Source organism: Urocitellus parryii, chromosome 2 (assembly GCF_045843805.1).
Source record: "Urocitellus parryii isolate mUroPar1 chromosome 2, mUroPar1.hap1, whole genome shotgun sequence".
Classification (NCBI taxonomy): Eukaryota; Metazoa; Chordata; class Mammalia; order Rodentia; family Sciuridae; genus Urocitellus; species Urocitellus parryii.
The window spans coordinates 34,382,737-34,526,915 of NC_135532.1; the positions used below are offsets into that span (position 1 = coordinate 34,382,737).

At 36.4% G+C, this 144,179-nt stretch overlaps 1 protein-coding gene across 1 annotated transcript; it reads left to right on the forward strand.

Annotated features, from left to right (window-relative positions):
• Positions 1-231: 231 nt before the first annotated feature.
• Cog6 (component of oligomeric golgi complex 6) lies at positions 232-72,911 on the forward strand. Its single transcript, XM_026408750.2, has 19 exons — positions 232-459; positions 3,278-3,421; positions 5,319-5,390; positions 8,449-8,507; positions 15,831-15,942; positions 17,664-17,746; positions 18,106-18,176; positions 20,653-20,746; positions 26,847-26,975; positions 27,054-27,145; positions 28,744-28,808; positions 33,636-33,727; positions 38,355-38,472; positions 51,020-51,151; positions 51,453-51,620; positions 54,739-54,846; positions 55,789-55,842; positions 58,643-58,722; positions 71,814-72,911. Exons 1-19 carry the CDS (start codon positions 307-309, stop codon positions 71,959-71,961), a joined length of 1,974 nt encoding a protein of 657 aa, XP_026264535.1. The 5' UTR covers positions 232-306; the 3' UTR covers positions 71,962-72,911.
• Positions 72,912-144,179: the final 71,268 nt, after the last annotated feature.

The following is a 144,179-nucleotide window of genomic DNA, read 5'->3' on the forward strand; positions in this document are numbered from 1 at the left end:
GCGCAGGATTCAGTGCATTTTGCGTTTAACTGGCTCAGAATTTCTTAGATTCAGGAATCACGAATCCCCTTTTAATACCTCGAATTTCTTCCTCTCACTGGAGCTACCTAGCCCGCCACCTCTCCCCTGGCTCTTTTCCCAGGAGCTGGAGCCAGTCAGCCTGGAAGAGCCGGCCTCATCAGGGCGCATGCGCAGACCGATATGCACATGCGCAGTTCTCGCTCTGCCCGCCTGTGAACTCAGTTAGGGCTGAGCTGGCAGCACCGCCCCTGGGGGCGGGTCGTGGGTCGTGGGTCGCGAGTCGCTATGGCAGAGGGCGGCGGGGAAGTGGTCGTTGTGCCGGCCTCCGGGGCCGCCAATGGCTTCAGCAATGGGGCAGGCGGGACGTCGGCGCAGACCAGCAACCCTCTGTCGCGCAAGCTGCATAAGATCCTGGAGACGCGGCTGGACAACGACAAGGTAACCCGGGCGAGCAGGGCCGCAGGTCCTAGAACCCCTCTTCTCCCTGGGTTGGAGCCGGACAGGGGGCGTTGTCGGTCCGCTCACTCTGGCCTCTACGCTGTGCCGGCTGCGCGGGGAGCCGCGAGTGACCCGAGACCCCCCGGCGTGCGGCTCTGCCAGCTGGAGGCAGGTGAGAAGGCAAGCCCGAGAAGACCCTGGGAGGGAAAGGGGCTTCCTGTTGTGGCCTCTCGGAAGGCGCCTCCCCTCACCCCCAGGTGTGAAGGTGTCTGAGATGGATGAGAAACCCGTGCCCGAGACAAAATTCTTGGACTGCTTGGTAGGGCGTCGCGATTGGGCGTTAGGAGGGCCGAACATTGTGAGCGGGGAGCATTTCCACTACCAGGTGAGAACAGCAACAGTTTGCAGCGCCAAAGATCTGCTTTCTACCCACGGCGTGCAGGACTCATCTACTAGTTTTTGTTGTTGTAAGCTAAGTGCTGCCTATGACTTGTGGACGTATCCACTATTTATTTTATTTTTTTTAAAGATAAACAACCGACCAAGTTGCTTCTGAAACTAGGGTTGGACTTTCCAGCTCCTGTCGTAGCTAAATATAATTTCTATATCGCGCAGTCGCCTGAAGAATGCCAAAGGGGGGGGGTGGGGGAGGCGGGGGAGCTAGAAAAAGTGAGAGCTTTATAGGTAAATATGTATAGGTAATTGTAAGAATTTGTAACATAACAGTGTCATGAGTTGGAAAAGAAGGGTTCTAAGGCCATTAGTAATTGTTAGCGCTGACCACCACATTTGTGCATGGTGATTTGAGCAAGTTCCTTAACTTCTCTAAGCTTCTGTTTGGGAACTGGGAATACTGCTAGTAACTTTCTCAGGGTTGTTGTGAGGACTCTAAAGAATATCAGGTGAAGTTCTAAGCACAGTGCCCAGCACTTGCTGTTTCTTAACAAATGTTTATTTTATCATAAATTGGCATTGCTTAATGTGTCTAACATTGATATTTACTATTTCATGCAGTACAACTACTCTAATGTTGATAACATTCTCTCCTTTTTACCCAGGAGAAAAAATAAGGCATGGAGGGAGTGCAACTAGGTTAAGTCATGTAACTAATAACTTTAGGATTCTGTCCATTCAGCCAGGCCCTAGAATATTTTAAGGCAGTCTTTGTGTGTGTGTGTTCGCGCACATGTGTTTACAATAAGCACTTGTAGTTGTAAACATTTTTACTAATATTAAATTGCACTTAAATACTTTATTTTTGTCAATCCAGCCAATATTTTAAATTAATGTTAGGTGCAGGGCAGGCTGAACGAATGTTAGCTGCAGGATAATGTTAGCCCCTAGTGTGGTGGTCACTTTCCTTTCAAATAACATAACTGAAAGCTGGAAGGGTAAGCCTCTTAGAATATACAGTAGTTCAGGTGTAGGCATTTTTATCTGTAGAATGCCAGGTTCTATGAGAATATCCTGAACAGAATTCTGCTCTTTCCTCCAACCATATTCTCTCTGTAGGTAATCAATCTCCTTTAATTTTATAAATAGCATTACGTATGATGACTCTCTAATCTGTAACCCTGTTACTGACACCTGTACCCAGTTTCAGATTTTTGTAGAAATAGTTGTCAATTATTATACCTTCAGTTGAACACCTGATTGACATTCTAAAAACTTAACAAGGACAAAATTCTTGATTTTTTCCCCCAGACCAATTCTGCTCTCACTGCTAAAAAGAACATCACCATTCATCCATTCAGGCAAGAAGCATATAAATAATTTTTGGTTTTAGTTCTTTTTTTCACCTGTTCCATGCAACCCATAAATGAAACTCTCTTATAGACTGTACATTTAAAATTTTTGGGGGGCGGTGAATATTTCTTTTTCATCTGCACTGCTACTGTCTTGGTGAAGACATCATCAAGTCTTGCTTAGATTATTTTAGTTTTATTTGTTTGCTTTCTTGCCTTCCTGTACCATCCATTCTTAAAAAGTTGGAATAAACTTTTTTAATATATATATTTTTTAGTTGTAGTTGGACACAATACCTTTATTTTATTTGTTTAATTGTATATGGTGCTGAGGATTGAACGCTAGGCGAGCTTTCTATTGCTGAGCCAGAACCCCAGCCCCTGGAATAAACTTTAGCTGCATATAACATATTGTGTTACTCTCCTGCTTAAAACCTGTAATAGTTTTCGGGAGCTTTAGTTACACTGGCTTCTTCATTCCGCTTTAGGGTCTTTGCACTTGCTGCCTGTTGAATAGTCACCTCAGAGAGGTCTTCTTCTCAATCCTGCCTCTGGTGACTCAGTTCCTAGCCTGGAGGTGACCAGTGGCACTGATTTCTTGTGTAGATGCTTCTAGAGATTATATACGTATGCAAGTAAATTTGTGTGTATATATGCATTTTTATTTTATAACAGTTGGTATTGCAACTTTCTATACCTTGCAATTTCACTTACTATATCTCAGAGCTCATACCAAGTACATAAAGGATTTCTTCATTTTGAAAAATTAATATGTCATAACTTATTTAGCCAATTTTTTAGGTGGACATTTCAGTTATTTCCAATTTTTGTAATTCCACACAATTTTGCAGTGAATAACCTTGTATTTAGTCCATTGTGTGTAAGCTAAGTATATACCTATTATATTTCAGAAATAAATTTACTCTTCAGTAGTTTGAAGGTCATCCAGTAGTTTTTGGATTGTTGAATGGAAACAAATTCATCAAAAGTGATTTCAGTACATTTTATCTTGAGATTAGAAAACCACCTAAAAATTAATCTCAATAATTTTATTGTATTATCAATTGAAACAGGAGATGTTGGAAGCTCTCAAGGCACTTTCAACATTTTTTGTTGAAAATAGTTTGCGGACTCGAAGAAATTTACGTGGAGATATTGAACGCAGAAGTTTAGCCATCAATGAAGAATTTGTAAGCATTTTCAAAGAAGTGAAGGAGGTATGTGAATTCTTTTTGTTTAGCACTCCTTGAAAACTCACTGAGTATTGTTTGGATGAGTATTATTTTGAATTAAGTTGGTACATTTGCTGTTAATGTACCACGTTCAAATAGAAAATGACTTGCTATACTCCAGCTGTATCATTAGTTTTTATTTGAAATAGGATGATTTCTGAATCTAAACTGTGCTAATGCTTGTTCTTAGAAAGTGTAATATTTGTTCTAGGAAATTCTCTTAGGAATTTTAGTGTTTTAACAAAAAATAATATTTCTCTAAATAGTTTTCCAATAGAAAAATCTCCTCATTGAATAATTTTCCTGTGGATAACTACTTTTTCTTGGGAGAGTAATTAGTATTGAATCACCTTTACTTCGTCCTAAATTATGCAAGTTTCAGGGATCAATTACTTCAATGTATAAATAAGGTTTCATCAAACTTGAGTGCTGTTTATTCCCCATGAAAATAAGTTTTATTTATTTTTTTAAATTCTGTAGTATTTTATTATGTTAATATGTAATATTGTTAATATGATATTGACATTTCTTTGTGAATGACATGGAAGTGTTATACATGGTTGCAATAAATATTTTATCAGTTTCATAGGATTTTATTGACTGCAATAAATATTTTAGCAGTTTCATAGGATTTTATTGACTGAAGGTAAGCTTAACAATGAAAAGATGACCGTCTGTTGGATCCTAGAAGGGCAAAAGAAAAGTTTGGTAGAATTCATAAAAAAAAGGAAGAGATAGTAGTGATAAACACATCCAAATTATGGTCTCTCAACTTTATTTTATCATTGCCAGAAAGTAAGGAAACTGTCTAGGAAGACTACTGGGTAAGTGACAAATAGACTCTGGAGGTAAACTTCTTAAAGAGGCTTCTACTGACCAAAGATAAGTCAGTTTGAGCATCAGTAATTATTATAACTGCATTGAACTGAAACACATCAAACATGAAATCTATGAGTTCATAATGATATTAAAAATCAAACTGAATCTTCATTGGTTATCTTCAGTAGATATAAGGAAACTAGTATACTTTGAAAATTGCTAACTAAAAGGAAAGGGTCAAGCATTTATTTTGTCTTTTTTAACAATTGCATCATGCAGTTGTTAAGGGGAGCCTTGTTTCTATAGAAGTACTTTAGCTCATAAATAAAGAAGGAATGATGAACAATTAGAAGGCAATTGTGCAACCACTTTAAAATTTTTTTTTAGTAGTAGATAGACACAATATTTTATGCGGTGCTAAGGATCAAACCCAGTGCCTCACACATGCTAGGCAAGTGCTCCACCCAGTCTTGCAACCACTATTGAATTTATAAATCTACAACCCCTGCCCTGCAACCACTATTGAATTTATAAATCTAGATATTTAACGTTGGCACTGTTTACATATGGGGCCAGATATATGTTAGGGACTGTCTCTGAACTAAAAGATTTGTGGTAGCATCTTTGGCTTCTCCCCCTTGATTTGTTCCCCAGGGGTCACTGGTAATGTCTGGAGATTTCTTTGTTGGAACATCTAGGGGTAAGATGGTCCTCCTGGTATCAAGGTATCAGTGGTAGAACATTCTTGGGTTCAATTCCTAGTACTACAAACTAAAACAAAACAAAACAAAAGTCCATGAACAAACAAAAATTATGCATATTTTTTAAACATTTATGTTTTCTCTGTACTCTCTGAAAGAATAGATTAACTTCTTTATATCATTTTAGCACTAGGTATTTGTCTTTTTAAGCATTTCTAGTTTAAATGTGGAATCTCTTATTATGCCTTGACAAAATGTGTGTGTGAGTGTGTATGTGTATGAATGACTAAGGATTTGGCCAAGAGAGGAGACATTTATTAAATAGTATATATAACATTTGATGCAATTTTTCTCCTTTTCAGGAACTTGAAAGCATAAATGAGGACATTCAAGCAATGAGCAGCTGTTGTCAAGATATGACAAGCCGCCTACAGGTGCTGTAGAATGGCTAGATTTTAGCATAGTTCCTAGTGCAAAGTAAGCTTTCAAAATTATTAGATAGGTCTGCAGAATGTATGGATATATGCTTTTTAAAAATACTTATAAATGTTTGTGTTTCTCTGGGTGCTGGTTTATTAATATTATCCAGTTAATTCTAGAAACCTTTATATTTGGTCTTGTCAGTACAGAGCTAACTGTATCCACTTGAAGTGTTTAAATTGCTTTCTACTTCTAGGAAACAACCCCTATAATCAAGATATAAAGCATTTTCATCACTTGCAGAAGATTTTCTCATAGATTTTTAATTTTATTTTTTTAGATAGTTGATCACCTGCTACTGTTCACGTTCAATTTTGGTGCATGAGTCATTTCTTAGCTTAGCAGGCCATTAGAGCCATGATTTTGAGTTTTATTCATTCTCCCCAGTTTTTCATAAAGTTAATTTATTTGGTTGTAATGTTATTGAAATCTTAATAGCTCCCATTTGTCAACTATAATGTTTTTAATTTATCCATTTATAAATAGAAGTATTTCTTAGAGTGTTCTATCTCTTCTTTTTTTTCATAGTGGTTATTATAAGGGTTAATTTAATTACTTACTACTTGTTAAAATACTTTAAACATGGAGCATTTAAAAAATGACTGTTATTATAAGATAACATTTAAGAATTTAATTAGTATGCTGGGCAGAGTGGTACATGCCTGTAATCCTAGTGGGTTGGGTGGCTGAGGCAGGAGGATCACAAGTTTAAGGCCAGCCTCAGCAATTCAAGAGACCCCAAGCAACTTGATAAGACCCTGTCTAGGGATGTGGTTCAGTGGTTGAGTGCCTGGGTTCAATCCCTATTATTAAAAAAAAAAAAAAAATCAGTAATTTTTTGTGTGCTATGTTTTACTCCTTTGGGTGTGTTTTTTTCCATAAATTACATTTATATCATGTTTATTACTTAATAATAACCATCCTTAACATTTAAGATAAATTAACTGGAAATTATTTTAGGATGATAATCTTCACTAGTACTATTAATTATTATTTTGGAATTATGACCACAATTTATAAATGGAGAGTAAGGAAATATGAAAAAAATGGAAAATATTGTTCTGATACACTATACTACTATACTAAAATATCCTATTTCATTGATTAATTAGACTTTCTTTTTCTTTTTTTTGGTACTGGGGATTGAACTCAGGCACTCAACCACTGAGCCACATCCCAGCACTATTTTGTGTTTTATTTAGAGACAGGGTCTCACTGAGTTGCTTAGCACCTCGCCATTGCTGAAGCTGGCTTTGAACTCTCCATCCTCCCATCTCAGACTCCTGAGCCACTGGGATTACAGGTGTGCGGTGCTGTACCTGTCCAATTAGACATTGTTGATTGTAATGAATGCCACCAATTTAATGACTAATAATAAAAAGAAGCTAATAAGCAATTTTGATATTGCTTTTGTGAAGCATTCTTTTTTTCCAGAAATATTAAAATGTAAACATTTCTGAGAATTAAGTAAGTAGTATATTTGAAAAAAATTGTACAGGACAAGTTATGTATAATGGTGAAAGGTAAACTTTAAAGTGAAATGATAAAAATGTAAGCCTTTGAAGAAGTTATTGCATTTAAAGATTCACAATTCAAAAGAGTGTCTAGGGAGCCATCATGTTCGCCTGTATTCTTTAAAAATCAGTGTTATTCTGAATTATCGAAGTTTACGTTTTTTCTTATGTAGCCACTGTTTGATAGTAATATGATTTGGTTGTAAGGAACACACATTCAAAATTTCTTCACTAAAGGGTGAGATGTGGGCTCTCTTATTGTCAGGATGCATGGGAAATAATAAGGTAGAGTTTGCAGAAGGAGGATGAGGCCTTAGCAATCCAGAGCTGGAGTGTCTAGATTTGAGGCAGCTGTAGGAATCTCAGCAACTGGAATACAACATTATAGTATTCTTGCATGAAAATGATCCAATATCTTCAGGTATTTTCTCTGGTATCCACCCTTTTAGCAGATTGACTCACTCTCTGTAGTTTCCACTCTGCATAATTCTGGCTTCAAGGCATGAACCCTCTGTTTCTCATGTCCTCTTGCCTCTTTTCTTGCTTTTTGTCTCTCCCTTTTATTTTGGTATGGGGATTGAACTCAGGGGCACTGGACCACTGAGCCACAGCCACATCCCCATCCCTTTTTTTTGTATTTTATTTTGAGACAGACTCTCGCTAAGTTGCTTAGTGCCTTGCTTTTGCGCAGGCTGGCTTTGGACTCATGATCCTCCTGGCCTCAGCCTCCTGAGCCGCTGGGATTACAGGTATGCGCCACCATGTCTGACTGCTTTCTGCCTTATTTTTGTAGCATTCTCCAGTTTGAGACTTTGAGAGAGAATCTTTTTGACTATATGTGTGTTTTGTTTGAATCCATTTCATAAATGTTTGACTGATCTTTGGATAGAATTCCTTTTCATCAATTTTTTCTGATCTTTTCAGTCTGGCTTGAGGGAGGGAACATTGCTTGGTATGAATTTTGGTCAGGAATTGCCCTTTGTCTTTTAGATGGGGTATCTCTGATCCTTACCAACACTCTATTTGGTAGGTATCTTACATATTCCAACTCGCAAATTTTTATCTCCGTCTCATGCATTTCTGTTGAGCTCCATACCTACATTTTAGTGACTTAATTTATGGCCCTGTTTAGAGGTCTCTTGGTTTCCCAACCTGGCATATTCATAATTAAAGTTATGTTCTCACCCTTAACTTGCTCTTCAAGTGCTTCTGTTTCACTAAAGAGTTATGAACTAACTGTAAGTTCTTTAGACAGCAACAGATACCTTTTTCTTTTTTGTAAATTTTAGCATTATGTGTATATTGAGACTTATGAGGGAACTCCTCTTATTAAAAGTAGTGTCTGAGCCTTGAATCATCTATTTGGGTCACTTGGATATTTTAAACTTTCAAATTCTGGAGAGTCTGAACTCCATAGGTGTTGGTATTCGTTTTCTAAAATATAATGCAATTGGAATGTATGTATGTTTATGTATGTTTTGTATGTTTATAATTTTAGGCAGCAAAGGAACAGACTCAAGATTTAATAGTAAAAACCACTAAGCTTCAAGCTGAAAGGTAAGTTTTTATTTGTATACTCACCTCTTAATTAATTTGGAGGTTAAGTGGAAAGAAAATTGTCCCTAACTGCAAATCAAAATTAAAATAATATAAGTATAGTTAAAATTGATACAGCACCAAAACCCAAGTTATTTTAGTAGTAATTTAAGCATAAGAACAGTAGCTTAAGGCATTAAACATGTTACTAAGTTTGAGAGATTCTTTTTTTGGAACAGAGATGATGATGTGTTATTAACTATGAAGTTCAGAAACAATTGTGTTTTAAAATGTAATAATTTTCTTACACTGTTTTTTCAGAATTATTGCCTCTTAGGTTTTACTATGATTAATCCTTTCTGGTATAATTAAGTATAAATACTCCTTGTAGTTTACGAAAGTAAGTAGACTGTTGATTGACAAGTGAATGAAATTAAGTGCAATATGGATTATTATAATATGTTGGTTGAATGCTGCTAAAATTTGTTAATAATTAAGGTAAAACAAAGCCATGTGTGACTTAGTTTAACAGCAGGGTTAGTAGTATGATAAGGATCTCATCAAGTTGCATAGAGCTGAAAAACCAGAATTATGTATTAGAAGTATAGATGTAAGAAGGACATGGTGTTTCTCTTCAAATATTTGATAATCTGTCTAGTTTTTAAAAAGCTAGATTTATTCTGTGATTTTGCTGAGGTTGGAATGAAGTCTCAATGGAGAAATTTGCAGGTGATACATTTTGGCTCACTATAAGCAAGAATTTTCCATCCATTAAATTTGAACAATTACTTCTTTGGGAATAACTTAGTCTGATGTTACATGTCATTGGAACCTTTATAATTGTACCCCAATTTTCCGTTCTCTTTTTTTTTCCTCACAATGCTGCCATTCATGTTCCTTATACTTTATCATAGCAAATGTAGAACCATCTGGAAGCTTAATAGGATGGCACATTTTGGCCCTTTCCTCAAAACTTCTCATTGTATAAAAGTAAACAACTATTTTCTGATTAATGATTCAGTCATTCTTGGGTTGAGCTCAGTATCCTGCCCTCTTAACACTATTCCTGATATTTTAATGCAGGTGGCCCAGAGATGACAATTTGAAAAGCTTTGCCTTAGCCCAAATGGTATTCAGATCTTTCATATTTCTTGGGATGTGCCCTCTCCCATAATTCTCCCATCTAGTAACTGTTGAGCTTGAAAATATATTTTAGTATTTTTAATTAAACTTTTAATTTGAGATAATTGTAGATTCATAGGCAGTTGTAAGAATTCAAAAATCCCTTGTAGCCTGTACCCGGATATCTTTCATGGTTATCTTGGAAGCCACGTAATACCACTACTAAGAAAACGACTTTGATAAAATACACTAGTCATACTCAGATTTCCCAGTTTTGCTTATGCTCATTTATGTGTACATATGTAGTTAATACATAATTTTTACCAACTGCATAGGTTCATGTGTGCACCACCACAGTCAAGAGATCAAGTAGTTCCATCACCACAAAAGTGTGTCTTGTTAGTGGGTTGGATGGTGGTGAGGAGAGTTATACCTACACCATTGTGAAAGGATGGTTGATGCTACAAGGTGCCAGCTCTATAGGAGAGGCAGTTACTGAGTTTCTGTAGACAGAGTGAGCCTATGCCTTTAGCACAAAATTATGTTTTTCATATTACAACCACTCTTCTGAAAGAAGTTTACTAGAAAAATAACTTCCCAGTTATAGATGGAGAGCATAAATTTTTCTCTTTAATGTTGGCCAATAAACCAGCATTGATTTAGTTTAAAAAATGTGATTAAAACCAAGAAGATAACAGGTCAGCCATCTTCCATATAAGGCTGATTTAAACTTTTCCTGTTCCAAGTTCAATCTTTCTGTTACCATCTTTATTGTAGTGTCTATTACCGCTTGCTATTAATTGTTGTTTTTTTTCTTTCTAAAGTATAAGCTCCTTAGGAACAATGACAGTTTCTTATTCTTTTTGTAACTCCAGTGCTGATGCATTAGATTTAATAAATATTTTTTGAGTGAATGAACTACTCCAGCGTCAGAAAAGGAACATAAAATGAAAACAATAAGCATTGTATTAGCTTGTAACATATGAAAATGAGACTGATTAATGTCTATGGGAGACGATATTAGAACACCATGCTTGTTCACATTTTCTCAAAACTAAGCAAGGTTGTTTACTTTCATTATTTTAGTAAGCCTCTGAAAGAGTTTGATCTGATATTCTTTGGGGAACTGAAAATTTGGTGACATTGTAGCATCCTCAGAGCTATAGATTTAATGTGCCAAGTAAACATTACTGTGTGTTTTTTAGAAAAATTACATAGCAGAAATTATGAAACAGGTTCCTAGGGGTTGGCAAAGAGTTGTTTTCCTTTTTAAAATATTACCTTTTCTTTTAACAGGAATTTTTTTTTTTTAAATGAGCAGTTTGCTTTGGAAATAGAAATGCTTTGGGCTTATTTGGATAACATGATATCTAATTGTCTTATTCAGGCAATTTATTTTGCACAAATATACATGTAAAAATGTATCGCAGAAGGTTGTATGAGGTATTTTCTCATTGCTTAGTGAAAGGTTAGGGTAATCCAGAGAGCATCACTTCTTCCTTCTTCAGACTCTCTGATTTGGACCTAGAAGCAATTTGGACCTTCTGCCTATCCTACAGAAGATACTGTTGGTGATATGGAGGGGTCCCTCTAGCTTAGACAGTTTATAAAGTCTCTATTTTCACTGGAAATGAAATCTGGGGGGATAAGGCACAAAATGGTTTATTACAGTGACCATGCTGTAAAGGAAAAGGATAAGAAAAATGTGTAAATAACCTTGAATTCAAACATTCTTTAAAATTGGATTTGGAGATTTAATTAATTTTTTAAAAATATAATTTTTGATCTCACACATTTTATCCTCCACAATACATAGGAGCTTGCTTTTTTGTGGGCATACATATTTAAAGTGTGTAATGTTGTATATTTCCTGATTTGACTGCGTTTATTCACCATACAGACTTTTTCTATGTTCTTCTTCATTCTATCTGGAATTCTGTTTCCCAGAATGTATTTGTTGAAAACACATTGTCCTTTAAGGTCCTAGCATATGTATGTTATATACGCCTATCATACATTTAAAAATATTTTACACAATTAAAAATTCTAGGCAACCATGTGTATGTGTGTATGCATGCATATACATGTTCCTTGAGAATTATGCATATCTATGTATGCATATATATATTTCATGTTTCCTTATTACTTTGAGAATTAGTTTATTTCATAGGAAGTTTAGTCCACCTTTGTAGTTCACAGTTCTCTTATCTAGCTGTTTTCCATGTATATCCAGCCACCTTTACTCATCACAAGAACAGGAGTGAGTGATTTCTTCTTTTATTCCCACAGGTTGTTGGTCTCATAGTGCTTATCTTCTGCTCTCTAATTCCTGAACTCTTGCTGGGTATAGTGGCCTTTGACTGTATTCTAACTGGATATTAAGAGCAGAGTCGTACTGCTCTTTGTACCAGCTGCTTTTTACATGACAAGGTTTTTGTATTGACTGTGTTACTTTTAAATTTTAAGTACTTATTGCTGATATTGCCTATGATATTCTTGTCTTGAGACTTTGTGGGAATAATACTGATTGTGCTCAACTTAAATAAAAGTTAATAAGAATAAAAAGTATCAAAATAGAAGAAAATATCAGATGCTTTTTAAGGCTATATTTTATACAGTGATGCTAAGTGGCATTTTATGTATTTTGGTATATTTAAAAAACAACTTTGTTGATATAATTCACAACCATAAAATTCACTCAAAAGTGTATAATTCAGTGTTTTTTTGGTATACTTACAGAGTTTGCAGCCATCAAATTTAGAACATTTTCATTACCCCAAAAGAAACCTTGTGACCTTTAACAAATAGTCATCAGCCTTAGTCAACTATTAATCTACATTTTCCTATATAGCTTTGCCTATTTTCTAAACCTTTCATGTAAATGGAATCATACATGTCTAGCTTCTTTAGCTTAGCATGTTTTCAAGGGTCATCTATGTTAACATTATTGCTTTTTTTTGCAGAATAATATTCTGTTGTACAAATACATAAGATTTTTGGGATTGCTCAGAAGTTGATAGATAATTGGATTATTTCTATTATTTGGCTATTATGAATAATGATGCAATGACTATTTATGTACAGGTTTTTGTGTAGACTTGTTTTTATCTCTTGGGCATATACCTAAGACTTGCTGGATCAAAAATGATAATTCTATATTTAACTCTTTAAGGAACTGCAGACTGTTTTCCAAAGAAGCTATACAGTTTATAGTTCTGATATAGTCCAATTCATGCGTTTTTGTTAATTATACATTCTATATTAAAAAAAAAGTTTTTGTGCCAAAATTATTTTATCTGCTAGTTTCTAAAATGACAAGATAAAAGATTCACAAATTTATTTTATTTGCTGGATTTTTTTTAAACCATAGCATGAGTTGGAAAGGGTGCTGTATTTTCTCTTGTGAAAGAATCCACATATTTTACCATTCTTAAATTACTGAATATTCATATTATTCCCATTACTTAAAATAATGGTTCAGAAAATGTTTTTTAAATCATTATGTACATTTCAGATTACTTGCTCAGGGTTAATTCTTAGCACTGTAATGAATCAATGATATAAACTATTTTAAAGCATCCTTTTTTAAAAAAACTTTATTCAATTTATTTATATTTGGTTTTGAGGATCGAACCTAGTGCTTCACATGTGCTAGGCAAGCACTCCACCGCTGAGCCACAACTCCAGCCCCAATGATATAAACTTTTTAAAAGTATCCTGATGTGTATTGCCTAAATTTCTGTCCAAAATGCTATACCAATTTATACTTCCATATACATGAGAATATCTTTTATTATACCATCATCAGCAGTAGGTATTGTCATCAAAAACTTTGCCAGTTTTATCGAGGAAAAGTATTACCACACTGTTTTAATTTTGCATGTCATTAAATAGTGGAAAAATGACATGTTTTTCATTCAGTTTTACCATTTATATTCCTTCATTTTTCATTTTGTCTCATACACTGCCTGTGTGTGTGTTTTCTTATTATTTTGAAATTACTTCATTGAGGTGAACTTAGAGTATATCTTCAGGAAAAGAAAAAAAGTATCAGAAGATTTATATGTTTTGTTCTGGAATTATTTGAAGGAATCATGAAGACTGAGTAGTCTTAATTTAAATACTTGGGCAATATGTAAGTGCATGTATTGGAAATTCATATGTGTGTGTAGTTTCTTTTTAAGGAAAAATGGAAGTTCCTGTGTATATATTTCTGCAACTTGTCTTAGATCACTTTGTACTAACATCTATATCTACCTCATATTTTTAAATGCTGTATATTATTCAGAACTATATATTTTCCATATGTATATTATATTACATGTGGTAATTGTGTGAACATATCTCAAGTACTATAGAAATTGTAGTTTATATTTTTGTATCAGCATTTATTTTATATAAATTTTAGATATCAAAACCCCTCCAGAAGTTGTATATGTCAGTGTTAATGTGAGGTGAGGGCAAGGTTTGCATCTCATGTGCCTTTTGTCACAGCAGTCTCTGCTACAGCCTACAAGTTGTAAGTCCCCACTAATGTCATTTCAGTGCACTAATGCTGCCAGACCAAACCATTGAGCCATCTAGAGGTAGCTTTCTGTCAGAATGGTTGTGGGAAAGATTTACTTGGAAAAAGTAAATGTTATAAAACTAAAGAGTTATATGATTTTAAAATATATTAGAATTTATTTTTGTCACTACTTTAAAAGTTGCCATCTTTTGATACTTAACTCTTGTTTTAGCAGTATAGCCATTCTTGAAAATGTTTTTGGGCCATCTTTTTTGTAGATATAAAGTCTGTGGTTCAGTCTTTATTTCATAGATTGATTTTTAGATCCAGTTGACCATATTATTTGGGATTAATTTTAGTGATTAAAGGGTATGATCAAGATGAGTAGCACTAGTTTTAGTTAAAACAAGTGAAAACATAAAGTGACTGATTTTCCTTGGCCCCTAAATAAATTGCTTCTAAATATTGATCCAAAAAGCTCCAAAAGGGATTTTACTTGAGTCAATTTGTATTATCTCAAGGAATTTTGTGAAGTTTTATAGTTACTTTAAATCCTGTGTGATAATGATTACAGTTTTAAGAGTATAAAACAAACCCTGTGAAGGTGACTTTTAGATAGTAGTAATAGGACAGTTATGGGCCTGTGCTCTTCAACTCTTCAAACCCAGTTAAATGATTTACTTTATTGTTTGAAGTGAACACCTGGACAACTGACTTTTCCTTTGTAGATTTCTATGTTTGTAGAACTATAAACTGTATAGCTTCTATGTTATTCAACTGGAATATTTAGTTTTGTAAACTCAAACCCTCCAGATCCTAAGGTGCAAATAAAATAATGAGGGCTGACTTGTGGTGTTATCTGTACATGTTTATCTTTGTTGATTATACTTTTACAATCATATTTATGTACTTCCAGATCTAAGATACAGAAACCAGGAATGTGGAACAGGTTCTGTTCAGGGAGTTCCTGTTCCTAGGTGACCTTTAGGTGGTTGACAATCCACCTAATCCTTTATGTCCATATAGGTTGCTTTTCAGACTAGAGTATGCCTTTTTCTAATTGTCAGCTAGGCTATATAAGATTGTATTTAGATAATACAATTTAAAACATTGTTTTAATTATCAAATAGAAAATATGGGGAACCCCAAGTAGAGAAGTGACTTTGGAGATTGGGGAGAATTAGTAGGATTCTTCACTTCTCTTTTAATCTAAAATTTAAAAAATGAATGGACCTGATTTTTGGTGTTTGTGTACTTCATATGAAAACTTCAAAGGTTAGGATATTTTAGTGACTGGGAAGAAACTGGTTGAAAACAGGAGTATAATTCTGTCTTCAAAAATAACTTTGTCAAGTTATATATTTAAATTATCCCAGTACTCATAAGTGGCTGAAAGTTTATAATGCAGAGACCATTTATGAACTTATTTCTGCTTGTACATAATGATTGAGTCCTTTAAATATCAAATGTTGAATAATATCAGCTAGTTTTTATCACATACTTGCCTGATGAGTTTCCAGTTACTTTATCACCTGATGCATTTCCAATAAAATGAGTTTCCAACATTTAAGGTAGAAACAAGGTTTTCAAAGATACTTAGAATCTTTAACAACTTTGTTTTACAAAATTATTGTCAGAGGGTACAATTTGTTTTATAGATATGCAAATGCATTGCATGCTTGATTTCTATTCCTTGTTTTTTTTTCCTATTATAGTCAAAGATTAGAAATTCGAGCACAAGTTGCAGATGCCTTCTTGTCTAAGTTCCAACTGACTTCTGATGAAATGAGTCTTCTCCGAGGTACAAGAGAAGGGCCAGTTACTGAGGTATCCTTGCTTCTATTAGAATAACTTGAATTTAAGAGTGTAGCAGTTACACATGTTATGGAGAATGTGTTTCCTTTAAAGCTTATTCTAAATTGAGAAATTAAGATGCACATTTTAGCTTTTAATTTTTATTTCTCAGAGTTACATTTGTATTTTTATAAAGTCAGAGTACGACACAACTTATAAAGAAACCTGGGGCTGGGGCTGTAGCTCAGCGGCAAAGTGCTCACCTAGCACGTGCGAGGCCCTGGGTTCGATCCTTAGCACCACATATAAATAAACAAACAAACAAATAAATAAATAGATAAAGATATTGTGTACAGCTACAACTAGAATATATATATATATTAAAAACAAAAGAAACCTGCCTCACTGTTCCATTCCTGTCTCTTCAGTCTCATCAGCCAGTATCACCCTTGTTCACTGCTGCTTTTGCAAATTCTGTTCTAGATCTTGAATTTAGAATATATTTTTGTTATTTATTGACTGTTTTATGTTGATTAACTATCATGAAATATGATTTAGCCTCTTAACTTTCTCTTCTCCTCCTTAAGCACAACAGTACACACCTGTGTTCTCTTTAGCCCCTCCACAGCCCTCAGTAGTCTCATCACATTTCCTATTTGTGAGTCACAGTGAGGTCACATTGAGTAGGTGTTTCTTTCTTTCTTCTTTTTTTTTTTTGATTTTTTTTTTTAGTTGTAGATGGACATAATACCTTTACTTTATTTACTTATTTTTGTTTGGTGCTGAGGATTGAACCCAGTGCCTCATATATGCAAGGCAAGCACTCTGCTGCTTAGCCACAATTCCAGCCCGGAGTAGATGTTTCTTATTTTATAACTTCTATCTTTCCTGAAGTTGGAAATTGCTTATCTTTTCATGGAATTGACTTTTTAAGCTTATGCCATTCTTTGCAAACTGACCAACGGAATTATGAAACCTCTCAAAATGTTAAATAAAAAAGAGAAGTTTCAGGGTTTGTTTGTTTGTTTCCCCCTTGAAGACAATGGTTTGCGCCAGAAAGGAATATTTTGGTCTCCTGATTGGGAGGAGGTATATAAACTTAAGCCTGATGTTATCAGGGATCAAAGGGCAAGAAGGGTTCTTGAGATGGTGATGGAATTTCACTGAGTGTCTCGGTGTACATTTTCTGGAAAGTAAGGCTCTAATATGTTTTCCTTAAGGAAAAAAAATCAGTAATCAGTTCAGCATCAGTCAATTCTTGGTATGTAATGAGCGTCTTTTATGTATCCCAGCTTTGCATTCTGTTCATGGGTAAGGGGGAAGGAGAGAAGAGAATGGCTGCATAGCTGACATATAAAACAGCATCTTCAGCAATTAGAGTGATGTGCCTAAGTCATAGATATGTAATAGTGGGCGTGTTTTTGCTTTTGTGTTAGTCTTCAGGTTTGCATTTGTCTCTCACTAGATTATACACTTTTTGAGGACAGGGACTTTTGTCTTTAGAAATTTTATATTCCTGGCAACTTAGCATGCTATTTGGTACATGGAAGGCATCAAATTAATGTGTCTTAAAATGTGAAGCGATACCTGTTATACTTTGTATAAAAATTGGAAGAAAGTTAGGATTGGTATAGAGAGACTTCATTAGAATATATGAAAGTCTGTCTTCTCTTTATAATGATCTTTTAATTTAGAATAATATAATTTTACCTGACAGCATGGACATATTTAAAGTCATCTTCTTAATTTTAAAGGATTTCTTCAAGGCATTGGGCAGAGTAAAACAGATTCATAATGATGTCAAAGTTCTCTTGCGAACAAACCAGCAAACAGCAGGGTGAGTAACTGTTCCCTGCACTAGTAGTGTTGCTACTTATGTTTACAAAGTCTCAGACACTTCAGATTGTATTTAAAACTGTTTGACATTTTATGAAATAAGGGCTTAGTCCATTATTATTTATCTTTGGGAAAGACAGAAGTTATACTCTGACATTAGTTATACCCTAGTAGTAGTTGATAAGTAAGTGATACTATTAAAATTTGACATTTATTTAATTAGAAAAATTATTCTCCAAAATGAAGTTAACATAGTATAGCTAAGTCATTATGTAATTAAACAAAAATAATTAGGTACTTAGATATAGCTACTGACTGAAAGTTCAAATTTGTAATCTTCAAATTTTTTTTTTTTTTTAGTTTAGAAATTATGGAACAGATGGCCTTACTTCAAGAAACGGCGTATGAAAGACTTTATCGGTGGGCTCAAAGTGAGTGATTTCCTTCTTGTTGTGTAGCTTCATGAATATCAGTATTTGATAATTTTATTTGGCCTTTATTTGCTGTAATTAGATTTTAGTAATCAAAAGTAGTTTTGAAAAGAAAAGTGAACTTTACATTTGAACATATTGTCTTCGTGTTTATATCATGGGCATCTGCTCTCAGCCAAGAGCATATTTGATGAAGGATGATGATTAAAAAAATGAAGGCAGTGTTTCTGTTTTAGGTTATCATTAAAGCTGATTGGGCATATCTTGTTATTTACATAAAGTTACAAATGATGAATTCATTTTCTTTTTCCACTGTAACAAATTACCACAAACATAATGGCTTAAAACAATACAGATTTATTGTTTGACACTTCGAAATCAGGCATGGTCTCACCATGCTAAAACCCAAGTGTTGGCAGGGCTGCTTCAAGGGAGTCTGTTGTTTCCTAACTCATTCAGTGTATTGGCAGAATTCAGTTCTTGCATTTGCGGGGTAGAAGTCTAAATTTCCTTGATGGCTGTCATTGAGGGGTTTTCCTATTTTCTTGAGGCCTCCTGCGTTTGTAGGCTTATGACCCTTCTCTGTCTTCAAAATCAGCAGTGATGAGTCAAATCACTGTCTCACTTTGAATTTCTTCTGCCTCTTTTCCCACCTCATATCTCTGACGAACTCTTCTTCCATTTTAAGACTGTGTAATTGCCTTAGACCCAGTTGGGTAATCAGAGAAAACAATCCTTCTTTAAGGTATATCATCTCAATTACTTTGCCAAATCCTGTTTGCTGTGTAAGGTATCATATTCACAGGTTCCAGGGATTTGGTTGTGTGTAACTTTGGAGGGCTACTATTTTGCCTACCACAATGCTCTATTTACATTTGTTTTAGGATGTTTCAGTAAATTGTTTGCAAAATAGCCTGTTAAAACGAGAGAAGATAGTTGAAATGAGCAAGAGTGGAACAGGTACATATAATATTTTACTGTATGTTACTACCAGCTCACTGTTGGAAGGACCTGGAATTAAATCTAGTTAGCCAGTTACACCTGTACTACTGTACTGGGAAAATCCAGTGCTCTGGTTTGGATGAATTTATCTTTTTTTAAAACATTTTTTTAGTTGTAGATGGACACAATTTCTTTCTTTCTTTCTTTCTTTCTTTCGATGCTTTTCTTGTGATGTAGATTGTAGATTTCCTTCCTTCCTTCCTTCCTTCCTTCCTTCCTTCCTTCCTTCCTTCCTTCCTTCCTTCCTTCCGGATCGAACCCACTGCCTTGCCCCTGAGCCATAGCCGCAGCCCCTGGATGATTTTATCTTTGAGCCTGCTTGTTTTTCTGCCTCTCTTCTTCTTTACATTGTCTGCTCCCATCAGGAGTTGTCTGACTTTCTCTCTTGGAACTCAAATCCTGTCTCAACTTTCAAGTTAGTGCTAGGGTTCTCTGTCTTCTAGAATTATCCATAACTGTAGTAAAGCATAGTGACTTCCTCTCTCTGAACACTAACCTCTGGAAATATTTATTTAGCATCCAGAATTATGCTACACTGTTATAACTTTTCACACATACATCTTATCTCTCTAGTTGGATTTCTACTTTCTCAACAGCAAGGACATTGCCTCACATTTCTTTCTGCGATCTCTACAGATGACATAGTGGTTCTCAACATTTACCATTGGACCTTGACTACTACATTCTGTGGAGCCATGTAGAGATGCTTGGGTTTTTCTCAGTTAGTGCATGCTAGAAAATAAACTATTGGTGCAAGGTCCTCATATACCAGAAGATTGGGAATTTCTGAACAAGTCATAAGTTCTTTGAACATAGTAGTTACTTGTTAGCACTTTATGGATAAAATTGAATAGTAAAATAAGGAAAATGTTGACGTAGAGATTTTTTAGTTTAAAATGTAAATTTTGGGGGTCTGGGGTGTAGCTCAGTGGTGTGGTAAAGTGCTTGCTTCACATGGGCAAGGCCCTAGGATTGATCCCCAGCACCACACACACAAAGTTTCATAAAATCCAAACTATTTTGAAATTATAATTTTATTACCATATATCAGTTATGCACACTAACATTTTAGCACACTATTTAAATATTGCTCCTGAGGAAATGCACTGGTAATATATTTTTAGTGTTCCTTTCCCCTCCCTTATACTACCATGTATATGACAGTTATTCAGTAAATGTTTATTTATTGATTTTTTTTAATTTTTTTTTATTTTTTTTATTTATTGATTTTTTTTTCCAGAACTGTAGTTTTTCTGTAATAAAAAAATACAGCATTTGACAGCATTTGTGGTTATGTAAGGTTATAAAAGTATTTAAACTTTTCTAGTTTGGTTGACCATATAAAACAGGTTTTATTGACATATTCTCTACATTTTTAAAGCATTTTTGCTATAGAGTTTAGATTGCTGATATACAGTGGACATAATAAATATCCAATTTTAATTTTAACAAAGGTTATAATGTTGTTTTACAGGTGAATGCAGAGCATTGACACAAGAGTCGTGTGACATATCTCCAGTTTTAACTCAGGCAATGGAAGCCCTACAGGATAGACCTGTGTTATACAAGTAAGAAGGCCCTACATTATAGACATGTATTATATAAGTAATTTTCTTTGATAATTTTTATTGATTTTTTAATACTAACAAATTCATGTATAATAGCTTAAGTAATTATGCTTTTCAGTGATATTTTCACCCTGTTGTATATTATTTGAATGTTACTTGCTACAGAACACAATATGGATGGGAAGACCAAGGTGTCCTGTATCTAGTTGTTCTCCTAGATATGTGGAGGTTGAGTGGCTTAATTAGCCTGTTATCTCATTAACTGCCTTATAAGTCACTATAACTCCTATATCAACTCTTCCTTTGAGAAGGCAGTCATATAGGGTCTGTGAGATATAGTCACCCAGAGATGAAATAAGAGTATTTCCATCAGTAGGATTCAAGTAGAGAGAGGATCCTGGTCTTTGACCTTATAAATTATTACCAATCAAGAACTCCATGGTAATGTTTTAGATGAGAATCTTACGCATTATCTTGTTTATTTATAAAATTTCCTGCATTTTATTATTTCTCATAAAATAAAAAGTAAATATTTTTTAAAAAATGCCTGGAGTAGTATGAAAATAAGCTTTCAGAAACCCAAGTAAACAGCCAAGGAACTTGTACAGAGTCATTGATCGGATCCTGCTCTGAAACATCTCTTTCAGAGGATTTCTTCTTTACTTTCTGATTGGAACATTACTTATCCTATCATAGACTTAGAGAACACAGGGCTCAGGATGTCGCTCAGAGTGCCAGGCCAGCACATACAAGGCACTGACTTCAGTTCCCAGTGTGTATGTAGTGGGGGGCGTGAGGGGAGTTACAGAATACAAAGGTTGGGACTTTTGTGTAAAATAGCAACACTCTAGTGTGTTAAGCACTGTTCTGAGTGCTGGAGACACAACATCAATAAAACACTCCCATCAAACTGCTTTATTTTATAGAAACAGACATAAGAAAATGCATTTTAATAAAATATACTAATTGCTGGCTTAGAGGGAGTATCTCAGGTGTTGGGTTGTTCACATATTCTGGGATAGGGGAAGGAAATGATCGATCGTCAGGGAATATTTCGTAAGGGAAAGAGTTATAAAGTGATTTCTGTGGTTGAATAAGTATTTTTCTTGGATGAAGCTACTGAGTAGAACATCCCAGCTTGAGGAAATAACAGGTGCAAAGATGTGGACTGAGAGCGAACATGCGCTTTTGGGAGATTGATTGCAAAAGTTTGCCTTTGATTTAGCAGTAAGAGCCAGATCATAGTACCTTGAATGTTGTGCATGGTCACTGTTGATCAGCAGCTTAGCAGCTTGTTTCTACTTTGAAATTTCTTTCCAGTATTTTTACTTCAAGATACTAGCATTGATTATAAGTCTCTTGGTATGTAAAACATTTGGTGTTTAATTTTAATCAAATGTTAGTTAACATTGTCTGCAGATTAATATTTGTTCATAAGGTTTTGTTCTAAAAGATGCTTTTGTGCCTTTTTGTGTTTCAGACACATAAAAAGGACAGTTGACTTCTCTAGTCAGCATTTTTAGAGAATTGTAACTTTTCCATTTCCCAACACATACTGTATATATTAATGGGATTCTCTGTGCTCTTTCCCTACATGCATACAGCATGCAGGGATTGTATCCATCCATCCTTCTTCCAGTCTCCACCCTGCGGCCTCCTTCCCAATCTCTAGTAATCACTGTTAAACAACATACAATACTTGTTTGTTGATGTCTGGCTAATTTCACTGATGTCCTCCAGTTCCATCCATTTGGTGCAGATGACAGGATTTTATTCTCTATGGCTGAACAATGCTCCATGTTTGTATACTATATTTTCTTTATCTGTTCATCTGTTGATTGAGTCCATATATTAGCTGTTGTGAATAGTGAAGCAGTAAACACAGACATGTGTTTATCTCGTTTGCATTCTTAGCTCATTTCTTTTGAACATCCAGGAGTGGGATAGCTGCATCACGTGGTAGTTTTTGAGGAACCTCCCTACTGTTTTCCATAATGGCTCTTATAACTTATATTCCCACCAGAAGTGTATAAGAGTTCCTTTTCCTCTACATTCTCATAAGCACTTGTTACTTTTCTTTTGCTAATATCCATTCTAACTGGGGTGAGGTGGTACTCACTGTAAGTTATCATTCTTGATCAACACTTGGAAAGAAGCAATTCAATATGAATTCATAAGGTGAATTTTTGAGTAAGATTTCTTTTTTGGGTGGGGTGTGGGGAGTACCTGAATGGAGCCCAGGGACACTTTCCACTGAGCATTAACTCCAGCCCTTTTTATTTTTTATTTTAAGATAGGGTCTTATTGAGTTGCTTAGGGCCTTGCTAAGTTGCTGAGGCTGGCCTCAAACTTGTGATCCTCCTGCCACAGCCTCCTGAGCCAGATTTCTTTTTTAATTTGTAGTTGTGAAAATGCTTTCTCTTTTTTTATTATTGATATTTTTATATATGAATAATGCAATACAATTCATATTACACATATAGAGCTTATGTTTTCATATCTCTGGTTGTATACAAAGTATATTTACACCATTTTGGGTCTTCCATACATGTACTTTGGGTAATGATGTTCATCACATTCCACCATCATTTCTAACCCCCTGCCCCCTCCCTTCCCCTCTCACCCCTCTGCCCTATCTAGAGTTCTTCTATTCCTCCCATGCTCCCACTCCCTACCCACCCTATGAATCAGTCTCCTCATATCAGAGAAAACATTTGACACTTGTTTTTTGGGGATTGGCTAACTTCACTTAGCCTTATCTTCTCCAACTCCATCCATTTACCTGCAAATGCCATGATTTTATTCCTTTTGTTGCTGAGTAATATTCCATTGTGTATAATGCCACATTTTTTTAGTCCATTCATCTACTGAAGGGCATCTAGGTTGGTTAGATATTGTGAGTTGTGTTGCTGAGCCAGATTTCTTAAACAAGCCCTTGAAAGCTTCATTTTCCTTAGCTTTAAAATGAAGATACTAATGGTACATACTTTGCAGGGCTGTTGTGAAGATTAAATTGGTTTATTCACATGAGGTGCTTTAGAATATTGCTTGGCATAGCATTAAGTTTTAGATATTATTTATTTGGAAAGGAGATGACTAAGAAACTGATAGTTAAGTAGGGATGTATTTAAGGTCTATATGACAAGCAGGGGAAAAGCTTGAAAGATGGAATGGAGAGGCAAATAGAGTGGTAAAGGTTTATCTGGGAAAGACATGTGCCAGGAAATGGGCAATGATGGCAAATTTAAAAGACTTTAAGAGACATTAGGGAGTGGAATGGGGAAGTAGTTTTTTTTAAGAACATTTACTGGGATATGATGAATGCTTAAAAAGAGAAAATTTGCCTTTTCTTAAGTAATCATCTGTCTTCCAAGGGGTAGTTTCATTAAATTTAGGAAAAACTTAATATTTCATGTTAACCACCAGATGGCAGTATTTGAACTTCTTTTAAGTTATGTGTAAAAGCTTCTATGTACATTGTGTCTCAAATGTGTTATCATGTGCAAGAAAAGTATCAATTATTGAAAATAACCTAACTCAATGTTTCTTAGGTAGTATATAACTGTAATACTAATGTATTATTTTAATAAATCAAGTACAGAAATTTCTTTACAAAGAAATTTATTATAAATGGCAATGAAAAAATAGATACCTTTTCTTTCTAAACCCTCAGAACATAACTTATTTGAGAATGTAGTAGTTTTTACAAAACTTATTTTTCTTCATTTTTATGTATTTTTGTTGCATTCCAAAGAAAAACAACTATACTATTCTTTTATCACTTGAATTTAATCAAAAATTTTCTTTTAATTTGCCTTTTAACCAAATTTTCTTTTATTTAATATAGATGAACAAAATTTTAAAAATTACACTAGGGACATTTTAGAATGTTTAGACAATTTGAGTGTTTATAACCTTTATAAAGCAACATTTTGAAATTTTGAACTTTATTGGAAGAGAGTCTGATTTTTATCAAAATGTTTCTGTCTTTGAGAGAGTTGTTTCATGGCCATGGATATTTTGAAGATTCTTTGTGGCTCAGTCTGTTTTGCTTAAATTATATTTGTTTTGCAGAAGGATTATAATGTTTATTAATATCCCATATTATATCTGTTAAATTGCAATGTTTACCTGGGTTGCTTATCCCCTCCCATTTAAAATAACCAGTGAATTTATGTGTTTCTGGTATAACTGTCCCCCCAATGAACAATCTTGGAACAGAAATCATGTTGTTTTTCTTTACTATGGTAGCATTTTAGGAAAGGAGATTAGTTTTATGTATTTAAAAAGTGAAAAGTTGGGCTGAGGTTGAGCTTAGTGGTAGAGCACTTGCCTCACATGTGTGGGGCACTGGGTTCGATCCTCAATACCACATAAAAATAAATAAATAAAATAAAGATGTTGTGTTTCTCTAGAGCTTAAAAAAATAGTTAAAAAGTGAAAGGTTTATGAATTTTTTACTGTAGTGGGTTGTCTGATCATAAGAGCCTTATTTCACAGGATCAGATACCTTATTCACATAGATCATATGTGTAACTGAAGAGTAAGAGATCCAAATAGAAGTGTGCATTTTGATCCTCATATGTTTAAAAAAATGGAGGGCGGTCATGTAGTTTAACAGGCCTTGCTTGTAGTGCATTTTCCCTTTCCTTGGCTGGCGTGTCACTGCAGAGAATTTCAAAACTATTTCCTTTTAATTGAAAGCAAAAACACACACAAAGGGGGCTGGAGATGTGGCTCAGCGGTAGCGCGCTCGCCTGGCATGCGTGCGGCCCGGGTTCGATCCTCAGCACCACATACCAACAAAGATGTTGTGTCAGCCGAGAACTAAAAAATAAATATTAAAAAAAAAAATTTCTCTCTCTCTGTCTCTCCTCTCTCACTCTCTCTTTAAAAAAAAACAAAAAAAACAAAAAAAAAAAAACACACACAAAGAACCACAGTCTAGTTAATAGTGAACAGTCCTCAAAAAGGTTTGGATTCCTAAAAATTCTAGTTATTTGCCACTTCACTACACTTTTCCTTTTAGTTGAAAATAATACATCTCCCAACTTTCTCATATTTAACAAAATGTGGAGTTTTCATTAAGTTAGCAACATGCCAAAGAATGCAGAAGGACCTAAGGAATGAGTTCTGCTGGAAATCTTTGGGAAATGTTGGTAATTTTTGTTAAGGTATTATTGGTTAATAAAAAATAATTCTTAATATTTAGACTGGGAGAAAATGTTAGGAATTTAAAAGCCGGGGTGTGAAATCTGCTGACTTTAGGTTGATACAAATATTTTTCCTGCGTACATTAAAATAAAACTTTTAACTGGGGAATGGGTATTAAGAATGATAATGATAAGAGCAGAGTCCAGTCAATGAAATGGGTACTCCTGGCAGCTCCAGGCCATCCTCATAAATTGCTCCCCAAATTTTCCTGTCTTCCCCCCTTCCCTGTAGAAAAACTTTCCCCCATTTTCAGTTACAATAGGTGACTTCTAAATGTCTGTTAAAATAAGAGATATTTGTTATGTATGCATGATTGGTTAATAAACTTAAGGAACATCTAATCTCTATTTTTTGGAGTTAAAATAAGCTTTTAAAAATGGATAATAATCTGGGGGGCAAATTTTGGTGGTAAGTTGTAATAGTATCATAAGGAGAATTTTTTAATGTAGAAGAAAAAGTTTTAATTTTTGGATTACACAGTTCTAATTATAACCAGCTTCTGAGAATTAGGTATATGATTTCACATAAAACTATAGAACGTCATATTTTGGACTGCAAAGAAACCAAAACCTGAAGAGTTCAGGATTCCCACCTTGGCTCGATTTTCTTACTTTTGCTAATCCAGGGCGCTATTCCTTGTTGCCATTGAGGAATAAGGAACTGTTATAATCCCAGTCCCAGCATTCTTTCTTGGGAGAAGCATTCTTTCTTGTACTTTTAGACTGAATTTTCAACATGCTAAACTTACCTCACAATATTTATTTTTTAATTTAAAACCAATATAACTTAAAAGAATACCCAAAGATGCTTATCTTAAAAATTATGTGATTAGCTTGATGTAATTTAGGAAAAACCCCCAACTCTCTCATATAACCTTGTCTTCTAGGTATACCTTAGATGAATTTGGAACAGCCAGGCGAAGTACAGTTGTTCGTGGGTTTATTGATGCTCTTACAAGAGGGGGCCCTGGTGGTACCCCCAGGCCCATTGAAATGCACTCCCACGACCCTTTGAGGTACAGTAATCGACATCAGTAGAGACATCAGTTGATCTTTTTCCCAGGACATTTTTACTAACATGTAGTTGTCATTAGGTATGTGGGAGATATGTTGGCGTGGCTTCATCAAGCTACTGCTTCTGAGAAGGAACACCTGGAAGCCCTCCTGAAGCATGTAACAGCACAAGGTGAGTGCACAATGGGTACTGTATTGCTAACACCAGGCAGAAAGCAACACTAGGCTCTTGAGGCTCTCTATTTCTGTTCTTGTTGCCCCTCTTCTTCACTGAGATAAACACTTCACTTCTAGATGGTCTGGTAAACATCCTTATTCCTCATCCTTGCTATGACTCCGCCCACCCCATGCTGCTAATAGACTTCCTCCTCATTGCTGTCATCCTGTCATGCACAGTTCAGTTTTGTAGCAGACCCTCTTACCTTCCGCTTCAAGCCTACGCTCCTCTGTTTTGCTCCTAAAACATTTTTGGAGTGTCTGGTGTATTATTTCAGATCCTCACCCCGACACTTTAAAGGTAAAAATTGGTATTAACTTCATTGCATCTGTGAGTAAACAGACTGAGTAACTTGCTTACTGTCATTGAGTTGCTAATTCTTTTATTTCTATCACCAGGCATCTTTTTTCATTCTCATGAAACCGTTATAAAGAGGTTTTGTTACAAAGTGTACTAAATGTACTTAAAATTTTTGTCTTGGTTTTAAGGGAGAACAATGACTACATTTAATAGCTGCTAATATCTATAGAATTTCAAATCATCTTAGTTGTGACTGCCTTCGAAGGCCTGGTTAGAGTCTGAGGGGTTGGTGTGTAATTGAGAGATGCTCCCTTTGATAGGAAGTGAAGGGAAATATTTCATCTGGTAATACTTGATTGTTCTGTGTGGCTCAGCCGTACATCACTGTGGTTTATCACATGATCGATAAGAAGCCATGTACAAATTGGTGATAATACTTACTTCATAAATTTCAGCTCTTTAATATTAGATGCTACATATATCTTAGATTGGCATATTCTCTATTTTTAAATTTTAAAAAATCTGTTATTATCCTTATTATCCAGTTTATAAAAATGAATTTCTTTAAAAGTGTTTTAGAAAAGTATACATGAGGGGCATTATTAAGAGGTAGAGAAAATAGTAATATATAGTCTACTTATAGTATATATAGTATGTAGTAGCATGTATAAATTAGATGAAAAAGGTTATTCTACAGCAGTGACTTCAATCTTCTGAGCCTTTTCTTTATATGTAAAAATGAAGGCAGTTATAAGTAGTAAATGTCATTACCTAGTACAGTGCCTGATAAGTAGTTGGTATTTTAAAAATGTCAGTGTCTTCTATGAGATTGCAGTGTTTGTTTTTCATCTTTGTCCTTGTCAGTTTTTGTGCCCTGTGCTGCACCTTGAATAAGGTTTTTGTAGAACAAGTGCTAGTACCTCTTCACATCTTCCTTCAGTTGATAGGTTTCATGGTCTTTTTTACCATTTCATACAATTACTCTTTTTTTACGATGAATGTTCATTTTATTTATTTAACAGTCAAAGGAATTAAGAAGACTTTTTGAGACACACATTAGTCATTGACACAATTAGTAATATGTTATTAAGACAACTGGTAATGTCCCCAAAGATATCAAACTTAATACAATATTGTTATGGTTATTTTAAATGTCACTAATGCCATTGATCCTGGTATTATTGTTAGCTTTTAGAACTTATGTGAAAAAGTTACATGGAAAAAATTTTTAATTTTGTAGTACTTAATTTTAGGTGTTGAAGAAAATATTCAAGAAGTGGTTGGGCATATCACTGAAGGTGTGTGCAGACCTCTAAAGGTAAAATATTTTGTTTTTATATGTTACAAAGTGTCTGGTTAAACAATGCTTTATTCTCATGAGTTTAAAGAAACTGATAATAGCTTGAGCTAAAGCTGTTATTTTGTTAATACATTTATCAAGCTCAAATAAAGTACATTTGAATATAATCATTGTCAGTTTTTTCTCTAAGAAAGAAAATTAAAAATATTCTTAGTTTGCATATATTGACTTATTTTTTTACAGATTACTTCCCACAGTTATTTACATTAATCAGTTGAGAAAAGTGTTTTAAATTAAAATTATTAATGTTTTAATTCTTAAAGATTTCCTATGAAAATGTTAATTTGTTTTATTACTTCATACACAGTAATCTTTTGTTTATTATAGCAATAAATAATTATTAATCAAAGGTTAAAATATTATATACTATTATTATCATCAATATTATTTACATTAGAGGAACAAAATTTGGAATCAAACTTGGGCAGAATTTTCCATTTTGCCATTTAATCATATGTTGCTTAACTCTTCTGCACCATTATTTTCTAACACTTAACCTGAATGTGGGAATAACTGCTGTCAAGGGTCACTGTGAGAACTAAATGAGATAACTGTATACTTCCTAGTGCTAAACTCCGGAGCAGATTTTCTTTTCTTTTATTAGTATTTATGGAATACTTGGTAATTGTTGTCTTTTCTTTGTTGACTGACCTCAGTTTAGCATATAGAAGTTGAAATTTGTGAGTTTTGTGGCTTATTTATATCAAGAATTAAGGTTAAAACTAATTTATTTCTGAGATTTTTCTTTATATTTTATCTCAGACAAGAAAATCTCAAGACAACACACCCAAATTTAATTATTACTGTAACTTGATCATCTTTGGGTCCAGTTATATAACAACTGTAAACAAATAGCAAAGTATTTTATACACATTTCCCAAATGAACTATTTTTTGCCATAGTTTGATTTTCAGACATTTATAGCTCATATAAATGTTGCTTGCTTTGTATACTAGTTATTAGAAAAGTAAAAAAAAAGGAAAGATAAAAATAAGATTTTTTCCCCTATACTTTTTAGACCTTTTTATAGTCACTTATGGTTAAGTGAAACTCCTAGTCACTTTGATAAGTAAATTGTACTTTATCTGCCTTGCCTATTTCCCCCTTCCTTACTTATAGTATTATTTCTATTGCAGCTTTTCTTTTTTAAAAAGTAATTACGTAAAAGATTATAATTCTTTGACGTTTCAATGGATCTTATAGTTTCCTGTCTTAGTCTGATTAAGAAATGTTCTGTGTTAAAATTGTTTAACCCTCGGGGCTGGGGTTGTAGCTTAGTGGCAGAGCACTTGCCTCGCATGTGTGAGGCACTGGGTTCTATCCTCAGTACCACATAAAAATAAATAAACAAAAAATAAAGAAAAAAAATTGTTTAACACTCATTACCTACATAAAAAATTTTATACTCAAGTCTGCCTTTGTTTTAAAATGTACTTAGAAATTCTTATTTCATTTTCCTTAAATGTATATACACAGAAAGGTGTTGATAACAATTATAGGACATTACTGTGACCATCCCTGGCAAATTATAATGTAAGATACCAAAGGTAAAAAAGAAATACAGTTAACAAATACCTTTTTTTATTTGTAAAATGTAAAAAGAGTCCTTTTGGTTTCTGAAGTGGCAGAAATCTTAAATCTTTCCATATGCTAGTAATGTTTATTGCATACTGCAGAGAATGCTTTAGAGGTGTTCACAGATATTATAGTCAAATGAGCTTGGTAGTGATGTATGTCATGATCCAACAACTCTTGCACCTTCCCTTCCTTTATACCCTCACAGAAAATGTTACACTATTGAAGAATTTTCCTCTTATGTGACTTCATTTGGCTATCTGATATCATCTTCAATGATGTAGTTGTTAGCTGAGGAAAAAGAAATCTTACTTTAATATTTTCTTTTGCAAGTATAATTCTGAATTTTTTCTTAGAAATTATCTGCTTTTGCATTCCATTAATACAACATTTCTTTCTTCTAGACGAACAACTAACCTTTTCTTAATGACATATGATATTAGATGTTTTGACTGCCTTTCTGTCAATTCAGTCTTTTTTCTTTGTAGGAATGATTTTTTTTTAAAGGACAGGGGACATTTTGATTTTGAGACATTGTTTTGCTTTGTTTTCTTTTGTTCATTCTGAAACCCAACAGGACCTCATGCATACTAGGCAAGCATTTTACCAATGAGCTACATCCGCAGCCCATGGAATTTTGATTTTTTGAAGCATAAAGAAATGGTCTCAGTGGTCATAGATACATTTGAGAATCTTCATTTTTTATTTGCTCTATCCTATTCAGCCTTTTCTTTGTCCTAATAAAGTAAAATTTCATAGGTTGTAGACTAAATAGTTGCAAGCATATGCATTAAGACATGATCTTTATACTTATTTCCTGTTTAAAAAAAAATCTGTGCCCTAAACTTAAAATTAAATATATTGTGTTAGGATTCTATGGCTCATCAACATCCAACCCATTACTTTTGAAGGTGTATTCACTGCTAAGTTATAGCTAGAAACATCAGAATCCATACACACACACAACCTTTTGTTCTTTAAGCCCATGGGTAAGATGGTCCTTTAATGTCAATGTTCTAGATTACTGAAAGATGCAGCCATCGTTTGGATTCTGTTTCTTTTAATAAAAATTTAATGTATGTAAATTACAGTGGGTTCTATGAAAATGGGTGTTTATGAAGGTAAATGGTGTGGGAAGTAGAGCTGAATACTGTACTGCAGGATACACTCATGGTGCTCCCAGGGACTGCTGGAGACCTGGGGACGTTTGCCTTACCTGTGAGACTGAAGCAAGGGAGGCTTGTCAGTATCCCTTCCTGGCTCCCTTCTCCCCGGGTCCCCAGGAGCACCACTTCTCATGCCTCCTCACTCCTGCTGGCCCTGGAGAAGAGAGCCACTGTTCCTATGTCTTGCCAGCTTTTCTGCTGTTGGACTACCTGTTTTGCTACTTTAAATGTCTGCCTGTCCCGTCCTTGCCCTTCTCATAGTACAGTTATGATTTACTGAGTGGTTATTATGTGCTAGAACTGTTACACAAACTTTAGATCTACTTTAAAGTTCTGATAATAATGTTTGTCCTTCACAGTCATTGCCATTTTAATTTCCAATCAGTCCTTGCTGCTACCACTTCTTGAGTCTCTTTTTATGTTTTTTATTTTTGTTTCTCTGGTCTCTGGTTGTTTTTCCTGATACTTCTGGCTTTTGCTTAATGGTTGGTCTCTTACTAGCTCTCGTAAGACATGTTGCTCCTTTCTGTGTGGCAGACAAATCAGTCTTGGTGTGTCATTTGTGAATCTCCTGATGCTACCGCCCGCCTCTGTTGTAGTGTCTGCCTCCACTGACAGAGGCCGCTTTCCCTCAAAGCCTTAGTGGCATGACCCTTCAGGTGGGCATTGCTTTTCTTTCCTCTTTCTTCCTTTCCCCCTCTATTCCCTCTGCATTTTCTTTCCTCCTTTCCCACCCATCACTCCTTTCTCTCTGTCTGAAGAGAACTGGAATAAAGAATATTTTCCTGATGCCTCTAAATTCTAGAAGGCAGGTGGCCAGATAATCTCAGATGGTGTTATAAATCTGCTAAGGAAAAACTCTGTCTATAATTAACAACCTTTATATTTTGCTCTAATAATTATATTTGATATTTAGAAAAAATATCATTTTATTGATGGAAGATATAATTTAAGTTTCCATGAGGCCTGGATCTAAAGAGAAATCATCAAGTGGAATTACGATTTTTAAATTCAAATGCCATTCATGATTTGCAGTATAGTGTAATTTGCTCTTCTGTTACCTTATTCCAAAGGATCAATTTTATAAACACATCAGTGTAAAGATAAATTAATTTCTGTAATTCGAGAGGTTTTGTATGGTGTTTCGCATACATTTATAAATCTCATTTTATCAGGTTTCATTTGTTGGCATTGTGACATATTCTGAAATCCAATTACAGAGAAACTTCAACTTTCAAAAGGATTTATTAAACATCTGTTGTGTATGTGCTGTTCTACCAGATGCTGCAAAGATGTAAAGGAAGCAGAAAACACAGTGCAGTGTCTGTGTTCATATGTAGAATTAGGAAAGCAAGAAGCTACAATATAAGTAGTAGCTTAAGGGCAGATGCAACATATAAGTAGACACATATCAGTGTGGTTGAGAGTGTGTTCATTAGCAATGAAATACAAGGGAAGAGAAAGATCAGTGAGAGATGGAATTTTAATTAGAGGAGAGTCCTCGTAGCTAATGTTGAGCCAGATCTAATTATTGCCCCAGTAGTTTTATAGTTAGGTAAATATGCTGATACTAATTTACAGTTTATCTCCTTTCCTATACTCTGATTAATAGGAACAAACTTGGCACAATAGCTTAAGAAATTCTTTAATTTTGGGAGGAATATTTTGTGACAGAGCATTTATTTTCACCAATGATATGTATTTTAAGAATATAGCAACTGCTTTTGTGATTTATTGTTGAACTAAATTTATTTTCAAACTGGTATTAAACTTCAGAATGACCCCATTTTATGTGATATTCTGATGATAATTGCCCTAAGCCAAATTCTGCAGATCACAGATCATTTTTGTAGAGTATACCTATGTTTAAGATGTTTATCATCTCTTATGACTTACTTCTAAGAAAACTACTATTAAGAAGGTATTTTATGATCTCTGCATGAATGAAATTGTTCTTTCAATTTTGATGCTATTCATACCACATCATTAATAAAGAAAAGACATTTTTAAAGAAATGTTTAATTTTTGTCACATATTTTAATAGGTTCGAATTGAACAAGTGATACTTGCTGAACCTGGAGCAGTTTTATTATATAAAATTTCTAATCTCCTCAAATTTTATCATCATACAATCAGGTAAGTGGAATAATGAAATGTGCTTGTTAAATCCCTTGGGATATTTCTTATCAGTTAGAGGACAGTATAAGATATTTTGTTTTCATTGGGTACTTAAGTGTAACTGGTAGAACCTCCACATGGTCTGATTCCTTATGTGCCTGTTATACCTGCATATTTATCTCCATGTCATTTCGCTTTCTTTCTTTCTTCTTTAAGCAAACCACACATACACAAACACACACAACTTGTATGACAATATAGATCTTCAAAGTATTTATTGAGTTTTCCTATATTAGTAAATAAGGTCCATGACAACTGAAGCAACTTTATAGGACATAATTAGTGACATATCCTATTTTGGATGTAAATAACCTAAATTGTTCTTTAGCATTTGGTTTCCTATCAGTGATAAAATAGAGTGATAGTTTTATCTTCTCTATATGAAAGCAACTTTGTCTGATTCTAAAATTTGCACTCATTTTTGCTTTGCATGTATTTTGGTAGTACACACTTGAGCAGTATTATAAATGTCACTGGAAATCTGCAATGTTTGTGGAATTGTTAAAACAGTGTCCTTCTAAGCTATATTTTTAATAATCTCCATATATTTCCATTAAAAATTATTTAAAATCCAGTATGCCTGTATCAGGATCAGAATTCCAACTGTTAAAATCCAAGAGGGTTATAACTGTTTGATCCAGAGAGGTTCAGGGATCACTAATTCACAGAACACCACAAAAACTACAGTGATGACTATCTACCTCTTAGAGACTGAGAGTAGCCACTCAAATGTCAATCTAAAAAAAGGGCTTCACATCCCATTGGTAGATTTTTCAAATAAAACTAAGCCACAGGCTATAGCACTGATCAGAGATAGGATTGGGGTTAATATAACATTTTAGATACAAACTTATTATTAATATTCCTCATACTTGTAACAATAAATTAGCTCCAGTTGTAATGAGTTAGACTTCTTAAAATGAGTATGATAAATACTTAGAAAACATAGGAGCAACTAAAAGCAAATAGACATAGTAAGTGGTATGTTATAAAAAAGTTATAAAGTAATTTTAAAAAATTGTTTGGTAATACCCATGATGGTGCTGCATAAAAACCTATTTGAAGGTAATGACAACTTATTTTATAATGTAGAAAACACTATAAATAAAATCAGTTGGATTTTAAAGATAATAATAGGTTTTTTAGGCTCTGAGAATTATAATTGTTCTATATTTGATCATGGTATGGAGGATGACAATCAAAATCTTTTGATATAGGGTTTTTGCATGTTCCTTTTCTACTTGGTGACACATTCCCTCATTTAGTCAGTTAAAAAGTTGACTGTAAACTTGTTGATTTTCTAGTTGCTAAGGAAATAGCAATGAACAAAACAATTCCTAATCTTACATTCTAACAAGGGAAACATATGATTTTAGATAGTGATAAGAGCCCTGAAAAAAAATATAGCAGGAGAAAGGAAATAGAAATTATAGGAAGTGACCGTGTATGGTAGGTGCATATTTGTGACAATTTCTGAAGCTCTTTCAGTGGAGGTGACAGTTGATAGTCCTGAATAATGTGGAGAAGTTGGGCATGGAAAGATCTTGGAGAGGGATCTCCTAGGCAGAAGTACACTGTATCTGAAGCTAGGAAAAGGTTGCACTATGGAGACTCAGAACGGAGACCAGTGGTTGGACTCTATAATGAATTGGAAGGAGTAGGGGAGTCAGAAAGGTAGAGAGAGGCAGGTCATATGGGACTTGTAGACCAGGCTGAAGATCTAGATTTGACTTTGAGTCGTTGAGAAAGATTTGAGAGGATTTTGTGTGACCAGAGCTGAATAATGAGTAGAGTTACTCTGGAAACTGTGTGGATAATATAATGTAGTGGCATTAAGGGGAAGCAAGGCAGGTATTTAGGAAGCATAGACAATGTGTTAGGCAAGAGTGATAGTCTTCAAGGTGGTGATTCTGGAGTCATTTTATGTTATAGCCAGTAGGACATAAATTGTCCAGGTAATGTGAGATGGGAGTAGTCAAGGATGAGTTCTTGGCATTTGGTTTGAATAACAAGGTGGATGATATTGTTGCTTGTTGTGATGGGAACTGTTGGAGAGGAATAGGCTGATGGGGTGGTGGTGGTAAAGAGTCCAGTTCCGTTGGGGCCAAGTCAGATATAATATACCTGTGAACGTAGAGTAGAAGATCTTGAGTGAGTGACATAACAGAAATGAGGGCCCAAACTATAAATTTGGTAGTCTTCAGCGTATAGGTAATATCTGAAACAATAGGACTAGGTAAGATTACTTAAGGAGTGAAAGAGTGAGGAATAAGGCCTAGAACTGAGGCATCAGGCATGCCAGTGTGTAGACGTGAGGAAGAGGAGAAACTCATGAAGAAAAGTGTAGAGGAATTGCCAGTGAACTTAGGGGAAAAGCAAGAAACATGCACAGTCTAACCAGTGTACTTCCTAGATGTGGAATCCAGGAAACAAGGAATCTAGCACACTCTTTCCTAGAACATTTCGCCCTAAGTCTGTAATTGCTCTGTTTTTGTATTTGTTTACGTTCCTTTGCCCTTATCACTGTTTTAGATCCAGTCTATTAAATGGGCTGTACACTTCCGAGAGATATAGCCTAACACATTAAGCAATGCCCTTCCCCTCGTTCCTCCTGACCTCCCTCTTGGAGCACTCTTGTCTTCCAGTCCAGGTGGTTACTCTCCAGGCCTACTGTATGGCTGTCAGGTGAGGTTCATCTTCTTCATCAGTCTGCTTCTTCACCATGTTGGCTGGCCCCAATTCCTTGTTCAGCTCTGAATAGTATTAATGTGCTTATAAAGGTGTAAGCATTAAATATTTATCAGAACCCTATAATCATAAGTGTATTAGGAAAGTTGGGGAAGGTCATGTTTGGATATGTGGTAGGAAAGAACTGTGTGAAAGAGTTTAACTCTCATCTTCTATATCAGTATATAATACCTAGAACTAAAACAACAATAGGCAAATAAGCATGTTGGGTAGAAATATGAAGTGAGATATCAGAAGAAATGTGTGTAAGTATCTGGACCAGTTACTGAACACTAGTGAGTACTCAGTAACCAGTAAATTCCAGTCCTGAGTAACTGTAAATTAGAACCAGTAACTCCAAAATACTGTAAATATATCTTGATATTTCTTCATTTTTTTCATCAAAGTGTCAGTTTCTTTTTGCAATCATTTAATTTACATCTACTATGCTTAATATATACATTTATTTTGAGGAATAGTCATTTTGATTGTTTGCATAGGCATATGTGGGAATTCTTTATAATCTATTTTAGTGTTTCACTTATAATATTTTTACTGAAATATTTATTTCTTTTAAAAATACAGGTATTGTGACAGATACCTCTTTAGTAATTGGATTGTATTTTACTGTTTGCTTTAAACATTTTTTAACTGCTAATTTGCTTTCTTTGTATGAACTGTGTAAGAATTTATCTAATTTATTTCAGTTGTAGAATGTATTGAGATATATAGTATAAATATTTGCTTTTGTAGTAACTCACATATAATATATAATTTATCAATACATTTGCTGTATTTTTAACTTACTATTTATCATTATTTATAGATGTCATAATATTTATCTTGAGCAATCTGGTTTAGGCATTATATGATTTTATTGTGCCTTTACAAATTATAACTTGCTACCAAATTATAGTATATTTTCACATCAACAAAAATTTCCCTAAAAACAATTTAAAATTGCTTTTGATATATAAATTAGGAAAATAAAATTGGTATTTGTTTTATATGGCTATTTTTCTTAGATTCTGGCAAAAATGGAAAACCATTTGGATTGATGTAAGAAATATTTTATAGTAGTAAATTAAGAATTATGGAATGTACTAATGTAATTGAATATTCCAAAATATCAGATTTTTCATAATTAGTCTAAGGGTCCTACTTTTTAAGCAGCCATATTAAAATTGAGAAGCTATAATTTTAGTTATTGATATAGCAGTTGTAATCAAAAGAACTCAGTATTTATGCAATTTAATTATTTTATTAGTAGAGCTGTTGATGGAATGCCTTTTTTAGAATTAAAAATAGGTCTTGGATAATCAAGACTCATTTACTCTAATAGAGGAAAAATAGAGGTACAGTTTACACATTGCAGAGGTAGGTTCTAACCTACAGTTGTGCTAAAAGAGATTGTGAAATACTAAAAATAGCATAGGTTGAAGATCCCTTATCCAGAATGTTTAAGACCAGAAGAATTTTAAACTTAAAAAGTTTTCAGATTTTGAAATATTTACATAGACTTTATCAGTTGAGCATCCCTAATCTGAATATCCTAAATCCAGAGTGCTCTGAATCAACTTTTGAATATAACATGACACTCAAAAGTTATAGATTTTGGAGCATTTTGGATTTTCAAAATAAATATGCTGAACATATAGTTTGTTTTCAGTTTTCCTTTTTCATCATTACCTAAAAAAACCCATAATTTTATATGAAGCTGGAATAATTTTTTTGATTCATAAATTGTATTCTAAATAAAAACTTTCATTTTAATATAGGTCTTTTTAAAGCATTATACTAAAAAAACCTGAATTGTTTTAGCTTCTGTTTTGCAATCTGAAATATTGTTTGCTTTTAGTGGCATTGTTGGAAATAGTGCAACTACTTTATTGACTACCATTGAAGAAATGCATTTGCTAAGCAAAAAAATATTCTTCAATAGTTTGAGTCTTCATGCAAGTAAATTAATGGACAAGGTATGTTTGAAAAATGCAGTTCTTAAACTATGTGACAGTGAATTTTTCGCATTTAGAGATGTTTTAATGTCTTTACATTGGTTAATGATTCCCCTCCCCCCATCTTATTCAATATTCTTTTGAGTTCTTACTTTGAGAGCAAAATTCATGTTGAGTGGCTTACTGGATCCAAGTTTATAATCTGTCTTCCTGGAATAGTATAACATTGAGTCATAAGTGGAGATAGAATGTCAAGCCCTAGTTTCACTACCATTTTTTCCATAACCAAAAATGTGTAACTAAAGCAAACTTACTATATTTAGGTAGGAGCCAACACGCCACACAGATTAGAAAACTGGAACTCTTAAAAAACTTTTTTTCAAACAGCTTACATTTTTACCCTCTGATGTTATAACATTGTTCTTATGAACTTTGTGCTCCTTTGGTTTTTATACTATAATTATTTATAAAAACAAATAAATTAGAAAAAATACCCCACAAAGGATAAATCAATGACAAAAACCTGGAAGAGTCCTATAAGATACAATATTTTAATTTGAGCAGGGTATTGTGGCAGGGCCTGTGGAATGGGTTCATAATGGTTAAATTTTTCTTTATTTTTGTTTTATTATTAGTTTTTTTCAGAGATGTGTCCCAATCACCATGCTGATTTTTTTTTAATTTGTTGAGGACCTTTATTTTTATTTATTTATATTTGGTGCTGATAATCAAACCCAGTACCTCACACATGCTAGGCAAGCACTCTACCACCGAGCCACAACCCAAGCCCAATGCTGACTTTTTGATTGTATGACTCTATCCAATAGTCCGATCATATTATTTTTGATTGTACAACTTCATCCAATGGTCTGGTTCATATTAGGCATAAGTTTTATCCTGAAGAATAGTTTTATATAGTGTCAAATAGTTAGTAGCAGAGAACGTGGTCCATCTTTGTTTTTTTAAGCTCAGAGAAGCCTTAATAGGAGTCTATTTCATGGTAACTGTGCATGACACAAGTTCTTTTGGAAAGCAGCAATAATATATGGAACTGAAGTATCTATCTTATATTTTTTTGCTTTGTGTATGTGTTTGCACCAGAAATGTATTAACAGTCAATTCTGTTTATGTTTGTTTATATGAGTTCTTATGTAAATAAATTTTTCTGAAATAATTCATACATGATACAAACATTGAACATGAAGAGATAAACACTAGCTAATAAGAGTGCAGTGGCCTCTGTTGGCCTTAGGTCGTGTCTCCTTTATGGGAGAATGATCAGTGGAATCAGTGATTGCTGTACTCATCACATTTTATTTAGCACAAAAGAAGGAGTGTGTGGCAATCCATGCATGCTTCTTTTCCGGGAGAGAGGTGCTAAAGGGAACTTTGAAGGACATATAGGATTTTGATGTTAAAGAAGGAGGTAAATAGAGGGTCTTCTAAGTAGAAGAAATAAATAGAATATGCCAGAACACAAGCTACAAGTCACCAATAAACACATTTTTTTAAAATTTGTTAAGAAAATCACTTGGAAATTGGTGTGTTGTGTGAGTAGGAGGGAGGCCAGATGGGAGACAGGCATTGAAGGGAGTACTGAAGCCATTTGTGGAAATACATGACCTAAGAGGGATTTGGAAATACCCATGATGGACAGATACTTGAGGGGTGAAGGTAAAATCTTCAAAACTTGATGACTGATTGAATATGGACAAGAGAGAGGAATGGGTCTGGAATAATTTCTCTGTTGATCGTAAATCTTTGGAATACAGAAAAGGGGTAAAATTTGGGAGATAAAGATGCTGATGTTGTCTTAGTAGAAAAGTTGAATTTGAGGGACCTACCTGTGGAATATCTCTCTGGAACTGGAACTCTGCATTTGGATTTAGAGTTTTGCATGAAAGATGTATTTGAACCCTTAGGTTTAAATGAAGTTACTAGGGATAATTTTTTGTAAGAATAAAGCTACCAGGAATCACATTTGGGGGAACACTGACATTTAAGAGAGGAAAAAAGTTACCAGTATGATGCTGAGAGAGAATAACCAGAGGAAGGAGGAGGATGAGAGCGTCTTATCAGAAGGCCAAGATCGTGGAGCTTCCAGGAGGTAGGCTGGTGGACGACAGGTGCTGCATGAGGAGTTCTAGTCAAGACAAGGCAGCAGGCTTGCTCTCTGGCACTGTATAGACGACCAGTGGCCTTGCTGAACAAGATTAGTCTTGTGGTAGGGACAGCAGCCAAATTTCAGTAAGTGGAAAAGCACAGGGATAGTATATTACTTAAAGCTGCATGAGGGACTCAATGACTGAAAATAAAAATGTATTTGTCTTTCATATTTAGATATTCAAAAGACAATAATAACACTGTGATAATTAGGAAGGATGAAATTAAATTTCTCTGACAAATTGGAAAAGAGAAAAGCAGAACTATTTAAAAGACCAACAAAATTGATGACCTAGCAAATCTCATTAAGGAAAAACAAATAAAATTTAGACTGTAACTTTAGAAATCAGAAAATTCTCAGAAGTGGATTAAAACTTTGTAGAGAATATCATGTGCAATTTTATGATGAAATAATCTGGAAAACTGTGTAAGAAGAAAAATTTTAAGATGATATAAATTGATTTTAAAATAGTTAAAGATAAGAGGAAACAGGGAGACTGGCTTCTCATCTTGTGCTGCAGCCAGGACCTTTCTCCAAATGATGAACTGGGTAGATGTAAGCCTGCCTTACTGTTACCTCCTCACAGGATCACTGTCCTTCAATTCCTGCTGTCCAGTGTCCAAGTAGTTTTTAAAAGTGTATTACTTACTTGTTTGGTATATGAGGGCCGTTGCACATGTAAAGGAATTAAAGTTCTGTCTCCATCAGAAAAAAAAATGAAATAAAAGAGGATGGCAAATGTAAATACACCTTGGGAGGGAGGAAAGGCAACTAAAGAATATTCTGCATGGCTGATCTCAGATTGCCAAGATGTTTCATTCCTATCTGTGAGGAGTGGACAGTTTTATACAACACAGAGAAATAGGAGGAGCATTCCAGTTCTTTGATAGTATAACACTGACATTAAAACCTGTTGACGGTAGTGCAGTAGTGAGGACCACAAGTCAATCACTTTTTCACTTTCCAAAAAATGTGTCATTAGGTCAGACCCATCATTATATTAAGACCAGGTGTGATTTATTCCACAAATATATAAAACCAGATGTGATTTATTCCACAAATATAAGAATATATCAGAGTTAGAAAATAAATGTTTTAGGTGATCAAGGATACTATTATATACATGTTTATGTGTGTGTATATATGTATACATATATGTTAAGTGTTTACACATTAAAATATGGTGATTAAAAATAGACTTATTAAATATGTAAAATATGTTAAATTTTATATTGTCATGATGTTTAATCAAATTGGGAAGAAAAACCTTAGTACATAAGTAATGGAAGAATACTTCTTTAATAATGTGAAGATAAATAGAACTAATAGCCTACATAAGTAACATAGAAGTTCTAGAGGCATATTCCTATCTAAATGAAGATCAAGAATGCTTGCCAATACTTTTGGATAATAGCCAAGGTAGACAGACCAGATAAAGGGCTGGGGGTGTGGCTCAATGGTAGAGTGCTTACCTAGCACTTAGCCTGGGCCAGACCCAGAGTTCAATTCCCAGTACTTCAGAAAGGCAGGGGTGGGGAAAGAGATCTAAATATTTCAAATGAGACATTAGATTATTGATGAATATTATGATTGTCTACTGTAAAAACATAGGAGAATCAGCTGGAAAGCTATAGACCCAGAAAACAAATTTTCCTAATCCTAGCTCACAAGGAACTCAGTACTACTTACCTGAATGACTGGGTTCCCTTCATTTTTTGGTAGCCCATGTTCTGTCATTATCTTACTTTCTCTTTTACCTTTGTCACTTTACCGTGTTCACTTTGCAAAACCATCATGGATTAATTTTTGTATGTATTGTCACCACTAAGCATTGCTTTAAGAAATTATGAAATTATATAGACTGAAGATTGGAAAATTCACTAAGATGAGCAAAGTCCTCAGTGATGTCCAGCAAATGCTGTGTGATTGTAGGCAGCCACTCCTCTTTACCTCACTTTCGACCATCTGGACAAGTCTACATATAGCCTCCTGTCAAATGCACCAAGCCTTGCCAAGACTGGACAGTGGGTATTTTAAAAGATCTTTGCCAATATGGTGAGCAAAGAGTGACATCTCATAGTTTTTCTCACTTGAATTTCTGTGATTCTATAAAGAAAAAACATTTTATCTTTTTTGCCTGTGTGTGAGTTGTTGAGTCCTTTGCCATTTTCCTACTGGATTATGTCTTACTCTTAATTTCTGATATTCTTTATACCTTAAGAATATTAACATTTATGTTATAAACATTTTCTATAAATTATCGTTTTCCTTTTAAATTTGCCTGTAATCTTTTCTGATCAACTTTTAATTTTTCCATGGCAAAATCTTTAAGTTTTTTTTTCTCCTTATAGTTTTTCCCTTGAAAACATGCCATGTTTGAAAAGTTCTCCACAGGAAATACATTTAGAATTTAGTATGTGATGAAGTTAGCTTTCATTGGTGAGAAAATTATAGGTTGTTTAACTAATTTGTTTAGATGTATGTTCTAAGGTTTCACTCAATATTTTTGATGTTCCTGAAGTTTGCTTTTGTCTATACTAGGAATTTTGTTTACCTTTCCAAAGTGGGTGCCAGTTTGTTTATGTCCCTTTCAAATGTTAAATTTCTCTATATTTTACTACTCATAAAAGTTAAAATGAAAGTTGCAAGAAAATAGGAAGATACAGTGGATAACAAAAGGCAACTTTTAAGGATGGCCTCTTGCAATGAAAACCTTGAACAGTGTAAAAATGTGAAGAAAGCAATTGTAATTTGAATCTACTAATTACCAGTCACCAATTGCAGCAAATGTGAATTTACAACAATGAATAGGTTCTAATGATTATTGTTGTTTTTGTTGTCATTGCTGTTAATAATTGTAGCCTGAAACGTTTTTCTCAGATATGAATTGGGCTGAATTAAAGGATATTTTCACATTAAATTAGATTGGATTATGGTACTCTTTACAACATCTGTGTTGCCCATAGGTATACACACACGGACACACATAAAACTGTTTCAAATTTCTTTCAAGAATTTGATACTTTATATTAATTATATCTTTTCTCATTCTGCTTCTTGTCAACCATTTCACTTCCTCTAAAATGATTCTAATGATTCTAACCTTATAAAGAGAACAACACATATTGCAGAATGTTTTTCATTAGGAGAGCTCCCACATGGAAATTTTGGTTAATAGAAATTTAAGTGGATAGTAAAATTGTTAGGAAGAATATATTAAAAAATAATAAAGGTATAAGCAGAGAGAAACTTTTTATATGAAAAAAAGAAAATTCAAGGACTTCATTTATTAAAACATGTACCTCTTTTCCTCACAAAACATTTGGAGCACTTGAACATTCATGTGGGTGCTCTCTCCCCTACCAGGCTTTCCTGGAACATTTCATGACTACAAGTCTAGGAGAGCAAAAGATAGTGCTGTATCAATTCAAGCCACACAGATATTTTCTGAAATTCTTCTTACTGTAATAATAATATAATTCTAATTTATAAAGGATATAGTCTGTTATAAATGAAACCCACACTAAATTAATAGAACTGATTTTTGCCCATTCCTCTGAAAACAGCCCTTCATGATTTTTTAAAATAAGTTGTGATTAAATTCCAGGCTGTGGTTATTTAGAGTCCCTTTTTACTACTCAAAGCAAAGGATCACCTGGGAACTTATTGTACATGCAAATATCTCAGGCCCCACTCCAACCCTAGTGAATCGAATATGTATCTTAACAAGATTTCCAGTATATTCATGTGCTCATTCTAAATGAATAGTTTTAGATTGTTCCTTACAGATTGGTCTGCCAAGAAAAAATAAATAAAAAAGATATTTTTCAATCGAAATGCTTTTAACATTATTTCAAACAGACATTTGTTTGTATTTTTTATCTTGGATAATTTTATTGACTTAAAAACTTTTTAATTCCAGCTGGGTGTGGTGGTACATGCCTATGATCTCAGCAACTTGAGAGGCTGAAGCAGGAGGATTGCAATTAAAAGCCAGCCTCAGCAACTTAGCAAGGCCCTAAGTAACATACACCCTTTCTCAAAATAAAAAATGAAAATTGCTGGGGATGTGGCACACTCTGGGTTCAATCCCAGTACCAAAAACAAACAAATAAAAAATTTTAATTTTGGTGGGCTGGGGTTGTGGCTCAGTGGTAGAGTGCTTGCCTTGCACATGTAAGGCACTGAGTTCGATCCTCTGCACCACATTAAAAAAATTAATAAGTAAAACAAAGGTATTCAAAAAACTTTAATTTTACTTATTGCCCAAATATGAATGTCACTTATCATGAGCAAAAACAGTCTGTATATAGAATAAGGAAATTAATTTAAAATATAAAGGTGTTTTTTGGTTTATATGTTTTCATTTTTTAAAGCAAATGCCTGAGAAGATTTTGAAATTACAGAACAGAAAATTGGAAGATCTTAAATAGAAGATATTTGAAAGAATAAAATAAAGTTGCAGAGAAATTAAGTCTAGAAAGAGCTTTTGCAGTTTATATGGTGCAAACTTTTCATTTTTCTCTAGGAAAGTCAAAGCACTTATACTCTAAAAGGGATAAAAAGTGCCTAGTCACAAGAAGAATGAGAGCTGTTTTTCATGTTATATCTCTACACAAAGAAAGTAATATACTGAATATTAAGTTTTAAGTAGACTGAAGAATGTTTTTAAATGTGAAATTTTTTCTTTATACTTCAACTTAATTATTAGGGAAAATGTACATAAAATTATGAGTATGTGTTTCACAAAACTCTTGGGCATTAATTAAGAATTATTAATGATCACTTTGTTTAATAATTTTTGATATTACATGGAGATATAATGTCCAATACAGAAGTCATAGTGTATACTTCACTGAATCTTTATTTTTAATTTAATTTTATTTTTTAAGTAAAGGAACTATTTGTAGAGGAACAAATCATTCCTTTTTATTTTTATTTTTTTTTTTAAAGAGAGAGAGAATTTTTTCAATATTTATTTATTTTTTTTAGTTCTCGGCAGACACAACATCCTTTGTTTGCATGTGGTGCTGAGGATCGAATCCAGGCCACACGCATGCCAGGCGAGCGCACCACCGATTGAGCCACATCCCCAGCCCAACACTGAATCTTTATATGTGTGTACTCATTAACCATCATCCCTATCAAGATATTATACCTAACTAGCACCTGAGAAGGCTTTCTCTTGCCCTGACCAGTCAGTGCCTTCCCCAGCGTGTACTACCATCTGACTCTCTCTCCCCCCTTTTCCCTGCTTTTTAACTTCATGTAAATAAATTTATACAGTGTATACATTTTTGGCTCTTACGGTTTATTTAATCTTATGTCTCTAAGATCCATTTGCATGTTTAGTAGTTCAGTTTTTAATCATTGTGAAGTTCCTTTGTATAGATAGATTATATAAATACAGTGCAATTTGTTTGCCTATTCTATTGTTGATGGGTGTTTGGGTTATTTCTAATTCTTGGATATTGTAAGTAAAGCTGCTGTGAATATTTCTGTACATCTTTTGCTGGGCATAAGTTTTCATTTCTGTTGTTTGTATCCCCAGATATGGAATATATCTGGGTGATAGAACTGATAAGTTCTAGTAGGTATTTCTCCTGAAAATATTTTCCTATTACTCTTCCAGGAATGTGTGAAAGTATTAGTTGCTCCACATCCTCTCTAGTCCTTGATGTTGTTGGTCTTTTTAATTTTAGCCATTGTGGAAAATATGGGACAGTATTTCACGTGTGTAGTTTGCATTTTTCTGAAGACTCATGGTGTTGAACAGGTTTTCATGTTTATTGGCTGCTAGATGTAGTCTTTTGAAGTTTGTTGTCCAGTTTTTCATTGGGTTGTCTTTTTTTCCCCCTACTCTTATGTAATAATTTTCAGTTTTTGAATTGTTTTATCACACCCTTAATGGTGTATTTTGATGAATAGAAGCACTTAATTTTAATCCTTTCCTGTGTACTAATCTTTTGAAATTAATTCATTTTGTGTTCTGTTTAAGAAACCCGGGAATTGAGGGTGTTCTTCTATGTTTTCTTCCAAGGAGCTTCATGAGTTTTAGTAGGTATTTCCACATTTAGGTCTTGGATCCTTCTCAGATTGATTTTTTAATATGAGGTAAGGTAGCAGTGAAGATTTTTTTCAACATGGATATAGAGTACACTTGATTCAGTACCATCATAAAGACTGTCTTTTCCCTCTGAATTACAGTGAAAACATGACCATGTGATTGGATTTGTTTTATAAATGTTGATTTTATTGGTGTATTTTTCTATCCTTTATACCAGTGCCACATTCTTTAATCACTCTACAGCTTTGATATCTATTACCATAAATCTTTCAATTTTGTTCTTTTTTTTTTTTTGATAGTAGTGCATTGGCTATTTTAAGCAAGACAATTTTAAGTTCTGTGCAATTCCAAGTGGATTTAGAATCATCTTGTCAATTTTTCAAAGTAAAAAGCTTTTTAGGATTTTGATTGATTTACTTTGGGAGAATTTAACATCTTAATAATGAATTTTCTAGTCTGTGAATGTGGTATAGCTCTCCCTTCCTTAGTTTCTTACAGTAATATATTATAATTTTATGGCCTTACACATCTTTTGATAGGCTTATTCTCAGATATTGGATCGTTTCTTGATGCTGTTCTCAGGGTGATTTTTTTTTCTTTTTAAATTGTATTTTCCACACATCTGCTACGAGTATAGAGATTATAGTTTGTTTTGAATGTTACATACTTTAAGACAATTGGATTTTAAGTGCAAGGATGAGTCATTGAAGACTTAACAGGTTTAGTGAGAGGGTTGGCCTTTTTTATTTACTTTTAAACGTTTAAAACATTTTGAAAATATTATTTTGGCTGATGTATGGAGACTGGAAGGTAGAGTAGGGGAGATGAGACATCTCAGGAGACTCTTGGAGTCAGCCAGGCAACAGATGACAATGCCTCGCTGTTGGGTGGTAGCATAGGGACAGTTTGCAGCATTATATGTGAATATATCTTAGTGATACAGGGCTTGTTGGTAAATGAGGTCAGGGAAGTGAGGAAAAGAAAGATCATAAAATACTTTTGGGTTGATGGTTTGATGAATGGGATAGTATTAATATTAAAATGTGTATTAAGGTAAAGCTTAGCAAAAACTCCATTTTGTACATATGCCATATTTTCTTTCTTTATTCTTCCACTGATGGACACCTAGGCTGGTTCTATAGTTTGGCTATTGTGAATTGTGCTTTTATAAACATGTATGCATGTATGGCTATAGTATATGACTTTTAATTCTTGAGGATAAATGCTGAGCAGGTGCATAGCTGGGTCATATGGTGCTTCCATGCCTTGTCTTTTAAGGAACCTCCATACTGATTTCCATAGTGCTTATACTAATTTACAATCCTCTCAGGAGTGTAAAAGTGTTTCTTTTTCTTCACATCCTCTCCAACATTCATTTGTATTCTTGATGACTGCCATTTTGACTGGTGTAAGATGAAATCTGTGTAGTTTTGATTTTCATTTCCCTAATTGCTAATGATGTTAAACATTTTTTTCATATATTTTTTGGCCATTTGTATTTCTTTGAGAAGTGTCTTATTTATTTATTTGCTCACTTATTAATTGGGTTATTTGCTTTTTTTTGGTGTAAAGATTTTTGAGTTCTTCATATATTCTAGATATTAATCCTCTGTCAAAATAGTAGCTAGCAAAGATTTTCTCCCATTCTGTAGGCTCTCTCTTCACATTTTTGATCATTTCCTTTGCTGTACAGTAACTTTAATTTGGTGCCATCCTGTTTATTGACTCTTGGTACTATTTCCTGAGCTTTAGTGGTCCTGTTGAAAGTTGTTGCCTGTACTAGAGTATTGACCCTACATTTTCTTCTAGGAGTTGCAGTTTCTGGTCTAACTTTGAGTAGATTTTTATGTAGGCTGAGAGATAAGTGTCTAGTCCCATTTGTCTACATGTGGATAACCAGTTTTCCCAACACCATCTATTAAAAAGGCTGTCTTTTCTCCGGTGTATGTTTTGGCACCTTTGTCAAGGATCACATGACTATAGTAGATATGTGGGATTGTCTCTTGTCCCTTCTATTCTGTTCCATTGATCTGTGTGTTTGTTTTAGGCCAGTTTTTGTTATTAGAGCTCTGTAATATAATTTGAAGTCAGATATTGTGATGCCTCCAACATTGTTTTTTTGGCTTAGAATTGCCTTGTCTATTCTGGGTCTTATATTCTTTTTTTTTTTTCCTTAGTTGTAAGTGGACACAATACCTTTTTATTTATGTGGTGCTGAGGATCAAACCCAGGGCCTCACACATGTGAGATGAGTGCTCTACTGCTGAGCCACAGTCCCAGCCCCTGGATCTTACATTCTTCCAAATGAATTTTAGGATGCTTTTTTCTAGTTTTGTAAAGAATATCACTGGTATTTTGATGGGGATTGCATTGAATCTATATGTTACTTTTGGTAGTATGACCATTTTAACATTTTAACAATATTAATTTTGCCTATCCATGAACATGGAAGGTCTTTGCATCTTCTGAGATCTTCTTCATTTCTTTTTTCAGTGTCAATATAGTTTTCATTGTAGAGGCCTTTCACCTTCTTTGTTAGATTTATTCACAGGGTTTTTGTTGTTGTGGTTGTTGTTTTTGTTGGTTGGTTGGTTGGTTGTTTTTAGGCTATTGTGAATAGAATTGTACTTGATTTCTCTCTCAGAACTGGTATATAGGAAAGCTATTTTTTTGGTATGTTAATTTTGTAACCTGCTATTTGGCCAGATTTGTTCATTAATCCTAGCAGTCTTTTGGTGGAGTTTTTTAGATCTTCTAGGTAAAGGATCATATCATTTGCAAACAGTGATAATTTAACTTCTTCTTTTTCTATTTTTATTCCTTTTATTTCCTTCCATTGCCTAATTGCTCTGGCTAGAATTTCTGGCACAATATGAAATAGGAGTGGTGAGAGTGGACATCCTTGTCTTATCTCAGATTTTAAAGAAAATGCTTTCAGTTTTTCCCCATTTACGATGAAGTTAGCTTTGGGTTTTTCATGTGTATCCTTTTTGATGTTGAGGTCGGTTCTTTCTATTCCCAGTTTCTTCAGTGTTTTTAATCATGAGTGGGTGCTGAATTTTGCTGAAGGCCTTCTCTTCATCTATTGAGATGACTAAGTGATTTTTATCCTTATTTCTGTTTATGTGATGAATTACATTTATTGATTTGCATGTATTAAACTATCCTTGCATCTCTGGTGTAGTGTACAGTCTTCTTAATATATTGTTGAACACAGTTTTCTTGTACTTTATTCAGGATTTTTGCATCTAAGTTTATCAGGGATATTAGTCTGTAATCTTCTTTCCTTGACCAATGTCCTTCTCTAGTTTTGGTATAAGTGTGATACTGGCTTCATAGAATGAATTTGGAAATATTCCACCCTTTCCTATTTCATAGAATAATTTGAGGAGTATTGGCATTAATTCTACTTTAAAAGTTTGGTAGAAATCAGCTGAGAATTCATCTGGTCCTCCGCTTTTCTTTATTGATTTTTTTTATTACTGTTTCCATCTCATTGCTAGTTATTGGTCTGCTTGTTTTTATGTCCTTTGATTCAGTTTTGCCAGATCATATTTGACTAGAAATGTATCCATTTCTTCGAGGTTTTCCAGTTTATCAGAGTATAAGTTTCCAGAAGTATTCTGGTCTACTGGATTTTTGTGATGTCTGTGGTGATTTCTCCTTTTTTAAAAACCTCTTATTTTATTAATTTGGATCTTCTCTCTTTTTCTTTTGTTAGTTTGGCTAAGGGCTTATCTATCTTGCTTATCTTTACAAAGAACCAATTCTTTGTTTCATTGATCCTGTGTATTGTTTGTTTAATTCTCAGTTTAATTGATTTCCAGAGCCCCAGATTTTAATGATATTGTTGCACTGTTTTTGTGAAGTGATTTGCAATGTGTATGGCCCATGGACTGGCCTCCTGACACTGCTGGAGTATGTGATGAAAAATTGATTCCTGGACACCTAACCTGGACATAACTAGACAGATCATTTAGATTTAGGCCTGAGAATGAGTGATGTTTCTCAACTTTATTATAGTTGGGATATCACTAGTCTGTTTTTTCTAATGATGTGGGCTAAAAGCATACAAACAAAAAACAAGGTCATTTCAAATAACATTAAATATAATTTTTCAATTCAAATGAAATTCTGAGATAATCTGACCAAAGTTGTGTTGCTTTTTGTGTTGATTAGTATAGTTCTAAATAAGCTACTGATAAATTATAGATTTCTAAATGTGTTAGCCAGTATTTTTTATTTTGTACGTGTATTGTTTTTATCATGAACTGGCATGTATACCTAAAAATTTAGTGGAAAGATAAAAGGAGTGGGTAAAACATTTTTTATTTTAGGTTGAACTCCCACCACCTGATCTTGGACCAAGTGCTGCACTCAATCAGACACTCATGTTGCTGCGTGAAGTTTTGGCATCGCATGATTCTTCAGTCATACCATTGGATGCTCGTCAAGCTGACTTTGTGCAGGTGGTTTATGAATTCATTTTTAGTGATTGCTTTTTGCTCCTTTATTGTACATTCTGTTTGCTGGCATTTGTAACTCATATATTTAGATAACCCCTTTTTTATTGTCTATCTTTATTTTAAATGAATTTATTCACTCACACCCATTTTTAAAATTATATGGTTATTATCATTTACTCTTTTTCATGTTCTTCTATAAGTTGGCATCTTTCCAGTTAGTTTGGCATTAATTCTGAAATGCCAGTAATCCAGGAATGTATCACTCATTAGGAAATAAAGAATTGATTTTGTTTTTCATGTGTAGGTTTTGTCTTGTGTATTGGATCCACTCCTCCAGATGTGTACTGTGTCAGCCAGTAATTTGGGCACAGCTGATATGGCCACTTTCATGGTTAATTCACTATATATGATGAAGACAACATTAGCCCTATTTGAATTCACTGATAGACGTCTGGAAATGCTACAGTTTCAGGTAAATTTTGCTATAAAATGAGTATTCCTCGTGATGGAACCATTTTTCTTCCTCTGATCACATTAAGCTACTGGTTCTGACAACGTGACCTAATTACTATGATCCCTTGATATAGTGTGGTGGAAGGATGGATACATAGACACACCACGTGTTCAGTGTTTTGGTTTTCAGCTTTGGAGGAGCCAGAGTATGAAATTGTTGTGATACTTGGTTCAGACCATAGTATAGCATGGTAGCATGCAGCACATATGAATAATTTGAATAGTTATTCACTGCTATATGCAGTCTCAGATTTTGAGCTGTGAATAATATGCCATATTTTTCAATCTCTGTAGCTAGTGCAAAATGTGTTACAGAGGACAGATATATTTTTATCTGTGTGTAAACCAGTGTTAGGCAAAACATTACAATTTGTTATTACCAGTCCCCCCTCCTCCAAATGGTATTGCTTAGGATTCTGTATGATGGCTAAAATAAAGCTATTTATAAAATTTACCAAATACATGAGTTCCAATTTTGAAGTGATATTGGTAGGTATGATGTTAAAAAAAAACTGTATTATCACAAGTAGGTAGTAGATATAGTAAAAATTCATTTGTTAAACTTTTGAGTTTTTCTGAGGAATGAGTTTTGCTAGGTCTAAATTTGTGATATTTTCTAATTTCTAATTCCTTCTTTTAAAAGAAATATTTCAAAATTATCTATATGAATGGTTTAGAGTTAAGTAATTCTAGAGTTTGTTATAAAAAGAAAGTGTACCATCCTCTCCACCCAAACATCTTTCTTCTGTTCTCCTTCTAAAAAGGTCAACCTCTTTCAGTTCTTATATTTACTTCTTTTGGTATTTATATTTGTAACTGAATATTTGTATTGCTACTTACTAATTTTTTAAAATATAGATTTAATGTATTGAATGTGTACTCTGAGTGATAAAAATTTATTTCTTTGCTTACACATACACACACAGTAATTGGATATACTGAGAGCTTTCCCATCCTTCAAATGTTGTTATAATTTTTATTTAGACTTATACTGCATTAAATTATTACAACTATAAACACCATTAATGTCTGAGCCATGTAATGAAGAGTGATATTTTTTTCCCCTGATCTTGAGTAACTTTCTGGCTTTTTGTGGAATTACTAACATTTTCTTTATAAATTTTCACTTTTTTTTTCTGTATTTGCCACTGATTCAAATCCAAATCTCTGAAAGTTGTCTAAATCTCTTCTTAAGATATTCAAATATTTCAGGTGTTCATCAGCTTGCTTTATCACCAGTATCAGGTTAAGTGTTCCATACTCATTTTTTGCATTGTACAAAGTTCTTTGTCTTATTAATTTATTGAATGTATTAATTTATTCATGTTCCCTAGATCCTTGGTTTTTTTTTCCCCCATAAAATGAGTCATCTGGACTTTTGACCTATATTTCAGCTTTTCCTCCAGAAATCTCCTCAGGCAAATCTTTCTTACCATAGGGGCATTTTCAGTAATTGTTCTATCAGCAGAAATTTCAGATGCCCCTTTCTCAAGCCTCTCTGAGCCATTTCCTCACTGCCCTCCCCAGAATCCACCAGCAGACTCCTTGAGTGGATAGCAAGCCGTGATGTGGAAGTGTCTGTTAAGCCCGTGCTTGGGTCATGCTTTTAATGTGCCAGAGCACTCCGGATTCAGCTTGGGAAAGGGCTATGTTAGTGTGACTAAGGGAAGACCTGGTTTATTGGGGTCCTCCAATTTAAGGTTTTTTGTTGGGCTAAGAATTCTTGATTTTCAGACCTTTTCTATTAATTGTCTTATTAGTAACTTTTGTGCTCTTCCAGTGACTTTTCTAGCATCTTCCAGTGTTTCAAGTAAAACGACCAGGCTGTGTCTATCCATATTTTTAGAAGTCTTTCTTTTTCCATCTTAGACTTCAGAGAGCCATTTCAGTTTGAAACTTACCGTTCTTTTGGTCAGTAAAATTTTCTGTTATTTCTTAAATCTTCTTTATATGTTATTTTTTATATTCTAAAGCTTCTGCCCTTGATTGATTTAATCTTAAGGATGTGTTCTCCAATTTCCTTTAAATTTCTTCCCTTTAATCTATTTCTTTGATATTTGTTCTGTGTTAGTTTCTTTCAGATCGCTTATTTGGTTCTTGTTAGTAACTACTCTCTTTTTCACTTTCTTTAAAGGTTTACATTTGCACATCTTGTTTTTCTTTGATTTCCAATAAGTCCAGTAAGTAAGAGCTCTAATTATACATCACTGGGCATTAACTTTAAATAAATGAAAGTTGTAAGGGGGAAGAGAACAGCTATTGCAGTTGCTTGAACAAGGCAAGCACTTCGATGGTTGCAGATAATCAGAGTTGGTAGTGGTCTGTACCGTTGGTAAACAAACTGGTAAAACTGGGGGCTTCCCAATGAGGTAGAAGGAAGACTCCAGGCATCTTCCTATTAGGAAATGCTGCCACTGGTGAATTGCGTGTTCCTATCATTGCCTTCTGCTCCCACTAGCATTAGGTGGCTTCCCCAGAGATAGCACAGAGCTGGGGAGCACATGCCACTCACATCTTCTTGACCGTTTCTGAACCTGAAATCTTGGACTCGGGTTCAGCTCTCCCTGCTTGTCACAGACCTGCTGGATCCTCAGGAGGATTTACTGCCTCAGGCTGGGGGGATTTCCTCCAGGCTTCTCCAGATGTTGATTTGATTTGTTGAGTCAGTCCAGCAAGTTGACGGTCAGGAGGTCAGGCATACGGAGCCCTCATCTTCTCATAACTCTTCCTAAGTGTTTTAGTGGACACAGTTGTTGTGGTGTTTTTTGTTTGTGTTCTGCTAATTACCAGGTTAAAAAGAGCTGAGAAGCACCGTTTTCTTTGGTGAGTGGGTAGTCTTGGAATCTTCTTTGGTGTTCACTCCTTTTGAGTCAGACTTTCTCTTCTTTTGTAGGAGGACTTCCTCTTTGGGAGAAGAAAAGGCCTTTTTTAGAGACGCTGTCTGAAGGCTCCTGTCAGTGCCATTCCAGGAAACAGGTTCCTGGTGATGAGCCTCAGCCGCCAGGGTGGTCTGCTTCTACTCTCATCAGTGCTATTCCTCTTTTAAATTGTTTTCTTTCTACTGTGTTTTATTTTAGATTGAAGCACATTTGGACACACTTATAAATGAGCAAGCATCTTATGTTTTAACTAGAGTAGGCTTGAGTTACATCTATAACACCGTACAGCAACACAAACCTGAACAGGTAAGCATTGGTGTTCTTAATTGAGGAAATAGATCAGTGAAGAGTGTGGCCTCTGGATTTTAATCTTGGCTCTCCTACTGATTAGCTGTGTTTTCCTGGGGAGGTGAGTTTCTCTCTGTCTGTTTTCTCAACTGCAGATTGGGAATAAAAATAGTATCTGTTTCATAGGACTGTTCTGAAATCGAGATGATTCATGTATAGTTCTCGGACTGAGTGGGGTACCCCCAAATAGTGTCCTTCCTGCTACAAATGGTTTTGGTTAAAAGTAATGAAAATAGGGACTGGGATTGTGGCTCAGCTGTGGATCGCTTGCCTAGCCGGGTGGGACCCGGGTTTGATCCTCAGCACCACATAAAAATAAAGGTATTGTGTTGTGTCCATCTACACCTAAAAAATAAATATTTTTTTTAAAAAAGTAATGAAAATATATAGAAACTAATATCATATGATGTGCAGAGAATATTCATTTATCAAAGTCATTTGTTTTTATCAGTTAATTTAATAAAGAGATTGCTGTATAAATGGTAGTTGTCTTCTTTTTAATTTAACAAATCCTTAAAGGAAAGCGGTTTGCTTCTAGAACCAGCATAACATAACATGGTTATACAGCCCCGGTAGAAATATAGAAGTAGAAACCAATTCTGCTGTTTTTCTTTCTTTTCTAAAATTATCAAAGTGAAATTCTTCAGCCTCATCTTGCTAGCATCTTCTTTTTCTTGCTTATGAATAAATAATATTTCCACTATTGATGAGCTTATGTGCTTCTTACTCCCTCAAAATCACAGTCACTGTTCTTACTGAGGTTGAAGAAATGATACTTCTTCGGAAATAACTAAATGACTTCCTAAATTGAGGCAGCCCACTAGTGTACCATGTTCCCTAAGTGAATTGATGTGTAAATCCACATTTTCATATCTTGTTTCTGCTTTTTTTGTTAAATAGGGCTGTTTAGCCAATTTGCCCAATCTAGATTCTGTGGCACTGAAGGCTGCAATGGTAAGTGCATAATAAAATATTTCAGCTTATATTTCCTTAAGAAACGCTGTTCTAAAGTTTTTCTATTTGATAATTTGGTTATGCATGATCATTTTGTTGTTTTGATGAATTGTTTTCACATTGGTTCCAATAACACCAAACGAGCATACATTTCTTTAACTGATCAGATTAACCAAGAGGGTGATTTACAGTAACATTTCAGCATACTTTAATGGCTTCATCATTACTATTTAGGATTTCTTCATTTTCAGAGTTTTATTGGTAACCTAATGAAGAAACAAGACTGACAGACATAAGGAAGTGGGGCTACATATCATAGAGTTGCTACTGCCATGGTTCCTGGTTTATAGTTCTTGACTTGTCCCTGAGATGATAATTGAAATTGGATTTCAGTTTTAAAACAGAATATTACTCTTGAGCATGAGAATTTCTGAAGCTCCACTTTATTAACTTCTTTTCAGGTGAAGAGCTTGTTCCTTCCTTTCTGCATGAGCACCATTCTTTGTAGCATGTTTCTCTGTCTTAAGTATGTATTTTGCATATATGTATAACCATTCATGCTTTTAACTTGAAGTCATGTATATATACCCTATACCTTATACAAAGGATTCCTTTTAAAAGCTTTAAATAGTACTACTATTAATAGTAATAATAACAGCTGTGAACAGTAATAGCCTTTATCCTTTACTGAGCATACCTGCCTTTTTTTTTTTTTTTTCTTTTTCTGCTTTAACTCCTTAGTCCTCATGCTAACCACATTCGGCCCAGGAAGCTGGCCTGCAGAGCCAGTGAGCTTAGCAACTGTACTATGCCACCTATCCAAGTATTTAAAATACTTAGTACTAAGATAACTGAACCTAAAAATAACTGAAGAGCTAAAAACAACTGAAAATAAAGGGATAGGCTTACAAAATACCTAACAAATACAAAGAACACAGATGACTATGTTAATACTTGAGAATTTAGAGCACTTAATAGGAAAGATAAGGAACATTATGTCATCGCAAAAGACACTATGTATAGAGGTAATAATTATAACTTCATGTATCAAATAAAACTAGATCAGTGAACACTATAAAACTGCAAAGGAAAAAGCTCAACTTAAAATTAGTGAAAACGAATCTTAGATTCATTACAAAAGACATAAGATTCTGAGAAGGTTATATGTAAACTCAACACATAAGTCAATAATTTCACATAAATTTTTATTTATCCCCACAAAATGAATATATATGTATGTGTGTGTATGTATATATATATATATATATATATGTGTGTATGTATGTGTATATATATATGTATAAACAAGATTAGTTATATTACTTGTAAATGTATGTTTCCTCCCTTTTTCTCCTTCTGACACATATTCAGTCCATAACATAATCTATGACATATTTTTAAACCCCATTCAAAATTTTATATGTCTGATATTGATCTAAAAAATAAGTTGCGTATGTCTCAGAAGAAACAAAGTTTTGGTTGAGTTTTTTTATGTGATTTATGGTTTTATATCTACTGATCGTTACCTCCAAATGGGAGGTTTCAGGAAATCCGAAACTAACCCTGCCTTGCCAGACCCAGGTTCTCCTCCAACTGCTTTTAACTTAGAGAGGAATAAGAACATCTATCCATTTATCATTTTAGCAGTCATTAACCAAGTGTCTGCTATTTTCTATGCATTATGTTAAGAATTGGCATGGAAATGAGCACGGTCTAGTAAGCAGTACAGCTGTTACACAGCTAAACAGATGGATGAAGAATGCATTTATGTATTATGATAATAATGTGAATTACTTAAGAGATCCAGAATGTGAGAGTCAAGCCCCTCTTCCTGTTATCAGTAACCAAATCCTGGCGACTTTGCACTAACTCTCAAGTGCCTCTGCGCCTTCCTCCTTGTTGCCCCTTGAGTCTAAAATGCTGCAACAGCTGCCTACTGGGCACCTTGCTTCAGCTATCGAAGTCTTCCATTCATTCTCCTCTCCATGCCTGATTTAGTTCCTTAAAACATACATCACATTATACCCTAACTTAACTTTGGTGGCTTACTAATGCTTTTATGTAAAGTGTGCAAGTCCTATGTGAGCTGATCTCTACATATCTAGCTATTTTCCTTCTCCTCTCATGCCTTCTCATATGCAGTCCCCTCTCCATGAACCCTCTCCCTACTTATGTAGCTTGTGCTCATCCTAAACTCTCAATTCAGATGTCCTCTCCTTAGAGAGGCTTTTGCCAAACCCACAAACCTCAATCCCTGACTTATACTTATGCTACCTTGGTTTTCCCATTGTAGTATTTAACATGGTGTGTAATTTTGTAGTATTTATATTATTGGTTTTTAAATATCTGTCTCACTAAGCTCTGTGAAGCTAGGGATTATCCTCTTAACTATTATATCCCCATTAGCTAGCAGAGGACCTTACTCTTGGCAGGTACTTGAGAAATACCAGTTGAATGAATGGACAAACAAGCAGATTAACAAATACAGTAGATGAATGGAAGATATACTTGAACCAGAGTAACTTTACTTCTTGTTAAACTTGGTGAGGGTGATTTAAATGAATGACTTAGGTTCAGGGTTTTAAAAGAGGTTTTGCTAGTAGTGACTCTATTAAAAGTTGGCAGTTTTAGGAAATTTCAGTTAGATGTTTAAGAAATATGCATTTAAACAAAAAGATTTAGTTATTTGGAATATGGGATTTTTCCTAAGATTTAATCCTTAAATTTGTAAAATAAGTTGTTCTATTTGAAATGTTTTGAAAGCTGATTAGTGAACTTTGTTTTGTGTTTCTCTTTCAAGGTTCAGTTTGATCGCTATCTGTCAGCCCCAGACAACCTATTAATGCCACAGCTGAACTTTCTCCTAAGTGCTACAGTGAAGTAAGTGGTTTTGGTCTATAGTTGCTAAAGAGTCACATATTTTTAACCATCAAGCACTTTTCTTGAAAAAAATTATTTTCAACACTAGGGGATTTACTTTTGAAGATGTATAGTTTTTTACTTTTTCTCTGGCCTCAGCAACCTAAGAGTTCTGACCTGACACTGTCCTTTTTTTTATTCTTTGCCAAAATTTTTCTAAAATCTCTAATTAGTAAATGATTGTAATTAAGTTATGATTTTAAATTATTTTCATAATAATTGGAGCTATATAACCATAATGCCAAGATTTTATACATAACCTATTTAAAGAGTACAAGCATGTCAGAATAATGTTGCATATGTCATGGGAGATCAACAATATATTTCTTGTGTGATACAGATGATTATTTTATAGACCATTTTGGACCACAGTGCTTTCTATAAAATGTATTATAAAATTGTTCAATATAATATATATACTTCAATTTAAGATAGTAGTATGTACTGATAAACCCATCTTAAGTTGAAAATATGAAAAGTCAAAACTCATTTAATCCACCACTGACCATGGCAGCTTAGCAGCATTGCACAGTGTGGAGTGCCAGTTCTTTTCCCTCTTGATCCTGTCACTGACTGGGAGCTGCAGGTCACTGCTGCTGCCCAACATCTAATTAGAGTATTGTTAGCCCAGGAAAAGACCAAATTCAAAATCTGCAGTATGGTTTCTGTGGAATGTGTATTGTTTTCTCACCACTGTAGAATTGAAAAATAGTATGTCAAATCATCAAAAGTCAGACACCATTTGTATCAGGAATGGGTTCAGGACAAAGAACCATTTGTTAAAATATTAGAACCACGTAATATTCCAAAGTATTAGAATATTACAGTTTGAAGTAACTGAGAGATCAGTTACTGACCTCCTTAATTTTAAGAAAGAAATTAACGAAATTGTCAACACAAAATAGAAAATTAGGCAAAATTATCTATATATTCTTTTCTTTCCTTTGAACAACTGTGCATTAAGTGCTTTCTTACAGGGCAAAAGTTGATTTAAAAGGCTTTGTTCTGTCCTCATGGAGCTTATAGTCTGGTGGGTCAATTAAACATGTAAGCAGATATGTATATTTTTTTAAACATTTATTTTTTAGTTGTAGGTGGACACAATATCTTTATTTTATCTTTATGTGGTGCTGAGGTTTGAACCCTGTGCCTTATGTATGCTAGGCGAGCACTCTACCACTGCCCTTAAGCAAATATTTATATTAAAAAATTTAGAAAATAACTACTGAACATGTCAAGTATCCAAAAGGGTGTTGTTCCAGATGTGGTCCAAACCTGTTGTTCTGGAGGGAAGGACTACAGCAGTAAGCTGAGCAAGGAGGCAGCTGTTGATTCAGCATGAAGAAGAATTGGCTAGGAGTGGGACGGACTGTATTTTTCTGAGACAGGGAATTAGGAAATTCCTTTAATAGGTGAATGTAAGAGTAAATGAATTTAATGATATTTTGGTGACTTTATATTTGATTATCCCAAAACATTTTATACATAACCTACTTAAAAAGCTAAAAGACTATAAAAGAATCACCATTATGCCATGGCTCAAATTATGAGGTTTTCCTTAAAAAAATTGTAAAATGTCATTTGTAAAGTACCTTAAAAGTAAATATGATCTGTGAATGTATTTTTGTTCAGGATAACTGAAATCATTACCAATTTGACCAATTATTTTAACTCAGGGTTGCTTTGAAAATATATAGCACTTTTTATGCATTTAGCATTCAAACAGATATTCTAATTGTGCGTTTCTGCCTTTGTCTGTTGATGGCAATTCCTTTTATTCCCCCAAATAATTTTTTTTTTTTTTTTTTTTTTTTTTTTTTTTTTTTTTAAATATTTATTTATTTTGAGTTCTCGGCGGCCAAATAATTTTTATCCTTATTTCTGGTACTGTAGAGGCACAGTATTTGTATATTTGATATTCTTTATAAAGTATTTGAAATAATAGGAGATAACTTTTATTCAGTTGAATTTTGAGCCTTTTTAAAATGATGATTTGTTTTTAGGCAAATGTTATTTTACATCTTTATATTCCTAATTCCGGTCTTTCTATTCATATTTAATATGTCAATTGATTCTTTGAAATGTAAAGCATTCTTTTAAAATCCTGCCTGTTTCGCTAATGCTGTGTTCTGAACTTCACTTTTCCCTATCTTTGTAGTACTTTGGAACACGTATTACTCTCTCTCCCCTTTTCTGCTAAAGTTTGACTGACTTTCAAAGGAGATTTTGTTTAAACACCTCAGCCTTAGAATAAACTGATGAATAAATGTAAATAGCCAGGAAGCAAGACAGTATAGATAATGAGGGAAAGACTGACTAGGAAGAAAAAATCATTTTAAAGAATTCCTTCTTTCTTTATTTGGGTCAATTAAAAGGGAGCTCTTCTTTTTCAATGACAAACTCTCATATTCACTTTGTAGTGGCATGAAAATAGAGAATTTGGATTGCAGAAACCACAACTATGCATATATAAACTGTTCTCAATAAATCTTTGCTTATTGAATCAGAATGATTTCCATGGGTGACAAGAAATAAAGGAAATGTAGATGCTACCTAAAACGAATATGTAAGAAGGTAGATATGACTTGAGAACTTTTTTATTCAAGATTCTTTCTCTGTAATATATGTTAGAAATAAAGCATGTGCCTATGAAGAAACCATTTTCTTTTTGTTATAAGAGAAACAGAATTCCCTTTTTTGGTAACTACTACCTATATTCACTATCAGGAGTACCCATATAAACAGATAAAAAGCAAGTTGGGAAGAAAGAAGGGAAGGAAAAAAAGAAAATATCAGAGAAGGAACAACTTCTGGGAATCTATGTGCAGAAAAGCACCTAGAACTTGGCCAATGCTTTGGAGACCTCAGAGAGCCCAAGGACTGATTTAGTCCTAGAGTGAAGGGTATTTTAGATTCACACTAACAATGCTTAAAAACAAGTATCTAAAGGACCAAGATAATTTTAACTAAGTTAACTGCCTTGAGAACAAATGAGGCCTTCTGAAGGATGACAACATAGAGTCAACAGTGTAGCTTCCAGAATGCTAAGCATACAATCAGAAATATTTAGAAGGAGAAGCAAAACTAGAAAATAGACCCAAAAATAATGCTTGCAGAATTACCAGATGTTTAAAGGAGCTATTAAAAATGTGGTCAAGATTTTAAAGGAAAACATTATATTATATTGAGAGAATAAATAGGGATTTTAGAAAATGAGAATTTTAAACTTGAAAAACACAATATCTAAAATGAAAATTTTACTAGATGTGCTTGAGAACCAGCTGGCCAGTCTTGATGGAAAGATCAGTTAACTTGAGGACAGTAGAAACATCCAAACTGAAGCACAGAATGATTTAGAAAATCTAAATTTAGAAATTGTAAAATAATATTAAGAGGGGAGGGATGGGAATTGGAAAGACAGTGGAATGAATTGGACATACTTTCCTATGTTAACATATGAATGCATGACCAGTGTAACTCCACATTGTGTACAACCACAAAAATGGGAAGTCATGTATTTGTGATGTCAAAATACATTCTACTGTCATATATAACTAAAAGGACAAATAAAAAAATTTAAAAATATTAAATAATCTTTCATATAGATATGATATAAAAATGAAAAATCATTATGATTGAAACAAAGCATTTTGAAAAATAATAGAGTTTTCTTCAAATATGATGGAAAGCATGAATCTGCATATCCAAAAAGCAAAATAAATCCCAACAGAGAAAACTATACCAGGCATGCCATAATTAAATTATTGAAAACCAGTGATAAAAAGAAAAATCTGAAGAGTAGCCAGAGGAAGAGAGCAGGGAGTAATGATAAATACTACCACTGACTTTTCTTTGCAAACTAAAAAATAATGAAATAATATCTTTAAAAAGCAAAAACAACAACAATAAAAATCTCCACTGTCAACCTTGATTACATGTTCACCAAAAGTATCTTTACTAAGGTAAAGGTGTAAACTCTGTGGTAGAACATGCAATAACCATTTAAGAACAAAGTAGCCCCAAAATAAGGCAAGAATAGCAGGCAGTATTCACAGACAAAATTGAATTCAGGGTGAATATCATTAAAAGGCCCAAAGGGAATATTTTGTATTAATAAAAATCATACTAAAAATCTTTGGTATAAAGCCTTTCAGATATTGAAAAAATCCTTAATGAAGATAATAAACTAAACATGCCACTGTACTAAAAGGGAACCATATCAAAGCCAAAGGATATAAAGGAAAAAAATCTTAATTTAACCTTATTACACATACCAGTTGGAAAAAAATATCATGTAACCAGGTTGGAACATTGCAAGTATACCCACAGACATCACCCTTAATGAGGAGACATTAGAAACATTTTCACTAAACTTCAAAATAAGATATGTCTATCACATCTATTTACCTTGGGTAGTCAATATAATGAGGTTGGTCATTCACTATTAAAAAGAAAAAAAAAATTTAGTTTTAGATATTTAGCAAAAAAATGAAGCAAATAATTAATAAACTAATAGAACTAAAATAGAGTTGTTACTTGGCCAGATTCAAAATTAGTATACAAAAATTAGTACATTTGATATACACTGACAATATTTAGTTAGAACAAGTAATGAAAAATAAAAGCCCTTATTGTAATAGCCATAGTATTGTTTTCTAGGAATGAGCACACAAACATAGCTATAAAATTTTATTAAGAAGCCAGAAAACTTTATTGAAAAATTTTAGAGAAGATATGAATAAATAGGCATACTGTGTTCATAAATGGGAAAATTTACTAGTGGAGCAGATGAAATCTATAAATTTAACATAACTACAGCAAAAATTCCCATATTGCATGTAATATTTTGTTGAATATTTTATTCAATATTTGTCTACAAAGAAGTGTGACTGAATAAAACTCTATTGTGTACGTATTACTGAATAAAACTCTATTGTATATGTATATCATATTTTTATCATCCATTCATCTGTTGAGGGGCTCCTAGGCTGGTTTATAACTTGACTGTTGTGAATTTCACTGCTATAAACATTGGAATGCATGTATCTCTATGGTATGTTGACTTAATTATTTTGGATTAATACCAAGGAGTGGCATAGCTGGATTACAGGTGGTTCCATTCCTAGTCTTTTAAGAAATAAAATGATGTCTCTGTACTGATATCAGTAGAAGTTGTACTATTTTAGAATCCCACCAGTGGTGTATAAGTATTTTTTCCCTACTACCTCATCAGCATTTATTATTATTTGTATTCTTGATAATTGCCATTGCAACTGGGTGAAATGAAATCTCAGAGTAGTTTGATTTGCATTTTCCTTATTGTTAAAGATGTAGAGGACATTTTCATATATTTGTTGGCCATTCTTTTGAGAAATGTCTTTAGTGCCCATTTAATGAATTTAGTTTTTTTGGTATTTTTTAAAATATTTTTTATGTTTTCTGGATATTAATCCTTTGTTGGAAGAATGGCAAAGATATTCTCCCTTCTGTAGGCTTTCTCTTCAAGCTCTTATTTGTTTCCTTTGCTATACAGAAACTTTGAGGGCAGGGAGTGGGGGTGATACTAGAAATTGAACTCAGGGAACTTTGCCACTGAGTTGCATCTCATTATTTTTTTGTGACAGGGTCTTGCTAACTTGCTGAGGCTGGCCTTGAACTTGTGATCCTCTTGCCTTGGTCTCCCAAGTTGCTGGGATTATAGGTGTGTGCTACTGTGTCTGGCTCTGTAGAAGCTCTTTTAATTTGATGCCATTCCATTTATTAATTCTAGGTATAATTTGCTGAGCTCTAGGAGTCTTATTGAGGAAGTCATTGCCTGTGCCTGTATGTTGGAGTGTTGCCCCTTTGTTTTCTTGTAGCTGTAGCATAGTTTCTAAGTCCTGGGTTTTAGTCTATTTTGAGCTGACTATTGTTCAGGGTGAGAGGGATCTAATTTCATTTTCCTATATAAGAATATTCAGCTTTCCCAGCACCATTTGTTTAAAAGGCTGTCGTTTCTCTAATGTGTTTTGGCAGCATTTTATTTTTTAAGGATTAGGTAACTGTATCTGTACGGGTTTGTCTGTGCGTCTTCTATTCTATTATATTGATCTGAGTGTCTGCTTTGTCTTGTTTGCCAGTACCATGCTGTTTGTGTTACTGTACCTCTGTGGTATCATTTGACCTTGTGATACTTCCAGCATCACTTTTTGTTCAGAATTGCTTTGGCTATTCTGGGTCTTTTATTCTTCCATGTGAACTTCAGGACTGTGTTTCTCTAGTTCTATGAAGAATCTCATTGGTCTTATTTATTTCATAAATGACAATAGTGGAATGCATTACATTCATAATTATCCATTCACAGCACAATTTTTCATAACTCTGTATATAAAGTATTGTTCATGGCAAATTATGTCATTGGTCTTTTGATGGGGGTTGCATTGAATGTGCAAATCCTTTTTGTTAATATGGCCGTTTTAACAATGTTTATTCTGCCTATCCATGAGGGAGATCTTTCCATCTTCTAGTGTCTTCTTCGGTTTCTTTTTGCAGTGTTCTGTAATTTTCAATGGTAAGATTTATTCCTAGGTGTGTTTTTTTTTTATGGTATTGTGAATAGAATTGTTTTCCTGACTTCTTTTTCAGCAGATTCGTTATTGGTGTATAGAAAAACTATTGTGATTTTTGTGTGTTGATTGTATCTTGCTACTTTGCTGAATTTATTATCAAATCTGGAAGTCTTCTGATAGAGCTTGTAAGCTATTTAGACTATCCTATATTTTTGTTAACCCTTTCTAAGATGTTGATAGCATTTTATTTTTTTAAAGGATGCTCAAAGATGTGTGGCATATGTGATAAATAATACTTATGTGAGATATGTTCCTAGGACTCATATGAAACATGTCTACATTTCATTTTGAGAGACAGATGACCTGGGGTGAAAAACTGACCTGACCCATTGTGACATTTTTAATGTTTATATTGTGATAAAGAGAAAATGTTTATACAATCTGTTATTCATAAGTATATTGTCATCATTTTAGATTTTCAGTCTTGAATTGTTGACACCTTTTTTTCTGTGATACATTTGATTGCACTATTAAACATGGTGCTGTAATAAAGCTCAATTGGTGATAACAGAACCTGAATGTTGAAATAAACTATTTTTAGAATTGCTGGGTTTATGGTAATGGTGAAAGTTGTATCATGTTGTTATAGCAACCAAAATTCTAAAGTACTGATTAATGACAAGCTCACTGATTCTGAAAGTAAGCACTTCATTTCTTAGCTTAGTGCTTATATTTAAAATACACTTAATTTCTTTGAACATATTTTAAAATGAGAAAGATTTCTCCATATGGTTTTAAAGTATTACTTAAATTTTTTTAAACATATAACACTAAATTGTTATAGCATTGTGACATTTGTACCTGGACAAATAGAATTTCTCAATTTTAGTATTCTATTGCACAAGTAACTAAAAAATGTTGCCCTTCTGTAAATTTGTGTAGCAAGCTAATCTTCTCCTTCAATTCTTTTTTCTTTTTTCTGATAATAAATTAACTATGTGATTATTGTATTTGCTGTATGCTACACTGGTGCAGCAAATTGCTTCCTAAATGCAGCAAATTGAAGAGTTTCCAAAATTTGGAAATAATGTAAACAAAGTCCAGAAGGATTATTTGTTTAAGTGAATGTGCCTTTGTTTGATTCTGTTCACTGTTCATTAAAGGTCTCAAACTATGGGAGTATGTTAATTTGTAGATTCTGTCTTGTAGAAAAGATGTCCCCCGAGGTACAGTTAATGTGCTGTGACACATTAAACTGTTTTCTATCTAAACTGTTATATTCTAACTTTCTTTTTCAAGTGCCTTTAAATGATGAATTCCTTAAAATGGCCTGTGAATCAGCTTAACAGTTTTAACATTTCAATAGTAGTTTTTTCATTAATAATGTATTAGAATTTTTACTTGTATTCATTCTTTATTTGTATAAAGATTATATTTTAAATTTTCAAAAATTATACTTGTCCTGGATAGATTATTAAACCATCCAGAGGCCAGTAGAGCACCATTTAATAAATTAGTCCCAAGAAGATTTTATGGTAGCAAAAACTAATGGTCTAACTTTATAAATGATCACAGCTTATATTAAAATAAAATGTCTACCCCTTGTGATAGACATATTTCGGCCTCATAAAAAACAGGACTACGATTCTAGCATGTAACAATTCAAAACATACTCTTCATCTACTAACTATGGCTTGACTGTGATTGTTCAATATGCAGGTGGATTATTTCTCTGTTAGAATCTGTGCCTGCATACTCTGCTGATAAGAAAATTGCATTTCCTATAGTGATCAGTAGATAAGGACGTTCCAAGTTCCAGAAGTATGTGTCTGCACCGTTGATGATTTGGTTGTTTTAGATTTAGTTACAGAATACCTAAAACCTTTCCATTTTGATAATTAATTATCTGTCACCATATTGACACCATTATTTGAAACCCTGTATTTCATATATGATATTAGTGATTAGAAAAATAATTTGGTCCAAGAAAGGAAAGCAGACAATATGATGGATTAATTTATTAAATGGTGCTCTAATGGCCTCTGGATGGTTTAATAATCTATCCAGGACAAGTATAACTTTTGAAAATTTAAAATATCAGTTACTCATATATAAAAGTATGTTTCTGTAATTCTAAAATGGTTTTATTCTCTATTTTTTATTTTCTATTTTACTATTCCTTCCTTTTTATTTTTAGAAGTAATTATAATGTAGTTTATCCCTTACCTTAAAAGTATATGTAAGCATCTATTGGTCATTTGTCTACCTACCTACCTGCCTATCATATCATCATTTAGCAAACCCAATCCCTCAAAATAATGTCTGTACATGTGTAGGTAAATAGACACATAGAAATTTCTTTTTAAACAGGAGTTCATTAAAATGCTCTTATTTTTCAATTGAATAGTATAATTTAAAAGCTGAAAGTGTCTTATAATATTGTCTAGTTAGTACTTCACAGTAGAGGGATTAATCCTGGAAGTTAAAGGCAACAATAGTGGTGGAGCTTCACCTGAGTCTTCTGACAGCAGTTCCTTCACTGTGCCATTCTGTTGCACTGTGTTAGATGGACCTCTCCCTGACTTTGGGGGTGATGGATGAACCCTGTTTTGTTCAGAACTGTGGAATCACACTATCAGTCAGAGCTCTTGCTCTTTACACTTTGAATTTGACGTGGATTCACTTCAGAGAATCTCCCTTTCCCTCTTGTCTCTATCTGGTTGGCTTTAGCAAGCTGACTGGGCAGAGGGAAGTTTCTTTTGCTTCCCCTTTTTTTCTGACTTCATGAAAGACTTATTTTCTTTACCAGCTTTGCTAACTTTTCATCTTCCACAGCATATCTGTGTTCATTTTTAGTCTCTTTACTGAAGAAGCCCTATTCCACCAAATACCAACATTCAAAAAGTCTCGCTTGGTTTTATTGGTGTGGTCTTATTTATCTTTGTTTTAGCAATATTGCTTTATTCTGTTTTTCTGTATTGCAGACTTATGGGTTTTCAGCTACATTGTGAATTGTAGACATTTTTAGCTAATTTATCTTAGAAACAGAAATGTGCTTTAAGTTATAACTGAATTAATATATGTAAATTTTTTCATTATTAGGATTAGAAAATAAAATTTAAAATTTACAGCAGAGTTTTCAATAATTCTAATTTATCAGTTTGTCTCAATTTTTAAAGTTTATTTAATATTCATACCTTATTCTGATTTTTAACTTCAATTAAAAAGAAATAAAGAAAATGTATATAAATATATACAAATGAGTATTATTCAGTCATAAAAAAGAATGAAATTAGAACATTTGCAGGAACAAATAGATATTACTGAAGATCATCATGTTAAGTGCAGCAAGCCAGACAAGTGTCACATGTCTTCTCTCATATATGGAAGCTGGAGGTGGGGGGCCTATCTTCATGTCTTCAATGAAGAAGGGGAGTGGAGAGTAAGGAGATATGTTAGGGAATCCAGTTGATCAAACTATGTTATGAGCATGTACAGACATACCACAACGAAAGCCACTATCTGTATAATTAACATGCACCAATAGAAAAACAACAGCCTTATTTCTGTATGTTTATATACTAGCAAATATACCCTGCATTCAGATTAAGTATAGATTTTTCAAGTATGAGGTGTAATGAATGCCATGGCAGCCCCTCAAATCTGTCATGTTGCTCTAAGTAAAGAACTAAAAACAGTTTTTCTAAAATCGAGTATCTGCCTTGTTACAAAATGGTTATCAAATGTATATTATATCTGACAGTTGTTTCAAAGCCAGTTTATAGTATTTTTCAACTATTAATTTATTAGAACTAATCTTACATCATTTGTTGCATTCATTGTTAGTTCAGTTAATTATACGAAAGATCTGCAGTCAGTAGATCACAAAACATCCTGGAGTCTCATCTGGTTAAGTAGAGTTCCAAACCAGATTCTACCTTTATCCCCTCTAGCAGAAAGGTGGTACAGACCCTAATATCAGTCCACTTTTCTCAGAAAACTTACTAAGTGCATCTTTTTTTCTACCTACTCTAATTTTGGAAGCTTCAGCAATATATGGAAAATGTCAAGTTGCTTTAGTTTTAAATAAAATTTTAGTTGCTAAGGATATAGGATCTCATCAGAATGAGGTACTGATGATCCAAGATCATAGGTGAACTTCCCTCCCCATTCCACCCATCTATTTATGTCCGAGGCCATGAATATATATTTCCACAGATAGCCATCAAATATATTATTTGGTCTATTATTATAGTTCCCAGGAAAACAACTTAAAGAATATGTTTTGTTGATTGTGATTTCTTGGCATTGACTTGTATATGACAACACAATTTGTTATTACCACCATCACTGTTACATTAGTCTGATCACATAGTATACTCGACTATGTGGAGAGAAAGCTCGGCCTGAAATAGCCATTAACCCAGTATTTATGAGAAAGAATGATGGCTCAACGACCCAGAAGTAGGGCTACTTAAATTCATGAAAAGTTATTTTTCTCCTTCAGTCATTCAGTGAGCAATTACAGTATCCTGGGTTTTTAGGGAACAAGAATATGAACCATATCCAGTTACTTGAAGTTTTGCAGGATAGCTGAGGTATGAATATCTTATATTTGTATAGTTTCAGATGTTTTTAAAAGTATATTTTGACATTTTAAGAGTGAGCTCTTTTGTAGTTGGTATATAGATTTGATGTGGAACTCTCCCCTCCCTCAGCATAAAGCTATTAGGATCTGAGAATCAAGAAAATGTAGAAACTTAAAGTTTAAGGAGTGGTAAATGCCATAAGAGGAACAAAGAAAGTGCCATGGATGTTTCAAAAAGGAAATGATTGTTTCTAGCTCTGCAGATCAGAGACTTCATGGATGAGAGTACATTTTTACAGAACATTAGGACATTTAAAGTAGTTGGAGGCAAAATGGTTATCAAATGTATATCAGGCAAATGGAGGAGTGAGTACAAGAACTGAAGTCCCCAAGCTCGGAGCAAAGAGAGCAGTGAGGAGCTGCATTGGACTCCAACTGAGAGAAGTGATCCAGAAAGTACTTGAGGGGGGAATGTTGATTTCTCTGAAGCCACCAAAGCTCCTCAAAGACAGCGGGTAAAGGAGAGACTTGATTAAAAGTCTGCTTCAGAAAGGTGTATCTAACAGCAGTGCTTACAAAGTACTGAGTATGCGAAAGATGGGAAAGGGGAAGACCAAGTAAGAGTGTTCTTAGTCCTCTAGGCAAGAGATGATGGGACTCAGTGATGCCATTAACAGAAATAGGAAACATTACAAGAAAAGTAGTTATAAAGCTTGAAAAGCATATTTTTTATGTAGTTTTTGTAAAAATTTGGAAATAGAGATTGGCATTCTCAGGACCAGGAATAGTGATGCATGAATAGTTCAAGCAGCTGGGGAAAAAAGAAGGTGTCACAACAATATGGAGGGAGGTGATGGCAGATTTAGAAAACCCAGTGCTCTTCTCTAGCGTGATGATTTTTAAAAACATTGCAAGGCTGCATCTGTTGTTCTTCCAGGTGCTTTTTTAGAGCTGTGTGAGAATGCTGCAGTTTGTTCCAGGCAAGTGTCATGGTTAGCCTGGTGATGATATCCAGACCTTTTGGAGGAGCCTAGGAGATGTGGTCTCAGCGTAGGGCCTCCAGGTGAAATGTCACTTTACTGTCAGTTAGAAAAACATAAAAGCTTTGATAAGTAATTACAAACTTATTTCTTTAAGGTTAATGTATTAGTAGTCACTTTTGCAAAATCAATACATTGATGGAGGTCACAATTCATTTCTTGTTTAACTGTCTACTAAGATGGCCCTTGACTTATAATGGTTTGACTTAGGATTTTTCAACTTCATGTTGTTGCAAAAAGTGTTACATTTTCAGTAGAAGTTTTGAATTTTGATCTTTTCCTAGACAAGCAACATGCACTGTAGTATAATCATGATTTTGTGCAGTAGTGAGCTACGGCTCCCCGTCAGCCTCGTGATTGTGAGAGTAGACAGCTGAATACAGTTGTCCGCTATAGTGTAGTGTTCACTGCTTGAAATATTCAGTACTATATTATAGAATAGGCCTGTGTGAGATGATTTGGCTCCAATAAGTGATCTGAGCATGTTTAAGATAGGAGGTTCAATAGGTCATCCTACCTTAAGTGCATTTTTGATAAATGATATTTTCAATTCACAGTAGGTTTATTGAGTGTAATATGGTCATAAACAGAGAAGCATCAGTATAGCCTGACACTGTTATTTCCCTAAAGATAGAGCACTGAATAAAACACAGTCCCTGCCCTCTGGAACCTACATAGCAATGAGAAAGACTTTAATAAATGATAAATATTTTAAAATATCTTTTATTCCCAAACCAAGAAAATAACTTGTAGTTGTGCAATGATTTTTAAGTAGTAGTGGAGGTTTGGTAAATGTGGAAATGCATTGATTCAAATAGGAAGTTTCTGTATAATTCCTAGTGATCATGTGTTCATGTTTTGTTTGCTTGTCCACAGAGAGCAAATTGTAAAACAGTCTACAGAATTGATCTGCAGAGCCTATGGTGAAGTGTATGCAGCCGTGATGAATCCAGTCAATGAATACAAAGATCCAGAGAGCATTCTGCACCGGTCACCCCAGCAAGTGCAGACACTGCTCTCCTGATTGTCTTCCTTGGTTGTGTTAGCAAAATATCACTTCCCTAAAATACTGAAGGTTGTTTTGTTTTTCCATCTATTTATCTTTGAAATTTCTGAGTTACAGATTTCTTTGTACCATAAGATTGTATAGGTCCCAGTAATTTTTTTCCATTTTCAATTGTATGGAAGTAACTAGACATTGACCTTTGTTAGTATTGTATGCATCTTCTTTCTGGATAAAGTTATTCTCTTCTTTGTTAACTACCTCTCCATCTCTGCAATTTCTTCTTTATTCTGGAACATAAAATCTATGGCAAAAAGTAATATGAAAGGTTTAAGGATAGTTTTAAAAAGACTAATTCTAAATTAACACCAAATTTTGTTAAAACTATCATTAGTTATAGTAAATGCATCTTTACCTGAAGATTTCTTTGCATTCTTGTTATTAATGTGAGTATGTAGACTAAATAGTTTTATTGAATGTTTGTTCCCAAAATTACTATTCTAAATGGGTGTTGAGAGAGAGGAAAATAACAGTGGATTGTGTTGCTGGTATATATAGCAATAGTCTCATTTCTGCTTTACTTTCACACATAGCACATAAATGGTTATATACTTTTTAATGTCATTTTAAATATATACTCAGCTAAAAGGGAGAACAAAGAAAGTAATTTAAATAGGTTGGAGTCTACTCTGAATACCCTGGATGGAATTCAAAGTAGAGCTCATCACTTTGCTGTTTTAGATGTGTAGGTATCCTGAGCTACATGTTAGTCTAGTATTTAAAGATAGCATTTGTCATATAGTGTGGGTCCTAAATATAACCAAAGACAAATTTATCTGGTGTTCAGACCAATATGAATTATTTTGGAGCAAAAGAATTACATTATCCATTTTGGTGAAAGTATATAATTGTATTATTTTCTCTACAATAAATATATGTGATATATGTGAAAAATAAAGCATAATACAAATTCAAAGCTTAAATTTTTACATATTTTATTTGTTCTATGAAAAACAATTGATACCATTAGTGAATTCCTTTTTTTTCTAAGAAAAAAAAATGTATTTTTCTTTTTATCTGGTTTTCTCAAGTACAATATTGAACTATTTCTAGAGCAGCATTCTTTGCCATACTTTTGTATATCTTGTTAACTTATTTTTGGAAAAGGTATTAATAAAAATATAGGGCAAGGGCTGGGGTCGTGACTAAGTAGTAGAGTGCTTGCCTAGCGTGTGTAAGGCACTGGGTTTGATCTCCGGCACTACATTAAAAAAACAAAGAAAGAAACAAATAAAGGTATTGTGTCCATCTACAACTAAAAAAAATTTAAGAGTGTGTGTGTGTGTGTGTGTGTGTGTGTGTGTCATATATATATAACAGCTGAACATTGGAGCGCATGCCTATAATCCAAACAGCTCAGAAGGCAGAGGCAGAAGGATCACAAGTTAAAGTCAGCCTCAGCAATTTAGAAAGATCCTGTCTAAAAATTTAAAAAGACGAGGAATGTGATTCAGTTGTTAAGTATCCCTGAATCTTTATCCAAAAAAAAAAAAAAAAAAATATATATATATATATATATATATATATATATATATATATATGGCAAATCTGAGATAACTAGTCAAAGATAAGCAGGATGTAATACTTAGATTTGCTACATAGGTCATTGCATTTTGGACTATTTTGATGTGGCATAAGTATAACCTTATTAAATCAAGGATGACCTAAGTAAATGGAAAATGCCTAAGTAATATGGATTAGAAGACTTAAGATGCCAGTACTCACCAAATTGATGCAACATAATCCCTATGAAAATTCCATCTACCTTTTTTTCTTTCAGAAATGACCAAGCTGACCCTAAAATTTGTATAGAAATAACAGAGGACTGCTTAATAGGTTTTAAAACTTAAAAACCTATTACAATGCCACCATAATTAAAAGTGTCATACTAGCATGAGGATGGACACATAAAGATGCTCTTCAACTTACCGTAGGACCACGTACTAATAAGACTAATGTAAGTTGAAAATATCATTAAGTAAAAAAATGCATTTAATACACCTAACCTACAGAGCATCAGAACTTAGTTAGCAACACAGTGTGCTGTAGAATATTGGTTGTTCACTCTCCTCTCAGAATCATGTGACTGACTGGGAGCTGCAGCTCACTGTTCCTGTCCAACATTGACAAAGAGGGAAAAAAAATCAAAATTCCAAATTTTGAAGTACAGTTTTTACTGAATACATAACCACTTTCCTACTGTCTTAAAGTTGAAAAATCATAAGTTTAGCTGTTGAAAGTTGGGGACCATCTGTAGTTCAGTAGAATAAAATTTAGAGTTTAGAAATAAACCCATGCATCTATGCTATGCTTAATTTGTTTTTGTTATTTTGTTTGTTTATTTTTGTTTGTTTTAACAGGGTTTCTAGGACCATTCAGTGGGGAAAGAATAATCTATTTGGCAAATGGAGTTGGAACAACTGTAAATCCACCCCATGTTACATTGTATTAAAAAATGAAGTCAAAATAGATGACAGTTCTAAATATAAGCACTGAGACTAAAACTTTCAGAAGAAAATATAACTATATATCTTTATGGCCTTACATTTTGCAAGTTTTTTTTTTAAATGATGTCAAAAGTATAGACATCCAAAAGATGGGGAGAGGACAATTTTAAGTTTTAAAGTATGTTCAGTAAAGATCACTATTGAAAAAATGAAAAAGGAGCCCACACAGTGGAAGAAAATATTTGCAAATCATATATAGGTAGTGGTCTAGTATCTGAAATTAGTATCTTCAAAATATAGCTTACAACTCAATTATAAAAAGACAACTGTATTTTTAAATATTCAAAGGATTAGAATAGATATTTCTACAAATAAGATATACAATAGCTAATAAGAAAATAAGAAGTTTGACATTATTAGTCATTAGGGAAATCCAAATCAAACCATAATGTGGTACTGCTTCACACATACTGGACTGATTACAATATTAATCTTAAAAGGATAGTAACAACTTGGTGTGGATGTGGAGAAATCAATACCCTCATACATGGCAGAAGGGAATGTAAAATGGTGCAGTTGGTGTGGCAAACAGTTTGAGGTTCCTCAAAAGGTTACAGAGTCACCATATAATACACCTAACCTACCGAACATCAGAACTTAGTTAGCAACACGGTGTGTTCAGTATTGATAGGAGAATTGGAAACCAATGTGTACACAAACATTCATAGCAGCATTTATAATCACCAAACAGTGGAAACAACCCAAGTACCCTTCAGCTAATCAGAGGATAAACAAAATGTGATGAATCCGCAAAATGAGCCATTATTAATCAATAAAAAACAATGAAGTACTGATGATATGTGGATGAAACCTTGAAAGCATCATGGTAATTGAAAGAAGCCAGACAGATGATGCTGCACTGACTCCTGTTTGTATGAAGCATCCAGAATAGGCCAGTCTGTGGAGACGTAAAGTAGATTAGCAGTTTCCAGGGATAGGGAGAGGAGGAGATTAGGAACGACTGCTAAAAGGTACTTTTTGAGGTGATAGAAATGTTCCGGAATTAGTGATAGTGACTGTATAACATAGTATATATTAAATACCACTAAATTTTTCTTTTGAAATAGTAAATTTTATGTTACATGATTTTTATGTCAATAAAACTAGATTAATTGCAAATTGTGTGTGTGTGTGTGTGTGTGTGTGTCTGTGTGTATGCCAGTGGCATGTTCTTAATTCAGATTCTGTGATCTTATCATTTTTGAGATTTAGGGAAACCTTTCTGACAGCCATTTTTTGAAAGTCAGAAAGTGAGGTATCTTCTTGAAGCTGACAAGGGTAGTGCTAGGTAATTGCCCAGTTTGTGAATCTTTTATACACTGTGGACTTTAAAATACACAAGTAAAATGCAGAGTCACATAGCAATATTTAATACTTGCAGCAGGTCAGTTAATTTTCCTAGTTAAATATGTTTTTTAGATAATATGGATGGCCCCACAAATGGTTACTTTGCGGGCTATGATTATATTTAAGCATGATTATCAGTCACCTTGAAAAATACATATTTATATTTCCTCAGAGAGTGCTTTTGGAAATACATACTATAATTATATTTTTACAGGTCTAAACAGAAAATTACTACAAGTTAGCTGAGAAATTAATATAATAACCATATTAATAACAGCATGCCAGTCTATCAAATCCAACTAAAATTAATGCCAGTGAATGTTAAAAATAAAAATTTCTTTGCACTGATAATTTAATAAGTAAAAATAACTGGTACTAAGCTTACAAAAATGAGCTGAAACAGGGAAAATTTTTGATAGGCCAAAAATATTCTTATGAATTATTTGCTTTCTCCGAGGAGATGCATTATATTTTGGCAAAGTATATTAGTTTTGTGTATTTAAAACAGTGAAACTCTAAGCCAGTCTACAATTTTCAAAGTTTATTGCTTTAAAATTAATTTTCTTAAGTATTTTCTTTGTTTCCATGAATGTCAGATCTGAAATTCCAGGGCAGCAAACATAGCTTTTGCTTACTCAAAGCAAAGTGACAAGAAGGAGGAGGGCCAGCCAGCATCCAGAGTTGGTTCTCCGTGTTGAAAGGTTATGAGTCTTTCAAAGGATGCCATCGGTATGAGTTGTTTGAAGGACTCAAGCAAGAGCTGGCCACTATTTTGCTAGCCAGGCCTCAGAAGGAATATAAAATGTAATGAGGATTGAATTGATGTAGAAAAACGCATTTGCCTTGGAAATGAAGTCCTAAAAGGAAAGCAAATTGTTGATTAGTATACCGCATAGTTGGAATACATATTTAATTGTAGGCCAGGAATTCTTGCTTACAGTTGTATTCATTTCTTTTAATAAATAAAGATATAAGCAAGGCAAGAGTTAAAAGAGCCCCAAAAGTTTGCTAAAAAAAGAAAACAAAAACATCAGGTCAAGGTACCCTGCCTTTATTCTGAATTTTTCAAGAAAGAAAATTACTTTTCCACTGAGTAGTAACAGATTAATGATTCATATAATAATAAGCTATAATAGAATTTGCATTAACCAAAAAAATGTGCAAACACACCCTTAAGATTTACCGAAAGACTCACTTTGAAAGTGGTAAATCATTAGCCATGGAATTGCTCCTGGTAACCTACAGCCTCTGGGGGATAATGCAGAGTTGGTATTGCTTCCTTGGTGTGATCATGGTGGGGTGAGGTGAATGCCATCTGTCATAATTGAAACTTCCATGAATGTGGATAAATTAACTTATGGATTTTTACTGCATTCTTCTAGTAGATTTACATATTCCTGCCCAAATAACAATTATCTTAATTATTATAGTTTTATAAAAAGTCTTAGTATATAATGTTCTATTTCATTTTCTTCCTCTAGAGTGACTTAGCCATTCTGGCTTTATGTTATTCCACAAATAACAACTTAATATTTGTCAGTATAATAGAGAATCAGCTCAGATTTCTGGAATGGTCAGAGCCTGCACAATCATGCATACCTATGATAATCCCAGTGGCTTAAGCCAGCCTCAGCCACTTAGCAAGGCCCTCAGCAACTCAGTGAAACCCTATGTCTAAATAAAATATAAAAAAGGGCTAGGGATGTGGCTCAGTGGTTAAGCAACCCTGGGTTCAAGACCGGCTACTGGAAAAAAAAAAAAAAAAAAAGAGAAGATGGTTGTAATTGTTTTGTTGCTTTGACACTATGTATCAATTAGGAAAAATTGATTTCTTTATAGTAGTAATCAAAATCATAGCATATTACATTTTCCTTATTAGGATAGTTTTAGTAACTTTCAAACATATGTTATAATTCCATACATATCTAAGAAAACTTTGATATGTTTATGCCTATGAAATTTATAGTTCTTAATAGTATAAATGATATATATTTTTAATTACTTTTTAAAATTATTTTTGTATGTAGAAATGGAGTTGATTTTGTTTGTTAATTATATTTCACCAAGGCACCTTTCTTTTTTTTTTTTTTTTTTGTAGTTCTGGGGATTGAACCCAGGGCCTTGTGCATGCAAGGCAAGAACTGTACCAACTGAGCTATATCCCCAGCCCCAAGGCACCTTTCTAAATGACTTATTATTTCCAATGATTTTGCATAGATTTTTCTGTATGTACATTTATATTATTTGAAGCTAAATGATTTTGTTTCTTTGCAATTTATATATCATACCTCTCATTGTTTTTAATGCCATCCCAAAACTCTAGCACAATGATAACTAAATAGCAATGATAATAGTCACTTCTCTTAATTCAGTTTTTAAAGTAATGTTTCCAATATCTTACCCTTAAAAACTATGCTTGATATAGCTTGATAAAGATTTTCAGTAGGTGATTGTTATTGAAAAGGAAGTTCTTTTCTGTTATTATATGTTGTTTTTATATTATGAGTGGATTTTGAATTTTATTAAATGATTTTTATCTAGAAAAACTATCTTAAGATATCAACTATCTTAAGTCTAGAAAAACTGTCCTTCAACAGTGAGGGATAAATTAAGACATTTCTAGATAAACAAAAGCAGTGAGATTACCATGGGGTATGGCTTGCAAGAAATGCTGAAGAGAATTTTGCCTGGTCAAACAAAAGGATGTTAGGTAGGGATTTGAAATTTTGTAAAGAAATAAAGCTCTCAATAAAGGTAAAATACATGGGCTATTAAAAAAAAAAAAAAAAAAAAAATGATTTTTAGAATCTGTTGAGGTGATTGTGCAGCTTTGTGGTAAATAATATTAGTAATTTTTCTGATGATAAACCCATCTCTCATTCCTGAGATTAATCTAAATTGAGCATATAAATTTCTCTTTCTGTATAAATCACTGGATTTAGTTTTATATATTGACTAGTAATCTTGCTAAATTTACCCATGAATTCTAAACTTTATCTACAAATATTTTAGAATCTTCTAAATAGGTAAACATATAATTTGTGATATTGACAGTTTTGTTTCTTTTATCCTTTTTGCTTTATGGCATTACACAGTGTTCAACCAATATAACAGTGTTACATAGTTTAACAGAAGGGGTGAGAAGGTCACCTTTGTCTTTTTCTGAATCATCTGGAAGGAGAAGAAGCTTTCAATTTCACCAGGTAGATATTTTGTAGATACACTTTATAAAACCAAAAAAGTTTTTTTGTGTTCCTAGTTTGTAATTACTTTAAATCATGAGTGAGCATTGAATTTTATCAAAACTTTTTTCTATATATACTTATATAATCGTATCTGCTGGGTATGAGGTGGCACGCTCCTGTAATCCCAGAGATCTGGGAGGCAGAGGCAGGAGGATTGCAAATTCAAGGTCAACCTCTCAGCAACCTTGTGAGACCTTGTCTCAAATAAAAGAGCTGGAGATATAGCTTGGTGGTAAAGCACCCCAAGGGTTCAATCTCCATTACCAAAATACATAACCATTTCCCAGCCCTCTTAATATGGAAAATTTCATATGTCAAAACAACTCTGCATTTCTGGAATAAACCCCATAGTCATACTATACTATATTTTTAATATATCTCTTGACTGACTTTGGTAATATTTATATTTTTTGCAACTTTTTTCATGAGGGAAACTTGCCCTGTACTTTTCCTTCCTTTTCACATCCTTGTCAGGTTTTGGTAACTGGTAACTGGTACTAAAAACAAACTGGGATAAAGTGTCTTTTTCTGTTGTCTGGAAGATGAATTCCAGGTGAAACCAACTAGCTCTAGAGATGTCTTCATGGGAAGGTTTCAAATTAAAGATTCAGCTTTTAAAAATGCATATAGGACTATTCACTTGTTCTATTTCTTCTGTGTCAGTTTTGGTAAATTTTAGTTTTTCAAGGTTTAGGTTCATTTTATCAAAATTTATTGTCATAATGTTCTCCTTACTATCCTCTTATCTTTTAATGTGTATGGACTTGGTATTGGGAATTTAAATTTTCTTTTCTGGTTAGTTTTGCAAATAACTAACCAAATAAAATAGTTTGGATTTTATTAGTCTTTTCAAGGAAATTATTTTTTACTGTAGATTTCTTTATACTTGTCTTCTTTTTTTAAATTTTAATATTTATTTTTTAGTTATTGGCGGACACAACATCTTTGTTTGTATGTGGTGCTGAGGATCAAACCCGGGCTGCACGCATGCCAGGCGAGCGTGCTACTGCTTGAGCCACATCCCCAGCCCCTATACTTGTTTTCTATGTAATTTATTTTTGCTGTATTTTTTATTAATTTGTTTGTTTTACTTTCTTTGTGTTCTACTTGTTTTCTTTTCCTCTCCTTCTTGACGTAGAAATTTATAGATTGATTTTTGGACATTCTTTTATGGCAATATATTTATTTAAATGTCCATTTAATATGTTTATCTATATTTCCATGAAAGCACAGATTTAATTATTTAAGTTTTGTATGTCATGTTTTCATTACTGTTCAAAGTAGTTTTTAGTTACCATTATAATTTGACCCCTTATTTCTTATTATTTAGAAGTATATTTCCAAACATATGAATGTTTCCTAGTTATCTTTTTGTTGTTGATTTCAAGTTTAATTCTACTATAACCAGAAAATGTTTGGTGTATCAGTCCTTTTATATTTGTTTATATTTGCTTTGTGATCCAGCATACTATCTATTTTAGTAAATTATCCTCTCTAAGCTGGGAAATGAGAGTTTTCTATAGTTACTGGGTGCTGTGCTGTACGTGAGCTAAGAGCATACCTTTTTTAAGTCTTGTTCAAATCAATTGTCCTTCTGAGGTTTTCCCCTCCCTAGGGGTTGAACCAAGGCATGCTTACCTTTGAGCTACATCCCCACCCCTTTTTGAGGCAGAATCTTTCTGAGTTACTGAAGGTCTTCCTAAATAGCTGAGGATGGCCTCACATTTGTGATTCTCCTGTCTCAGTCTTCTGAGTCACTGTGTTATAGGCATGTATCACTGCATCCCAGTACCCTTCTTGTTTTTAATCTGGGTTGTATGCAACCTGTTGAGCCATATTGTTAAACACTTCAACTATAATGGTTGATTGGTCTCTGCTTCTTTTTAGTTTTATAAGTTTGGGCTTTATATGTTTTAGGCTATTTCTAGATATTTAAATCTTATTCATTATAATTTCTTCTTTGAACTGTGAGTTACTTAGAAGTATGTTATTTGCATTTTTGCTATTAAATTTTTTAGCAAGGGAGTGGGGCAATAAAATCTGTTTCTTAAAAAGAATAATCAGTGGGGGTAGATTTCTTTGGTTTTGCTCCCCTGGTGCCTCTTGCTCTCTGTCTCCTCTTCCACACTTATAAAAAATATGCTGTAGACTTACTAATGAAGCAAGTCACAGATAATTGAAATACTGGCAGCTCCAATTGCTTTGATTCCATGATAAATCAAGCCAAATTCTCTCAGCATATTTAGGTGCAATTTATTTTGTTCATCTCTCTTTCCCTGGATTGAGTTTTTTGGATTCTTTTGGCTTTGACTGTTTTTTTTTTTTAATACTAGCATATGACTTTAATCTCCAAAAGATCTCAGTATCTTATATACTAGAGATAACCTGATTTCATTCACTGGCATGGCCTTATCTCAAAGTGAGTTTTGGGACTTAATTATATACTAACTAGTATAAATAAGTGATGTAGGTAACATTGGTTTCCAACTTCCATGTTTTTTTTTTTAGATAAAATATGAATCCTTTTTAAACTGGGTGTTGCAAGTTTCCTTCTAGATGATTTCTTGAACAAAATAAGGAAGCCATTTTCTTGCTTGGTGGGCATCCTGCTGGCTTTAAATTTAAACCATCCATAATTTGGAGACTAAAATTAATGTAAAACTCTTGAGTTTGGTTTATACCCAGTAGCCTCTGAGACATTTTCATAGAATTTTGGTGGTCGGCAAAGGAATTCTCTGTGTAAAAACATCACAGCTTCTGTGCTGTGTGCAGATAGTTACTAAGAGTGATGGAGGAATTACTCTGTACTGAGCACATATTCTGAGCAATTAGGACAAGTGCCAAGACCATTAATGCTCAGATGCCAAGCGCCTGAGGGGAGGGTTCTGTCAGAGGATTTAGCAACCAGCCCTTGGCTCACTTGCCAGAGGGTGGCACTCCAGGTTTTCTGATAGCTGTGCCAGCCTGGCTGAGACTCAGCAGCTGCCACCCGGCCACTTCTGGCTTCTAGATGCGCTCTCTCCAGTGCCACCTCTGACTCCACCCTCCTTGCCCATCTGCCCTCCATCTGCCTGCCACTTGAGCAGTGGGTGCACAGTGGGGGGCACCTAACCAGTCGAGTCATGACACCCAGCTGACACAGTACAGTCTCCTTTCCTTGCCCCCACTCTCCACCAACCTCTCCTCTAGCTTGGCAGCTTGGAAGGAAAGGGTTGCCAATTCCTGTTTCATAACATTTCAGGGGCCTCCATTCAGAGGCTTCTGGAGTATCCTGGCGCTCAGGGAGACTGGGTATGAGAGTGGGGTGGGGAGACTCACTTAAGGGATTGCAGACATCCCTCCACCCCTGGCCTGCACCCAGAAAAAAATATGGGGGTGGGGACAAGAGTATCCTTTGTAACTCTAAAACTTCATCAAGATGAGCTGAAATCTGGTTCTGTCCTTTCCCCATCCCATCCTATTCTCCCCCAACCCCAAAACCAGAGCAGTGGAATATCTTAACAATTTGACTTGTATCCAGAACTGAGACTTCATTTGTTAAAGCAAAGCATTTGGTCCAAGATTTTCTAATTCTTTCTGTGGGAACTTGAATCAGCACCCCCTCCCCAAGCTCCCACGAAAGAAGCAGATGGGGATCTGGGCGAGGTTCAGAAGTCTGGGACTTGGACAGGTTGAGAGTTCTGTTTGCCAGGCTAGATTGCTTGTAATTAAAAAGCTTATCCTCCCCCTTTTCGCACTCCTGAACTTATCTGAGGAATCCACACAGTATTTAATCACACATAGAAAGAAATCTGCCCATATAAGGGAAAATGGGCATTTGGAGTCAAGGGCTTACCAGCAGAGGTGGGTCACGTCCGTTGTGAGGGTGAAGCCTGGAGCCTGTGGACTTGATGTGCTTGGTATAGTGAGGGTTCTCGGCATGGGTTAGGACTGGGCTACACTACCCTTTTCCTTCCTTCCTTCCTTGGATATTTCCTTCCTCCATCTCCTTGCCTAAGCTGTGCCTACAAAAAGATTCCACATGTTTTGGCCTCTTAGCAGCGATACTTACTGACACCAGATTGTTAACATTTATGTGCTTTGTAATACAGAAAAGAAATAACTCATTAGTCTTGACATTTTAATGCATCAGGGTTCTAAGACAAAAGCTAACTTTGCCCCTTTTGGCCTAAGTTGTGCTAATTGCCAGATTGTACTCCTGTTAGAGAATTGAGAACAAAATGAAGCGTGACTTGCTTGTGGCTGTTGAGGTAATAAAAAGTCCTAAGGTATTGTCAGAAATCACATTTTGTGTGTGTGTGTGTGTGTGTGTGTGTGTGTGTGTGTGTGTGTGGTGTGTGTTAAAATGTTCCAGAGGAGGTGAGAAGCTGAGATTTTTCTTCCTTCTGGAGAATTCCAGGGCAGAAATGGAGATGGCAGTGCCAGGAAACATTGTAGGTGGTAAAACTGTGAGGAGAGAGAAGCATTGTCTCTGGGTGATTTCACGGAGAGTGCACTTCCTGGATCTCACCAAAGCTTGAGGGTGTGTGCACTTCCTGGGGAAGGTACCACTTGTATGGGCTTTCTTACAGGGTGGCAAGGACATGTTCTGCTTTGCGGGGGGTGAGGTATTGTGCCCAGCAACGAAACCGATTCTTACATTTCCCTGACTCTAACTCTGAATTCTGCTATGAAGGTATCCAGTCATGAAAAGTGCCATGTTTTACAGCTGACTTGGGCTTGTAAACTCTGGAGACAGCAAAATGATAGGGAAGAGCTTCCCTCAACCAGAGCTTCAGCTTCCAAAATGGAGACCTCCTGGGTCCAGGAGCTAAGACAGAGTCACAGATGGTCAGCCCAACTCTGAGCCACCATTGCAGAAGAGCAGCCACAAATCAGGGTTCACAGCCTGCAGTGAGGATCCAGTCTCCTGCTCTCTAGGTGGCATTGCAGGGCACTCTCGAATCCCACCAGCCCAGTCATTTATGCAGTTCGTTTTTTTCTTGCTGTTTAACATACGTGTCTATCTTCTTCACACTCACACAGAATGAGATTTAGTAACCCATTTTAATGAGGCAATTATATTTTAACTCTATTATGCTCAATTATGCACTTTCTTACATTGCCTCAGCTGGAGTGCCCTGGTGTTGGTATCTCCCTGGCACTCACTTGCTGGCCCCCAGGCTGACTGGGCAGCTTTGCCCACTGCTACTTCTGTTGCCCCTACCATGGCTCCACAGGTGGCTTAGTGCTGCCACAGGGCAGGGACCGTTGCAATTTCCTTGCCCACCCAGTGGAGCTCACGACTGCTGTGTGGGTGGCCTCGATCTTTCTCATTGGCCTGGCTCTACTGGCAGGATTATTTATCCAGGCTCCAGAGCCCAAGTAGTCCTCCAACTTGAAGGGACCAGAAAAATAAACTTCAATAATCATAACCATGCACCTTGGTCAGATTTATTTTTTATTTTCATCTAGGCTTTCAGTGCCTGTGGGTGGAGATGGGAGGAGGAAGCTCCTCATTTACCCATCTACCTTTGAAGCTCAGTCTCAGTTGTACCTTTGAAAAAGGAAGTTCTAATTATGTACAGCTTCACTGAAAATAATATATTTAATTTGTATGTTAATCACAAAGCATAACAAAGCAGTCACCTGTGGCCCTCACCACCCAACTTAATGGCTAGAATGTTACCAATACTATTGCATCTACCTGTGTGCATGTATCCCGTGCCCCACCCACCCGAGAGGGAACCAATGGCTAAAAATCTGTCCTTACTGTTCACTTGATTTTTAAAGAAGTTTTATCACATATGTAAGTGTCCCTGGTTATTGTTTGTTAGTTTTGCTTGCATTCTGTCTTATTAAAGTGATATCATCCTGTAGGTAGCCTTCTGCAACTATTTTCTCCACTTAGTTTAAAGATTCATCTCTGCAAGAGTATAGAGAGAATACCAGTTCATCTCTCTTTGTCGTATAATGGTTCACTGTGTGACAAGTAACATCTTTCGGACAAATTTGGGCCTTTCTAGTATTTTTTGTTGGTTTTACAATCTCAATAATACTTCTGTAACTGTCCAGTGTACGTATACTAGTGTAAATGCATGAGAATCTACTTTGGAGTGGAATTTCTGGGTTGTAGAATATGGGAATGTTCAAGATTATAAGAGAGTGCCAAACTATTTTCCAGAGTGATTGAATCAGTTCCTATTCCCTCCATCTGGGCAACATCCTTTGCACTTTTCCAAATTCCCACAGTGTTTTACATCCAGTGTGCATACTGGCCAAGAGCATTATTTTAATGTGAACTCCAGCTATTGACTGTGGGGCTTTGGAAGAATTACTCTCTCTAAACCTCAGTTTTCTCAAGTCTGAAGTGGGGATTATCAGTTGTCATAACGTATAAGTTTATTGTGAGAATTAAAATAAGCCATATAAAATCAAATAACCTAGCACAGGGCCAGATACACAATGGTGTCCAACATCTATTAGCAATTATGATTTTATGTCAAAATGAAAGCTAAGAGCGGAAGGAAATATTTCAATACATTGCTGTCATGGTCTGGATGTCTGTGTTCCCCCAAAATTTATATGTGGAAACCATACCCTCAAGGTGATTGTATTGAAAGGGGAGATGGGGATGTGGTTAGGTCATAAGGGTGGGTTTCTCATGCAGGAGAATAGTGCCCTCATCAAAGAGGCCTGAGGGGGCTTTCTTTACTTCTTCCACATTCTGAGGGGCACTGAGTGGCTACCATGATTGAGGCAGAGAGCAGTCCTCACCAGACTTTCAATCTACTGGCACCTTGATCCTGGACTTCCCAGACTCTAGAACTATATGAAGTAAATTTCATGGTTTATAAATCACCCAGTCTGAAAGATGTTATTACTGTAGTTTGAACTAACTAAATAAGTACCTAACTCCCTTATGAAATTTCAACATCCGCAATAACCCAGTGCCTTAACATTGCCAAACATAGTTGACCTAAGTTTCTGTGCTCTTATTTAGGATGTTTGTGACTTAATCCCATTCATCATTCAAATCTATCCTGCAAAGAAAATTGGAACTCCGTATCACAAGGTAAAAATATTTTCTGGTTTGTATCACAGGTGGCAATTTTGGTAATTTACCTAATTAACATCGTCCACCAGGGTTGTCCATATTAGCTGGGGTTTCCCTTTGGGCTGCCTGTGGAATGCCATGGCCTCAGAGCCCCACAAGGCAGCACATGCTATACCCAGCTTCCAAGGAGGGGATGGGACTGTCCTCAGAGGCAGCCACCCGGGGGTGCCAGGAACAGCTAGCACTTGCCCGGGGGCTTTCACCGACCTCAGCACATGTGGGCTCTCATTTTCCTTTGAGATCCTCAAAGTTACATGTTATTTCTAGTCCCATGTTTACAGATTCAAAAAAGAAAGAAAGAAAACAGAGACAAGCGATTTGTCTTAGGTGACAGAATCTTGACTGAAACCCAGATCTTCTGTCATTGGATCCAATTTTTTATTTTTATTTTTTTTTTTTGTCACCGTCTCCCCCTGCCTCTCTGTACTGTACGCCTTCGTATGTGTTTGTTTTTCCTTTCAATGTTATTTAATTTAATCCATTTTATTATGTTAAAAAGAAAAAGAAATCCATTTGTGTCTCTAGAGGTGGCCCTAGCCATTAGTCAGAATTACTGAACAAAGTTCACTGTCAAATTTGCTATAAGAGGAACGGCTCAAGAATTAATTGTGAAAGGCTTATTTGTAATGAGAAAGGCTTAAGATCACAGGCTTTCATTTCTCCCAATCAAGTTTTAATTACCGAAGAGTTTAGTAACCGCTGAAGCGTGTAGCTACCACGTTCTTTGTTGCTGAGAGATTTTTTTTTCAAAAGAGCTTCCACCGCTTCTTTGCCTTCTCCTCTTGTCTCTGCAAGACCTCACTCAATATAGTGTTAATCGTCTTTTTCATGTTCATTTTCTTTCAAAACAAGCCTACGTTCTCATTCTGTGGTGTCAGAGCATTAGCTGTTCCTCATTAATTGCTCCTGGTGTCCTAGGTAGGGGCAGAGCAAAACCTCACAGATGCAGGTGTGGCAGGCTGGGTACCACCAGCCCAGCAGGAAGACAGCCTGCTACAACCCAGTGTCATCTCATACAAGGCTGATGGGCAGAACCTCTGGATCCCACAACTCAGGGTCTGGCCTTTGTATATCATCTCAGCAGGTGACAGATCACCCAACCATCCTGCTGTCTTATTGCTTTTATTCTATCTGTTTTTCCTGGTACTCGGTATTGAACCCAGGGGCACTCTACCACTGAGTTACATCCCCAACACTTTTAATTTTTTTTTTTTTTTAATTTTGAGACAGGGTCTTGCTAGATTGTCCAGGGTAGCCTCAAACGTGTGATCCTCCTGCCCCAGCCTCCCGGCTCACTAGGATTACAGTTGTGCACCACCACACCCAGTCTGTTGGCTTATTTCTTTCAATACTGAAAAGCACTTGTACTAGTCAAGTCATACTGCAAGATATCCAAGCATTGCATTGTATACCATCTTCATGTTGGAGACAAGCTCAGCCAGGTATGTGTCCCAGAGGAGTTACAATGTGGGCAACCAGCACCTCAGCCTGTCCTCAGCACTCTCCAGTGAGGCCCTGCCCTGCTGTGCCGCTCAGGCCTGTCACCTGGTCCTCAAACTGATCTTGTGTTGGACCCTGGGGCAGTCTTGGAAGTGTCTTGGTCCAGGACAGGGTCCTCTGCAGGGACACAGTGATGATCCATGCCTCCTTGGTTTGCTACCTTGGTGGAGTGCATTAACCACCCCCTACCACCATCCTTTGTTTCCTTGATGGAGGAAGTTAACACAGACCATCTGCACACTTCAGTAAGTTATTTTGAGCATCCTTTGAAAACAATGTCCTAAAGCCTTATTTTTAAAAGTAAATGAAAAGATTTTTTAATTATATATATATATATATATATATATATATATATATATATATTTATACTTTTATTTATTTATTTTTATGTGGTGCTGAGGATCGAACCCAGTGCCTCACACATGCTAGGCAAATGCTCTGCCACTGAGCCCCAGCCCCAGCCCATGAAAAGCATTTTTAAAAAGTTATTGAAAATGGATGTGGGTCCTTCTTATCCCATCCTTCTGCCTCACAAGTTTTCTTCCTCATTTATCCATCCAACACATTTTTGATGTCTACATCCTGGGGCTCTGTTTAGTACTGGGGAGAAGAATTTAAGGGAGAAAAGAGGATGTTCAAGCTGGGCACAGAGGAGAAATCAAGCTTCCAACTTCCCCTTCTAACACTCTTCTGAAGTTAAATACCAAGGCCCCGGCCGCCTCCCCCGGCATCCCTGGCAAGGCCCTGTCCTGCCGCTCCAGGTTGGGTGCTGCTCCCCCCAGCAATCTGTCATTAGACCCCAGAGCATGTATCTGAGGATATGTGCTCTCTGAGCACATCCACAATTCACCACTATTCATGCTGTTTCCTGAAACATCTCCCTTTGCCTTTTTCTACTTAAAATCTTACAATATGCCATCAGACTTTTCTTGATGTATTCAACTAACCCATTGGTATGTCCCCCGCCTCTCAATCTCCAGAATATATTCTACCTGCTTCTTATAATCGTTTACATCCTTCATCCAACACACATTTCTTGAGTCCAATTATGTGTACAGGCATTTGGTATTGTGCTCAGCATTCAATTTAAACAACACAGACAAGATTCCTGCCCTCCGGGAGCTTTGTATTTCCTCAACTCTTCATTGTTTGAGGTCTGGAGCTGGGGCTTACTCTTCATGTGTCCTTAGCAGGGACACCAGCCTCTGTAGAGCAGTTGAACTGGCTTGGTTGTCAAAAGTCAGAGGAATTCTCAGTAAACACCTGAGATACATTTTCCTAAAGTTAACCCCTGGCACCATGGTGACGGATCACTTATCTGGACTCTGCTCAGACCCCACTTCCTGGCCTGAGAGCTCCATTCTCAACTCTCAAAGATAGTCCAAGTAACCTCGTACTTGATTCACTTTGTGGTCTCTTTAAGAAAAAGAAAGATACCCCTTTTCCAATGTCCTCAGGCTCTCTTGCTCCCGCTGGTCTTGCAAAGCAGCCAACTGTAGTTAGCGACTCTTGTGGCAGCATAGTTACTAGCTGGTGAAGGCCAGTACCCCTGTCACTCTCCCAGGAGACCCTCTTCTTTCTGTATACCTGCCATGTGGGGTCAACAATTTGGGGCCAGGTCTTTATATGGTTCAGCCCCACAAGGTAGACCTGGGTTTTGCTAATTTTCAGAAAAAAACCAAGAGGGTCTGAGAAGAGAAAGGACTTGCTGCAGTGTCTCAGCAGGGGTCAAAGCTATTTCTGACCAACTCATGCTCCTCTACCTCTGAGCCCTCCCTCCATCCTAATGCCAGGAAAGGCAAAGTAGCAGGGTGCAGGTCATTTGGGATATTTACATACACTTTTTCTTTTTTGTTGCTGTTGTTTGTTTGTTACTAGGGTTTTTTTAAATTTTTTAAATTTAATTTTTTAACTTGTTCTAATTAGTTACACATGACACCAGAATGAGTTTTGACACATTGTACACAAATGGAGCACAACTTCTCCTTCCTTTGGCTGAATGTGGTACAGAGTCACATTGGTAGTGTAATCATACATGTATCTAGGGTAATAATGTCCGTCTCATTCCACTTCCATCCTTCCCATCCCCACACTCCCTCTCTTCCCCCCACACCCCTCTGTACAATCCAAAGTTCCTTCATTCTTCCCTACCCCCACCCATTATGGATTAGCATCCACTTATCAGAGAAAACATTTGGCCTTTGTTTTGGGGGATTGACTTTTTTCACTTAGCATGATATTCTCCAGCTCCATCCATTTACCTGCAAATGCCATAATTTCATTCTTCTTTAAGGCTGAGTAATATCCTATTGTGTATATGAACTACATTTTCTTTATCCATTCATCTGTTGAAGGGCATCTAGGCTGATTCCATAGTTTAGCTATTGTGAATTGTGCTGCTATAAACATTGATGTGGCTGTGTCACTGCAGTATGCTGATTTTAAGTCCTTTGGGTATAAACCAAGGAGTAAGATAGCTGAGTCAAATGGTGGTTCCATTCCAAGTTTTCTGAGGAATCTCCATACTGTTTTCCATATTGGTCTCACCAATTTGCAGTCCCACCAGCAATGTATGAATGTATCTTTTTTCCCACATCGTCAACAATACTTAGTGTTGCTTGTGTTCTTGATAATTGCCATTCTGACTAGAGTGAGATGAAATCTTAGAGTAGTTTTGATTTGCATTTCTCTAATTACTGGAGATGATGAACATTTTTTCAGATGTTTGTTGATTGATTGTATTTCTTCTTCTGTGAAGTGTCTGTTCGGTTCCTTGGCCCATTTATTGATTGGGTTATTTGGGGTTTGTTTGTTTGTTTGTTTGTTTGTTTGTTTTTGGTGTTGTGAAGAGTCCTTAGTTGGGATGGAAGCAACAACAAATACTTTCCAAATTCACTTCCTGGCAGTTTGCAGAGAAAGGTCTTCTCTATGATTTGAATTCCCCTAACAGTGACTATCTTAAGCACTGAAATTGTCTATTTCTGTGACTTCTGGCAGACACAGAGAATGTGATTTTATGCTATTTGCACATTTTCTCAGTAACAACCAAAGAGGCCAAAATATCATAATTTTCAATTATTAGTGAACAATTTTCAATTATTAGTTTATTGTGTGTTTCTACTTCGGCTTCTATTAGAACAAGAGAAAAAAAGAAAATCAGAGCCCTGAGCTGGAGGTTGTATGGTTTCAGATTGACGGTGCCTCTTTGGTAAAAAAGCTGGACCAACTCTCACCTGTCCTCGCGTGACCCTGCACCAGCCTGACTTCTATTAGGATTCTATTAAGGCTGGTAGTTTTATGCACATAGATTAATTCTTTTCTGTGACTTCACCTCCTTCTGTGTCATAATTAACTCCTTACTGCTTAAAAGTCCACGAGTTCCTTAGAAGAAAAGCTGTGGTTAGCCCACATGGAAACCATCGTGCCGAACTCTAATTGTTACAGATGGAACTAGAAATTGTAAATCTATCCATGTTTTTAAATTCTTATATTTTACCCCACCATGTTTAAATATTGGCTGACATGAACCTAAAAGTTAATCAGACAAGAGACCATGAAGTCTGTCAGGCATTTGAGCAGAAATGCACATGAGTGTGTGGTGTGTGCTGAGCTGGCAGGCCTGAAGCCACCTTGCTGTTCTCCGAGCACAATTGTCTCATTGTAGAGAAAGGCCTGGCCTACTGCTTCCCTGTCTATTTGGGGGGTAAATCAGAGCTTGTTATTTACAGAATGTTCTCCAATACGCCCCAAGTTCATATCTGCCAAAAGAACCCTTAATCACAACTTTTGAAATCTTTCACGTTATTTATTTTGCATATGATTTCAAAAATTTATAAATGGAATGTACATTGGAGGACGTCTCTTTGCCAGTGGAAATTCATTTTCTAAAATTGTTAGGCCAATTGTTTTTGGAATTAAAAGTGGAAATATAAGAAACACATTAAATGTGGTTTTGAAAAATTTGAGAACTATATTTAGTGTTGGGTACAACTTATGCTCAAAAGCTTTTCTGTTTAATCTGTGGTTTCCAATATTAGGAAATTTATATATATATATATATATATATATATATATATATATATTTTTTTTTTTTTTTGAGAGAGAGAGAGAGAGAGTTGTTGATAGGCCGTTATTTTATTTATTTATATGCAATGCTGAGAATCCAACTCAGTGCCTCACACGTGCTAGGCAAGTGCACTACCACTGAGCCACAGTCCCAGCCCAGAAAATTCATTTTTACTTCTATAGATTTTTATACTTTTTTTGTAGGTATTCATTCTTGATTATAATTACCTTTTATCAGTGATTTGGTCAGAATTTTAAAATATATTTATATCTGGGTAGTTTACAAAGATGGGAAAAAGTGGTGAAGTTCATATTTTTGCATCATTGCAAAATTAATGTGATTATATTCCAAAAATTCCACAGGAGTGAGATTGCAGCCTCATTCTTAATGATTGTGTAGAAGAGAAGCTACAGAACTGCAAAGCTGCAGCGACCACATGGGAATATCAGGGAAACATCAACACCCAGGCAGGTCAGTAGGCTCCCCACCCACCACTTTCCCTGCCCCAGAGGGAGGTCTGCTTTGTCCCTTGTAATGGCAGCGGAAGGGAGGGGGGAGGGGGAGCAGGGTTGAAACTAGGCCTTGGAGTCCCATCTGTCTGTCACCTGTCACCTCAGGTAAGTTGCTCTGGCCAAGTAACATATTGTGCCTTATTTCTTCATTGGAAAGGTGGAGATGATGATGTGACTCAAATAAATTGAGGAACACAAAAGTATAGAACAGTGCTGGTCACAAAATAAGAGTTTGTTGGTTTCATTCTATTTATGTTGCTGGAATGAGGTTGGAGAAAGTGGAGGGGAAACATACAACTCTTGTCACCCCTCACTTAGTCCTTGGTATAAGGGAGGAATTCCAGATGAAGAAGGAAGGTGTCTGGGATCTGGTCCTAACTTTGATTCCTACTAGCTTTGTGACCTGACTGCACCTGGGGACATGGTTTCCTTGTCAATGCCATGAGGGACTTGTTCAGGAGGTTCCCTTCTCCCATTCACCTCTCTCATTCTGTGGTTTTGCCCGAGTATCTGACAAAACCCTAATAACTGAGTTATTTTTTAATGTGGTATTACATTTTAATAAAATATCAAGACAAAGCATCTAGAAGCCAACTAAAGTGAATGCTAGAAATATCCTCAAATCATCTTTTCAGGGATGCTTCTGAAAGAAGTGTTCTCGTCAAAATTCTGATGGACAGAGTGGGAAAAAATATGACTATATTTAAAAAGCTAAAGAAAACAAGAGAATAGTTATATCAGCTCATTTATTTTAGCGTTTGGCTTTGTTTCTAGGAACTATCAGATGAAAAGGGGCGCAGATGAGGGGAGGGGAGGAGGAAGAGGCAAAAGGAGAGCCAGAGAAATTAAGTACAACGTGTGTGTTATAAATGGTTGTTATTTTAAGGAAATTTATTCTGACCGATTTTGTTCAGATAAATTAACAAACATCCAGAAACAATCGGCCCAACTTTTTATTTTATTTTTTAATTTCCATTATAGACCTAATCAGAATATTCAGGTTGTATTGAACGAGTTTCCAGGGTAATGACTCTCTCTGTCTTCCCCAATGTTATTGTTAAATATTAGCCACTCATCTGGCTGGGAATATAGCTCAGTTGGTAGAGTGCTTGCCTGGCATGCACAAGGCCCTGGGTTCAACTCCAGCTCTGCAAAAAAAAAAAAAAGAAAAAGAAAAAATTAGCCACTTGTCCTGCTCAGCCTCCTTGCTTGAAGATGTTAATATATAATATATTGTATATTTTCCATTGGAAAAACAGAGGGCAGCACATGGGAAAAGATGTAAATAAATACTTTGTGTCCTTTTTATAATTATTTTATGAATGAGTCTGAGAAATTGGAAATAAGAAAAGTCCACTAACTCGGCCAGAACTCTGATGTCTAGTGCTGTGTATTTTCAAGTGGTTTGTCTGGTCTAGTTTTTAGTGACTCAACTTACAGGGAACTTACCATTTTCCTAGTGGAGACTGTCTCACTTCTAGGAAAGTTTGTCAAATTCCCCTTGCTTTGTTTGATTTTCTCGTCAGTCTGCTTTGATTTGGCTTAGTCAATTGCTTATTTTCCACGTCTTTAGTTCTTCATTACTTTCTTTGTGTCCTTTCTTTCTTTTCCTTCAGCCTTCCTGTCTTTACTTGTTGCCAGAAATAGGTGAGCAGTAACTAATTTATGCATCAATAAATTAGCAGCAGCAGCATCACCATGAATCGAGCACTTACTGTTATCAAGTGTTAGGCTACGTACTTGGCATGTATTATTTCAGTTCTTAAGCAACTACTATTTGCCAGACACTGGGAGTTCAAAGATAAATATTCTGCGATTATTGTCCAGGAGCTTCCCAACTAGGGAGACTAGCATTTAAACAGATAATGTCAACACAGGGACACTGTGCACAGGGCTATCTTCAGTCACACTGGAACTTGGGGTTGGAGCAGGGAGGTTCTCCAGAAGTAGAGAGCAAGAGCAGAGGCCAGGTGGGGTGAAAGGGACATAAAATAGAGGAGATGCTCCCTAGGATGAATTCCTAAAAGAGTAGGAGTTGACTTGGCCAAAAGAGGACTGCAATACTGGAAAGAATAGTTCCTCAGGAAACTACAAGGTGTTCCATATATTCAGGTTGAAAAACATGAGAGTTATTGGGAGATCACATCCTACGTCCTAGCCTAGGTAGCACATCTCATCACTTTCACCACGTCATACTTATTAGAATCATCCCTGAATCTGGTTCACATCAAGGAAACAGGAGGATTTTACTCCACCTTTCGAAGGAATTTCAAAGAATTTCAGACACACTTTTGAAGCACCACACTGTGACCTTGGGTGATTTATTTAAAGATCTCTGTGCTCCAGTTTCTTCATCAGTAAGATAGAAATAATACTAGTATCTGCCTGACAGAATAAGAATGAAACCATGTCCTATCCAGACCTCAGAACAATGCAGGGCTTGTATTCAATAAGTACGGCTGCTGTTGTGCTGATTGCTAACTTTACTCTGGACCCCTCTGGCCTGTGATGGACTAATTTGGAGGCAAACATAATAGAGTCTGGGATCCTGGATGGAGGGTGGCCTTCAATTCCTGTGACAGCCCTGTTTCCATGCCCTCGGTTGGGCTTCTGTGAACTTGGATCCTGTTCTGGCCTGGGCTGGGTATCCAGGACGGGTGGTGTGCATTTTTCTGTGTTACAAAGCCTTGTTACTCTTTTCTTACCAGAGGAAGTGGTCTGGAAAGGGGCCAGCCAAGCTGCACCATTTCTCAGGTTCAACAGCAGGGACGAGAGAAAGACCAAATGGCGCCCAGGGATCCTGCTGAAGTCAGAGGTAGAAATCTCAGCTACAGGCTCCAGGGGCCATCCAGGAGGCCCTGAAGAGATCCTTTCAGATTCCTTGTGTGACTTCACTGAACAAGGACCTCTCCAGTGGTCTGACCTGTAGTCACCTCAGAAAGGTGTGTCTCTGACATCTTAGGAAATGGGCCAGAGTCGGAAACCAGCTTGTTTCCCCCACCTCCATGTCACCTCTGAGAACTGAACCATCAGGTACGAATATTGAAAGAATGTTCAAGAATCTGACTACCAAATAAGTCCATAGGGGTGTCATCCTAGACTAATCAAATTAACAAATATTCATTAGGGAGGTATTATGAGCAAGGCATAGCATCTGCTAATCTGGAAGAAACTTTCTGTTGGTCAGGCAATACGTTTATAATCCATGTAGAATCTTAGATTAGCCCCTATCTGCTGTAGTCAAAATCCACAGTGATGTCCCAAGAATATGTGTCATTAGGTCGAATAGTGAGAGTTTCAAATATTTGAACTGTAAATACCATGCAATCTCATTGGAAACCAAAATCAATACCTGCTCCTCCCAGGTACAGGTCTCGCACCAGCAGGCTTACTTTCAAGAAGAAGAAGAAATTCTCAAGCATCAGGATCACCCATTTCCTGACAGCTAATCAAGTTAGATTTAAATGTTCACAACTTTTGCTTTTTTTAATCTTAATTTTGTTTTTTATTGGTGCATTATAATTATACAAGACAGTGGGATTCAATATGCTGTATTGTACATGCACCTACATAATTTGATCCATTCCACTCCCCAGTACCTTCCCTTGCTTTTGAATGTATAAAACAAGGTAATAAAAACCAAGATAATGAGGAAGCATAAATGTCACCCTCCAGTTGACCCTTCCCTGAAAGAAATGGCCCTTCTATCTGAGGTTGAAGTCATCCACAGATATTAATACAACAAATGAAAATGACTACTTCTGTTCAGGTGTCCATATTAATATGGAAGAAATGAGAAAAGAGATCGCATGGTTTCTTAATGCATGACCCTCTCAGCCAACCAAATAGAAGACAGCTTTAGGATAAATGTATGGATATTTCATAGACCCTCTATTATCTATTATTTAGAGAGGTCTGGGGACATTGGACGTGGAAGATTGTAATCAAGTTAAAGCCCATAATTTTTCAGGCCAGTTTACCTTTTCAAAATGGATGAAAAGCCACCTACTTTCCCCTTGTGTTTATTCATATGAAAGAATCCCACACCAGGAACCAGGCAGAGAGACAAAGATAAGAGCTTGTCTTTCCCTTGCACAAAAGTCTGCACAAGAAAAGGCACATGGCTCTCAGCACCGGGCGCAGATGCACAGCCGTGAACCACATGGCTTTCTTTTCTTCTTGGAAAATGGTCTCAAATGAGTCTAGGACATTAGGTGAACTGCTGCTAACTAAGTAAAAAGTTCATTACTCTGCAACAGTGAATGCCATTGAGTTATATCAGCAGTTCTGAATTCTTTTTCCTCCAAGGACCCCATTTGGCCTCAAATTCTCTTTCTCAACCCCTCCTCCTCTCTCTTAAAAATGTTTCCTATTCACTGTGAGGCTCTCATCCAAGGAAAATAGAGGGAGGTGAAGGGCCCCGGGGTGGGACAGGGACACGAAGGGGAGCTGTTTTAGAGAAGAGAAGGGGAGGGGAGGGCTGCTCCCATAGACACTTACAAGAGAGCTGCAGGACTTTAACAGTATTTTTTTTTTTTGGCAAACATCAAATTAGGTCCAAGCATTCATCCAATTCACAGGAACATGCAAAACCCAGCTGACAGGTTAGAAAAGGGAGATTTTCAATTTTTAAAAATTAATTATTCCCCTAAAAATATGAAATGAGTGTGGGCTACAGAAAAGGAAAAAAATAACTAATAAGGTAATGAGGTATTTTTTTTTTTGGTGGTTTCAGAAACTGGCTGGAAAAGAATGATTTTATATTTCGATGCAGTCTGTGATAGCTGAATAACCTTCTTATTTTGACTCACATCTCCACACAATGCAGGCTTTCATCCTATGAAGAGCCCCAGCAAAGGGTTTTGGGCCATTTTCTCTTTTTATTCATTTGTAAGCCCCATCTCTCCCCCCGTTCATTCCCCCATTTCCTCTGTCTGGGTTTGAATAGCTGAAGTGCGCCCACAATATGTATGTACTAGACGCTTTGCTACCAAAAGCACCTGTCGGGGTCACCAGCCTCCTGAGTCCCCCCCCCCATGGACACTGGCTTAAATCTTTGAGTGCAAAACATCCAAATACATTTTTCCAATACTTTTAACAAATGCATTTGTGCATTAGAAATATCCTAACGAATGGTTTTAATAATACTTTTAGAAGTGGAAAGAAAATAAAGCCTCTCATATTTTGTGAAGTTTCACAATTTTCTTTCTACTCTCCCTCTCTGCTTGGACCCTTTCCCTGTGTGTTCTTAGCATTAAGATGTGAACTTGTTCTTTCCCACATGAGCCAGTGGGAGATGGGATTTTTAACTGATTTTAAATCTAAGCCTGAAAGTATCTTCAGACTTTGTGGTCACAAGAGTAGCAACCACACATATTGGGCAAAGGAGAACACACTGCCCAGATTATAGAAATGCATAAGGATAAGATGCTTTGGGTTTCTAAAAACTCTTTCTTCTCAAGAGGCAGTGAATTGTCAGAGTTGGTCTCCAGAATTCTGCCTCCAGCCCACATGGAGTGTAGGGACTAGCTGTACCCTACTGCCTGAAATAACCAAATATCTGAAAAAAAATTATTTGAAATAATAACTTCAAGATACTGGACAATAAATAACCTAAAGCAGATGCAGTTATTTTAGTTAGAAGTTTTAATTAGGGCTAGCAGCAAAAGGGTTTCATTGCTTCTTTGGTGTGGTGTGGGTGCTAGTTTGTAGGAACCTGTGGATACCCCTACTTTCATGTGGGTCAGACAGGGGTCCTCCCTAAATATTGTGTGCTGTGGTTCTGCAAAGAGTCCATCAGAAATGGATTTGGCAGAGAAAAATAAACCTCAGTCTCTGTTTCATTTTCATCTGGACAGAGTCTTCTGACAGAAACATAGCTAAACAAAAGTGTAGGCTAAACCTGCCTTTGAACATGAGCATGAACCAATCATGTCTGAAATCACAGAAGTTAGGAACCACAGACCTTAGAGGCTGCTGATTTCCCTCATTACAATAGGGATTGGTGATGATCCCCTTAGGGGCAGCTCCTGGGCCGTGATGCCCAGGGGGCAGTCTTGTGCTTCCCAGCCCCTGAGCTTCTTTCTCCTGATGTACAGGTTCAAACCTAAGATTTCGAATCCAGGTTTTATAAGAAAGTGTGATTTGGGAGAGGGCCTCCAGGATGTTGCTAACCTGCTGTCTTGAGCCAGGCGATAGATTCATGGGTGTGTTTGTTTGATGATCATTCATCAAGCTGTGCATTCACGACTGTGTACTTTTTAAAACCTGATGCATTATTATACATGGTGAGATTGTTATTTATTCACACATGCACAAAACATAATTTGGCCACCTTTTCCCCCAGTATCTTCCTTTCCCTCCCATCTTCCTTCCCCCTTGCTTCCCTCCTCCTCCTTACTGACCTACCTTGTACTTCACTGTGAACTTTTCTAGGCGTACAGTACAATCTAATAAAAGGCTACATAAAATAAGCATGATGGTTTGCATTGACTTAGTCTTTTTCTTTTTTTCATGGATCCTGTTTTGAGCTAGTTATTACTTTGAATAGAAGAATTCTATAGTGAAGCTTAAGCTGTGATCAGCTCATATTTCTAATGGAGATCTTAGAGGCCATATATATTTTCAGCTAACAAATAAAAACTCATTCTTTTCATTCCTGCAGGTGGAGACAAAGCTATATCATTCAATTCTAAGCCCTTTGTTAAGAAATCTTTACTTCCAACTAGAAATAAGTTATTGTCCTTGACAAAAGCATGGCGGTCACAGGGCTAGTGGGTTATTATTTAGAAATTTGCTGATGCTCAGCAGCACAAAGGCCTGGAATTTTTAATAACTAACATTTGTTTGTTCATTTTTTTCTAGTTTTCTTTTTTTTCCATTCTTAATGTCATAACTGAACACAATACCTTATTTTAAAATTGATTTACTCTCTTCTGTTTCATGTTAAATTTTCATAGTCAGGAACTGTGTCTTCTATTTTAAAATGGTGTTATAGTTGGCAGAGTTACTCATGTGCTTGTGAGACTGAAAAGGACAGTACTTCCCAGAGGCCTTCTTAGACTAGATACCAATTCAAACTAACCTTGAGGAACCAGATAGTCTATATCATGAAATAGAGCCTCCAATTCAGACTCTGACTCCACACCAGCAAACCACCCAGAATCTGACTCAGTTTAATCCTAGGACATTATATATCTGTCAGCCTGTGTCCTCCATCCTTAGTCTAGGAATGGCCATATACAATTCTAACACAATTCTCATGTAGAAGTCAACTTCTGATTTTACTAGGAGGGGTTTTCATTCCCCTTATGTTAAAGATCTTTTTGGGAAAAAAAAAATACAACCCCACCCAAAGTGAGATAATCTTTCATTCTAACTTAGAGGAAGTGGAAACTGGACTGGAAGTGGCCCAAAACTGTTTGGATTCTGGGGCAAGAACATGATGTGAAGCAAACTGGTGGCAGCATGGCTCACTCTGCTTATTTTATGGTCCACTCCAGGCAGAATGTCAGACATTTAGGAGGGCCCAAGAAGAATATGCCTGGAGGAATTGCATTACCTTCACAGCAAGCCAAGAGCTTCTGTGAAGCTGTGAAGCTCATGGAACTCAGGAGCTGCCCGTAAGCCGCAGTCAGACTAGGTCCAAACACAGCCCACCTGACATCACCTGCAGAGCTCAGGTTCAGGATCTCTACAGGAGCATCTCTTGAGAGTAATTGCTATAGTTTGGATCTTAAATATCCCCCAGGTGTTCATGTATTAAAGACTTGGTTGTGTGGGCTGGGGATGTGCTCAAGCGGTAACGTGCTTGCCTGGCATGCACGGGGCGCTGGGTTCGATCCTCAGCACCACATAAAATAAAATAAAGATGTTGTGTCCACCAAAAACTGAAAAATAAATACTAAAAAAAAAAAAATTTCTCTCTCTCTTCTCTCTCTCTCTCTCTCTCTCTCTCTTAAAAAAACAAAATGACTTGGTTGTCACCACACCCTGTTCCCCATGGCATTATTGAAAGGTGGTAGAACCTTTCAGACATAGGGTCTAGTGGAAGAAAGATAGGTCAACGGGTGCAGGCCCTTCCTGTATCTCTTTTTTTCACTTCCCAGCTGCAATAAGAGAAGCAGACTGCTCTCTCACTCATTCCTCACCACGATCTAATGCCTTGCTACAGGTCCAAGAGCAATGGAGCAAGCTGACCACTCACTGAAACCTTTGAAACCATGAGCTGTGGTCAGCAAGGTCACAGGGTTGGGTTTCCCAAGGCCTTCGGAGCTTATATCATGCTACCACGTGCCTGGATGCCAAATAGGCATCATTGGGATTTAATGTTTACCCTGCTAGGTTTTGGTCTTGCTTTGGTCTGATTCTTCCCGTCTAAGCCCCTATTTCTCTCTTTTGGAATGGGAATGTTTCCCCTGTGACATTGTATCTTGGGAGTTTTTAACCTGTTCTTTTGATTTCATAGAGGTCTACAGCTAAGAGTTGGTCTTGAGTTTCAAAGGAGACTTTGAATTTGGACTTTGTTTTCCTTTTATGGTGCTAGGGCCTTGTGCATAAGAGGCAAGCTCTCTACCAATTTAGCTATCTCCCCAGCCCTTGAATTTGGACTTTTAAGCAATGCTGGAACTGTTAAGAATTTGGAGACCCTGGAGATGAACTGAATGCATTTGGCAATGTGGGGTAGATGTGAATGTTTGGGGCCCTGGGGCAGAATGGTTTGGAGCTTAATCCCTAGCCTGTGGTGCTATTGGGATATGGTGGAACCTTGAAGCAGTAGGTTCTAGTGGAATGAAGGTAAATCAATAGGGGCGTGCCCTTGAAGGACATATGGGGACCCTGACCTCTTTCTCTCTTTTAGTTCCCTGTCTGCCCTGAGATAAGCAACTTCTTTACCTCATGCTTCCGCCATGGTGCACAGTCTGCCACCGGCCCAAAGCAACTAGATCAAGTGATCATGGACTAAAACTTCTGAAACTTGAGCCGAGATAACCCTTTCTTCATTATAAGTTTATTCATCTCAGGTATTTGTCACCATGACAGAAAACCTAACAGAATAATGGCACTGCCTAGAAGAGCTATGAGCAGTGAGTGATGGGATTTAGAAGCAGAGGCTAGAATTCACTGGGAAACTCCAACAGAGAATGGAGGGAGACCAATACCACCTAGGAAGAGCAGGTGGCCCCAGGGCACGAGCACCTGTGCACCTAGTTTTTTTCTTGAACATTTCTTCTTCATGGGGGGCTGTAAGCGTAGAACACACAAGTCAACAAGATATTCACATGGAATTCATCACTTAGAACACAGTAGGCTGTTCTCTTAGTTGGAATGAGTGGAAACTGTCAATAATCAGAGCTTTTAGTTTTGGGTGAGGGAATAAATAATTCATATGGCAATTGTCCAGATGTCTGCAAGATTTCCAACTCTCGTCCTCTGAGACTTAAAGTTAGCAAATTTGGATGAAAATGGTGTCATTTACTAAGGCCCAGGGACAACAGAGAAGAATAAAATTCTCCAAATGGATTCCCTAAGAGGATAGAAAGAGAAACCATTGGGTTGGCTCCTACTCTGAGGTGGATATTGAAGGAGGCTGGTGGTCTGGAAGCCCCTCGTTTATGAGTTCTGGAGAGGAACCCTCTTGGGGACAGCATAGTGGCCTGGGAAAGTGCCTAAGAAAAGGAGTTTGAATGCCAACACGTTGACTCAGGCCTCTTTCTGGGAACTCCCCGGACTACATTGAGGAAGAGTGAATTGAATTGCCATGGACTGAGCAGGAATTGGAAAGAAGGCCTGGGCTCAGGCCCTCAGTCCTGATGATGACCAGCTGCAACACGCTCGTGGCTTGTGGCTGTGGTATGGTCAACAGAGGATCCCTTAACTGTCTGGAATTAGCTGGCTGCACCCTGGTTGCTATATGTATTCTTTGTGACAGCAACAAAGGCAACTGCACAGGGTTCCTCTGAGACTTTGCTCCAGAAGTAAGGCTGTAAGACTGGGAACCACCTTCAGATTTTGTAAAACACCTCGGAATTCTGGGTTGTAACAGGATATATAGTGGCAATGTAGGAAAGCTGGACATAGGAAGGCAGGAATCCTCAAATTTCCCATTATCTGACCATGTGAGAAATTTAGTATTTTACCTTGAGTCTCCACTGGTAACTGTTACCCCCTCCCAGTTCCAAAATGGACTTACCACTGTGGCATGTTCTAGTGACTCTTCAGGAGTCCTCTCCTGCATATCATACACATTTTAAATTGTGAACAGGTCCATTCAGACGTCTCCAACAGAAACAATAAAAAGGATCAGAGAATTTACCCTAATTGAGCAATCTCCAGCAATCCTTTATTTTTTAATTATTCCATGTTTTTAAGAGTTAGGGTACTCAAGAGGAAATTTCAGTGGATGATTATATTTCATGCAACACTTTGCTTTTCTAGCTATTTGTTTAACCTTTATTTTAATTAAACCCTTCAGGTTAGGGATTAAAGCAGAAAGAACATTCCCAAAACAGAGCAGGGTGAGAGCAGGGGCTAAGGTACTTGGAGGATGAAGGATTTTCCGCTTTGCTCAGCTTTGGAGAATGAAGGAAATGATATATCAAAGTAAGGACAGAGAGACAGACCTCAATGCCCTGGGATATAAATATGATGTATTGTACAGAGCAGAATGATCCCTCCGAGGTGTGGTCAGCATAGAGCCCAGAAGTGCCCCAACCGTATACATCTCTGTCTCAGGAAATCCTGCACTCTGTCAGCAGGAAACCTAGGAGCACATTGAAATTCTAGTGCTTAGAAGAGACCTCTCCCTGGTAGAAGGGAGGTAGCAGGCTGAGCAGAGGAAGCTATAGAACTCAAGTGAGAGAAGAGAGGAGGAAATGAGTTGCCCAAAACAACTAGGTTGAGAGGCCACAGGAGGGAGAAAATCCCACCCCCCATGAGATTACAGGAAGCTGCTCCAGACCTCTGCAGCAACATGAATAGGCAGAGGAAGGAATGTGGAGGCAGATAAAGAGGGTGGCTGCAACCCTGGCTCAGCCTGTATTCATCCATGTGACATGGAATGGAAGAGCAGTGGGAGCCTGGAACTGGGCATGTGGCTCTGGGTGATAGTGGGATCCTGGGGAGCTGGCTGTGAGTGGGCGGGGAGTGCAGGGGGGAGGCACAGTGGTCAGAGGGGACAGTTTGGGAATCACATTTTCTACAAAGTAACCACCACAGTCATGTGATATCGAAGCAAGTTTTGCAGAGAGAGCACAGTGTTCCTTGAACTTGAACTTGTAAAATCCAATGGCAATGGCATTTGAGATGAACACGAAAGCGAGAATTGTTTTCTAAAGTGCTCCGAAAAGGAAAGAGCCATTCTGTGATGTCAATTCTAGTCGGCCTTGCTGACTTGGGATCTCCAGACTCTGGAGGTGACACTGGATTTCATTCACAGAAACCCTATTAATTTATGGTTAGAATCAAGCAAAAAGAATTTTCCTGGTAGATTGATTGATTGGTTCCCCATAACCCCTCTGAGATTCGCACACCCGTGAACAGAAGATTGAGGCAACCATCTCCTGTTCATAATTCAGTGACTGTTCTTAAGAAACCATTTTATCTGGAATGCTCAAGATGGCTGAGACACTTGATATTATTAATCACATTAGGAGCCCTAAGTGATTGCTTACTGGAAAGTATTTTGAGAAATTTGCAGATGGGAAATGGAAGGCACCACAAGTCTGCTGGTTCTCTGCCCATTTTTAATTTTTTTTCCCCCAAAGGTAGGAAATGTCTTTTTTCACTGTGAGATTGGCTCACCACTCTGTGAACTGGAGTGAGTGGACTGGGTCAAGGGTCAGGGGAGTGGAGTGAACAAAAGAATGTGGGTGGCCACTGCACAAAGAGCCACTTCCAGGCAAGGTGGTCAAGTTTGAACTCAGCAAAGAACTCCTGCATGGCCTGCCAAGAGGATCGGGTTAATTAGGTAGGAAGGTGTGGGAGGAAACCGATGTTAGTGGAACATTTAACTGGATGCTTCAGTGCTTAACTGGATTCTGAATCAAGTGGGGGGTGTGAGTGTGTGCACGCACACACACACACACAACAAGCTTCTGCAATGAGAGTTAGTAGCCCTATTTTACAGATGGTAACCCTCAGGTTAGATAATCTTGCATGGGGGAAGAGAGTTAAAAAGGGGCATAGTATATACATCTTGATGCTTTCTGGGTAATAATAAATATTATAATATGTATATAATATATAATAATATATAACCATGGTTTCTGTGGAATTTCAGGCACTTAGGAGAGAAGCATGGAAAAGGATATTTTGGCATGAAATCTTCTCAAACTGCCATGCTTAAAGTTTCCCCATGTCACAACTGTCATCGCTATAAAATAATTGGTGATAACTACCAATAGCCTAATTATCCCTCCCAGAGGGTAATCAGTCCAGAGTCCTGGATAAATCTTCATTTCAGCCCTCTCTGTGAAAGCTCAGGAATGTGAAACGTTCAAAGCAGGAAATTGCACCATCAGCAACATTGTCTTTTGAATGTTGGTATTTGCTTTGGTTGGGCTACCCCCTGGACCATCATCATCATCTTGTGACCTGTGCAGGACCCTGTGCTTCTGGAGTCATTCCAGTGGTGGGAGGTGATTATGTCTTGGAAAACTGCCCAGAGGTCTGGCTTATAGAAATGTGGCCAGATGGCTTTGTCATCTGCCCTTTTCTGTAGCTCTTCATTTGATAGAAACACAGTGAGGTATGAGCAAAGGGGAATTCCAGAATAATGCAAATTATAACATACACATATGGCATAGAGGGTTGCTGTGAGGGCTAAGTAACTATAAATGTGTATAAAGCACTGAGAATAGTGTCTGGCAAATGATAAGCACCAATTAAGTGTTAGCTGTCACTGTTATAATTGATGTTCTCATCTTAAATGTTTGTGTCTTTCTAAATGACTTGAAGTTTAGTGGATTATTAAAGGATGAGATGACCTAAAGGAAAGCATGCCCTAAAGATCCATTTACTGAAAATTCTTTCCTCTGTCACTCTTTCCTTTTCTCTTACACTCTACTGTTCTCCTTTGTGTTTTCACAAAAGTTGCTTACTTCAGTTGGTAGAGATAACATTACCCCCACTGAGTATGATTGAAATGTCTACACATGTAGTTGTTGGTTTAAAAATGCATTATTGAAAAATAGCTAACAATATGTACATGTGTCTTAATATGTGTTAAATATTCAAAAGATACAAGAGGATAAATAGTGAAACCAAGTCACTTGAGATTATCTGTTTTGAGAAGGAAAAAGAGAAAATAAAGAAAAGTGAGCAGAGCTTACGGGACTTAAGGAACACCATCTAGCAGACTAATACATATATTATAAGAATTATAGAAATAAAAGTAGGAGGGGTAGAGATATTATTTGAAGATATAATGGCTGAAAACTTCTTAAATTAGAGGAAATGCATGGAAATTATACACACACACACACACACACACATATATCTCCTTATTCTGTCAGCATAATTTTTCTGAGCTCTTTCATTTCTGCTAGATGTTCTTAATTTAGGAAAGTGGTTGATTGTTAAAGATTTAAAATTTATAATTGAAATTAAATATATAAATATATATTTGATCAAAGTGTCCAGTTGTTAACTGCAACATATGTCCCCCCTCGGGTGCAAGTGATTCCTGTCCTATTTAAAATTTCTGTTTCCATCCTTCCCTTCCTCCCTTGTGGTATTTCTGGAAGGAAACAAATTACTTTTGGATCAGTCATTTGTAACAGGTCTGTGTGGATGAGGTATCAGGGCTATGTTTCAGGATGGCAAATATTCTTAATATTCAAGCTTGTGTGTATGTGATGAGATACCAAAACCTTATATCTCCCTTTCTAACTAAACTCAGTATTTTATCTCCTGGTGTCATTGATACATTGATAGACTACTCTCTGCAGAGGTGGCTTATCTCTATGATTCCTCAATCCTTTTTTTTTTTTCTCCCAAGGGTGCTCTACCACTGAGCTACATTTCAAACCCTTTTTATTTATTTATTTTTAAAATTTTATTATATTTTTAGACAGGGTCTCACTAAGTTGCCCAGACTGGCCTCAAACTTGCAATCCTCCTGCCTCAGGTGCCTAAATTGCTGGAATTACATGTGTGTGCCACAATACTGGCTCCTTATTTAATCTTAAATCCATGCCTCCCAAAGCTACCAAGGGCACCCATGCATGTTGTTTCACACAAGAGATTGTGGGTTTTATTAAATGTTGGAGAACTATATTCTGCTGTTTCTCTGAGATCTGAAACTCTGAGCCCTATAACCTCAATCTTCATGGCCTTTTCAACTCTTCTGAAAAACAAACAAAAAATACCCCCTATTTTTGCCATAGATGGAGCTTGCATTACTACTTCTCTCCTTGTTTTCCCACTATCTTTCTACTATGCCAGGAGTATTATAAATGATGGTTTTAAAACACAGACCATTGACATTAATAACTTTAAAAAAATCCTTTCTTTTGTCTCAGATATCTCTGCAACAAAAACTGGGATCATTGAAATTTTAGGTGAGACATTTTGAAAAGTTCATTTTCATAAAATAGTGGTGCGAAAAAATGGAGAAGAGATGATGTTTACCCCAGAGCTGATGGTTACTGTGTACATATGAGCACAGAGGAACCACGTTTATCACTGACACTGGGTCTGATTGAGCAAGTATATGCTCTGTTAATTTCTGCCCTTTACCATTTTGATTATGTCTTACCTTTTTAAAAAAAAATATTTGTTGTCAATGGACCTTTATTTTATTTATTTATATGCAGTGTTGAGACTTGAACACAGTGCCTCACACATGCTAGGCAAGTACTCTACCCGAGCCACAACCCTAGCCCATGCCTTACCTTTTTTTATATATATATATACATTTTGAGCATAATCTACTCAACACAGTTAAAGATTTTTTAAAATCATTTAAATACTTTGGTCGGTGGGAATAATCAATTTGGAAGAATGCTTGAATATTTCTATACCAATCAAATTACCCAGGTTATTTCCATATATTCAAGTTATTACTTGATGCTGAGATATCATCTATTCTATTTATGCCTCTTTTCTCTGACTTTATAGACAGATTAACTCTGTGGTGGCTTTTCTTCTTTTCCAAATATTTTATTTATGAATAGCACCTTCTGATTCACATTTTCTATGTTAATGCCAAAGTAATGTTTGCATACTAGCAGTAAATGGAACTGTTTATGCAGTATAGCCAGGCTGGTCTGTCATGGATTCAGGGGAGAAAGCTCTAGTGTTGGAGATCAATAAACCCTTGTAGAACTCATCGACAGTAGCCAAAAATCCTTTCTGTACAGCCAAATCTTCTAGTTTAGGTCCTTTTCTCCAACAGGGATTAAAGAAACAAACATAAATACAAAAACAACCTATTCGATCACACCCTGAACTGTGTTAAGCCAATCTGTGCTGAGGTGATACTAAGAGTTGCAATTGCCTTCAGATTAATTCTGTCTTTCTTTGAGGTACATATAAAATATTTTCACTGTACCTCCTGTCCCCAAAGACTTTCTTAATTCACATCTTACCTGGTAAGACTCCGAAGTGCTTAATATCTCTATTAATGATGTTAATATTTGATAAATATTTACCATGTGATTTCCATTCCTGACCTCCCTGAATCCTCAGAACAACACTATGAAAACAGACCATTTCTACTCCAATTTGCTGCTGAGGAAATTGAAGGCAAGAGAGGATAAGATGCTATATTGTATATGGTCACATGACTAGTGTGAGTACCAAGATTCTAACGTAGTTCATCAAGCCACTAAGCAATGCTGACCCTCTGTGCACACTGTCTTCGACTCTGGGCTTCTCTAGTTTATATCCTGATTCCTTAACCCAATGGGTTTCAATCCTGGCTGCACATTGGAATCACTAGTTAAGTTTTAATTTATTTCCAGATATACTGATTTAATTGGTTTGGATGAGGTTCAAATTTCAGAAGTTCCCAGAGTTGAGAACAACAGATTTAACCATATGCTTTCTTTCTTTCTTTTTTTTTTCTCACAGAGTTGCTTAGTGCCTTGATGTTGCTGAGGCTGGCTTTGCGCTCAAGATCCTCCTGCCTCAGCCTCTTGAGCCACTGGGATTACAGACATGTGCCACTGTACCAGGCAACCCTGTGCTTTTAATGTAAGGGCTTGGAGACCTAACATGCTGGTTTGTATATATTAGATTTCAAATGAAATCATTTTTGAGTGAGTTAAGTAGTAAGTGGTTCAATGATTTATGTAGAATTAATGGTATAGTTATGTGCACTGAAAGAAGAATATCTTAAGCAGTTCCTTTTACCAGGTCTCAGAGGTCAAAATAATTTATCATAGTAAAGCCACTGCTTGCTTTTTTATTCTTAGACTCTTCTGACTGTTGAGTGCAGTTTTCCTGAGGCTAGAGGATGTGAAAGGACTTTAATCATTCTGACAGATAATCAGATGTAGGCAGATGTCTTTGTATTTTCAAATTCTCTTGGTTTTAATTTCAAATGTAGTAAATACAACTAAATATAAGCTCTTTGGCTTCCAGAATAGTTTTTTAAAGATTGCAAAAAGTGTTCTGAGATGAAAAAATCTGAGAACTACCATCTTAAGTGACGCTTTGGTGGCTTTGGTAAGTAAAATTTTTTAGAAAATATGAACATTGTTATCTAAACTAACAATAGGGTCTCAAATCACTACAAGTCTTGCCTCTCATCATATAGTCCAACAATCAGGAGTGTCAGTATGTCTGGGAGCTTGTTAGAAAGGAACTCGAATGGGGATAAGAGCTTCCTGAATCTAAACCTGCATTCCTACAAATTGCCACATGACTTTTATGGCCATTACTGTCTGAGAAGCACTGAGTTAGAGAAGTAGCCTGTATGTTAGTAATTGATCCCATGTAATCTTTTCATCTTAATGAAACACAAATCTTTCTACTTGTTTCTCCCCATCTCTTTTTGAGCAGTATGCCCTTTTTTAATCTAACCTTGTACAGAAGTTCATGAAAAGTGTTACCATCTCAACTTACAGACGGAGAAACTTAAAGATAAGAGGCTGGAGAGGTTGGACTATCCCATAGTTCATTGGCAACCTGGGAAGAAATTGCAGAGCAGCGGATCCATGAACTGATTCATCTCCCACTAAATTATTATGGGCCTCCGTACATTTCTAAACACAAAAACTATCCATTCGATGATACTGTAATTTAAGCCTGTGTTGCTCACTTGGTGATCAGTGACTCGGTCTACTGAAGCATTGATAATTTTGTACAGAAATTACGGATTTATATGTTAGTTGCTCTAACCAGAATCTGTGATTCTTTATTTATTTATTTTTTAGTTGTTGATAGACCTTTATTTATTTTTACATAGTGATGAGAATTGAATTCAGTGCCTCACACATGCCAGGCAAGTGCACTACCCCGGAGCCCCAGCCCCAGCCCCAGCCCCAGCCCTAGAATCTGTGATTCTTAAAATGAAGGACTATGTCTTATTTTTTTTATTTCATTCTCAGCATTTACCCCAGTACTAGGCACATAGAAAGAGCTCAATAAATGCTGTCTTAATCATCTCAGGCTGCCATAACAAAATACCATATACTAGGTGACTTCAACAACAGAGATTTCTTTTCTCACAGTTCTAGAGGCTTAAAGTCTTATCTTAAAGTGCCAGCAAAGCTAGGTTCTGGAGAGGGCTCTTTTCTTGACTTGTAGACTTCTGTGTCTTTCCTCACACAGCAAGTAAGGGTTGTGGGTCTAGAGAAAGAACAAGTCCCTACTATCTCTTCCTATAGGGCACTAAACTCATCCTGGGGCTCTAATCTCATGATAATGTCTAAACCTAATTATCTTTGTAAGGCCTATCTCCAAATACAATCACATTAGTGGTTAGAGTTTCAATATACAAATTTGGGGGGACATGAACATTCAGTCCATAATAAATACATAATGAATTAAAAAGGAAAAGTAGTACAAAAAGAGTAGTTTCAAGAAAGCCAATCAAACGTAATTGGAAAGTTATACAACTTTCTGGGGGGAGGGTGGAAAGATGGCATAAAACCCAAAATCTTCCACTTTGTTTTGAGCCAAAGTAAATAAATTGAAGAAGCTCACCAGTTTTATCGTCTTTGTAGTTTGTTTCCTTCCTGATTCTAATCTCTGAACTTCAAAGCAAATGGTTTCTCAAAACATTTATTATATTTTGCGAACAACCATGTTTAACTGTATGGCAAATGATTTTACTTTTTACCTGGAAGAGCATCTTTTCTTCTAAATGAAGGATAGTTTTTGACTTAAGGAATGGTAGGACAGTTTGGACCTCAAGCTAGAAGCTGTGGAAAGACAGGTGCACAGGAAAACTTCAGAGGGCATGAAGATCTGTGGACATCTGAAGAAAATAGGTTATAGCCATGACACTGTAATAGAACGTTTAAGGCCACAAGAAGCTGGGAAGTGACTGCCTCAGAAATCAAGATATTTAAATGCATCTAGAGAAAATTGGAGGGGAAAAGAAAAAGCACACATGGACCAAATCAATACACATGATCAGAAAAGACGTGAGAGCACTTCAGGCCATTTCCTTAGGCGGTTCTGAAGGCTCACAGGGTCACAAATTTGTGCAAGTGTTTTGTGTTGGTCTCTGAGACTGAAAAAAGTAGCTCTCTTTTTGTTGTTTGTTTGTTTTCTTTTAAAGAAGCCCAATTTGAATGACAAGCCATATAAGAAAACATAACCCAGTCATTAAGATAAAATAAATCTCTAGAAATAATTTTTGAAGAAACATATGCAACAGAATACTTTTAAAAAAATCCCAAGTGTGCTCAAAGAACTAAATGAAATAAGGAAAACAATATGTAAATGAAATTAAAATTCCCAAAAGAAGAAGAAATTATTCTAAAAAAAATCAAACAGAAATTCTAGAGGTGAAATACATAATAACTGAATTGAAAAATTTACTAGCGGGTTTCAAAAGCAGACTTGGAAAGGATGGAAAAGTAATCAACAAATAGGAAGACAAGTCGTTTGAATTATCCAGTTTGAGGAGCAAAAATAAAATAAAATAAAGAAAGAATAAATAAAATTGAACAGAGCCTGAGGGATTTATAGAAAACCATCTAACAGACCAATACATGCATTATAAGAATTATAGGAGAAGGAAAGGCAGAGAGATTATATGAGTAAGAAATGTCTGAAAACTTATCAAATTAGAAGAAATATATGGATATACAAATCCAAAAAGCTTAACAAATGTTGATTAAGATAAACACAAAGAGACCCACACTGAGACACATGATTATTAAATTGTTAAACTCTGAAGACAGAGTAAGGAAAAGCAGAGAGTGGAGTGACTTGTTATATAGAAGGGAGCCTCACTAAGGTTACTGGTAGATGTCTCAGCAGAAACCTTGTGAAATGGAAGGCAGTGAGATGATATATTCAAAGGGCTAAAAAATCCAGAACAAACCAAGGATGGGGTGGAAACTCTGTCAACCAAGAATTCTACATACAGTAAAATTGTCTTCCAAAAATAAATGAAAAAAAAGACATTTATGAACCCTCTCCATCAAAAAAAAATCTGCTGGACTTCATTATTATTTGATTTATCCAAGAAGAAATACTAATGGAATCCTTTAGGTTAAAATGAATAGAAACTAGAAAATACCTTGAAGCTAAAAAAATAGGAAATTCTTTATATGGATTAAAAAAAGTATTATGGTAATTTTGGTTTATAACTTCACTTTTTATTTTATTTGTGTAATTAGTAAAATCAATAACATGAGACTAGCAGGGCTATAAATGAATAAATTTTTTGTATGTGATTAAAGTTGAATTAGGGTTCTCCAGAGAAAAAGAATCAATTGGAGATTAGGGATTTATCTATATCTATATCTATAGATATAGATATTTGGGATTGATATATATATGTAGATATATATTGATATCTAGCTATATATAGAGATAGATATTAGGGATTGAGATATATATAGATATAGATATAGATATGAATATATATGTATATGTATATATTCATAAAAAGAGATTTATAATGATGAATTGGCTCCCATTGTTATGGAGGCCACAACCTGCCATCTGTAAGCTGGAATCGTTCCAGTCCAAGTCCAAAGGGCTGAGAATCAGAGGTACAAATTCAAGCCCAAGGGCAAGAAAAAACTGATCTCACAGCGCAAGCTGGTAAATAGAAAGAAAAAAAGAGATGATCCTTCTTCCTCCACCTATTTTTCTATTCAGACCCTCAATGGATTGAATGATTCCTCCTTAGATTGAAGAGGGCAATCTACTTCTCTGAGGTCACAGGCTCTAACCCTAATCTTATTCAGAAATACATTTAGAAACACACCCTAAAACAATGTTGAATCTGGGTACCTGGTAGTGTAGTCAGTTTGACACACAAAATTAGCCATCAGAGAAGTTAAATTTGGGTCAACTTATACATCATTATAAATTTAGGATGTTATATGTGATCCTGATCATAACCACAAAGAAAATATATAGAATATGCACAAAAGGAAATGAAAAGAGAATCAAAATGTGTCACTGCAAAAGAAATTAAACAGGAAGTCAGTAATGGAGAAAATGAGAGACAAAAAGCTCTAACACATGCAGAAACACAACAAAATGGCAAAAATCAGTCCTTCACTATCACTAATTAAATGTAAATGTATTAAACTCCCTAATCTAAAGACATAGATTGTAGAATGGAAGAAGCAAACACACAAAGACTAAACTACATGCCTATATACTGTCTGCATTTTAGATGTAAAGATATGTGTAGGATCAATAAAAAAAAAGATACGTGTAGGCTAAATGTGAAAACATAAAAAGTTATTGCAGGCAAATAGTAACTAAAAGGAAGCAGTGTTAGGGACTGGGAGTGTGGATCAATGGTAGAGTGAACAGACAAAATACTCAAAAACTTTTACAAGAAGAAAACAAAAACATTACATAATGACAAATTGGCCAATTTACCATGAAGATATTAGTAATTATAATTATGTATGTGCCAGGCTGATCACTGTAGAATATACATGTAATCCTAGCTATTCAAGAGGCAGGTGGATCACATGACCAGGAGTTTGAGAATAGTCTGAGCAACATAGCAAGACCCTATCTCAAACAAACAAAACAGTGATGACAAAACGTTTATGTCCCAAATATGTAAGATTCCAAAAATATATCAAGCAAGCATTGACAGAATTGACTCTAAAATACATCAAACCAGCAATTGATAGAATTAGAAGAGGAATAGATGGCTCTACAAAACAGAAGGTAACTTTAGTACTCCACTTGTAATGATGGATGCAAACACCAGGTGAAAGATCAATAAGAAATTATTGAACTTGAAAAACAATAGCAACCACTTGGACCTAAAGGTATTTATAGAACACTATACCCATTAGCAACAGAACGTAATACAGATTTTTCTCAGATTCACATACAATATTAACCAGGGTTGCCAATGTGTTAGGCTCCACAACAAATCTTAATAAATGTGAAAAGACTGAAATCATATAAAATATCTTTTCTGACCACAGTGAAATGAAACTAGCAATTGACACAGTAGGAAATATAGAAAATTCACAAATATGTGGAAATTAGACATTTTTATACAACAAATGAGTCAAAGAAGAAATCTCAAGGAAAATTAGGAACTATCTTCAGTAAAAATTAAGATATACTATATCAAAACTTGTGAGCTTCAGCAAAAACAGGGCAAAAAAAGAAATTTGTACCTGTAAAAACATTGAAAAGAGGAATGATCTCAAATCAACAACCTAACTTTACCCCTTAAAGAAATAGAAAAAGAAACTGAAGCCCAATGTGGGCAGAAGAAAAGAAGTCATCATGATGAAAGCAGAAGGAAATAAAATAAACAAAAGAAAAATAACAGAGAAAATCAATGAAAACAAGAGTTGGATCTTTGAAAAGATCAACAAAATTAACAAAATTTTTGCCAGATTTACTAGGAAAAAAGGAGATAAGACTCAAATAATGAAATAAGAAATGAAAGAGGAGACATTGCTATTGATTTTATAAAAACAAAAAGAATTATAGGAGAATATTATGAAAAATTATATGTTAACAAATTGGATAGCCCAATGAAATGAACAAATCTCTAGAACCACATAAACCACCAAAACTGAATCATGAAGAAATAAAATTGACCTAAATTAGTAAGGAAGATTAAATCAGTAACCAAAAAACCTCCTGACAATGAAAACTGGAAGATGGGTTCCCTAAGAAGTTCCACTAAACTTATAAAGAAGAATTAATACTACTCCTTTTCAGATTCTTCCAAGAAAATCGAAGAGGAGGGAATACTTCATAATTTATTCTGAATCCAGCATTACCTTGAATTCAAAACCAGATGGAGATACTACCAAAAAAAAAAATCTATGGAACAATATTCTCAACAGAATACTAGCAAACTTAATTCAATAATGTATGGAAAAATCATATGTAATAGCCAATTGTAATTTATGCTTGAAGCACAAGGATGGTTCAATTTCAATATACAAAAATTAACCAATGTAACGCACCATGAAAATAGAATGGAGAGGAAAAAACATATAATCATCTCAATTAAAGCAGAAAATGTATTTGAAAAAATTCAATATTCTTTCATGATAAAAATGCTCAATAAGCAAGGAACAAAAGGAAACAATGTCAGCAAAATAAAGACTATGAAAAACCCACAACTGGCATCTTATTCAATTGTTAAAAAAAATGAAAGCTTTTTTCTAAGCTCAGGCTAACATGTCCTTTCATTATTTCTATTCAACATAATATTGGAAGTTAGCCCAGAGAAGTTAGAGGAGAAAAAGAAATAAGAGGATTCATTTCCAAATTAGAAGAGAAGTCAAATTATCTCTATTCATAGGTAATATGGTTTTATATGTAGAAAACTCTAAAGAGTCCACAAAACTAATAAATTCAGCAAAGTTGCAGTGTACAAAGACAACAAAAAATAGTTGCATTTCAATGCCCTGACAATAAAAAATCCAAATTGGAATTTTCATACCCCGTTTGAATAACATGTATGATATATGATATGTCAAGATCATTGTAATGTTTTGAGCAACTAATAAAAAACCTATTCTATTTATGATAACATAAAAAACAACACTAACATAAATTTAGCAAAGGAGGCAAAAGATGTATACACGAAAAATTACAACAATTTGCTGACAGAAATTAAGACAGGAATAAATGGAAAGACATCCCATGTTCATTGGAAGACTTATTATTGTTAAAATATTAAAAATGCACAAAGTAATCTACAGATTCAGTGCAATCCATATCAATCCTGGCAGGGTTTTATTTTTTTGAAAAAATTAAAAAAATATATCCTAAAATTTTTATTGAATCTCAAGAAACTCAGAAGAGCCCAAACAATTCTTAAAAAGAACAAAGTTGGGAGTCTCATACTTCTTGTTTCAAAATTTGCTGCAACACTATAGCAATCAAAACATAAAGACAAACAGAAGACTGACCTAAAGACAAACATATAGACCTGTGTAAAACAGTAGAAATCCCAAAAGTAAACCTTCACATATATGATCTAGTTATTTTTGACAACTGAATATTTATATACAAAAGAATAAAGTTGGACTTTTACCTTATGTATAGAAACCAACTCAAAATGGATTAAAAACTCGAACCTAAACCTAAACTATAAAACTCCTAGAAGAAAACTCTTAGAGGAAAAGTTTTATGACTTTAGATATGGTAATGACTCCTTGAATATCAAACCAAAAGCAGAGTCAATGAATGAAAGAATAGATAAGCAGGACTTTATTTGAACTCAAAGATATTTGTGCATCAAAATACAGTATACAGAAATGGGAGGAAATATTTGCAATTAATGTATCTGATAAGGGGTTTTTATCTCAAACATAAAAAGAACTTATACAACTCAACAATAAAAAAGTGACTCAATGAAAACATGGGCACAGGACTTTAATAGACATTTGTACAAAGAAGAGAAACAAATGGTCAATAAGTACATGAAAATATAGTCACCATCTCTAATCATTAAGAAATGCAAATCAAAAGCACAACAAAGTACCACTTGACATTCATTAGATTGGCTATTGTCAAGAAGACAGAAAATAACAAGTGTTGGCAATTATGTGAACAAATGGGAATCCTTATACTTTGCTCATGGGGATGTAGAGTGGTTGAAGGTTGTAGAAAACAGTAATAGTAATTTCTCAAAACTTAAAACTTGGAATTATCAAATGATCCATCAATTTCATTTCTGGTATATACCCTAAACAATTGAATTCATGGACTCATATTTGTACACCAGTGTTCATGGCAACATGATTCACAATGACCAAACTACCCAGGTGTTCCCTCATGGATGCATGAATAAACAACATGTACATTATATTATAGATGTACATATAAGAGAATATTATTCAGCCTTAAAAAGGAAGGAAATACTGCCATGTGCTGCTACGTTTATGAATCTCATGAACCTCAATTAGGCTCAGTGAATTAAGCCAGTCACAATAGACAAATATTGTATGATTTCACTTATAAGTGATACCTAGATTTTTCATAATAATTGAAACGGAAAACAGAACAGTGATTGCCCTGGTCTTAAGATAGGTAGAATGGGGAGTCATTGTTCAATGGATAGAATGTTTCAATTGGCAGAGGTGCAAAGCTTCTGGAGATGGATAGCGTTGAAGGTTACCTACCAGTATCCATATCCATGTGCTTATTGCCAATGAACAGTACATCTTATTCTATGTATATATTATCAGAATAAAAATAATAATACAAAAGAAAAAAAAGAAAGAAAAGGAAAATAATGACACACACAAAATAAATCACATTTAAAAAACAACTCTTATTGGGTCTGATGACCTATCACTTTCATCTTTTTCCTGGAAACTTCCTGCCCAGGGTCCTCTTCCCCCTTTCCTAATCTGGATATGTTGATCTCCAGGGACCCATGTGGTCATCCAGGGATTTCCCTTCCTGGTCCTATTGTTGGAGTTGCTGCTCCCTTAATCTATTTCTTAATTTATCTCCTTGTTTTGGTGGATAATATTCTCTATGAAAGGATGTAGGGGCGTTAAATCTTCTGAATCCTTGCATGTTTAGAATGTCTGTATTTTACAGGCAAATTGCAGTTTAGTTTTCCTTTAAATTCTCAAGTTCTCCATTTCCTGTAGGCTTCCAATGTCCTGCTATTAGTTGTTCTGTGGCATGTGTGTTAGGAGGCCTCAGTCTCTGTAGATTGGATTACCTCCATCTTTTGGGTTTTACTGAATCTGATTTCTAACTGGAAGATTCTCTAAGATGCTTCTGTAAAATTAACAAGACAATTGGTAAATACCATCCACTGATATTTTCTGTCCATTTTTACCTACTGTGCTTCATCCTTTGTTCCTTGATGTTTGAGGAAATGGTTGATATCCCAGAATTATAACCCAATTGCATAAAAAGGAGCTCTGTAAATTGTCTATAACCTTACGTTTTCTCTGATTTTTTTTTGTTGTTGTTTGTTTCATTTCAAAATAGATGTGGAGTTGGATTCACTATTTTCTTTCACATAAAAAAGTATATACCCAGAAGAGCAAAACATCAACTAAATGAAAATCCCAGTTTGGCCAGGTGCTGTGGCAAACACCTGTAATCCCAGCAGTTCCGGAGGCTGAGGTAGGAGGATCGTGAGTTCAAAGCCAGCCTCAACAACAGCAAGGTGCTAAGCAACTCAGTGAGACCCTGTCTCTAAATAAAATACAAAATAGGGCTGGGGATGTGGCTCAGTGGTCAAGTGCCTCTGGGTTCAATTCTGGTACTTCCCCCACCCCACCCCCCAAAAAAATCCCAGTTAGATTGAAAACTTAATTTGTTGGCTATTTCTTGTTACTTTCATATTTTCATTTTAGATTCTTATATTTAATCCAGAACTAGTCACCACAGAGCCCAAGTTCTGTGATCTCAAACAGCATGACACTAAGGGTTAAAAAAACATATTTTAGATTTTATTTCATTTTTTCCCCTCATTTTGCTTTGTTTTGCTTACTTTATGCTTTTATATGTGTTCCCATCTAAGCATTTTTGGTTTTTAAATAAATATTGAAGACCCAGATCATCTATATTTGGATGCATGCATAATCAACATCACCTTCAGTCAAACCTTCTGCATTTTGCCACAAATGGCAGAAATTGACCTTGATATTTTCTGGGAGGACAAATTCATAAATATGAAAACAGAAAATAAAATTCTGCACCAAGGTAGCACATGACTCAGTGTAGCTTCTGTAATGAAATGAAGACAATTCACAAGGCCAGCACCTTTGCAAAGAGTACAATAAATTATATTGTACCACAAATAAACACAGATAATATGAGCCTGAGCTTTATTATTATTATTATTATTTTAATGCGGACAATTTTCCTGTTACTAAAATTTCACGTGCTTCAACTTCAGTAAGTTTGGTCCATAAAAGCTACACATTCTGGAGAACCCCTCTGCCCACCCCTGCACAATGTGAATCTGTCATTTAAAATCCTGCTTTGTGTCCAAAGGAATAAAATTAACTGGACTATTTTTTCCCCCACATGTAAAGATGGAGTTCAGGAGAACATTGATAAAGGAAGTTTATAAATAGCTTTTCAAAAATGGCCAACACTCAGTATTCCTGATTTAGGAAACCCTTCTAGCAGAGCAGCTAGCCAATAGAGCAGAGGTTAGTTTGAGATTCACTTGCTTTTTGTTGTTGTTGTTGTTGTTCCTAACTGATCCTTGGCAGCACAGGAAATCTACATGGTAAGGCAGAGGAGGGAGCAGGAAGCAACCCACGTCCCAGAAAGCACATAAACAGGGGGAGGCCCAGAGCATGTCCTGGGGACTCAGGGCCCTTCCCAGCACAAGCCAGCTCCTCATTCTCAGGCGTCTCAGCAGATTGTTTGTCCTGTCTTTGTGTAGCTGTCCCCTCCACTCTCCTTATTTTAGGATATTTACCGCTATCTCCTCTGCCCTCCTCAAGTCACTGAGTGGACCCAATATTTCAGTGCTCCCGTTATTTGCTACTCTTAAAGGTGGGCTCATTTACTGTTGTTGTTCTTTCTAAATATACACGATGGTAGAGTTATTGTGACATATTATACATACAGGGAATGAGTCTGACTTGTTCTAATTAGGATCCCATTCTTGTGGTTGTGCATTCATATGTAAGGATGGGAAAGAGAGGTCCGATTCATTCTACTGTCTTTCCTTTCCCCACCCCCGTTTCCTTCATTTCCCTTTGTCTAGTCCAATGGACTTCTATTCTTCCCCTCCCTTGTTGTGGGTTAGCATATATATATATCAGAGAGAACATTCAAAGCAGGTCCTTTTAAAACAGGTTTAGTGCATATTCAAAGGTGGCATGTGAAGAACCACAAGCCAGCCACAGGGTGCCCATGACGAGCTTCATGCCAGGGCCTGTGTGTCTACTGTCCCATTTCATCCTTTGTTCCAGGCAAGCATTCTTTTCTCTTGGTTGTTAGAGAATTTTTTTCCAGGTCACTTCAAAGCCCAGGTTTTTGACACTGCACCATCTCCCTCTGGCCCTAGTCAGACTCTAACAAAGTCCTAAGGTTAGCAGTTGCTGGCTGCTGACCAGAAGCCTGGAGTCCTCTGTTCCCCCCAACTGTGATTTCCTTTCTTACTTTGCACAGCTTTGCTTCCCAGAGACTGCCACCCAAATGGATGTGCCTTTTATTCTCTGAGAAGATAAACTGCAGTTGACATCATCAAGAGAGCACACACAGGCCTCACCAGGAGAGAGAGAGACGTATCCTGCCTTGAGCAGGATGTACCTACCATCCAAGTACCACTGCCACAGAGGTTAGGGTTCAGCATATGAATTTGGGGGGGCATTCAGTGCACAGCAGGTGGGGTGGTGTTGGAAGGGGCTCCTGCAGGACCTGGCTAAGACAGTGATGGGGGGTGGTGATGTCAGCGGTGGCCCTGGAGACATGGAGAGACCATCCATGGAGGGTGCCTGAGGCACATGAGAAGCTTAAGCAGCCTTAGGGAATTGAGGCTGCAGTGGTAGATGGTCCGTCCTAAAGAGGGCTCAAAATGGAACAAAAACACAACCACTGTGACTCTTGCAGAGGGGACAGAAGGAATGCCAGGGAGGATGAAAGTGCCCCAGGGACACCCATGTACAAATTAAAGGAGACAGCACATGCGTTTCCGTCTGGCTACCCTGAGATTGGGGTTGCTGGTCCTCAGCTAGAGCAGCAGGTGATTCCCCTACTTCCTGGGCCCCTTTTAGGATTCACACTAACTTTTCCACCAGACGCAGCCACTGAATGCACTAAATTTTGTTTTCTCAAAGACACGCCCACCTCTTCAGGGGCTGCGAAAACACTCTGTTCTTGGGTTGAACGGCTTCCACTGCAAGAGGAGAGAGGGGCTGGAGGTATAAACACTGCATTCATCCCCAGGACACAGTTTAACTTCACAGAAACATGATCAACAGATAAGTAATTGATCAAAGCATTCGGACACGTTCCCAATGTCACAGAGTGTAACCTATAATCTGACTCCTGTGAAAGCATGGAATGAGAGAAAGCAGGGAAGTATTGCTGGAGCTTCTCTTCTTTTCCCTTCTATACCTGACCCATGTGTCTTTACACCTTAAACTGTATTCTGCAAACTTCTCTCCCTTCTTGTTTTTTTTCCTTCTGCCTTTCAACTCTTCCTAAATGCCATCTCAGGACAAAATGTAGGCATTTTCACACTTTGCAAAACAACAACAACAACAAAAAAAACCCAAAAAACAAAAACAAAACAAAAAAACTTCTCTCATGTTGTCTCCAAGTCTTCCTCACTGTATGAACTTGACCAAGTTCCTTAATTTCACTTTTTACATATAAAATGGGAATAATTGAATAAAGGTTTTCTTATAAATGTGTTGTGAGCATTAAGTGAGAAGATCAACTCGAAGAATTTAGCCTCGTTCTGATACTTGGTAAATGGTCAATAAATACTGGCTATTGTTTGTATCTTAGAATTAGTATTCATTTCTATCCTCATCCCTTGATTTGGCCATCGAAGCCATCATGACAACAGCTCTCCTTCCCATGGTTCCTGCAGCAGTGTGCACATCCTGTGAAGTCCAGAAGCTGGAGCAGACGCCCAGATGACAGAGCTCCGCCGTCTGGGTGGCCTTCTTCATCTCCAGCAGATGAACTGACTGCTCTGGAGTCCTGAGGGGAGGGAGGAGGCAGGAGTCCCTCCTATGGCACAAATTCTCAGGAAACTGACCACAGTTTTTACTGAGGGGGTCCAAGAGGCTGAACTTCATCACAGGTCGGTTCTGTTGTCCTTTAAACATATGATGTCACAGCCAGAAAAGTCCCCTTTACCAGCTGTATTATCAAATATCAGCTTACATGTGTGGCTCTTCTGCATTTCCACATTTTCTTAGTCTATATTGTAGGTGAGGAAGTGAAGACTCCAAGAAGCGACCTGCCCTGCCCACCTCGAAAGTAAAAATGGAGCTAATACAGAAGACAGATATTTTAAAATCTATAATGAAAATTTTTACCCTCTGATATCATGGTCTTGTCTTTTGTACTGGTCCTGGTAGACATAGCTCCTTTGTCACCGCTTCTTCTTTTCACCTTATTTATTTCCTTTTTCTTTGGAGCAGTGTTCCTTCACTTATTGTTGACTTTGATTATGGAAGATTTAGCAGTCATCAAAGAATGGATTACTTATCCTCTTTTGCCTTTTGAATGACAGAAAAAAAAGTCTTCTTTAAAGACAATATTTTAGTGTGGAAATATATAATGTGTTCTGAAAAAGCCCAGAGAGGATTTTGAGATTCTGAAATCCCTCAGACTACTTATTTGATAATGCCCACTAATGCACATTTTAAAATTGTTGATAAGAAATAGATATTGACTAATCACGAAACGTTTCAAGAAAAACATATGTATGTGGGTAAATGTATGCAGACGTATATATCCATATCATACATTTAAAACCCATCACATTTGCATACAAAAAAATACAAATGGTTCCATAGGAACGATATAATTCTAAACTACATCTTTCTCTTTTTGTGTTTTAAGCAAATGTTTCCTTCTTATTGCACTCCTGTGACTGATTGCTTTTATGTTTGAGAGTGCACTGCTATGGTTTCCTGCTCAGCATAATAATTTCTGTCTGTATATGAAATTATTCTGATTGCTACCTGCAAGACTCTGTGATTTCAAATTGTTTGAATTCATGGTGCCATTCAGATAATGTTCAAAAATGCAAATACTCACAGTAGGAAATGTCCACTAAAGTCATTTCTCTGCATTTATATGGAAGCAAAAAATAGAAGTAGAAGTATGATAAAATAAATTGATAGAAGAACCAAAACAGCGTGGGAGTGGCAGCTAAAAGTCAAAATGGGAAGGTAAGATAGTGTTCTTGAGAGTTTCCACAAATTAATAGTATAACCTTGAAGGCCTCCAACTCTGATTTTCATGTAAAATCAGACCGACCAAGGACCTTCTGTCAGATTTTCAGATTCTACTTTGGAACATTTTTAGAACACTCCCTAATGTTTATGATTAGAGTGCCTACCTCTTGACACTCTCAGAGCCAGGCTATTTTTAAGCATCTGCACAGACTTTTGCTTCCTTGAGCTTCAAGACTCCTGATTTCTGCATGTCAAAGTCAAGCTTCCAGCTGTTTAAATCGTAGGCAGGGGGCAGAATTGGTCCAATTACCAGAGGAGACAGAGCCTACGGGAGTCGGTGTAGTTAAAAAGACAGGGTGAGTGAGGAGGAGATGGATCAAGAAGGTAGGACCCTTGGTGTCTGTCTGCACTGATGAGATGAGGCACTGAACAGGGGACCCCTCTGAAGCTGAAGTGACCCGTTTTGGGAATTATGAAAGTAATTCCTAAAGCAGTCAGTCTGTCCTCTTTTTGTTTTTCTATGAATAAAATAGAACGGGATCTCTCAATGATGGTGCTATTGACATTGGGGGCCAGACTATTCATTGTTTTCTTGAGTATTATAGGATATTTAGCATCTGTGGCCTCTACCCAGTAGATGTCAGTAGTACCTCTAGTTGTCTCCAGACACTGCCAAAGGTTCCCTGGTGTCGGGTGGGGGGCAATATCACTCCTGGCAGAGAACAACTGAAACAAAGTGTTGCTTGATGCATTTAATCAAAGTTTTTCTAAATCATTGACTCCCTCAATTTTTTTTCCTCTTGCCTTAAAAGTGAAAGTGGTAAAGTGCTCCAATATTTATTACATTTTAAAACTATCAAATTGTTTTTATACAATTAAAGTGGCCACATTATAAAGATAACTATTTTTTTTAATGATTCTTGTTCTCAATATCTTTCCCTCAAACTTACCCCCTGCACCCTGATTTTTCCAGAACTTCCACAGTCAGAAAAGGAGATGCAGGTGGCTGATATTCCTGTAAGATTGAAGCTGTGATCCTGCATTTAGGAGAAGTTAGGCTGAATTCTAACTTGGAAAGGAGAAAAAAAGGAGGAGGTTAATAAAATACTGATATTAGCCATTTTTGGAAAAGGCAGCCATGTCCTCTTACGTCTGTCCTGGAGAAGAAAGAACACACATGGAATTAGACATACACACTAGACTCTGCTGTGCCTAAGTGGACACTCACAATTTTAGCAATACATGTAGTTATAAAGAATGGCCTCCATAAGAAATGTGATTTGGCTGCACATACCTTAATCTCAGTGGCTTGGGAGGCTGAGACAGGAGAATCTCAAGTTCAAAGCCAGCCTCAGCAATGGGCGAGGCGCTAAGCAACTCGGAGAGACCTCTCAATGAATTACAAAATAAGGCTGGAGAAGTGTCTCATTTGTCGAATGATTCTATGTCCAACCCCTAGTACCAAAAAAAAAAAAAAAAAAAAAGAAGAAAGAAAAAAGAAATGTGATTTGGGGGAAAGAAGTTTCTCAAATATACACAATCTTGAGATCCCCACACCATGATCAATAATAGTCATCCAAAGAATCAATGTGAAATTGTTGAAGAACTGGAATCCAAAAACCCTGATTTTTAAATTCCTCTTTATCTTACAACGTCCTCCTTAGCCTTCTGGGTTGATTTTATGATTCATTAAGAACACTGAATTTAAGCTCTTGATAGCATGCATACTGTGCTTAGATTTGGGGGATAAGGTAGATTTGACCATGGAAATCTTCAAAATGAACACCCCCACCTAACTCATTTCAGTTTTACATCATGGTCTGAAGTGTCCTTTGGTTGTTGTCCTCCATGCATGCATTTCCCTAGGTCCATGAGAAAAAGAAGTGGAGCCGCCAGACTTGTGTGTTCCTATGTCCAGTGCACCAATCCCTTTTTAATTCCGCCTATTATTTTCCTTTTTAGCACTATTACTTTTGTCTTGTTCCATTAGTTGAATCTTCCTCCCTCTGAAACCAGCAAGCGAGTTTCACCAGAGTCTTTAGGCACCTTCTTGCTCCCTAAATGCCTCAGACCGGTCAATCACACCTGGTAAGCTTTTAGAAATGTCAGATTTTGAAGCAGGCTTGAAAAAAAGACAGTCTGTTCCTACCTCTGAAGATTTTACGAATTCAATGTGTTTTAAGTAAGTCTGTTTATCTCACTCTACCAACATGTTCATTTGAGTCATCCAGAAATTGTGGGTCTGAGGTATGCACTTTAGAGAATCACACTCATAATTTATTGCTGGATCAAATCTGACTGTAAGTGATAGATTTCAAAGGAGAGGCTCCAGTTTCTTGTGTACTTTGGTTTTAGCAAAGAAAATTGCCCAAAGGCTTGGACAATACTAGTTCCCAATAAAAACAACAACAAAAATGCAGATATAGAGTGCAGACAAAAGATGTAAACAGAACAGATTTTTACAATAACTCTATATTAAATCATATTCTTTAAAAACAGCTTCATGCTGTCTAATAGAACATATTTTCTCCCTCAAATTATATATATATATATATATATATATATATATGTATGTACAGGGCTTTCCCTAAGAACCTTTATTTCAAAAGACAAAGGTTTTGAAATATGTTATCCCTTTTTAACCTTCAAAATTTGAAGGTCAGTGTGTAATTGCTCTCTGACTCGAGATTGAGACAATACAAACTCAGGAAACAGAACACTATGTGCTTGAAATTGTGATTCAAGTACTCACAAAGTTCAGAACTCCTTTTGAGATGTTCAAGGTCTTCCATCACTGGGACCAGAAGGTGAAGGCAAGAAGAATCAACAGACTTTAATTTTTTTTTTTTTTTTTTTTTTTTTTTTTTAGCCAAGTACATTTGTACCAGGCTATGCTACACAATTTTCCCAGGCCTGCGTAAAATGAACACACAGGACCCCTCGTTCAAAAATTATTGAGAATTTGGGGACAGTAACAGCAGTTCATAAAACCAAGGGAAGGCTCTTTAAGGAAAAGAGAGACATTTTTTCCTACTTATTGAGTCCCTCCTGGTTCTTGTTGACTCTGTGAATGTCTTTAGTTGGTCAAAACAGGCTAGGGTTCATCTTGTATTAACAAGAAAACATAAAGTTTGAATGCAAACCATAAACCAGCTACATGCTTTTAACACAAACTGTTTGCAACAAATTTAGATATCATTAATTGTAAGAAACACCGTTGTTTCATGTACCATTAAGAATGAAAATGTGCTTCCAATTAAAGATGATATATCATCCATTCCAAGCTAATTTGCAAATTCAGAGGTATTAAAATGTGAAAAATTGTTAAAGATCTTAGTATTGATGGGATTGTGGATCTTAATCGGGAGGTCTTACAATGCTATGAGCTGGCTAGTTTTATCTCCATATACATAATTTCATAAAGGCTCTTTTGTTAATGGAAATGAGGCCCTGAGCATTAAGATTATTTACCTCACTGGGGTAGAGTGGAGGGATTTGAATCCAGGAGCCCTGGCATTGTACTTAGTTCTCTTCCTACACCTGGGCTGCCTTCTCCCTTCAGCACAGTCTTTCCCTGGCACAGAAGATCAACCATAAAGCAGGAGAAAATGACGGAAAACTAGAAGAGAAAGGGAAATGTGCCTAAAAATGTGAATGTTTTCTTTTACAGTTTTTCAATATATTGATATACATGTAATTGAAAATGTAATTTTAAAATGACATTTGAAAAGCAATATTTTTTTCATGTGAAGTTTAATCAATTTATACCTCCTTTTTAATTAGTTTCAAGCTGTTGATGGATAATATACATATATATATATATATGTATATATATGACACATATATAAATTCAAGCTGTTGATTATGTACGAATATACACAGGCCTTTTATATTTGAGTGGTATAGTTATTTCTGTGCAATAAACACCATAAAAGTTTAATATAGACCTATACATAAAGTTGCTCATTAAGATGAAAGGCAATTCAGGAAAGAAGATGCAGGGTCAACTAGATTAGGTGAGTGTTGTCATGTCTGCCTTTAAAGTCTCGAATGTGAGCAATTTGGGTTGCAAAATAATTTTTCTGAGATATACACCAGAACTATTTCTTCCCATTTACATCCACCTGAACAACACACACACACACACACACACACACACACATACAAAATGCACACATCATTTTCCAAAGCCTCCTTTTCAATCTTATAATCTCATAATTGAAGTTCATTGTGTGATTGAAAATGCAAAAATAAAATAAAATAAAATAAACCATTAAGATTTGTACTTAAGTTGCTCTCTTTAAGAGATGGGCTATTATTTCAAAGAATCAAATCTCCAGGTCAGCCTTTGTCTTTCAGCACAGCTCCATCCTGCTCTGGGAGCCGAAGGGTCGGGCTGGGTGAGGATATGGAGCTGTGGGAACTGGTTTCCACACACTGGATGCTATGCATAGAAAGAAGGGCGGCCACTCAGTCGGGGCAGCAAGCCAGGTGGCCAGATGCTTCTGGAATTCAGGGGAACAATGGCAAGTAGGCATTGTGGTTTGTGTCTGCATGCCAGTGACCAGAGCTCAGATACTCAATCCAGGGTACCAGTGCCAAATGAAAGCCAATATTAAAGTTGATCCTTTGAAAGAGGAGGGGTAAGAGGAACAGGGATTCAGAGCAAAGCTGTTGTCACTGTGGAATTTAAGTCTCAAAAAAAAAAAAAAAAAAAAAAAAAACCATGGACAAATTCAAGTTCCATTATTCTGGAGATATTCTTCAGCCTGAAAGCCACAAGTGGTGGAAATTTGCAAAAAGTTCAAGACAGCAGTAAACTTAATCAGATTTAGGTGGGAGAAATTAAGTGTAAATTGTGTTAGAAAATGAACTTTAGTTCTTGAGCTTCCTCCCGTTCTCTTTTTCTTTTTTGCTTTTCTTTCTCTTAGTAGAAGAAGAAAAAAAAAGGATATCCATTCTATTATTCCTTAATTTTCATCTAGCAGCTCATTATCTCAATCAGCACATCACAGTTGAGTGCATTGATTTCTGAGGAAAATTCCAGCAGGTTCCTGAGGCTGTTGATGAGCTGTGGTTAATCGCCACAGTTAGAATTTTCTGTCATTACTCAAAATGGATTATATGTGTTTGATTGGCAGGAAGGTTAAAGGAAGATACGGCATACAGAAGTGATGTGATCACATTCTTTCGGGGCTCCTGGGGATCTGGGATGGGAGGCAGGAAGTCGGGGATTGTGAAACAGTAACCACCCCAAGTCAATTAAAGAGCAGTTCTTATCTGAGCCAAATGGGATCCTGGAATATTAGTGTGCATTGAAGGAGAGGACGAGGATGCCCAGCGCTTTGGAAAAGAGCATCTTCAGGTGAGAAAGGAGGATGTACCTGGTCTACAAAGGCAAGGATCCCTCAGGGAATATGAAAGTCAGACATCATTAGCTGTGCTCAGTGGTGATTTTGGAAAGTGGGAACACAGGGCAGACTCCCTGTGCTGAGACCCAGCTAGAGAAGACAACTGAGAGTTTGAATCACTGCTTACCTCTAGCTTGGTACTCTGCACTTAATCTCTCTCTCTGCTTTCAGCCTCCCCATCTGTGAAATGAAAAGAAATAGAAACTAATTTACCTCCTAGGGTATCTTTATAGCATAATGGATAAAAAGGTTTGGAAGGGACAAATGGAGTAATCTGAGGACATTCTGGGCCAGAGTTAAGCTCAGTTAGATGGAGAATTAAAGTATATGAGGCCTGAAATGAAAGAATGCAAATCCCCAAGTTGTAATGCTCCACCCCTGAAGAAGGGAAGAGAATATAAGAAAGCGAATAAACTGAAAACCGAAAGAAGAGCCAAGGGCAAGATAGGCCTTGAAAGTATGATATGGTCTAAGGGTGAGTATGAAAAAAAAAAAATCTCTCTAGATCAAGGTCAGTGTGCTCTGAGGCCTTCAGGGGCAGCAGTAGGTTACCAACTAGAAAAGAAATGTGTGTTTCTCTGCCTGTGAAAGGAAGGTGACACTAACCGAAGGGGAAAAGAGAAGTGAAAATAAGGGTAAAGAAATAGAATATATAGAATATATGCAAATTCCATTAAAAAAAAACTGCCTTGTGAGAGTGAAAAAAAACAAAAACACAAAAGCTAAACTAAACCTAAAAGAATGCACCCCCTCCCCACTCCCCAACCAAATAGATTGTTTGCATTATTACACAGTTAAGCTAAAATGGTTAGCTGGTGGCTTCTTGCAGACACTATCTTAATTAGCAGTTTTTAACTTGGTCTTAGAATACATAGGCTGAGATTCTGGGGAGGACCAAGTAAAACACAATGAGTCATGGATCAGAACCATCCAACTCGCCTGCAAAGGAGATGCTCTCTCAAGGCTGCCAAAGCCTTTGGCGTAAGGCCTGATGTTATATTCGGGAGTCAGCAGGGTGGGTGGGGGAGCAGACGCCTCCCCTGTTCTTGCCTCTGTCTGGTGGAGTTGGCAGTGTTCTTCGTATTCTAAACGAAGGAAAGGAACTGATACTGCCTTCCTCTGCCTCTGATAGTACCTTAATTCCCCAATGCTGAGCCATGGCCCAGGGGAGCAAAGTGTAATAAATTAACAATTTGGAAACTATGCAAGATCAAACCTTATTTTCAAGGCAATAGGAATGAAAAATATGCTTTCAGAATCGAGGACGACGGATGCAGGCATTCTCTGCATTTCAGCATATGATTAGAGAGTCAAGGCAAAGGCAAATGAAACCCAAGTCACTGGCACCATCTATCAGGAAATGCCACCACCATCTTCTGTGGAGTTTCAAAACTAGTGCTTCTCACTCAGCCACACAGGAGGAATTTGTGGCTTCTAGGGAGGCATCAGGCTTGTTGGAACCACACATAGGTGGCTTATTGAATATTCTTATTTGAAACCCAAGTGGAAAGACACAGCAGGAAGTAAAATAGCCCCTGCCCCCACCTCCTGCCACCTTGCCTTTTCTACACTGATAATTCCACCTTCCCAAGTTGGCACAGCAGGTAGGCACATCCGGTGCAGATGGGCAGATACTCCCACATCTTTGTGTGCTCGACACATTTTCCTTCTTGGAGCCCTTTTCAGAAAGAAGAAAAACTTTCTTAGCAATCAGGCCTTGGATGAGGAGAATCAGAAATGGAAAGCTATCCCCGCTCCTTTACAATCTCATCTCAGATGAAAGGGAAAGGAAGTGGGGGGAGCTGGGTAGGTGGAGGCTCCTGCAGGGAGCCCCGTCTAGCCTGGCAGGGCTCCCCTTTCATCCTCCCCAGGGGAGGCATCACCCTTCCATCAAGAACTCAGGCAGAGAGCCCTGGAAAAGTGGGTTTTGGACACATCTTCCTACCTGTCACCAAAGGCTCATCTCTTCCATGACATATGGATATTTTAAGACCTGCAAGTAAATATGCTAGGCAATAAAAGGACTGTTTGTAAGCTCAGAGTGGCAAGTGGAAAATTCTGGGGGATTTTCAAAGCCCTTACATTGAAGGAGATGGGAACATACAATCAATCTTTCTTCGTTTGAGAAAGAAAGAACCAATACCATTTTCTGGGAAAATGGCGCTCACTTCCCAGTTGGCTACATCCTATATGCCCCCGCTGCCCGGACCAGCCACCTTCTTTTTCTGTGAAATATATGTGCATACAGGTTTTCCTGGAAGTGAGCCCTAAGATTGAATTTGATGTTGCTTATTTGAAATGATTTAAAATAACTATATTTTTTTTGTGAACTTTGAATGCTTGAATTGGGAAAAACCGTTCATATACAGATATAGGCACGGTTAATGGCATTCTTGACTTCAAAAAACAAGTCTTCCTTCAGCCGAGGCCCCTGGAAATGGCATTTGTAAATGATGAATTTGTGTATAAAGGAACAATTTCCTGTAAATCAATGTACCTTACTTTAGATTTCAGTTTAATATCAAAAAGCCCCTCTCCCTGGAAAACAAAGAGCATACAAATTTTCTCTGATCTTCCTAGCAAAAGGCCATATGTTATTTGGGGTGATTTATCTAGGCTTTCATTCCTTTTTCATCGGAAACCTGTATTTCACAATATTGTTCCAATTACACTAATACAGCCGAATAAATCTGGAATATCTGTGTTGATAATAAATGGATACAGACTGATTCTTTGGGCATTTTCTTTATAGGAGGCATTCTAATTGACAGATGCTTTTAATGATGACATTGCCATAAAATGGCTTGGTTTTTCCAGTTTCAGACCTTCTCAGAGCTATTTCAGCTATTAGAAGAAGAAAAATAAACAAGGGCTGCTTACCATGACTGAGGACAAACACGATGGAACCAATCTACAGAAAATCCTCTTTCAGTTTCAGCCGCACTACCAGAAGCAGCAAGTTGCAGCCAGTCTCCCTTTTTAGGCGTATTAAACTAGCAGGTTTTGGATCGCTTTGAGAGAGTATTTGTAAAATTGTTGTATGAGTCTGATCATCGTTTTACAAAGAATATGGGCAAAAACATTTTCTTACCTAATGGCTTTTTGTGCTTTCAGAAATCAAATTCCTGACTCCATAAAATTTAGGCATTAGGGAGGAACATTGTCATTTCCTGCCTCTTGGGAATATCTGAACCAATTCAGAGGAGAATGGAATGCACCAAAGAGACCATTTTGACTTCGGAGCACTTAATTACATCTGAGGAGCTGCAGGGATTTTTTATTTTTTTCAAAGTTCCCAGAGGGGTGGAGAGCAGTAAGGATATTGGAATCAGTACATGGAGTGCTCACTAAGTGCAGATGACTTAGCACAGAGGTGCTTTCCATTTGTTAGCAGAGAACAGGACAAGGTCAGCCAAGAAATGCAATGTCTAGTCCTCAAGTTCACACTTCCACCTGGCAGGGTGGTGATTTCCCAGGAATTTTATATAGAAAGAAACACCACTCTCCTCTAAAGAACATAAATAGGACGGCAGCTCAGACTAGGATTTTGAAACTCATTTCTTTAATATCTTCTTCTTGCCAAAAGGTCTTATTCCATGACTATTTATGTGACACTTGGCAAGTTGTTTTATTTGGTTCTCATTTTGCCTCCAATAAAATGATGATCATATTTTTTGCCCTAAATAATCTCAAGAGGGTCTTAGAAGCATAACTACAATCATTTATATAAATTAGTTCTTCTTCTTGTGTTAAAATAAATAAATATAAAATACTTTATATGATTCTTATTTTTACTTTCAGTAATGAGCCCCAAGACGGCCATACGTAGTATTGTTTATAGAGCATTTTTATATGCTTTATACTAACATTTTATACTAACCTTTGTAAGTATTTACAAAAACGCCTAAACATAAACCAGATAGATTTTTCCATTTCACAAATAAAGTAATAAAGGACCAAAATGATTTATTTTAGGTCACACAATCCAGGGAAGAGACTTAAGATCCATGATTTAGGATAAATTTTCAACAATCTTCATTTCTCTTACGTGCCAGTTTTATCAGAGCACTAAATCTGTCTGTACTTCCTGAATCATGCTGATGAAAATCTTAATATTCTGTTTTTCAAGTATTAAAATTTTAATGTAGAAGTTAAGACCATGACCAGTGTGTTGGGTTGCAAATTTCGGTGTGAAGAATTGAACAACATGCTAAAACTCAAACCTTGCTACCTTATAAACAAGGTGACTCAATAGGTAGGGAATTTCTATTTCCAAATTAATAATGGAAAGAAGTATTAATATTCAAGTGTTTAGTCTTGTAGAGACCTTACTGAATTTTTCTTCCCAGTTTACTCTTTAATAGTTCTTCAGAGTCTTCTTGTATAACATATTCTCACTCCTCTGGCCTCAAGTTTAAGCCCCATGGTAGACCCCTCATCAATCTCCTGGGGCCAGTCAGAATGTCTTCCCGGGTGTCACGGACAAAGAACGGATTCAGTCCTTCAGTCCTCTCCACTGACTGGTCGGTAATCTATGTATTTCTGGGGCTATGGATGTGACCACGTGAATTCCAGAGCAGCAGACACTGTGAGAGAAATACAGAGAGGGACGGGAAGGAGAGAAGGAGATAAGAAAGGAGAGAGAGAAAGAGATGTGTGAAGTATCTGAAGGATTTGAAGTAGAGCCTTGGAAGAAGAGAGAACCAGCAGGAGTCGTATGGATTTCTCCATCCTAATTCCAGAGCCTTCCTTGCCCTTGGGTTCGGGGATGCAGCCCTGAGCCCAGTTCCATTGTGCTTCAGATTACCTTTCAGTCCAAATGGAACAATCATTCAAAGCAAAGGCCTTCTCAGGCACAGCATTGGAACGCAGCTCTTTAACCCATGCCATGTGTCATAAACACAGTGAAGCACTGGTACAATCATGTGGAGTTCAGAGTGGAAATCACATGGAGGAAATGCGGTCTGGTGGTTAGAGTGGCAGACTCAAAAACGTCGGGAGCTTTGTTTCTGCTTTTGATACCGCCACCAACTCTGGGGACTTGCCTGGTCCTTGGCTTTCTGCGGTCACCCCCAGAGCTCAAGAGATCAGCCAACTCTTCAGATGAACATAGCTGCTTAAACCCTGGGTTCTGACTGTAGAGGCTGCCCTTACCGTGGAGAAGTCGTAGGCTGACATAGAGGAGAAGGTTCATCTCACAGTTGGCCTGTACTCCCTGGTCTGCAAAATCGAGGTGAGTGTACAAAGTGAGGCTCGACGGGGCTAGTGGGAGTCAAAGGTTACCTGCATTTTATTTGGGGATGTAGTTACCAGCTCCCTACAGGAGAAAGCAATACTGAGGAAGGAGAGGTGGGGCTGACAGTTTTCTCTTGGCCTTTGGATGAGAGCAACTGCTATACTTCCTTCCCTTCTGCTTCCATTTATCTTCCAGAACTATGAGGTGGTGGCACCCTTTAGTCCAAACTCCTCTGTGCTTCCCTTTAGGATGTTCCCATTGGCTCAAAAAAACAATCGTGGGCATTTCTATTTACAGATGACATGATTGTCTGCGGAGAGAATCCTCCCCACACTGAAACATTTGGGCAAACATGAAACCAAATGAGTTCAGAATGTGTGCGCGGAAAGTCAACAAATGGTGTGAAAAGAAATAAAAGAATGCTGCTCCCCCCCTCCCTGCAAAAGGAAATAAATCAGAGATGATCTAGATGAGCGGAGAGACACAGAGTCATAGAATGGAAATTTTAATATAGTAAAGATGTCTGTTCTAAATTAATCTATAGCTTATGGTAATTCCTTTCAAAATACCAGCAAAGTTTTGTCGTACACGTAGACAACCTAATTTTAAATTTTGTGGGGAGAGATATAAACTCTAGAATAGCCAAAATAATCTTGAGGGGGAAAAAAAAAGAATGAAGAGAGAGGAATTATTCTACCCCAAATTAAGGCTTATTGTAGAGGTGGAGTGTTAATGTTTAGATGTGAGGTGGCACCCCAAAACTCGTGTATGAGGCAACTGCAAGAAAGCTTAGAGGTGAAATGATTGGGTTATGAGTCTTAACCTACTAGAGTGTGTTAATTCACTGATAAGGACTAACCATGGTAACCATAGGCAGGCAGGGAGTGGCTGAAGGAGGTGGGTCCCTGGGGGCAAGCCTTTGGGGATTTATTTTGGCCTTGTTGAGAGGAGCTCTCTCTCTGCCTCTTGGTGATCATGTCTTGACCTGCTTTCCTCTTCCACACTCTTCTGCCATGTTGATCTCCCTCCCCTTCAGCTCTGAGGAATGGAGCCAGCTATTTATGGATGGAGACCTATGAAACTGTGAGCCTCCAAATAAATTCTTCTTCCTAAAATTGTTCTTGTTGGGTCTTCTGGTCACAGCAGTGAAAAAGCTGACTAAGACTTATTGTAAGCAAGACTGTGTGGTATCATCAGAAGAACAGACACATACATGAATGTACCAGAATAGAAAATGTCGAAACCGATCCATACAAATAGACTCCGTTGATTTTTGAGATGAGAAAGCAGTTTGATGGAGAAATAGCTTTTTTCAACAAATGATATTGGAACAATTGGACATCTGTAAGTAAAAAACTGAACCTCAACCTAAATCTCACACCTTGTGCAAAGATTAACTCAAAATGGATCACTGACTTAAAATTGAAATGTAAAATTATGAAAAATTTAGAAAAGAAGCATAGGAGAAACTTTTAGGAATTTATAATTGATAGAGTTTTTAGATTTGGTGCCGAAAGAATAATCCATAGAAGGAAAACTCAAAATGTCAATACTACCACCAACAAAGTTGCTCTGAAAAAGACTCTGTTAACAGGATGAACATACAAACTACACACTCAGAAAAAGTTTTTCAAACCACAAATTTGAAAAACAGAATAGTATGTAAAGAGTACAACATACTCTCAAAACTTAAAGACCCAAATAATCTAAATACACAATAGAGAAAAGATATAAACAGTCATTTCACCAATGAGAATTTACAGTCAAATACACATATGAAAAGATGCTTGGTATCATTAGCTGTTATGGAAATTAAAATTTAAATGAGATATCACTGCATTTCTGTGAGAATGTCTAAAAAAATAACTGACAATATCAAATGACAGAAAAGATACTGGATCAATCATTTATTTTTAGAAAGAACATGTAACTACTCTAGAAAATAGTTTGGCAATTTCTTATAAAATGAAACATTTAATTTCTGTAAGACCAGTAATTGCAGTCCTTGGCATTATCCCAGAGAAATGAACATTTATGTTTGCACCAAAACCTGTATATGAATGTTTAGAGTAGCTTTTGTCCTAATAATAACAACCTAGATATTCTCAGTAGGCAAATGGTTAAACCTTTTGTGGTACATCCTTACCATGAAATACCATTTAGCAAAAGACAGAAATGCTTTATTGATTCACACAACTTGGATGAATCTCGAAGGAATTATCCTGAGGGAAAAAAGCCAGTATCCTAAAAGGTTACATAATGTAATATTGGTTTCCTTTGGCTTCTATAATAAATTACTACAAACTTAGGAGCTTGAATAATACAAATTTATTACTTTATAGTTCTGGAAGTCAGGAACCGAAAATCAGTCACTGAACTTCTAAAAAGTGTTGACAGGGCTGATTCCTTCTGGGAGTTCTAGGAGAAAACCCCTTCCTTGCTTCTGGAGGATGCTTACATTCCTTGGCTTATGGCCCCTTCCTAGTATCCCTTCAAATTGTACTTCTATCACCATGTCTACTATTGGTACATCCCTGACTTTCTTGTTTCCTTCTTATCAGGACATTTGTGATTTTTTTGGATCCACTTGGATAATTCAGGATACCCTCGTCCTCTCAAGATCCTCAGTCACATCTGCAAGGTATCTTTTGCATAGAGATTATATATTCAGAGATTAGGATGTGGACATCTTTATTGGGCCATTATTCAGCCTGTCATAATGTTGCTTAATTATGTTTATGTAACACCCTAGAAATAGCAAGATTAAGCTGGGATGAGAGGAGGAACAAAGTGGGCTATCAAAAGGCAACATGAAGGATGCTTGTAGTGATGGAGCTGTTCTTCATCTTGACTATGATGGTGCATATGCAAATCTACCTTTGGATAAAATTGCATATATACAGACACACACACACACACACACACACACACACACACACACACACACACACACCATATAAATGCAATGGAAGAACAATGGAAGAACTTTGAAGTAGATGGCTGGTTTGTGTAAATGTTAATATTCTGCTTTCAACATTGTCCTATCGTTCTGCAAGATGTTATTATTGAGAGCAACAAGGTAAATGGTACATGGGATCTCTTTGTATTTTTTTCTTATGATTGCAAGTTAATCTATAATTGTTTCAAAATAAAAAATTTTTAGAAAGCAAACACATAGCTGGGCTTGGTGGTGTATGCCTGTAATCCTAGTGGTTCAGGAGGCTGAGGCAGGAGGGACCACAAGTTCAAAGCTAGCCTCAGCAACGAGACCATGTCTCTAAATAAAATGTAAAAAAAAAAAAATGGGCTGGGGATGTGGGGATGTGGCTCAGTGGTTAAGCACCCCTGGGTTCAAACCCTGGTACAAAAAAAAAAAAATCCAAACACATAAAACAGGAAAACATAGTAATTATTGTAGAAATGCAATGATAACTTAAATAAGTGGATCCCTACTCCAGCTGGTAATCAGAATTCTTTATGGGAACAGTTGGAGGATACAAACCTCTTGACTTCATCTTAGACCAACTTGATTAAACTTTTGTAAGTTGAAAACTAAAGATATCTGTCATTAGAATCTTCCCAAGGGATTTGTTATCAGCTAAGCTTGGAAATCATTGTATTATACTCTGTGCTACTTTTCTTCAGATTTGCATGTAGTCCTTTTTGTTTATAGAAAATTTCAAGAAGCATATGGGCCCAGCTTGCTAAAATGGTATGGGAAGTATAGACCATACCTAGACTCTTAAGGTGAAATTCCGAGTAGGAATGGAAGACACTCAGGACACTGGTCCTGTGCTCCTGGCCATATAGAAAGAGAAATAATGACTTCTGCCAGCAATGTTTGGTAGGCAATGAAGTAATATTAGGTTATATTTATTGTGGTGAATTAAAGAATTTAGAGAACTTAATCTACTGTAATGTGCCAGCCTTGAGACATCTAATGTTTGCTAATATTTATTATATTAATAGAATTTGATATTGAATCCAAACTTCAGGGACAGAGATGTAGCTGATTTGGTCTGAGAACATCTCATTCTCTGCCCCCATGATTCCACGTTCTTTTCTCTCTTGACACCCTTATCAAAACCTCATGAAAGCCCACAGCCCCCCAATTTCTAAAGCTTTGAAACCTAATCCTGAATGACTGGCAGCTTTTGAGTGTCTCTTTCATGCAACTCTCTAGATCAGAGCCTCCAGGTCTGTGGGGGCATGAACCTTCTGGGACTCTGACCATTGGCACACCCCTGTCACAACACACTACAGTGGAATGGCGAACCATTAATCAGCTAGATAAAAGGGGTAAAGAATTTAGTGTTTTCTGGATATCCCTACAATTTCCTGCAGGTGAAGAATTCATACAATACTCTACTTAAAATTCCAATACTATTCTCTTCGGGAGCTTAATAAACACTTTGGGAACTACGCCAACGTTATTCTCCCATATCTGCCCTTTCATGCCTTGGGGATAAAGACCAAGATTGTTCCTCTCCAGTTCATTGTTAGCTGCTATTTTCCTGGGTCAAGGGCTTTTCCCTTGGCCTATGAAGCTCAACCCAATACTGTCACCGCAGTCTCACTTTCCTGACCAACATCCGCACTGAGTGTCTTGGGTGTGAGATAATGTTTAATCAAATCAGCAACAACTTGGCTGTGAATCGAACCACGGGTGAATGCAAGGATTGTGTCTGGTCCACCTGGCCTTTTTACTCTAGGATTAACACGTGGAAATAAGGCTGGAGATCCCGTGACAGCGATCAGATTTACCCTAAACACTATAATTTATTCCTCCCTGGAGACTTTTAATAGGGCAGGTATTTTATGGCTCTCGTGTTTTGACTCCATGTCGTTTATAGAAGTAGAGCATTGAATGGGTTCTCAGTTACCTCTCAAAGCCTTAGCTGGTTTTTACTCCCAGTCCCGTACTTCTGGTGCTCAATACCACCACCATTGCCAGGAGATTATCTCTTCATTTTATTTCTTGATCGTGGGTACATTCTTACCTTCGTAAGAGCTTTCCCAATTTTCTTCCCAACCCAGATTTTCTTTATGTTTGCTATGGAATAGCCCTGTGAGAGGTGTCACAATACCACCTTTGAATGTATAGAATATCTCCTTTGGGTGTGAAATGTCTCAAAGTGCATAATAATGCACATAGGGACACAATGCTTTTGAAAACTGATCATGGCATTTCTCTGGGACTACCTGTCACTCTAATTTGTTTGAGGTCCAAGTTGATGTCAACCATGGAATACATGCATTACAGCCCAGAGAGTGAATACTTAGGCAACAACAGGGCCCAGCACACCTGGTCTCTTTTTCCAGATGACCCCAGATGGCTCCATGTCCAGATCTTCTGTATGGCCACCCAGTTGTGTTTGCTTTTGGTACTTTCCTACAGTCAGAACTTTTCCTCTTCTGTTTTTTTCTTTTATGCTGTTTCATCTTCGTATTTGTCCACTGACCAACATGAATTACATGCCTTACCCTTTGAATGCCCGTTCCTTTCTACCATCATTTCAAGTTGCTCTTCCTCTTTCATCCAACAAATGTTCGTCAAGAACTTAGTCCTTACCAATTGACATGCTTGATTATTGTACCCGTTGGTGAATACACAAGCCTGCTTCCTGCCTTGCGGGGCTCACAGTCTCATATTGAGGGAGGCACTCAATAAACCCAAGCCAGCAAAGAGGTAAGAAAGAATGCTCCAGGAGAGAGAATGACAGGAGGTGTTGACACTCACGCTAAGAACTGGAAGATGTGAGGTAACATGTCCTTCAGGAGTGAGAGTGGAGACAGGGCACCTGGAAGAAGGAAGGGCATGGGGTGGGATCTGATGCAAACTTCACAAAACTCCTTCTGGCTACGAGTGGAGCGTGCACAGTGGGAAGACAGGGGTTGCAGGGTGAAAATGAGCAGGGGGCCATGGAAGTAGTCCAGAGGGAAAATGATGGAGAGAATGGTGGCAGTGAAAATGGACAGCGGTGACAGTGTTGGATCGGATAGAAAGCATGAGGGAAAAGACCAGCCATGGATGGATCATTCCCAGGATTCAGTCTTGAAAATTAGAAATAAAACAGTGCCAGTGTATTTAGGCCAACCTAGTGCCAGACTCCCAGGAAAAGATCAAGACGTGTTTGTTCCTTTTCTGTTTTCTTTAAAGACTTATGATTCTTTCCGTACACCACTTGGTTAGCAGTAACTCACATACCGTCCTGTGACATCTTTTCCACTGTTTTTAAAATCAGAGATACTGGAATATGTCATCAGATAATCTTATCATCCTAGGAAATACCCTACATAGATTTTTTTGTTTTTAGGGAGTGCTGGGGATTGAACCCAGGGCCTTGTGCATGCAAAGCAAGCACTCTACAACCGAGCTAGATCCCCCAATGCCCACATAGCTTTTTGAGGGAATAGTATTTTCTTTTTTGGGATAGTTAGGCCATTATGATAAAAGGGCAGCAGCAACCACAATTCCTCTTTACATCTTCAATTTCATTTAATTTTCTATTCTTGATTAAATATGCATTTATAGTCTAAGGTAATGTTAATGTCAAGTACACTCCCAAAGGTGCAAGGCAGATGTCAAGCCTAATCCTTACTCATGTCTGTGGATCTGGGAGTAAACGACAGACTGCCCCCGGTGAGACGTGCTGAGGCTAAGCTGTATGTATGGCCATGTTGTCATAGTAAGCTCACTGACACAGCCAACGAGAGACTGAGAAATCTGATCTCGACTACTATAAGCTGAAATGAGGTGAAAGTGTAGATGAGCTGTTAGAGGAGGAGAAAGTGTGAAGGCTGTCCTCCACCATCTGTGGTTTAGATTGCTTGGCTGGAGATCGAAGATCAGACCTGTGCGTGTACCTGTGCATTTCTATACAACTAATGGAGATCTGAGAGTCTGACAGATGGACTTGTAAATGGCTTAGTTAGAGTGTTCAGAGTGACATCCCATCAGAGATCAGTCCTAGCCCTGGAGATGTTTGAGCAGAAAAGTTGAGAAAGACCATATCTAATATGATGATGAATTTGAGATGATAAACTCATCTGAAGAGGTGTGAGAAAGTCCCAGGTGTCCATCATCAATATTCCATGAGGGAAACCTTTCATTAAGAAAAAGACTGTCTGAGTTGGGGATGTAGATCAGTGGTAGAGAATTCACCTAGCATGTTCGAGGCCCTGGGTTCAATCCTCAGAAACCCAAACACATGTGCGCACATGCACACACACACACACACACACACACACACACACAACGCAGTCTTTATAGAAATACTTTTATTGTATAAACATGTCCAAAAGTTGTGAAATCAACTTACTAGTTAAACATTCTGCTGTGACTAAAATAGCAAAACAACAAACACAGGTTATTCAGTTTTTCCACTTTGGAAAAAAAAGAAACACGGAATCAATTCAACCCATAATTTAAGCCTGTGATCACAGGCTGTTTCTACACTTGAGGAGTGATCTGAATGATGGGCGTTGGCACTGGTCATTTTAGCCATTTAGAAGGAGCCACAGTCTGGTCCATGCCGTGGGGAAAGACCGTGACTAAATGACTGCAGCTGAATCAACTGGCTGAAAAATTTGGTGAACCCAATTAACTATGGCGTGGCTCTTTATGGAAACCACACCGTTGGGACATAAGCATCGGTCGGCTCTGCCACTTGTCTAGGGCTGACGAACGCTTCACCAGTTAGACTGCATTTTGTGGTCCTTGTCAGTTCTCCTCTGGACAGACATATGCTCCGTTGTTTTCCAAGTCCTAAAGCGAAGATAAATATTGCCAGACCAAAAGTACCAACTGTTTTCAGTTCTGTGATTAACCGACAGGTCCCAACTTTATCCTCAGTGACACTCAGACTGGCCATGTTCCTCCACATATTGGAAGGAAAACACGTTGGTCAGGAAGACCTTCCAGAGTGAGGAGTTTTATAACATTAACACTCAACTATAATAGTAAAATTACTTTTTGCTGATCTACTGGCATGATTCCTTTTCTGCAGAAATTTCAGGCTAAGAGTGCCCAAATAATTCATTGCTAATGCTCAGTTTCTTACTCTATTCAAAGACTTTTCGAAATTTATGCCTTTCCTGGTAAAGTAGCCAATTGTTGATCACCTATGATCCTCTGCCCCATGGCCTCTGCGTAAGTGACAGTGCCAGGGTTGCTCAGTCTGGACTTCTGTTTGAGTCACTGCCGCTTTCCCATCCAGATGAGTCTCCTGATTGATTTTACGTTTCTCATAGGAGCCGCGCCATCAAAGCAGTATTTGGTCTGAAGTTGTACGGGACCAACCACGCATAGCCAGGGCAGGTGGAGCTGCTTTGGGAATTGTGCGCTGTTCTAAAATGAGAAGACAGTGCTTCTCTTGGAAACTTCCTCAATGTTGGCCAGGACTTTAAAGTATTTAATATGGAATATGAAACCTCAGGCAAATCTGATATTTGTTTCTCTAGACATTTTTGGTTGTCTAGATCACGCTAAGATTATTTCTTTATTATGATTTTGGTAACTTCCCAGAGCAAGGTGCACTCACTACTTAGGGTCCGCACATCATAGTGGAGATACTACATGTGTATATTCTTTCAGTTCAGGAATAGATCATGGAACGGGTATCTGTAAGTTTCTGAAGGAATATTTTTTTTTTTGTCTGAAATAATCCAAAGCCTCCTCAATTATGGTATTATATTTGACAACAACAAAAGAGATTCAGCAGTGCTTGCTATGGAAATTTCATCAACTTGTTTGTTGCTTTCCTTTATAAATCAGATGTTCCACTTAACTTGTATTAGCAACAAAAGACCTTCTAATAGGCAAGGACTTATTGACTATGCCACACATTCATTTCTCTTGAGAAAGACACTTATTAAGTTTATTGAAGTTTTTTTAAAAAGAAAGCGAATGCCTTGGATTCTGACGCTGGGGTCTCCTACCTGCTGGTCATCGAATGGGTGAGGTGAAGGTCGGGAGTTCTTGCACAGAAGGTTCCTGTGTTGGCCAGTTTCCCATAGCTGTGGACAAATGCCTGAGAAAACCAACCTGAAGGAGGAAAGGTTTATCTTGGTTCATGGTTTCAGAGTTTTCAGTCCATGATTGCCTAGGTTGCCCGACTGAGGCAGTTCACCATGGTAAAAACCCGAGGCAGAGGGGACCTGCTCACCTGATGGCATCCAAGAGCAAACAGAGGGGGAGAGGGAGGGGCCAGGAACATCACAGGGTTGAACAAGGAATGAATATGACGCACTTACCTGCTATATGAGGTGCTCAGAAATAAGAACATCCTCACCTAATTTTTAGGTCCTTACTTAATATTTAGTGATTGATACTTAGCCCTACACCTGCCCTTAGGAGAGGGTGTGATAATGGACATTGAATAAGTATATTGATGACTAAAGGGAGAAGAAGAAATCACGAAGGTTTTTGAAAAGGGATCTTGTCTGGAAGACACTCTTTTCTCTTTCCCCCATCTGGCCTCCTTCAATGGAATTCCTAACACTTTGTAGGCATTTCCAGGGTTTGGACAATATTAGCACAGAGGCAGGTGGAATGGAAGGGAGGGCAGTGGCTTGCAGATACTCACTGCCTATTTTGAGTCAGTTAATTAGTTAGGTGAATGAGTTAGGAACCACTGCTCTGCATGTAAGGCTTCATTCCACTTAAACGGGGGGAAAATATGTATATCTCAAAATTCTTGATGGTTTTATAAAATCAATTTTACAGTATTCAAGAACATGTCCCCAGCTAGCCCACTGAGGGTGAAACCTTGTCTCTGTACTGTGGAAAGCCTCAGGAGGGTTGGGGAAGTTTTACAAAAAACCCACCATTTTATAGTACCAAGTGCTTACCATATGCATTTTTTTAAGCTAAAAGACTTACACATTTGTCACTATTATTTAATTAGTTCTTCCCTTCCATATAACATTTCCTTCTCTGTCTTCTTCACCTATTGCTTTGAGAGTGCAAGGTGATGAAAGAGAAGCCTCCCCAGAGAAGATGAAAGCATCATCTGTTAGGAAACGTCTCATTTTCCATGGTGAAACACTGTTCAGAGGACAGGTAAAGCCTTGAGTGGTTTGGCTGGTGTTTGCCAAGCCCAGAGCGTCAGACAGTTGAGAGTGCAGAACATGAGCCCTGAGGGAACGAGGGCGCAGGGATCCCATGTTTAGACAGATGGCTTTAAGCGATGCCGCTGGCCAGAGAAAGCAAGAGTTGGCCTGGAGCCCCAGGCCTCGGGGGAACAAGTGGAGACATTTGCACCAACCATGTGAGGTCATGGAGAGAGCCAAGTCCAAAGACAGGATTCTCAGTCCTCATCAACCGCCAAGAGTCACAACCAAAGGAGAGTGGTTTTACTCATAAACTGGATAAATGGCTTATTTTTCTTTAGAGTATTTATGAGCATGAAGTCATGTGAAAAAGGGTGTCGAAATAAGAAGCAGTAGTGACAGATTTGGATGGGCTGGGGTGGTGAGGGGACTGCTTTCCCTACCTCCTGGTAATCTCCTGACCATTATGTGTTCTTTGTCTAGACCTGGTTTATTGACTAGATTATATTTTATGCATCAAGGACCCTGATGATTGATTACTGATGCCTGCCCCAGGATCAGAAAGAGAAATAGTGATCTTAGCCCTACTTACTGGCCCTCTAGGTTTTACTTTCTTTATCTTGAAAGCAGTGCCAAAGTCATGTGAACTATTCTAAGACTATGGTATACCCAATGAAAATATCGTTTGAGGGCTGTTGCGGGCACATTAAGC

Coding starts and splice junctions, on each gene's coding strand:
- Cog6 (XM_026408750.2), top strand. CDS start 307: ATGGCAGAGGGCGGCGGGGAAGTGGTCGTTGTGCCGGCCTCCGGGGCC. Junction 5,391..8,448: donor ATATGACAAGCCGCCTACAG/GTGCTGTAGAAT, acceptor TTATAATTTTAG/GCAGCAAAGGAACAGACTCA. Junction 8,508..15,830: donor ACTAAGCTTCAAGCTGAAAG/GTAAGTTTTTAT, acceptor TTCCTATTATAG/TCAAAGATTAGAAATTCGAG.